The sequence below is a fragment of the Panthera tigris genome, chromosome B3 (assembly GCF_018350195.1).
Source record: "Panthera tigris isolate Pti1 chromosome B3, P.tigris_Pti1_mat1.1, whole genome shotgun sequence".
NCBI classification, from domain to species: domain Eukaryota; kingdom Metazoa; phylum Chordata; class Mammalia; order Carnivora; family Felidae; genus Panthera; species Panthera tigris.
The window spans coordinates 134,408,240-134,552,418 of record NC_056665.1 but is presented as its reverse complement, the minus strand read 5'-3'; the positions used below and the strand labels follow the sequence as shown (position 1 = coordinate 134,552,418).

Sequence of the window (144,179 nt, the reverse complement as noted above, 5' to 3'; positions counted from 1 at the left end):
GTGCTGACAGCGCAAAGCCTGTTTGGGTTTCTGTCTCCCTCTCTCTTCTCCTCCGCTCACTCTCTCTCTCTCTCTCTGTCGCTCAAAATTAATAAAAAATGTTTAAAAACTTAAAAAAATAAAACCAGTTTTTTTGAAGATACAGGAAGTTTTGCTCTAAAACGTTTCAATATTTTGAGAGGCCTTCGCATTTGCAAATCTCTATAATTCCCAGAGTGCTTTTGGGCCCAGTGGGTCACCCGGACTCCCAGTGATCAGCGGACCTACCCCAGCGGACTCCATCTTGTTCTGTGTCCTTCACCTAGACCACGCCTCCTCCCGTTGAGTAACCTCCCGCTCACCCGTTCAAACTTCCTGATCAAAACACGCCCAGCGACCTGCGTAACAGGACTCCGACCCTTCCCCAGCCAATCGGCCGAGGCCACGACCCTTCCCCAGCCAATCGGCTGAGGCCACAGCCATTACCCCACCAACTGCCCCTAGGCCCCAATAAAACCTTTGTGCTTTTGAAACTCGCTCTCTCTCCCTGGTATCTCACCGCTGCGTCGGTGCAGGTAGGGGATTGAGCTTGAGCTAGCTTGAATAAAGGCTCTTTTGCTTTTGCATTGGACTCGGCTCCCTGGCGGTCTTTGGGGATCACGAATTCTGGGCATAACAAGGACAGTATTATTTTTCCCGGGTTACAGATGAGCAGATTTTGAGTTCAAAAGAATAAACACGACAGGAAATGATTTGCCCCGCCTCCTTCCAGTCAGAAGGAACTGGGACACAGCTATACTTGTCTTTATATCTCCATGAAATGGGGCAGGGACTGCGATGTGATGTTGACACCTTCCACTGTTTGGGCTACGGCTAAAAGTTAAAAGGCAAAAGAGAGACTAAAGCTTTCACGCTTCAGTTTGCCCAAGGATCACCTGAGGAAATTGCAGGGTAAGTCTGGGCCGGATCAACGAAAATGCATGTTCAATTGCTTGAGCATCCTTGCTACTCCAAGTGTGGGCCTGAGCCCAGCAACATCAGCATCACCTGGGAGCTTGTTAGAAACGCAAATTCTCAAGTCCCTTCCCAGGTCTTCTGTATAAAAATCTGTATTTGAACAACCCCCCCACCCCGCAAGCCCTTTTTAGGCACATTAAAGTTTATTTAGCCCTGCCCTGGGTGTTTCAGATGCAGATCTTCCAGAGCTTACTTTCCTGAATATACTGGGGGGGGGAATGATCTAATCATTGGGTTCATTTCCTCGGTTCCATGAAAACGGTAAGTCGAGCAAGTGAAATAGCCGACCCATTGACTGAAAATGTTTTAACTGGTGTGACCGCAGCAAGCAGGCTCTCGATGGCAGAAGGGAAGTCTTTCTTTAGGACAAACATGTGTGAAGGTACTTGCAAACATTCTCTTTCACCTGCTCGGCGACGCTGCACAGTGAGATGCATTGTCGCCGTTTTGTGGATGGGAAACCTGGATTTCAGGGAATAGGAGTGACTTGACTACCATTACACTGCAGGGGGCAGAATCAGATTGAAACCCAAGGCCGGCTGACGCACTGTGGTAGGGCCCTTCTGGTATCCCGGGCTCAGTTACTCTGCAGCCGTGGGTTCAAAGTCTGCTCCCCAGACCTGCAGCATCCGCATCACCCGGAAACTTATTAGAAGTGCAAATTCTCGGGCCCCACCCCAGACCTAGTGAATCAGAAAGTCTGAGAACGGAGCCCAGCTGGCAGTGTTTCAAGCTTTCCGGGTGATTCTAATGCGTGCGCAAGCTTGGGAACCTCTGTGCTACAGATCGAAAGCTGATGAGGAGCAGGGGAGGAGGGGGTGGTGGCCACCAGCTATGACTAGAAGCCCATGACACTCAAAAATATTCCAGCCTTCCTTCCATGGGACCTGAAACTCCAGCACAGGTGTCCCTCCCTTAACATGATGCTCTAGGACCTTGATTCTCAAAGGGCAGGAACTAAGAACAGCATCCACATCACCTGGGAGCTCGTTAGAAATACAGAATTCAAGGCCACACATCAGAGTCTACTAAAGACCTCCTACATCAGCATCTGCACGTTGAGAAGATTGAGATGTATGTTAGAGCCTGAGAAGGACTATCGTATAGTGAGGGCTAGGTGGAGAATTCCTGAGTATACATTCCCACCTCACCACTTTCTTAGGCCTCCCAGCCCGTGTCGTGAGTTCCCAACTCAACAGCTAAAACCTTCGGAGCCTCTGGGCTATGTGCCAGAGTTCCCAACGGGAAGCTGATATAGGTGTCTCAGCCAGCCTCTAACTCATGTTGGGATCCTGTCCTTCACCTTGAGAGACATTCTTGGACTGTGACATTACTCTGAGAGTGTTCTATGAGCAGACAAAGCCAAGAGCAACGAAAGATTATGTAGCATGAAACAGAGAGACTGGATGGGGTGGGCGGGGGCTAGGTGAGGACAGGAAGAGGGGGCTGGAATCTGAGAAAACAGAACAAAGGGTGAGGGGCAGAAAGGAGGATGTCAGTGACTCAGAAGCTTAAGTCTGCACACACCTTCTACGTTGGGCATATTGGGCAAATTCTACGGTGTCCAGCCCGTTCCTACCATTTGATCGGGGTTCTGCCTCAGCTTCCCATTTGGCCTTCCAGCCCCCGGCCCAAAGCCCGTCCTTAAGCCTGACGACTAGCCTGCGCCCCACCCCACCAATGGCCATCCACAACTGCTTTTAGCTTCCTCCTCTTCCCATTGGCCCTTGTTCACTAGATCCTGTTTGCCTTACAGCCAAGACCGTCTGAAGTATGACTAGATCTCACAGAAATAAGAGGCCTGGAGAGGGGTCTAGCAGTTAATCTGGTGGACAGGGAGGGAAAGGTTGACAAGGATATCAGAAGTAGCTGAGAAAAACCTTCCAAACCAGGGATCACAGACAAGAAAATGGAAGACGAGAAGTTTAACACTGGGGGTAAAGCCATATGTGCCTTGAGGAAAGTCTAATATGTACATGTCTGGGACTTTGAAATCATCACACTTTTTGGTGACAGCCAATGGATATCCAGGAAGCCTTTGATTATATTTTAGTAGGCTTCGGTAAGCCTTCTATTTTCAACATCAGGAAATTGTGTTCTTCCGGGAAGAGATTACTTAGACATCATGTTGAAGCCTAGAAGAGTCCAGAAAAATTTTAGCGTGACCCAAGCTATCGTGGGACCCACCTGTACCCACCCTGGCTCTTCTCTCTGGGTTCTTCTCCATCTGCTTACTTTCTGAATCCAAGTGGATTAGTCAGATCAGGCTGCCATAATGCCAGGATACCACAGACTGGGTGGCTTAAATAGCAGAAATTTGTTAAGTCACAGTCCTAGAGGCTGAAAGTCCAAGATCAAGGTACTGGCGGGGTTGGTTTCTGGTGAGTTCTTGCTTCCTGGCAGCCACCTTCTTGCTGTGTCTTTATGTAGCCTTTCCTCTGTGTGTGCACCGAGAGAAAAACAGAGCTCTGGTGTTTCTTCCTATTATTGAGGACATCAGTCCTACTGAATTAGGGCCCACCCATATCACCTTCCTTTACCTTGATTACCTCCATAAATGCCCTGTCTCCAAACACAGTCACACTGGAAGTTAGGGCCTCATCCTATGGAGCTGGGGAAGGGAGACACAATTCAGTCCATACACTAGGGTTAAGAAGCTAGGCTCCGATCACTCCATAAGATGCAGCGAATAAGGCACGGCTATTATTGGGGGGTTGGCCCCTTAAGGCTACAGCCCCAAATAGCAAAAAATGAGTGTCCTCGCCTCTGGACCTCAGTAAGAAAGGAAGTGAGACAAAGCCCTGTTGTAATAGTAGGACCCTAAATACTGATTCTGACTCTGTGACCCATTTTTTCCATATATAAGAGGTATCAACTCAGAAACAGAAGCCAAAGCTTATTTTTGTTAATTTTTTTTTAATGTTTATTTTTGAGGGAGACAGAGCATGAGCGGGGGGCGGGGCAGAGAGAGAGGGAGACACAGGATCTGAAGCAGGCTCCAGCCTCCGGGCTGTCAGCACAGAGCCCAATGCGGGGCTTGAACTCACGAACGGGTGAGATCATGACCTGAGCCAAAGTCAGACGCTCAACTGACTACCACTCAGGCGCCCCCCAAAACAACCCAATTTTAAAAAGGGCAAAGGACTTAAACAGATCTTTCTCCAAAGAAGGCATACAGGTGGCCAATAAATACCTGAAAAGATGCTCAATATCATTAATCATTAGGAAAATGCAAATCAAAACCACAATGAGATACCACATCACGCCCATTAGGGGGGCTATTATCAAAAAACAGAAGGTGCACCTGGGTGGCTCAGTCGGTTAAGCGGCCAACTTCGGCTCAGGTCACGATCTCACGGTTTGTGAGTCTGAGCCGAGTTCGAGCCCCGCACTGGGTTCTCTGCTGTCAGCACAGAGCCCGCTTTGGATCCTCTGTCCCCTTCTCTCACTGCCCCTCTCCCACTTGTGCCCTTATGCTCTCTCTCTCTCTCTCTCTCTCAAAGATTAAAATAAACCTTTAAAAAAGATAAAATACTTTTTTAAAAAATCCGGGTTCTGGGGTGCCTGGGCGGTTCAGTCGGTTAAACGTCCAACTTCGGCTCAGGTCACGATCTCACAGTTCATGGGTTTGAGCCCTGATTCAGTCTCTGTGCTGACAGCTCGGAGCCTGGAGCCTGCTTCAGACTCTGTGTCTCCCTCTCTCTGCCCCTCCTCTGCTCATGGTCTGTCTGTCTGTCTCTCTCTCAAAAACAAATAAACATTAAAAATAAATACAAAAAAATAAATAAATAATCAGGGTTCTTCCATTTTTGGATGAGCCCTGCTGATTGCATTTCTGAGCTGGGCAAGGCCATTGATGCATAGATTCAGGAAAACCCAACTTGGAACCCATCTGGTCAGTATATGAAGCAAAATCACGGGAAGTACTCAGGCTGAAAATTGGTTTGGGTTTTTTGTGCTTGTCTAAAAAAAAAAAAAAAAAAAAAAAAAAAATCCTTCAGCCACCATGCAGATGAGTGTAGTATCTTAAAACACTCTGCCCTGTGAAAACACACCAAATATCATCTTTTGCTTTCCTGATCTTTGGGCATTCTAATTTCAGATGTCTGCCCTTCAAATGTGATGAGTGGCTATCAGTTTAAATATCAGACTCTTGATTCAGGATATCCTTAAAGGACCGGAGGGCTCTATAGGAATTCAAAAAAGAATGGTTTCAAACCTGGGTGCCCACCTCTGCTGGTGGTAATTTCATGGAAATCCCTCCCAGAATGCATCTGAGGCGGGTTGGGTGTGATGTCTGCGGGTTTCGGGCCCCCCGTGCACCCCACACACACACACACACAACCTGCCGTTTCCTTCAAAGCCCAGGGCAAAGGCTGGGGCTGATCTCCAAAAGCCTATGTGCCGCCCAAGGGTGAGGATACCTGTCTTGTTTGTTCACAGTATTCCCAGCTTGGGAGCAAAACAGAAGCTCAGTAAATATCTACTGAGTTGAATTGAATGTCATCGTGGGTGGTAGAGAATAGAGCATAGAGATCAAAATGTTAATTCCAAATAAGCCAATGTAAACACAAATCTTTGTCTTCCCAGCTAAGTAAACAAAGAAGAAACACTCAGAGTTTGTTCCTTGCGCTAATTAATACCCAAATTTTAAACTCTAAAATCAACGTATTATTTTTATGACCTAGGATCTATTAATCCTGAAAAACAAAGGAAGTTATAATGAGTTGGTGATTCATTTTTCTCATTTGGGCTTACGCCTTTCAGCCAGTTTCCTCTTTCTAATAAATGACAAATTCGGAACAGGGGATCTCTGCGCAGTCCAAACAGACCTGCCAACCCCGCGTGAGACAGTAAAACCTGGCTGCGGGTTTGCCCACTGGCCCACCTCATCCCTAAATATGGAAAGCCCTAGGTCTCACGCTAGGTGTATCTCTGAGCAAGCTCCTTTGTCAATCAACGCGGGTAAAATCCTTGCATTTTGTATCACATCTTGTACTTTTCAAAGCATTTTGATATGAATCCGTAACATTTTATTCTCACAACCACCTAGTGAAATCAAAAGGATCCTCATATGACAAAGAAGACAGAGGCTTGGAAAGGTCATGTGATCTGCTCACTTGAATTAAGAGCATGGTTTGGATTCTCATTCCTTCCCTACTTCTCTGAATTAATCATTTCTTATTTTAATGCACATTTATAAGCTTAAAACTTAGCAGCACCCTGCCAGGTTTTTCAATAATTTGCCCACCGTGCCCTGGGCACACAACAGCCAGTGCAGATGTCCCGGATGCCTGCCAGCTGCGATTACTTTTCCTCTGGGGTCAGAGCCTTTTTCTTTTCTTTTCTGTTTTTAGTGTTTATTTATTTTTGAGAGACACAGAGCGTGAGCAGGAGGGGCAGACAGAGAGGGAGACACAGAATCCGAGGCAGGCTCCAGGCTCTGAGCTGTCAGCACAGAACTCGATGCGGGGCTCGAACTCACGAGCCGTGAGATCATGACCCGAGCCGAAGCCAGCCGCTTAACCAACTGAGCCACCCGGGAGCCCCCGAACCTTTTTCTGAGCGAGCAAGCTTCAGAGACTCTATGTTGTCCACCTTTTTGGTTGTGAAGTGCAGAATCCATTTCGGGAACTGGGAGACTTATGTCAGAATTCACAGAAAGGGGAACTCAGAACACGACAACGAGCTGGACCTCAAGAACACCAGGAATTGATGGGTGCTACTGGGTCCAAAGTGGCCCGGGGTCTGCAGCAGCAGAAGGCTGTAGACCTTCGACCCGGTCTAGAACTTTCCTACTAAGGAGACTCAGCCAGGGAGACATCTCGGGTGTTGCTTCCTGTCTTGCCCTCACCTGTCTAATGCTTCAGTGCCGCTCAGAGTGTGGAGCTAATGAAGTCAACACATTAAGTGAAATTCCAAGAGCGTCAAAACGTGCTCCTGAAAATTCTTGAAACCTCCCAGAGAGTATGGTTTATGTGTGATGCACAAAGCCCCATTTAGTAATATGTGTTATATGCAGAATGTATGGGGTAAGCCTTGAAATTTTATTTTTCTCTGGCATTGTCCTTTAAGCCTTCCCAGTAGAGGGCATCCTTTTCCTGTCCCTTGATGGACACTTGATTTTTTTTTTCATTAAGGTAAAATTCACATTACCTAAAATTACTCAATAACCATTTAAAATGTACAATTCATCACTTCTTGGTCTTTTGGCTAAGATCAAGTGTAGTATCTGTTCTTATAAATTAACACCTCAGGCAACAACAGATGTTGGCGAGGATGCGGAGAAAGAGGAACCCTTTCGTGCCGCTCGTAGGAATGCAAGCTGGTGCAGCCACTCTGGAAACCAGGATGGAGGTTCCTCAAAAAACTAAAAATAGAACTACCCTACGACCCAGCAATTGCACTACTAGGCATTTATCCATGGGTTACAGGTGTGCTGTTTCGAAGGGACACATGCACCCCCATGTTTATAGCAGCACTATCGACAATAGCCGAAGTGTGGAAAGAGCCCAAATGTCCATCAACTGAAGAATGGATAAAGAAGATGTGATATATATATACAACGGAGTATTACTCAGCAATCAAAAAGAATGAAATATGCCCCATCGCAACAACGTGGATGGAACTAGAGGGTATTATGCTAAGTGAGATAAGTCAGAGAAAGACAAATATACAACTTCACTCATATGTGGAATTTAAGATACAAAACATAAAGGAAGGGAAGCAAAATCATATAAAAACAGGGAGGGAGACAAACCACAAAAGACTCTTAAATACAGAGAAGAAACTGAGGGTTGCTGGAGGGGTTTTGGTTGGGGGGGATGGGCTAAACGGGCAAGGAGCATTACGGAAGACACTTGGTGGGATGAGTGCTGGGTGTTATACCTAGGGGATGAGTCACTGGAATCTACTCCTGAAATCATTATTGCACAACATGCTAACAAACTTGGATGTAAATTAAAAAATAATAAAGCATCTGGAATAATGTCAAGAGTATAGGAGATAGTCAGATAAATAAGTAAATAAATAATAAAGTGTACAATTCAGTGTCATTCAGTACTTTCACACTGTTGTGCCACCAACCCTTCTTATCTAGTCCTAAGGCATTTTCACGCTCCCCCAAAAGGAAACCCCATACCCATCAGCAGTCACTCCCCATTCTGCCCCCCTCATCCCAGTCCCTGGCAACCACTTTATGTCCCTGTAGGTTTCCCTATTCGGAGTGTTTCATTTAAATGGAATCCTGCAAGGGGACCCTGGGTGGCTCAGTCAGTCAGTTAAGCGTCCGACTCTTGATTTCGGCTCGGGTCACGATTCCAGGGTTGTGGGATCGAGCCCCGCGTCAGGCTCTGCACTGGCATCGTGGTGCCTTCTTGGGATTCTCTCTCACTCCCTCTGTGCCCCTCTGCTTGCTTGCTTTCTCTCTCAAAATGTTTAAGTGCAAAATGTGATCTTTGGTCTGGCTTCTTTCGCTTAGGATAATATTTTCAAGGTTCATCAGCCCCTCAAGTTTTGCTTATTCTTTGGTATCAAAAAGTCCTACAGTGATATTCTTTGCAAACATGGTCTCAATTCAGAAATTCAACTCTCCCAATCAACACTTAAGTCTTCTTAAGGTAAGACTTCTGTGCCACCTCCTGCCACTGTCCCTCCTGCTCCAGGGCCACCACCTCTCTAGGGGAAGCAGGCTGTGGTGCGCCTGCTCTCCCTCCCTCCTCCTGCCCAGTTCGCTAACTCCAGCTCCTGGTGTCTGGACTCTGTGGGTTGGAGAACGTGGAGGGAGAGCAGGGACAGGGCTACTTGATGGGCACTGTACCCAACCAGCCTTGAGCGCTCTGAGTCTGACTCGCCTTTCGTAAATGGCATTCCTCTGGGTCCTTCAGACACCGTCCCCGTGGTGTCCCTGGCCTTTTCAAATAGTCCTCTGAGCAGGACTGAAAACTCTCAGACTGGTCTCTCGCCCATGAGGTTAGGAGATAATAAAAATAATTGAAATTACATAGAAATATTTAGATATTGATCTACAAATTGGTTTGATTACATTCATGGGCCTATAAAACTATAGAACTATAAACCAGTTCTATTCAAAAGCATATTTAAAAATAAAATTCTCAAGATAAAAATAATAGATCTGCAATTGCATATGTCTGAGCAAAATTTTATTCAGTTTTTTCAAGTTTATTTATTTGGGGCACCTGGGTGGCCCAGTCACTTAAGCGGCCGACTTCGGCTCAGGTCACGATCTCATGGTTCATGGGCTCGAGCCCCACGTCGGGTTCTGTGCTGACAGCTCGGAGCCTGGAGCCTGCTTCCGATTCTGGGTCTCCCTGTCTCTCTCCCCCTGCCCCGCTTGTGCTCTGTCTCTCTTAAAAATAAACATTGAAAAAAATAAAAATAATAAAAATAAATTTATGTATTTGGAGAGAAAGAGACAGAGAGAGAGAGCAGAAGTGGAGGAGGGGCAGAGAAAGAGGGAGAGAGAGAGAGAATCCCAACCAGGCCCTGCACTGTCAGTGTGGAGCCCAGTGTGGGGTTCAAACTCACAAACTGTGAGATCATGACCTGAGCTGAAACCAAGAGTCAGATGCTTAACTGACTGAGCCACCTGAGTGGGGCACCTGAATAAAATTTTCAAAGTACTTATACTAATTATGTGAGCATTTAAAAACCATTAGAAAAATAGTTATTTTGGGTACACAATCAAGTACTTGAATCCATTTTGTAGCTATATCTAATAGCGTATCACAAATATTCTTCTAAAGAATATATTTTATTTTTTCAATTTGGGCTCATTTTCATAACATAGCCTGAAATTGTCTCCAAAGTTGCATTTGCTTGTTAATAAATTTGAAATTTCTGATACTTCAAAAGACTCCTCTATAGACCATGATATTTTTAATTGAGAATATATTCTTTGCAGGTGCTGAGTTGCCTGGTGAGCCCAAAAGAAATTATGCTAGATGAAGATAGCCTCATTTCTAACGTATTTCATATCAAATATATAATATTTCAGCCCAAATATTTTCACAGGCACTGTCTTTTTGCCACCTTTCAGATTACTTTGGTGAGTACTCAGACAAGATTTAAAAAGGCAGGAAATAAGAGATCTCTGTTTATGACTCTTTTGAATGTTTCGCCAAGCTTAGATTGTAGGGCCTTCCTTATTCCATTGTGGTACGGAATATATATTTATACAATTAAAAAGAGAAGCTAGGGGCACCTGGGGGCTCAGTCGGTTGAGCATCCAGCTCTTGATTTCAGCTCAGGTCATGATCTCCCGGTTCTGTTTATGATCTCACGGTTGGTGGGATCGAGCCCCGCATTGGGCTCTGCGCTGACAGCGTGGAGCTTGCTTGGGATTCTCTCTGCCTGTCTCTCTGCCCCTCCCCACCCCCAAAATAAATAAACTTTACAACAAATAAAAATTAAAAGAGAAGCTCCATCCAAAGGATTGGGCCTCAAGCTGAGCTTCCCCCAGCCCCAGGTGGAGGTTATGCGATGGGTGCTCCCATCCTTGAGTTTTTCTGGCTCCTTCCTTCCTTTCTCAGGGCTAAGTTTCTACGCCTTCCCATCTGCAAGCTTGGTTTTCAATCACCGCAGTTTTCTAGAAAATTTTAAAAGCTGTAGTTAATTGTAGTGTCTCATGCCTTGAGTATTTTGGTTAATATTTCCAACTTGTTGAATCTACTCCTGAAATCATTGTTGTACTATCTGCTAACTAATTTGGGTGTAAATTTTTTTTTAAATTAAAAGAAAAGAAGAAACATCCCAAACTAGCACATAGAAGAGGTGAGCGAGGAAGAGAAAGTTGCCTGTAATACAACAGACCTTATAAATAATAGGTGAAAAGCTAATGTATTCAAGTATATAGTTCACTAAAATCTTAAGTAAAAATTAAAAAATATATATCTCCAACTCATTTTTGGCAAAAATATAGAGGACTCCCTCAAAAAAAGGAAGAAAAAAACCCAACTTGGTGCCATCATATGACTCAGGCTGATGTACACAGTAGTTCTGCAAAAGTCCAAGCATTTTCACATCTGATAATTCACCACAATGAAAGCATGAACTATTATGCCAAAGTGTTTTTCCTTCCTTCCTTCCTTCCTTCCTTCCTTCCTTCCTTCCTTTTCCTTCCTTCCTTCCTTCCTCCCTCTCTTTCTTTCTTTCTTTCTTTCTTTCTTTCTTTCTTTCTTTCTTTCCTGTTTTTTGTTTGCTTGTTTTCTTAGAGAGAGAGTGTGTGAGCAGGAGAGAGAGAGGGAGAATCTTAAGCAGGGTCCACACTCATCACGTAGCCTGACACGGAGCTCGATCCCATAACCCTGGGATCATGACCTAAGCCAAAACCCAGGGACAGACACTCAACCAACTGAGTCACCCAGGTGTCCCTGTGCCAAGCTATTTTTTAATACTACATGAGCTTTATACAGTTACTCTGAGTTTGCATGCAAATATTTACAATTTTTAACAGCCGCAGTTTCTATTTCAGCTGGTAGAATATCACAGCTGGTCTAAATGAATTGGGAAGTACATGTGCATAACAAGCAATTCTCAGGTCACTGCTATTTGAAAGTTTAGTAAAAACATCATTTTGATCATGAAGCTGTGTTTCACCAAAATATATTTGTATTGAGACCACAAAAATAATTTCATCCTCAATGCCAGATATTTTAACGAAATTTCCAGTAGTGTTTACACTCATTTTGGATGTTTTACCTTTGGCAGGATTCTGTGAGTTGGTTGAAAGAAATCAAATCTCCATCGGATCCACTTAAAACATTGGATGACACTGATACCAAGTTGGCATCATATAACTGTTTGCAAAGTCATTCTTCTGCCAGTGGAGCCCACACATTAACAGTTATCACTTCTCTTTGTACATGTACAAGAAAATGTGGCATCCAAAGTGAACAAAATTAATTGTTTATTGCGGTAAAATATACATAACATAAAAATTACCATTTTGACCACTTTTAAGGGTATAGTTCAGTACATTCACATTGTTTGCAGCTCTCCAGAACTTTTTCATCATCCCAGACTGACTCCCATCTCTCTCCCTCCAGCCTCTGGTAATGCCCAGTCTACTTTCCTTCTCTATGAATTCAACTATTCTAGGCACTGCGTACAAATAGAACCAGGCAATAGTTGTCTTTCTATGTCTGGTTAATTTCACTCAGCATGATGTCCACAAGGTTCATCCGTGTGGTAGCATTTTATTAGAATTTCACTCTTCTTTAAGCTGAATAATTCTATTGTATGTATAGATCCCATTTTGCTTATCCAGTCATCCATTGATGGACATTGGGTTGTTGCAACCTTTGGGTATTGTGAATAACATGACCATGACTGTGAATGTCCAAATATCTGTTCAAGACCCTGATTTCTACTCTTTTGGGTTGATACCTAGAAGTGCAATTGCCGGATCATATGGTAATTCTATGTTTAACTTTCTTGAGGAATCGCCATAATGTTTTGCAGAGAGGCTGTATGACTTTATATTCCCATCAACAATCCACAAGGGCTCCAATTTCTCCAAACCCAATTTCAAATATTTTCTGTTTTGATAATAGCCATTCTAGTGGGTATAAACTGATAACTCACTGTGATTTTGATTTGCATTTCCCTAATGATCAGTGCCATTACATATCTTTCATGTCCCTTTTGGCCATTTGTAGATCTTCTTTGAAGAAACGTCTGTTCAAGGACTTTACTCAAAAAATGAGCAAGATTAATTTTTTTTTTTTTAATTTTTTTATTTTTGGGACAGAGAGAGACAGAGCATGAACGGGGGAGGGGCAGAGAGAGAGGGAAACACAGAATCGGAAACAGGCTCCAGGCTCCGAGCCATCAGCCCAGAGCCTGACGCGGGGCTCGAACTCACGGACCGCGAGATCGTGACCTGGCTGAAGTCGGACGCTTAACCGACTGCGCCACCCAGGCGCCCCAGAGCAAGATTAATTTTAAAGGACAATCATTTAATATGAACAAGAAGCCGTGGTTCACAGAGCGGTGTGTAAACGTACTTTTCTGTAGCTGCTCATGTAAATCACCTTCTTTGGGCATCATCTCCTAAAAGTCATAATCACTACCTTTTGCAGTGGACGTTGTTGCTTCTTCGGCAGATTTGTGCCTTCTGGTCTTCATGTGGGCGATCACTGCAGCCCGTGGTGTTCTTGGTAAACAACAGTTTGTGCTAGGTATATGTTCATCATCATCTGTCTTGAGAAACATAAATGTGCTGCTTCAGTTTCCATGAAATACGCACACAGATTTTGGAGCTCATTACGGCTGGACGGGTTTATTGAAAAACATTCAAAAAGATCACCAAACAATACGGTGAATAAGTAGTTACACTATGTGGTAACAGCCACAGCTACTGTGGCAGGAGACTCTGACTTTTCTCAATATGCTCCAGGGTAGGGCTGCTCAGCTTCTATTTCCCACACCTATTTTCCTCTACTTCATACACCTGACCTGCAACTTCCCATATTTCCAGTCGATACCATCAACTGGCAGCCTGATGGCTCCGGGCATATGGCGGGGCGCAGCAGACACCATGGGCACAGGCCATTGGCACACCTGGCCGGCACGCCAAACGGCCACATCAAATCCCTTCTCCTAGCCCCAGACTAGACTGGCAGTGGTTAGCTTTCCCCCAGTCACTTTATGTTGTCATTTTTCACTTTATTTCTCTCCAGGGCCCTGCATACTGTCCTTGAAAGAAAGGTATGAGTTATGTGGTGCAAGAGGAAAAGGGGGATGTCGCCAGGAAACTTCTGGACCAAAGCACATGTGTCACATGCTACCAGATGGGGCCGTGGTGGAAGCTGAAAGTGCCAGGTGGAGGTCCACCGAACCCGCGGTCTGTTTGAGTGGAACTATCAATAGAATATACTGTGTTTACAAATGACATGCCCAACAGGACGAGACCCCTGATCTAAACTGACAACACGTCTAAAGACAACAGATCAAAATTGGAACTGTCCCCAGCAAACGAGGGCCGCTGATCGTTCATCAGTGGCCCACGAGGGGTCCGTGGGAAAAGCCACACACCCCTGCTCAGACAAGCTGGGTTCCCCGTGCAGCAGCCACCCGCCTGTGCTCCTCCACCAAGGGAGCTCCCAAGTCTATTGCCTTAAAGATGGGGCAGGCAGGAATAAAATGCCAATCCACGCGCTCCCCAGCCACTTGGCCACAGAAAATAAACGAGAGGGAACTCGCTCTTTTGAGATACACTGCACTTCACTGTCGGGCGATACGAGACCAGTCCAGGCTCTACTAAGAGGGCAAGCTGGGCAAGAGTTCAACTCCCTGGGTCACAGCCCACCCCACCCCCCCTACTTAGCAGCTGTGAGACCCTCGCTAAGTCACTTAACTGCTCTGGTTCCTCGCCTAAAAAGGATGATAAGAATACTTGCCTTCTAGTATCCAGGGTTGCCAAAACAAATTTTTAGTTACAGTGTGCCCCAAATTTAACCAGACATCCTGGATTTTACTGCTCAATCTGGCAACTCTATTGGTGTTACAGTTAGCACAGTGCCTGGCATATCGTAGGTTATGTAAAGTTAGCTTTGTTGTTGGTGCTCCTGGGCTTTGGCTATGAGGAACAGGAACCTCACCGCACAGGCAAAGGGGACTGTGGTGGTGGGACAGAGCTGTTCCCTCTCTTTTACAGGTGCCTTGTGAGTCCTACTCCCTGTCTCTCGGCAGCCACATGGACCCTCACAGTAAGACTCTCTCGGACCCATCTTTCCGTTGGATTGGCTTCATGCCAATGTCTGACCTGATACATCCTCCAGCCTCAAACCTACATGACCTAGTAGATCCAATTCTGTCTTTATTTGGGTTGTCGCGGGAGCAGACCCTGACAAAAGGATTCCAGGAAAGTAGCTTATTCAGGGGGTGTCCCACAAACGCAGGCAGCAGGTGGGGGGAGGTAGTGAGACAGAGAAGAAAGAAGTCAATAAAGAAAGAAGTCACGGGGTGCCTGGGTGGCTCAGTTGGTTAAGCACCTGACTCTTGGTTTCCACTCAGGTCATGATCTCATGAGCCCCACGTCAGGCTGTGTGCTGACAGTGCAGAGTCTGCTTGGAATTCTCTCTGTCTTAAAATAAGTAAGTAAGCTTGAAACAAAGAAAGAAAGAAATCACTATGGAGCAAGTTACCACCATGGGTAACTGAACCTCAACCTTTCTGGGAAAACCTAGAAAACAGACTTATCCCAACTGAGGGCCGGGCAAGCCTAGCATTTATCCCCTGACTCCATTCATCACGTTCAGGGCTGCTTCCGGGGGCATTAACTCTCTGGCATTTCGGGCTTGCCTTGTGCACAGGCTGAGCATGCTCCCACTGCCAGACAAAAGTTGTCAGATGCAGAGCAGAGGCGTGCACAAGAAGCCACCTTGGGCGTGTGGAGATGGGGATGGAGGGGCTATGTGAGGGACACGGGCAGCATCTCCTGCAAGCACCCACCCCAGCTGAGGAATCTGTGTCCCTCAGTTCAGATTCTCAAGGGAGAGTGCCTGACTGGTTGCTATCCAGCCAATGGGCTGGTTGGTGTGGGTCAGGTGACGACCCTGACCCGGTCATCCAGCGCCCGGTGGTCAGAGCCCCGGAAAGCATCATGACCTGCTTGGTCAGCAGAGGCATGGGCTGGGTAGCTATTCCAGAAATGGGCCGGGGGTGATGAAAGCTCTCCATGCACAGCCCCCTCGCTCTGATAGTCATGTCTGTGTTTATGAATAAAGGTAAACCTGTCTCTTGAACCTGCTCCCTCTGGGTCAGGAGCCTCTCGGGCCAGGCCCAGTCCATCTACAAAGCTCCTTCCCCACCTCTGGGTTGCACTCAGCAGCTTCCTGTCTTCTCCTTTCTAGGCTAAATCAACATCCTCACTTTCTTTCTTTCTTTTTTTTTTTTAATGTTTATTTATTTTTGAGAGAGAGAGAGAGTACAAGTAGGGGGAGGAGGAGAGAGAGGAAGACACAGAATCCAAAGCAGCTCCAGGCTCCAAGATGTCAGCACAGCTGACACAGGGCTTGAACCCATGAGCTGTGAGACCATGACCCACGCTGAAGGTCACCCAACTGACTGAGCCACCCAGGCGCCCCAGCATCCTCACTTTCTTCAGCTCTTCTTTGTAGCATGCTCGGGTCAGAAGAACCATCAGTCCAGAAAAGCAGATGTGGGTGAGGAAGGCAGAGGAGGGAAGCTCGCCCCTCATGTTCTGACTTGGGCTGTGAGTGTGCAGGATGGCTGGGCAAGGCCAGCTGGAAGGGAGCCATGGGGCAGAAGGCCTGGCCTTGGTCTGAGCCATCTGGTTCCAAACGTCTCAGCAGCCAGATGGTGTTTCACTCTGCTGTCTCCAGGAGGAGTTGCTCGGCAGAGCAGTGGGGAACCTGCTCTCGGCCACCCACGCCAAGCCAGATGTCCAGGAAAATGAAGTAAACCATCCTCCTGGTGGCTGGGCGGGCTGTGCCATTGCCAACAGGAAGCCAGGAGGGCAAAGGAACTGTCTTTGTGAAGAGAACGTCCCCCCGAGATAGGCCCATAACTAGGCCATTCCTCTCAACAGGGACCTCTTCATCAGAGAGAGAAAGTCTTCCTGAAGGACACTAACTAGTATTGGGCAAATAACCAGATAGGAAAAACAAATGAGAACCAGGCCAAAAGGAACACACACACCCAGCCTTGGCTAGTGAACTTGCTCTGACATGAGTTCTGTCTCTGGGTTCAGTAGATCCAATCCGCCCCGGCCCTTCTTAGAACTGAGTCCCGCCAACGACTCAATGCCACTCAGAGGCTTTCTTTGGTCATTACTGGCTTCCGTCATCAACGGAGTTGGCTTTTCCTTTGGTTAAGGTTACCAGTTCTATTCATTTCCTGGGACTGCTGAAACAAAGGACCAGAAGCTGAGTGGCCTAGAGCAGTGGGAATTTATTCCCTCCTAGGTCTGGAGTCCGGAAATCCAAAATCAAGATGTCGGCAAGGTCGCGCTCCCTCCAACAGCTCTAAAGAAGCATGGCTCTTTCCTCTTCCAGCTTCAGGGGGATATTGGCCTTCCCTGGCCTCACTGGCCATGGCCATGCCCCTCTGATCTCTGCCTCCATTGTCACATGGTCTTCTCTCATCTCTTCTGAGGACACTTGCCATCAGATTTAGAGCTCGACTTCTTAGTGCAGGATAATGTCATCTCAGGACCCTTAACTAAATCTATAAAGGCGTTTTCCCCAAGTAATGTCACGTTCACAGGCTCCCAGGATTTGTATAAACACATGTCTTTTTGAAGGCCAACATTCAGCCCACCACACCACCTAATTTAAAAGTCCCGGAAATCGGGGTGCCTGGATGGCTCAGTCGGTTAAGCACTCAACTGCAGCTGAGGTCATGATCTCAGTGTTCATGGGTTCAAGTCCTGCATCAGGCTCAGTGCTGACAGCTCAGAGCCTGGAACCTGCTTCAGATTCCATGTCTCCCTCTTTCTCTACCCCTCCTTCACTCACACTGTCTCTCTTTCTCTCAAAAACAAATAAACATGAAAAAATAAAATACAAAATAAAATAAAAGTCCCAGAAATCTTGTTTGTGAAGTATGTATTGAATGCCAACCCTACGCCAGGCTCGTGAGGGCTGGGTCTGCTTCGCAACAACCCCCACCTGAGGCCTAGTGGAGGTTCAGGAAAGTACTCCAGTACAACACCCCGCCAATCTGCAGTTCTTGTCCCCAGCAAGCCAGGGAGGGCCAGGGCTTGCCAGGAAAAGACCCCCAATCAGAAAGCCAGTGCAATTCAGCCTGCCCAGCAGAGTAGGCCAGAAACACCCACTCAGGAATCTGAACTGAGAGGGTGAGGGCATTCGTTTGCTGGGGCTGCCATAACAACCACAGATGGATGACTTCAAACAAGGAAGGTGCACTCTCTCACAGTTCTGGGGAGCTAGAGTCTGAAATCAGGGGGTCTGTAGGCCACGTTCTCTCTGAGGCTCTGGGTAGACTCCTTCCCGCCTCTTCCCGGTCTCTGGTGGTGGCCCTCCTTCCTTCCTTTCCTCCTTCCTTTTTTCCTTTCCTCCATCCTACCCTCCTTCCTTCCTTTCTTCCCTCCTTCCCTTCTTCCTTCCTTCCTTTCCTCTTTCCCTTCTTCCTTCCTTCCTTCCCTCCTCCTTCCTTCCTTCCCTCCTTCCTTTCCTTCCTTCCTTCCTACATCAAATACCTACCACGTGTATACAGTGGGTCAGGCACTGCCTAGACCTGCAGCACAGTCTGTCCTCAGTCCCTGCCTTTATTTTCTCTCCTTACCTGCCCCTGCTGCCCAAACCCTCTGGCCTCCCTTCACCCTGTGCTGCCATCCCAGAGTGCCAGCCTTCCAGACCCCAGCAGGAGCTCTACCTGTAATGTGCTGCTTTCCAGGGCTGGACTGACAGAGAAAGCGAGCGAACCCCTTCTGTGGGGCATGATCACAGGCGAGCCTCTCCTGACTGCTTCCCGCTGCTGTTTGAGGCTGAGCTGTTGGAAGCCAAAGTTTCTGGGTTGGCTCATTTTTAAACAATGATACGGTTTACACATTCAGCACTTCTGCACAGAGCCCTTGGCAACCGCTCAGGCTGGCTTCCTTCCAGCTCTCTGATAAATCAGCTTCTGAGTCAACCTCTTTCACTTCAGGATGAGCTTAGCAGAATCTCACCTTCAAAACTCGCTTAATCAGAATGTGACAAGACCATGTCTGCGGAGGTGCAAGGGAGTTTCTCTGCATTTATCTCTCAGGCATCATGTGTATGGAGTTGACCAGAGATTCTCTTGCAACTTTTTTTGGGGTTCTGGAAATGTAGCTAAACACATGCCAAAAAAAAAAAAAAAATCTATGCCTGCAAAATAAACTTGTCTTAGCAGACGTGTCGTTTCTGCCATTTTGTAAACATCAGAGGGTTGTCGATGGAGATCAGGGTCTGTATTTGCTGAAGCCCTGAAGGCAGCAAATGTTCCCAAAGGGGGTTGAAGTGATGGGTTCAGGGACTTACCTGAAACTTCACTGAAGTGAGTTGGAAATTTGGTGGGTCAGTACAGCTCAGGTGTCAAATATGGCCGGTAGTGGGTATTTTTGGTGCCTTCCGCAGGTGGGATAGAGCACCCAAATTATGACTTCCTCACTCTTCCACGGTTCCAAGAAACAGAGGGAAGAAGGATAACAGCGTATTCCGAGGGGTTCCATTGGGTCTACTGCCAAAAGACATTGCTTCAGTTGGCACGTGGAGATTTTGTGTTCTCTTTGGTTGAGGTAAGAAGACAAGAGGAAAGGAGTGACCGGAAGGAACTGAAAGAAGGAAAACATGAGGGCCCCCAGGGTAGAAGTGGAGAGCCCTCACCCGCCCTGTCCCTAAAACCCAGGGGGTATGGTGCGCTGCTCACTGTCCTCATGGTACAGAGAGCATGAGACACCCCAGTGCTGCTGATGTACCCCATAGGACCTTGGAGAGCACAAAAGAGAGCCCAGGGGCACTTCTGGAACACAGCCCCCAATGTTGGATGCAAGGCAACTATTTTGATCTTTTAGATAGAATTCTCCCCCAATGCCTCCCCAACTCTAAAGACCACAGCAACTTTGCAGAAGGACCCTTGACCGACTGAGGTTGGCCTCGTAGGGGTGCTCATTTCCTTAGGAAAGATGCAGACTCCAGGTTTGACATCATCCACGCCGGAGATTTCCTCAGCCAATCAGCACCATGTGAGGCTCCCAGCCACCACCTTATACCATCCCCCGGCATGACCCCCACAGCAGCTCGGGGAGCCCCAGAGGTGGCTCCTGCACACTCAGGAGTGGTCCCTTTGGGGCCTCCTGCCTGCGAAGCCATTCATGCCCACACACTCAGAGAGGGTAAGGATGGGCCTGCCAGGCATGAGGCCCCACAGTGCCCCCTGGCTGTGAGTCACAGGAAGTGCGGTGTGCTGCCCCCTGGGACATCTTCACTGAGCAAAGTCCCCCTGAGATCCGCCAGCAGGGGGCTGCGTGCTGCCCCTCACCCTGCCTCACACTGGCATCCAAGTAGGGTGGCCTATTCCCTTCTGCTCTGCCGGTTCCTCCAACAGTTCTCAGCTGTGCGGGGCCAGGCCGAGAGGCAGCCAAGAGAGACTCCAACCCTGTATCCTTATCCCCCTCAGGGGCCCGTGCAGAACTCCTCCAGCCCCAAAGCCTCCCATTAGTCACACTGGGTCCTGCCCATTGGTTCATCACACTTGCTAGGGGTAGCTAAATCGCAGCCCCAGGCACAGATTTTCAGCTTCTGTTTGTCTCTTGGTTTCTTAAGCTGATGTTTTGACACTGGATTAGAAGTGCCTGCAAGGTGTGGGGAGCAGGGAGGCAAGCAAGGTGGCCCCAAGCTCTCGGGCTGTTTATTGCCTTGGCCTTGGCCCTGTCCACCCACCCTGGAACCCCCCTGTGTCCTACTCTTGACCTTCCTGGCTAAGGCCCTGTGGTTTGGGCCCTGGGTTCCTATCCTCTCTGCCTCTTGTACTTGGCACTGTCTTCTGGCCTTGACCTTGGCTTCCACTCAACAATTTTCTGGCTTACACCCCGCACCCCCTGGATATGCTGTCTTTAGCAGATGCTCCTCCAAGCTCAACATGGTCCTGACAGCCTCTTATTCCAGAAATGTCCCTCATCTCCGCCCTACGCCCTGCTATGGATGATGCTCAGGCTGGGGACTGCAAGTAGGAACAGAAAGTGGTCTTAAGCTTAGCAACTTGGGCTCTAACAGAAGGGGAAACTGAGGCAGGTGTTATCTAAATCTTAGCCATACCTCCTGGGGTTGAAGAGTATGGGGGGAATATGAATGGATGTGTGGTGTCTCTGGATGTCATTTTAATGTGATCTAAAATGCCAACATTTCAAGAGAGATGTTCGTGGCTCAGTTTAATTGGATGAATGGACGAAGGAGGGGGTGGGGCTGATTCTAGACCTGCCTACGGTGGTTAGGTCAGGGGAAGGAATCAATAGTGGGGTACCGGAAAAAAGCCCTCTGAGACTCAGCAAAACCCACGGCACCTGAAGGGTACAGGTGCAACCAATAGTCCAGGCTAAGAAAGGGCATAGGGATCATTGTGGTAGTAGTAAAGAATCCAGGTCGTGGGGCGCCTGGATGGCTCAGTCGGTTGAGCGTCCGACTTCGGCTCAGGTCATGATCTCACGGTTTGTGAGTTTGAGCCCCACATCGGGCTCTGTGCTGATGGCTCAGAGCCTGGAGCCTGCTTCAGATTCTATGTCTCCCTCTCTCTCTGCTCCTCTGCCGCTCACACTCTCTCTCTCTCAAAAATAAATAAACATTAAAAAGAAAAAAAAAGAATCCAGGTCACATCACAAGGAACAAAAGTCTAGAGATTATACCTAAGGATTGAGATTGAGTCTTTAAATGGTGAGTTTCATAGAGTTGGGACAGAATGCTTCAAGTTCTCCTGCTCAATGGTCAGCCCACGTCAATGTTTTTGGAACAGGCTGCTGACAGAAATGTAATAGGGAGAGGTGTGACCCATGCCAGCTGCAGAGGGCATATCTGTGGTTGCCACTTGTGCTATTCCCCATCAGTGCTGATCCCGCTTTCCAGACACTTGGTAGGCTCTCCCATCCCTACCTCCTCTGAAATTAGGAAAGTTAAAGGAGTTGCTCTGGCCAGTGAAACCCAAAAGGGCATGTGTCCTTCTGGGAGGAAGCTTTAAGAACCAGTGAGCTGTTCACCTTCTTCACTCCTACAGGGGTCTTGTAAGCACCTGTCAAGATGGTGCCTCCACCTGCCTGAGCCCCTGGGTGGACCCACAAGCCGAACCCTCTGCTGACGCATCCTTGGGCATGTAGCATGGACAACAAATAAAGTCTACTTGTGGTAAGCCACTAAGTCTGGGGGGGTTGTTACTACCGCAGCTTAGCCATTGGACCCTCACTCTGTGCATGAGTCTCTGTGACCATAATCAAAGAGTTTTCCCTCATCAAGAACTCAGAGTTTCTGAGTCCTTTGTCAGCATTATGGGGTTCAAAGAAAACCACCAGGGGGACTTGGGTGATTCAGTCGGCTAGAGTGGCTGACTCTCGATTTCAGCTCAGGTCATGATCTCACGGCTCGTGAGTTTGAGTCCTTCGTTGGTTAGCGATGTGACCACAGAGCCCACCTTGGATCCTCTGTCTGTCTCACTGTGCCCCTCCCCCCACCTCTCAAAGATAGATAAATGTTAAAAAAAATTTTACAAAGAAAAGAAAAGAAAACCACCAAAAGGCAACACCCCCTGCTTGAGTTTTCTCATTTTGTTGAGAAATCATACAATCATCACCAACCTCATCAAGAGGGCAGTCAGCGGTGGCCACCTCATTACTCATGGCCCCAGAAGCAGAAATCAGCCTGGTCCAGGCAGAAGCAGGGGTGATAAAGAGCACTGGCTGTGTGACTGCTCCACAGGGATAAACATAGCCCAGTACACAAGCCCTTAAAGGGGAAAATGACACTGGGCTTGATTCTAACTGGTGTCATCCTCCCAGGAGACAGCTCATCCCAATGGATCTGTCAGGCTAGGAGGGAGCACTGAGGTTTACAGGGATCGAGCAGCAGACTGAGAGGCCACGTCCTAGTGACTCTGTTTCCTCATCTGTAAAATGGCACAATCCTGATCCACCAAGTGCCCCTCTGCACTAGACACTATGCCAGGCCCTGGGGATACAGAGATGAACATGTCCCAGGGTCTGTCCTCAAGGATCGCACGGTCCAGCACAGGGCTACTCAACGCCCTGGGCTGTAAATTGTTTGTTACTGGTCTGAGGAAAACAAGAAGCTTGCACCAGAATGAAAACCAATTCCCATCACTAGGGACACCATCGAGATCAACTGACTTGTCGTATAGCAAGACTTTCTCAATGAAGAAAGTGACGAGTTGATTTACAAATTCTTTGTTGTGAATCGCAAGTTTGGGCCACATATCTATTGACCACGGGTGTGGCATTGATTTAATGAATATCGTCAAAGAGTATTGTCTGGTATTTTTGAGACTTACTCTAAAGGGCTTAGAAGAAGTGAAATATTTTGGTGGCAGAGCAATGGCAGAAGCCGTGGGTGCCCCTTCTCTGCGTCCCGTTAGCACTCACCAGTCCGGGGCACACGGACAGTTTCCTCCAGCCAGCACCTGCGATGTTGCACCCGAGGGCTGCCTTTGAGCACCAGCGTGAGCGCAAAGCAGAAGTGTGGAGAGCAGATGGCCCTGGGAGCTCCCCCTCAGTCCATGAGAAGGATGTGGAGGATAAATCGCCCAACTTTTGTGCCTCGGGTGGGACAATTCTGAATGTATGTTCTCTGCTCTCTCTCAGAGGTCCCTGGCAAAACTACACCCCCCCCCCCCCCACCGTGACCCACAGTGGTGACCTGCTCTCTAGGAAACCCTATCTTGGCCCCTTCCCCTCCTTCCTCTGCTTTCTGAGATCACCTCCCAATAAAACCATGTGGACTCACATTCTTGTCTCCGGACCTGCTTCTGGGAGGCCCTATCTAAGACACTGCTATCTAATAGTGGAACTCGTGCTGGATAAGCACTTTGGGGGTGATCATAAAATGCCTGCTTAGAGCTGTGGCTACATTCGGGAATCTTTTCGTGCTTCGGGTTACCACCTTGCTGCTCAGATTGGCCCACGGGGCGGTAATGACTCCCAGTGTAAGGTTTTGTATTATATTCACTTGAGGGAAGCAAGGCAGTAGGATGGAAAGAGAACTCTGACCCCGGACTCCAGAACAGAACTCTTGATGTTTGCCCCAAACCTCTTTATCTCACGAGGCATCCCTGTCCGCCCAGCTGCCCAAGCCCTAACCCTGAGTCAACTCTGAATCTTCCTTTCTCTGTACCCTGCACATACAATCCATGGGTAAGTCCTACCGCGTATGCCTTGGCAACCTGGTCATTCGACCCTCTCCAGGCCACCCCTTCATTCCAAGCCACCATTACCTCTCTCTAGGGCCACACCAACAGCTTCCCTACCGGCCCTTCTCCCTCCATCCTACTCCTTATGATCTGATTTCCACAAAACATCCAGAGAGACCTGAGAACGCTGTAAACCAGATCATGCCATCCCTTGCTTAAAACCTTTCAGTGACTCATCATCTCAATTGGAAAAATACCCAGACCCACTTAGCATGGCCTGCAAGGCCCTACGGGAGGCAGCTCCTGCCTTCCTCCAACCTGGCTTCCTCCCTTCCTCACTGAGCTCCAACCAACGGCCTCAGATCAGCTCCTCCGGTTTCCCCAGCTCTTTGCTGCCCCAGGGACTGTGCACTTTTTGCTCTGTCTGCCTGGAAGCCCCTTCCTTGGTCTGTCCTTTGCGTCTGTCAGGCTCAGTTCAAATGTCACTCAACAAGGCCTTCCCCAGTCACTCTAACTAAAATGTTCCCTCCCCCCCACATGCACCAGAAACCCAATTGCTCACCACCACATCACCCTCTTTATTACCTTTTTAGCAATTACTACTAATCTAAACTCACCTTGCTTGCTTGTTCGTTTTGTTCCTGCCGGCCTCCTCTCCTGGAATGGAACCTCCGTGAAACCCCCAATTTCTGTCTCCTTTGCACCACATCCCCAGCCCTTGGAGAGTGCCTAACATATAGGTCGTGCTCAGTACATTTTTTTAAGTCACAATGGCTTAGAGTCCTGCCTCTGGCACTTAATAGGTGACCCTGTGTGCATAAGCCTCAGCTTCCTCAAATGTAAAATGGGGGTGATGTAGTAATTACCTTATAAAACTCCTAACACGGTCTCACACACAGGGGAAATCTGGCAAATGCTGGTTTATTTCCATGCCCATCATAATACTTTCAGCTGTATGGAGAAACACACCTGACTTCAACAAGAGGTTGAAACAACAACGGCCTAGGGGCACCTGGGTGGCCCAGTCGGTCGAGCGTCCGACTTCGGCTCAGGTCATGATCTCACGGTTCGTGGGTTCGAGCCCCGCGTCGGGCTCTGTGCTGACGGCTCAGAGCCTGGAGCCTGCTTCCCATTCTGTGTCTCCCTCTCTCTCTGCCCCTCCCCCCTCATGCTCTGTGTCTCAAAAATAAATAAAGGTTAAAAAAATAAAACAACAACAACAACCATAAGGGCCTCATTATCTCACATAATTAGAACACCTGCATGAGGGATGGCCTCAGTGGTGCCATCAGGGACCCAGACTCTTCATCTTTCTGTGCAGCCTTCCTTGGCATAATAGCTTGGTCCCAGGCTAGACCATCCTGTGGTCACAAGACGGCCGCCACAGTCCCCACATCACATGTGACAACCCATGAAAACATCAGGCCGGAGAAGAAGAACATTTCCACCCAAGTGTCTCCTTTTACTGGGGAGGAAGAGGTTTCCCAGAAGACACCAGCAAACTCCTCTTCTCTTCGGTCCCATTGGCCAGGATTGGAACAAAGGAGGATGGGAGTCTCCTGTCTGGCCATCCCAGCCTCTTTGTGGCAGGACGGGAGGCAGAGATGGAGAACAGCTGTGGGGGGGGGGGGGTGCATCCAGAAGGTTCCCTGAATCTTTCTTCCCTTTCCTCCCTGGTTTCTTGCGTTTCCTTTTCCCGATGTGCCCTCTCAGGCTTGGCTGGTTTTGAATTAGCGAGTCCACACAGCTCTCAGCTGTGTGGTTCCCTGTTTGAAAAGAAAGGCCTGCAGGTGTTGTTTGGTGGGTGCGTGGGTGTCTCGAGGCTGAGACCGAGGATGTGCTGAGGGTCAGTAAGAAGTGGGTAGAAAGAGATCCAGATATCGCCGCCGGGGGAAGAAGACAGGGCTGAGCAGCCTGGAGGAGTCAACAGAGGCTGAGCCCAGAGGCAGGGGAGAGCCCGGGAGGCCGTCAGCAAAACCTTTTCCGGGAACAGGGTAAGTGGAACAGAGGGAAAGAGAGGGCTTTTGTTTCCAAACCTCAAACCGACCTCTGCTTTCCTTCCTCAAGCCGCCCTGACTCTGCTCTCCTCTGTCCTGTTTCTTCAGGACACCGATGCCTCTCAAAGGTCCAGGCTCCTGGCGCTCCAGCCTCAGGGGCCCAGGGAGGGGCCGCCCCTCCTGCTCCTCCTCCTCTGGGACCCTGTCTGCTCCCAAGCCCGGAAAAGACATTCCTGACTACAGACACACACACGGTGCCAAAGGGCTCAGACAGGATCTCAGGGCGGGCCGGGCTGAGAGGAACAGCTGAGCTGCGGGGAAGCCCAGAGGTCTCCACCCTCGTGAAGGGAGAAGGTGTGTGCACAGCACGTGGCTGTGGGTCACCATTCGAACCCATTCCACACTGAGTGGTTCTGGATTCTGGGAGCAGCGTTTAGGCACCACCTCAAGACCTGCCGTGAAATTATTAAGAGACGGGCCCTGGTTAGTGAGGGTTGGAAACCCCACTTTCATATTTACTAGCTCAAGTGGACATTTGTCGTTCCTTATGGCCTTGAGAATCCAAATCCCTTTATTTTATGGTGAATCCTCCACCTGGAAGTGAGGAACCTGCCTCCCACGGTAGAAGCGGAAAATGCCAGATGCTCCCATTCCCTAAAAGCCTTGCTGCTAAGGCACGGGACCCCACGTATTCCATCAATTCAGTCCACAGATTAAGTCCCTCTTAGAAAATGGAAACCTGGGTGCTTTCTGTTTTCCTGACTGGACACTCAGCGGACACTGGCTAAGTCCGGTGTCCGGTACGACTCTGAACACTTTTAACGGCCACCTCGTTTCAAAAACCAGGTTCTCTGGTCCTCCCGGTGACATTTTTCCCCTCTAGATTTATTGAGCTATTTCCTTTTCAGCTTTATTGAGATCATGGACGTAGAACATTACGTAAAGTTAAGGTGTACAATGCGATGACCTGAAACTTGCCTAATTGTGAAATGTTTACCACAGTGAGGCCAGTTAACCACCATTCTCTGTTTCTGCGAGTTGGATGTTTTTAGATTCCACATATACATGAGGCCATACGATATTTGTCTTTTTCTGACTTATTTCACTTAGTGTGATGCTTTGAAGCTCTACCCACGTTGTCACAAATGGCAGGACTTTCTTCTTTCTATGTGTGTGTAATATGCCATCGTGTGTATGTGTGTGATATATACGTCACGTCTTCTTTATCCATTCATCTGTGAATGGGCACTTGGATTGTTTCCATGTCTTGGCTATTGTGAATAATGCCGCAGCGAACCCGGGAGTGCAGACATCCCTTTGAGATAATGTCGTCTTCTTCAGATATATATCTAGAAGTGAAATTGCTGGAGCGTATGGTAGTTTTATTTTTTAATTTATTTATTTTGAGAGAGTGCAAGCGGGGGAGGGGCAGAGAGAGAGAGAGGGAGACGGAATCCAAAGCAGGCTCCACGCTGCCCGCACAGAGCCCAATGAGGGGCTTGAACTCGTGAAACTGAGAGATCATGACCTGAGCCAAAATCAAGAGTCAGATGCTGACCTGACTGAGCCACCCAGGTGTCCCTATTTTTAAATTTTTAAGGAAACTCCGTCGTTTTTGTTGTGGCCCCACCAATTTACATTCCCACCAACTAACTGCACACAAGTGTTCCCTTTCCTCCACACCTTGGCCAGCACTTTTTGTCTTTTTGATGCTAACCATCCTGACACGTGTGAAGTGATATCTTCACAGATCGTGGCTTTGATCTGCATTTCCCCGCCGATGAAGAGTGATGTGGAAGACATATTCATGTACCCCTTGGCCATTTGTATCAGGGTATATATTACATGCAGTGATACTTGCCCTTTTTAAGAGTACGGTTCTGTAAATTTTGGCAAAATTATACAGTTGAATAACCATTCCTACAATCAAGATATGGAACATTTCCTTCACACCCAAAAGTTCCCCTGTGCCCCTTTGTGATCAGTTAATTTCCTCCTCCTACCTCCACACCCTGGCAAGAATTTCCTTCTCTTTGGCCTTTTCTAGAATGCCATATAAATGGAATCATGCAGTGTGCTGCCTTCTTTCTTAAGTTTATTTATTTATTTTGGGAGCGTGCATGCATGAGCAAGGAAGGGGCAGAGTGAAAGGGGGACAGAGAATCCCAAGCAGGCTCCACACTCAGCATGGAGACTGAACGGGGCTGAATCCCATGAGGTCACAACCTGAGCTGATATCAAGAGTTGGCCGCTTAACCCATAAGCCACCCAGGCACCCCAAAGCAGTATGCTGGCTTCTTTTACTCAACATAATGCTTTTGAGAGGCATCCACACTGCTGCATGTATAAAGGGTTTGTTCCTTATTACTGTGGAGTCGTATTCTACCTTTTGAATGCATCAGAATTTAACTCACCAGTTGATGGACATGTGGGTGGTTTTCTCTTTGAGATGATTATGAATGAAGCTCCTATAAACACTAACATTTGGGTTTTGGTGTGGACATATGTCTTCATTTGTTATGGATAAATACCAAGGAGTTGAATCACTGAGTCATATGGTAAATATATGTATCCATTTATCAGAGATCATCAAACCATTTTCCAAAGCAGCTGTACCAGTTGGCTTTTCCACCAACAACATATGAGAGTTCCAGTTGCTCCGTATCTTCATCAGCATTTGATATTGTCAGGTTTTTAAAACAGAAGCCATTTTTATACGTGTATGGTAGTATCTCATCATGGTTTTAATTTCCATCTGCCTAATTATAAGTGCTTTTGAGCATCTTTTTTGTGTGATTCTTGACCATTCATACACCTTGTTCAGTGAAGTGTCTCCTCAAATATTTTGCTAATTTTTTATTGGGTTATTATTGAGCTTTGAGAATATGTTATGGCTACCAGTCCTTTATCAGGCTTCTGTTTTGCCAATATTTCTCCCAGTCTGTTGCTTACCTTTTTATTTTCCTAAGTGTCTTTCAAAGAGCAGAAGTTTTTAATTTTGATGAAGTTCATTTTATAGTTTTGGTTTTTTATGATTCATGTTTTTTATGGCCAAACCCAAAGAATCAAAGTTTCTCCTGTTTTCTTCTAGAAGTATTATAATTTTAGCTTTGCCATTTAGGCCTAGACCCATTTCAAATTAATTTTTGTATATAGTGTGATTGAGAGGTTTGAGGTTTGGGTGTGTTTTTGCTTTTTTTTTTTTTTTTTTTTTTTTTGGTTCTTTGTTTTTTGCATGTAGATATCTAATAGCACCATCGTTGGAAAGACTATCCTTTCTCCATTGGATTGCTGTGACACCCATGTGAAAAATCAGTTTCTGTATAGGTCTAGATCTGGGTTCTGGTTTCTGTTCTATTGATCTATGTGCTCATTCTTTCACCAATACCACACTGTATTTGATTGCTCTAGCTACAAAGTAAATCTTGAAAACCAATAGTATGAATCCTACAATATTGTTCTTCTTTATCAAAATTATTTTGGCTAATTGAGGTCCTTTGCTTTTCTATATAAATATATTTTTTTGTTTTTTTAATATTTATTTTTGAGAAAGAGGGAGGGAGGGGCAGACAGAGAAGGAGACACAGAATCTGAAGCAGACTCCAGGCTCTGAGCTGTCAGCACAGAGCCCAACGTGGGCGGGGTTCAAACTCATGAACTGTGAGATTATGACCTGAGCCAAAGTTGCATTCTCAACTGACTGAGCCACCCAGGTGACACCCCCCCTTTTTTTTATATTTAAAAAAAATTTTTTAAGTGTATTTATTTTTGAGGGGGGGCTCCTATGTAAATATTAAAACCAGCTTTTAAAAGAAGCCTACTGGGATTTTGATTAGGATTATGTTGAATCTGGGGATCAATTAAGGGAGAATTGGCATCATGACAATATTGAGTGTTTTGTTTTGTGAACCCAGTATGCCATTTCTTTAACTCTTCTTCGATTTCTCTCAAAAATATTTTTGTAGTTTTTAGCTTACACATCTTGCATGTTAATCATCCCAAAGAACTTCATGATTGTGGTGCTTCTGTGATTAGTACCTTTTTAAAAGTTTCCATTTCCATTTGTATATAGCCAGCATATAAAGACACCATTAAATGAACGAACGGACTTTATTTAGTTCATTGACCCCGTAACCTCCATTTCTGCTAACGTCACTTGCTAGATAATGGCATCTTTGTAAATTCTTTGAACTTTTCTCTGTAGACAAGCATGTTGTCTACAATTTTATTTCTTCCTTATCATTATGACTCTTAATGCTTTTTCTGGCTTTATTGCACTGACTAGAACATTGAGTAGGAGTGGTGAGAGCAGACATCCCTGCCTTTCTCCCAGTCTTTGGGGAAAGGTGTGGAGTGTGTCACCATTAAATATGATGGTAGCTATAAGCTTTTGTGGCTGCTTTTTTGTTTTGGTGAGGAAGTTCCCATTTATCTCTAGTTCACAGAGTGGTGTTTTGTTTTTTTTCGAATCATGAATAGATGCTCAATGACTTTTTATTTTTTTTTATTTTTATTTTTTGGTTTTCTGGTTGTTTATTTATTTTTGGGAGAGAGAGAGAGAAAGAGAGAGAGCACACAAGCAGGGGAGGGGCAGAGAGAGAGAGGGACAAAAGATCTGAAGCAGGCTCTGTGCTAACAGCAGAGAGCCCAAAATGGGGCTCGCACTCACAAACCACGAGATCATGACCCAAGCTGAAGTTGGACACTTAACTGACTGAGCCACCCAGGCATCCCGATGTCCAATGACCTTTTAATAAATTTATTTTCTGTTTAAGTCACCTAGAGTTGGTTTCTGTTGCAAATAGGAGCCCTGACTGATATGCTAGCCTTGCAACGTTAAGCAAGTTCCTTAACGTCACCTGAGCCAGGATCTAAATAGTAGCCTGGTGATGAAAAATTTTTTTTAATTGTGTCAAAATAGGAATTTATTAAAAATGTTCTGTGTTGTACAGGTAGAGTTACATAACAAAATATATCTCATTTGACCAAAGCTCCCTTGCCTCTTTTTTTTTATTGTTTTATTTTTTATTTTTTTAAATTTACATCCAAATTAGTTAGCATATAGTGCAACAATGATTTCAGGAGTAGATTCCTTAGTGCCCCTTCCCCATTTAGCTCATCCCCCCTCCCACAACCCCTCCAGTAACCCTCAATTTGTTTTCCATATTTATGAGTCTCTTCTGTTTTGTCCCCCTCCCTGTTTTTATATTATTTTTGTTTCCCTTACCTTATATTCATCTGTTTTGTCTCTTAAAGTCCTCATATGAGTGAAGTCATATGATATTTGTCTTTCCCTGACTAATTTCACTCAGCATAATACCCTCCAGTTCCATCCATGTAGATGCAAATGGCAAGACTTCATTCTTTTTGATTGCCGAGTAATACTCCATTGTATATATACCACATTTTCTTTATCCATTCATCCATCGATGGACATTTGGGCTCTTTCCATACTTTGGCTATTGTTGATAGTGCTGCTATAAACATGGGGGTGCATGTGTCCCTTCGAAACAGCATACCGGTATCCCTAGGGTAAATACCTCATAGTGCAATTGCTGGGTCATAGGGTAGTTCTATTTTTCATTTTGTGAGGAACCTCCATACTGTTTTCCAGAGTGGCTGCACCAGCTTGCATTCCCACCAACGATGCAAAAGAGATTGTCTTTCTCCACATCCTTGCCAACATCTGTTGTTGCCTGAGTTGTTAATGTTAGCCATTCTGACAGGGGTGAGGTGGTATCTCATTATGGTTTTGATTTGTATTTCCCTGAGGATAAGTGATTTTTAGCCTTTTTTTCATGTGTCAGTTGGCCATCTGGATGTCATCTTTGGAGAAGTGTCTATTCATGTCCTTTGCCCATTTCTTCACTGGATTATTTGTTTTTTGGGTGTTGAATTTGATAAGTTCTTTATAGATGTTGGATACTAACCCTTTATCTGATATGTCATTTGCAGATATCTTCTCCCATTCTGTCGGTTGCCTTTTAGTTTTGCTGATTGTTTCCTTCGCTGGGCAGAAGCTTTTTATTTTGATGAGGTCCCAGTAGTTCATTTTTGCTTTTGTTTCCCTTGCCTCCGGAGACGTGTTGAGTAAGAAGTTGCTGAGGCCAAGGTCAAAGAGGTTTTTGCCTGCCTTCTCCTCAAGGATTTTGATGGCTTCCTGTCTTACAGTTAGGTTTTTCATCCATTTTGAGTTTATTTTTGTGTCTGGGGTAAGAAAGTGGTCCAGGTTCATTCTTCTGCATGTCGCTGTCCAGTATTCCAGCACCACTTGCTGAAGAGACTGCCTTTTTCCATTGGATATTCCTTCCTGCTTTGTCAAAGATTAGTTGGCCATACGTTTGTGGGTCCATTTCTGGGTTCTCTATTCTGTTCCATTGATCTGAGTGTCTGTTCTTGTGCCATGGTGATGAAAATTTTTAAGCCCTTTTAATCCCCCCACCTTAAGAGAATTGCCACAATAGCCTTCAAAGCCACCCACTGTGTTGTAGATGAACCTTGAGTTTATTATTTTTCTCCCATCCCACCCTCAATACCTTGTTTATTATATGTAATTATATAAATAATAGATATTAATTGTACAGAATTGGAACAATTCATTAAAATGTAAACAGAGTAAAGGTCGCCCAGATGTCACTGTCCTGAGACAACTGCCGTTAACAATTCCCCTCCCACGTCACATCAGAACCACCTCCCACATTCTCCTGGTTCACAGGATTGACTGGGCTCAGCTGGGTGGTTCTCACATGGGGTCTCTCCTGCATCTGCAACCATATATTGCCTGGATCTGTGGTCATCAGAATGCTCATCTGGGCCGGAAGTCCGAATTGGCTCTCTGTCCTGGCTAGAGGTTGCTTAGCTGGGGGTGTTGGTTGGAACACCTTGGGCTCCTCCAAGCAAGAAACCGAGGTTCTGAGAAGGAGCCAGCTAGGAGTAGGAGCTCCGAATGACTGAGCTTCAGACGTCTCAGGAGCCACCCTGCCACATTCTGTTGGTGGGTCCAGCAAGTCCATAAGGCAAACCTGGATTTGGAGTGTGGGCCGTTACACTCCCCTTTCAGTGGGATAATTAGCAAAGGATTCGCGGCCATCTTTAACTCCCCACAATCATTATACGATAAATACGTGTTGAGCACCTGTTACATTCTAGGTGCTATTGTAAATGCCGGGGACACAGGGGCACCTGGGGGCTCAGTCGGTTAAGCTTCTGACTCTTGATTGCAGCTCAGGTCATGATCCCAGGGTCATGAGATCAAGCCTGCTGTCGGGCTCCAGGCTGACAGTGAAGAGCCTGCTTGGGATTCATTCATTCTCCCATTCTCTCTCTCTCTCTCTCTCTCTCTCTCTCTCTCTCTCTCTCTCTCTCTCTCCCCCCCCCCCCCGTCTCCCCCTCCCTCACACTCTCTAAATAAATAAACTTAAAAAAATTTAAATAGGTGCTGGGGATACAGTGGTGACAAAACAAAGTTCCTGCTCATATGGAAATTATTTTTTTAAGTTTATTTGTTTTATTTTGAGAGAGAACACATGAGCAGGGGAGGGGGAGTGTTGTGCTGACAGCACAGAGCCTGGAGCCTGCTTTGGATTCTGTGTCTCTCTCTCTCTCTCTCTCTCTCTCTCTCTCTCTCTGTCCTTCCCCCATTCGTGCTCTGTCTCTCTCTGTCTCTCAAAAATAACATGAAAAAAAAGAACATGAGGGTGTTGAAGACGTCATATGGGTTCAAGTCCCTGCCCTGCCAACCCTCTCCCTGTGTGACCTTGGCCAGTAACTTCATTTCTCTGTGCCTCAGTTTTCCCATCTGTAAACTGAGGAACTGAGGCCAATAATAGAACCTACTTCTTAGTGCCGTGAGAACTAGCCCTCGTGAGCCTCTTGCTACAGTGCCCGGCACACAGTAGGTGCTTTATCCGTGTTTGTTGAACGAATGGACGTCTCCTCGAGCCCCTGCCGCAAGGAGTCGGCTCTTCTGCTGCCGGCGGTCCAGCCACCAGGTGCAGCCCTGGGGCACCCCCACTGCCCCAGGCTGGCCTGAACCAGTTTGCGCGAGAGCCAAGCTGAAGCGGTTCCACGGGCTGGATCGCAAGCCAGGCTTCGTGGTGGTGAAAAGCAGGCCCGTGCCGCCTGTCTTCTGGGGAAAACTAAACGGACCTTCCCCTCGGGGGCTCCTGCTCGTTCAGGAGCTCGGCCCCAGGAAGGCAGGCTCAGAAATAACGTCTCACAGCCTGGGACTGAGCTTCCCACAGTCAGAGTTTCATGGTGACGTGTCAGCACCCACCCCCCAGGGCCGCGCAGCCTGGGCCTTGCTGGCCCGTGAAACAGGACCACCAGCCCCCACCCTTCCAGGCGGTTTGTGCTGGTGACAGCCCCTGGCCACTGTGCTGTTAAGCCAAGTGGCTTCCCTCCTGTGCCGTCCAGCCCCGGGGAAGTAGGCCAAGGCCGGCCTGGGAAGATTATTTGCAGGGAATTAGAGCAGGAGGGAGCAGGCTTCCGGCAGCCTTCCAACCGGTGGCTCATCTGTAATGGCCATCTGCAAAGCACGGGGGCCACCTTTAGCTGAGAGCGAGCACTGACTGTGGGAAGAGGCTGTGAGGGCAGCCACCGTCACAGCCTCCCCCTGTGCCTCCCCCAGGACGGCTGACCAGTTCTGGGAGTGAGGAGATCTGAGTACTCCTGTCATCGCTCCCCGTGTGGCCTGGGGGAGCCACCTCCCCTTTCTGGGCCTCCTTTCCCTCACCCGTGAGAAGAGTGTGCTGGACCCGCCTACCTCTCCTCCTTGGGACGCCACCGTTCAAATGGCAGGGGATGGGTGTGGGAGCAAAGACCCGTCTGGGATTCCTGCCGGGTTGGAAGGCAACAGCACGGAAAGAGACCAAACTGTCACCGGTGGGGTGACAGGATTCAATGTGGAAGGAAGGCACGAACGAAACGTAGACGTAGATGACCTACGTGACTGTTACAGGACAATAGTTTCCTCCCAGAGACGCGGAACGGGTGTAAATAAACTGACTTCTAAGCGTAAATCATATAATCCCATAAAACAGATAAAATCAGAATTAATTAGATGCTTTGAATAATACGTATAGCTAGCATTTACTGAACACTTATTCACCAGACATTGTTCTTTGTGTTTTACGATTATAAATTCACTGAATGCTCACAATGATACAAAGGCGGTAATGTCATAAGCCCCAATTTACAGATGGAGAAACCGAGGGGCGGAAAAGGTCCCAGGCTGACCGCGTAGTGGGGCTTCGGGGCCCACGGGCTAATATGCCCCACTAACGCCTCGGAGTAGCCAGAGTGGCTCTCAGGCCAGAGCAAGCCTTGGCCACGGCGTCGCTGAGGCTGGAACGGCTGAGCTGGCGCCCGCCTCTGTCACCCCTTCAGGGGGAAGAGTCGTCCACACCGAGGAGGGCAGGAAGGCCGAGCTTCGGACTGCCTAGCCTGTCTAGTTAGAAACGAGGGTTCTCCGGTGTCCCGTGCCAGCCCTGCCTGACCGACAACTCCGCTGTTGGCTGCTGGAGCCTGGAACCCAGGCCACAGCGCTTCCTCCCCGGTACCCGTGGGGTCGGGCTGTGGGGGCTCCCCCAAGCCCTCTGTCCCCGTGTCACACGCAGACCTGGTCCGACTCCAGGATCCTCACCCCACCTCCAACAGCACGTTTCCTCAAGACCCAGTAACCAGGGGCCGGTACCGGGCCGGCCGCGGGATGATCCCATTGGCGAGACGTCAACTCCTGCACGATGCAGGGGCCTCGAGGTTTGGGGGAGAGACTGTGGTGGGCGCAGGTACTTAGGTTGGTTCCACGACTCAAAACTGACTTCAGGGGTGCCCGGGTGGCTCGGTGGGCTGGGCGTCCAACTCTCGATCTCGGTTCAGGTCACGATCTCGCAGTTCGAGGGATCGAGCCCCGCATCGGGCTCTGCACTGACAGTGCTTGGGATTCTCTCTCGCTCCCTCTCTCTCTCTGCCCCTCCCCTGCTTGCACACCCTCTCTGTCAAAATAAATACATAAGAAACTTTTAAAAAACTGACTTCAAGGAGGTCATGGCCTTTACCTGATTACCAAGACAGAGAGGACTGAACGACAGATGAATCGGTTCTCTGCCTCACACATGTGATTGCCAGTCCACACAGTAGGCTAGAACCTAAACACACTACCATTTGCATCAACTCTAAGGCTCTCTATTCTGCTAAGAAAGTGGCAGGGGGAGGGGCGGGGAATAGTACCCGTGGAACTTTGACATGCGAACCGTTTTAAGACTCATCCTGATTTAGGCACGTGTATCCCAATGTTTATAGCAGCGCTTTTGACAACAGCCAAATTATGGAAAGAGCCTAAATGCCCATCAACTGGTGAACGGATGAAGAAGATGTGATTTATATATAGAATGGAATACTACTTGGCAACGAGAAAGAATGAGATCATGCCATTTGCAACAATGTGGATGGAACTGGAAGGTATTATGTGAGTGAAATAAGCCAGTCAGAGAAAGACAGATACCATATGTGTTCACTCTTACGTGGATCCTGAGAAACTTAACAGAAGACCATGGGGGAGAGAAAGGGGGAAAAAATAGTTACAAGCAGAGAGGGAGGGAGGCAAACCGTAAGAGACTCTTAAATATAGAGAACAAATTGAGGGTAGATGCGGGGGTCGGGGAGAGGGGAAAATGGGTGATGGTCATCACGGAAGGCACTTGTTGGGATGAGCCCTGGGTGTTGTATGGAAGCCAATTAGACAATAAATTATATTAATAAAAAAGACTCATCCTGATTTGCATGTGGGCTTCTTGGAATGGATGAAACATATAACCCCATTTTACAGATTAGGAAATCATGACCTTGTTGTAGGTTATGCACTCAAGGTCACATGGAAAATGAGGACAAGGGATTTCAGACACCTGTCCTGACAGCAAACCCTGCGTGTCTTCTACTCTGTGCCCCGCCTCCCTGGAGGGGTGTAAGGAGAGGAAGTGGAAGGGCCAGCCTTGCAGACAGAGCTGCACAGAGATCAAGACCAGTGGCAGTTAACGGTGCAGCAGACATTTGCTGGCACCCCTTAGGAACCTCCCACCACAGTGACCTCAGATGGCCGACAGGAGGGGTGGTCACTGTGCGGCAGGCATGGTAAGGAAGGAATGCTCGAAAGGCAGGGCTGGAGGGCAGGAAGAGGAGGGTGGACAACCCCCTCATCTTAACCTTCGTACTTACCGGCTGAGCGGTCCCTGCCCTGAGCCCCATTAATGACTGAGGAAGCCACCTCTGGGGCAGATCGTCAAGGAGATGCTGAAAAACAACGCACCTGAAATATCGTGAGGCACTCTACGAATTCAGGCTTCTTAATATTACAGGTACAAACACACAAACCCGGGCTTCTGTGTAGGGGCCATCTAGGCACGCAATCACGTTCAAAAGAAACCCCAGAACCAACTGGAGAGCTGTTTAAATCTTTATTCTCTTGAAAAATCCCAAAAAGATTCCCTGTCTCCCTTACTCGTCCTGAATGATGCAAGTTGTATCTATCACTCTTTTCCTTTTGTTTCCATGAATTCCCAAAACTTGAAAGAAAGGAAAGGGTGGGGCGCATGGATGGCTCAGTCGGTTGAGCGTCCGACTTCAGCTTCAGTCATGATCTCCCGTTCCTGGGTTTGAGCCCCGGGTCGGGCTCTGTGCTGACAGCTCAGAGCCTGGAGCCTGCTTTGGATTCAATATCTCCCTCTCGCTCTGTCTCTCAAATGAATGAATGAATGAATGAATGAATGAATGAAAAAGAAGAAGAAAGGGAAAGAAAACCTACCCAGCCCAATGGCTTTTCTCCTTTGTCTCAATTCCTCCCATTTCAGGATCCTTTTTTTCTTGCATGCAGAATGCATGCATTCTCTGCCCTTGCAAATAACTGAGTCTTTGTTTTCTTTACCCTTGAAAAGTATGCAGTTCTATGGGGCTCCTGGGTGGCTCAGTCAGTTGAGCATCCAACTTCTGCTCAGGTCATGATCTTGCAGCTGTGTCCATGGGTTTGAACCCCATGTCAGGCTCTGTGCTGACCGCTCAGAGCCTGGAGCCTGCTTCAGTTTCTGTGTCTCCCCCTCTCTCTGCCCCTCCCCTGCTCTCTCTCTCTCTCTCTCTCTCTCAAAAATAAACAGTAAAAAAATCTGCAGTTCTATCCCCATCAAAATTGGCACACAACTCCTAGGCCTGGAAGTCAAAGGATCCTTTCTTGTGGGGGAGTGGGGAGCATGTTAATACTTTTCGTTGTGGACATACAAATCATCATCCATGATCTCTTGACCTATCACATAATAACTGTGGGACTCGTGTTTGTAGAGTAAATATGATGGAAAGTATAAGTTCCTCTGGTGACTGAGGTATATTATATACATACAATCATATATGACGGGATTCCCTCCAAACTCTCCCTCACTAAAAAAAGTTGCCTTGTAACCAGGCCTTTACAAAACGTAGCGTGTTATAGGAAAATCTATTCTAGCTGTCGTTACTCCGAATGCTAAAATACCGTTTTGAGAAGATACATCAGCCTGAAAAAATAATCAGTTGATGCTAATTTGGGATGCTTATAAAGATCACCTGACAGAAACAAAAGAGGAGTGAAAGAGATTTAAATTTTTTTAATGTTTATTTTTGAGAGAAAGAGACACAGCGTGCGCAGGGGACGGACAGAGAGAAGGAGACACGGCATCGGACGCAGGCTCTAGGCTCTGAGCAGTCAGCACAGAGCCCGAGGTGGGCTCGAACCCACGAACCGTGAGATCGTGACCTGAGCCAAAATCAGACGCTTAACCGACTGAGCCACCCAGGTGCCCTGGAGCCAAAGACATTTAGCACAGATTTAACAGCCTTTAAGGGGAAGGGTCTTACAATTGTGCGAGATGTTGCTTAAAAAGAAAACAAAACACACAACTTTTTAAAGGCCACTAAGAAGTAACGCATGTCACTTAACAGGGCTGGGCACCTGCCCAGTCTCCACGAAGCTGTGGCAATCGGAACACTTGTCTCCACCCACCTTGGGCCTTCACCAACTCAACATCACGCTGGGGAATGAGCTCAACCAGAGAGCCTCTGCTGAGGTACCGCAGCCCCTACACTCCGTCTCCGTCATGAGAACAACGGTCCCCCAAGATGTCCCTGTCCTGGTCCCCGGAGCCGGTGAACATAGGACCTTATGTGGCAAAAGGGATGTCACAGGGGTGATGGAGGATTCCGAGTAGGGGAGATGATCCTTGATCGTCCAGGTGGACCCAGGTCATCACAAGGGTCCTCGTAAGAGGGAGGTCGGAGGTCAGGGGAGAGGTGACAACAGAAGCAGAGACTGCAGTGATGCAGCGTAGCCGGGGACCACGGGCCCGGGAAGGCAGCAGCCTCTGGAAGGAAAGCAGACTTGCCAACACTTGGATTTTAAGCCAGTGACAGCTTGTGGAGCCTCTGACCTCCAGAACTCTAACAAGCGTGTGTTATTTTAAGCCCCAAAAGAGCAATGCAGCCAGTACTTACCATGTGGACGTCATGAATATGTATCCACAAGAGGAATTGCTCCCCGAGTCTCCAATGACCGTGTCATGCACGGTCTCAAAAGAGCCTGTGTCTCTTACCGGTGCCGGCAGAGGCAGTGAGCTGCCAGAAGATTCAGAGGAAAGAGAACAGAGACACCGATGTCAAGGGACTCCCAGCAGAACCTGAATAAAATGGCTCCATGAAACCTGAGTGGAAAAAGAGCAAATTTCTAAATCAGTATCACCTTTTTCATAATATGCTACTTTAGATACAGGTATGAACATTTAAAAAATATTACAAACTGGGTTCCTGGGTGGCTCAGTCGGTTAAGCATCCGACTTCAGCTCAGATCATGATCTCACAGTTCGTGAGTTCGAGCCTCATGTCGGGCTCTGTGTTGACAGCTCAGAGCCTGGAGCCTGCTTCAGATTCTGTGACTCCCTCTCTCTCTGCCCTTCCCCAGGTTGCGCTCTCTCTCTCTCTCACTCAAAAACAAATAAACATTAAAAAAATAAAAAATACTACAAACCTTTGACTATTTCTCTACAAATTTATATATTCAATTTGGCCAAAAACATTGGCTTTTGGCTGGTTAGTTGCTTGGTTTTGTTTGAGGGAGTATTTTCACTCCTTTCACTGGAAAAATGGGAAATTGCTTTCCATGTAGAGTTGCATATACGAACTGGGGCACCTACGGGCATAGCAGGAGCAAATTGAAAGCCTAGAGTTTATGTGTTAGTGTGAAGGGAACTCAAACCTGTACCATTTCAGGTCTGCCATTTCAGGACGATGAACCCATCAGGCTTCTAGTGTTAGAGGCCTTCCCCATACCCAGGCCAGCCTCTCTGCATGTTTGTTCTTTTCGTGACTTGGAAGGCAGTAGTTGGAACATTCGAGATGGACCAGGGTGAGGTAAGCCCCTTAACAGTGTCATGAGAAGCATGAGGTTGTAAATTCCTTCTCTAGATCTTTAGAAGATTGTGTTGATTTTAAGAGGTGGGAGGGGTGAGAGGGGCCAGTTCAACTACTAGCATTGTCCTTTTCCTTCGGAGATTGAACCTAAAGAGAAAATGTCCTAGCTTGACATAAAAGCCCAGCTTCCCCCAATGTCCTTCAGAGACGAAACCAGAAGAGCAGGGTGGGGCAGGGGGACCAGGGAAGACAGGCCCAACCCAGCTCCCCATGTCCTGCATGGCCCCTGCCTTCACGGGAGTAACCAATGACGTTCTCTTGGGATTCAGCGTCCGAAGAATTTTCCAGATCAAGCATCAGCAAATCCTAATCTAACTTAAAGCCTACCTCCATCCCATGACTCATTTTCTCTAACAGTCGGAAACCTTTAGGAACCCAAACTCCATTTGCTCTGCTCCCCATGGGGCCAGCTTAGTGTTTCTCTTATAGGAAAAGAAAAAAATTTTAAAGGAATTTCGTGTTGTATTCTGAAAAACTAAAAAAGCAAAAAGGAAAACCTCTGATTTGGCAACATTTCTGGCAACAATTCCCCAGAGAGGGGCCCCTGGGTAGCTCAGTCAGTTGTGACCAACTTTGGTTCAGGTCATGAACTCACTGTTGGTGACTTTGAGCCCCATATCGGGCTCTCGGCTGTCAGCATGGAGCCTGCTTCGGATCCTCTGTCTCCCTCTCTCTCTCCCTGCCCTCCCCCCACTGTGTTCTCTCGCGCGCTCGCGCGCTCTCTCTCTCTCTCTCTCTCTCTCTCTCTCTCTCTGTTTCTCTCAAAAATAAATAAGCATTTAAAAAAAAGTCTTTAAAGAATTCCCCAGACAGTCTAGATTTGCCAGCACAGTTGACTAAGAATCATTTGGTTAAAAAAAAAAAAAAAATCCTTTGGTTGGTACAGGTGCGTGGCCTTTTGATTTTCAAGGGGCTTGTCCGTCTGTCCTATTTGATCCCACCCAACAGCACGGCCAGGTAGGCCTGTGGAGCCATTGGCAGGCCTTCGAGTGGTGGCACTGATCCCAGTCCACCTCCCGTTTGGCTCTAAATCATGCTGTCTGTCGCGAATGCCAGCTTGTCCTCACCTCACTGTGCCTTACACCGCTAGCTCCTCTCCCTCCCTCCCTGCAAAGCAGCACCTTTCATTTAGAAGAATGTTCTTGGGGACACCGTCAGTCAACGGTTGGCCTCCTCGTGTCTTTCCTTCAGATCTCCTGGGGGGGGCGAAGGAAAGCCGTCTGGGCCCCAGGCTCCATTTCTCCTTCCCCAGGGTTGGCCCTGCCCTGGTCACCTGGCCGGTAGGAGGTGCTCAGTGGTGCTCCCTCATGTCCCTCTTTCCATCCACCCCCCCTGCTCCTGGGCATCTGTCTAATCAATGCTGTTCTGATCTATTTAAGAGACTGCCGTGTCTATGTTCTTAAACATATATGATGTTCTTTGTATGTTTATTTTTGAGAGAGAGAGTGCAGGTAGGGGAGGGGCACAGAGAGGAGACAGAGAATCTGAAGCTGGGGGGCTCGAAATCACTAACCGTGAGATCATGACCTGAGCCAAAGTCGGAGGCTCAACCGACTGAGCCACCCAGCTGCCCCAGACGCATATGACGTTCTTAAATGAATAACGACAGGGACTGGGCTTTCTTTCTTTTCTCCCCCAGAGTGACCAGTCCAGCCCTGCATATAGTCAGCCTTCAGTAAAAGAATGATTTGCTAGTGATTTACACTAGACCCATTTTTGGGGGGACTGGAGGGTTAATATTTAGTAGACTAAGAGAAGACACAGTGTATGTTATAGGCTTTACTCATTTGCATTTCTAAGTTTTCTGATCACAGATTATTCCAGAAGCCACAGATTGTTCCAGAGTGGATAGGAGCAATTCCATAACATTACATAAGGTATGAATTGGTCTTAGGGTTATTTTTCTTTCTTTTTTTTTTTTTAATTTTTTAATGTTTATTTATTTTTGAGAGAGAGACAGCATGACTGAGGGAGGGGCAGAGAGAGAGGGAGACCCAGAATCCGAAGCAGGCTCCAGGCTGTGAGCTGTCTGCACAGAGCCCGATGCGGGGCTCAAACTCACAAACAGGGAGATCGTGACCTGAGTCTAAGTCGGATGCTCAACCGACAGAGCCACCCAGGCACCCCATTAGGGTTATTTTTCTAATCAAAGCGTCTTTCACTTGCTTTAGAAAGTAATTTCTCCCAATGGTGTCCTTTCTTGTTCCTCACAATTAAAAAAAAAAAAAATCTGCTCTTTTACATTTCTCTTTTCATTCTTTGGGACACTCACTTTTCTATAGATAGTTATAGATGAATTAATATATTTCATTTCCCTCAAATTTTAATGTGTCTTCTTTAGATTCTATCCCCTACTTGAGGCTGAGAATAGGGAGTTAGATTACTCAGAGCATTAAAGATTTATCACCTCCATCACTCTTTATAGGACTTTTCTTATTTCTAAGGAATAACTCATTTGCTTAGGTTATTTTGCAGAAGAAAAGGGAATTATGGTTTTCTGAAGCCCTGCATGAATTTTCAAAACTCTGTAGGATGGTGAGTTTTTAATAACTCCAACTAATTACCCATTTAAAGATTAGAGGTTAGGTTGAAGCCTTAGAGCTTACCACCATTGAAAATGACTAATAAAACCAACTTATTATGAACAAAATGTGGTTTCAATACGAAGTGGGGGGGGGGGGGACAGCCATTTGTACAAGCAAGATTTTCCCCAGTTCAGGTTTGAGATCTATAGTAAATCCACCTAACTAAGGGATGTTGGTTGCAAATGCTAAAATTACGTGAGTTTTCCCCTTTGCTGAGAGCAGTGAGCTGAATTGATGTAATATTTGTTTTCTACCCACTGGGTTCTAATGGTAATGAGGAAGGGGAGGGCCGTGTGGAGGACGAGAGCTATAGGGACCCAGAAAGGCATTCATTTGCCAGGTCTTGCTTTTATTACCTATCCCCCACAGTGTTTTGGATCTAAAAAAAATGGAATGTCATACCCTAAGTGCCACAAAATATTTGGCATGGATGATAGAATCATAATGTAGAACAGGGTCTCATAACCCCACCCCAGGACCATTTTACAGATAAATGAGGATCAGGGAGGACTAGAGACTTGGCCAAGGTCCCATAGAAAGTGGCAGTTTCAAGCCTTCCAAATCTCCAGTGTTCCTTCTACACTGAGACACTCCTCTGTTCTCACGCATACCTGTCATTCGTCTTGGGGCAGCCAAAGGGGGGATAAGACCCAAATGGTTGTGCTGAACCAGGTGTACATGTTCTTAAACATCTCAGTCAACGCCATATTTAACATCAGAACTTGTCCAGACTTTATTATTTTTTTTAATGTTTATTTATTTTTGAGAGAGTGCGAGCAAGGGAGAATCGGGCGGGGGGGGGGAGGGGGTGGAAACAGAGGATCTGAAGCCAGCTCTGCGGTGACAGCTGAGAACCATGATCGTGACCTGAGCCGAAGTCGGATGCTCAACAGACTGAGCCAACCAGGCGCCACCAGACTTTATAGTTTTTTAAAGGGTGATGGATCCTATGTCGGAAATGAGATGGACAGTGACTACACTGTGAAGCCTTCAAAGACAGGGGTCCAGTTGTGGCGAGGGTAGGCAGTGGGGGAGCAATGAAAGCCAAGGGCGCTGATGCTCTGGAGGTGGATGCTCTGCGGTGGATGCTTCCACGCAGCTTTCTCTGCCTCCCTGCTCCTTCTCCCTCCTGCCACAACCTGTCTCGCCCCTCTGAAGCTCTGTTGCACACTGCACCAAGGGTTGCTGAGAAAAGAGGAGGTGAGACTTTACAGGTAACATCCATCACGGTTTCCCACCTAATTTTCTTTTATTAAAGATTTTATTTTTAGTTAATCTCGACACCCAAAGTGGGGCTCGAATTTATAACCCCGAGATGGAGAGTCATGCACTCCACTGACAGAGCCAGCCAGGTGCCCCCCCCCCCATTCAGAATAATTACTCGTTGAGGCAGAAATAAAAGCCTTAGTAAAATTCATTAACTGAACACTGGGAAAATTTTCATCTTTAATGCAAACCAGAGTTAGAATCTTCCTTTAGCCATTTGCATATACAGCTTCACCAAAATGGCACCATACCTTCTATATTACGCTAAAATTTATTTTTTGTCATTTTAGTATAACACAAACATCTTTCCAGGTCAGTATGTATCAACCTATCAATCAAAAAAAAATTTTTTTTAACAGGTGTTTAACTAGGGGTGCCTGGGTGGCTCCATCGGCTAAGCGTCCGACTTCAGCTCGGGTCATGATCTCACAGTTTGTGGGTTCTAGCCCCACATTGAGCTCTCTGCTGGCAGCTCGGAGCCTGGAGCCTGCTTTGGATTCTGTATCTCCCTCTCTCTCTGCCCCTCCCCTGCTCACGCTCTCTCTCTCAAAAATAATCAAACATTAAAAAGAAAATAGGTGTTACCTATTCTAGTGTGTCTACACTGTGATCAGCTACTACTCCCTACCCACGAATGTTCAATGTCAACCAGGTTTACAATGCAAAAAATGTCCTAATAAAGTGCCTAGCCCAGTGCCTGTGGTACAGTGAGTCCGTGTGTCGGGGTCCCTATCTTCCTTTGCTATTGGTGCTTTCACAGTCAGAAAGAGAGTTAGAATGGAAGTTAGGGTTAGCAATTCCAAAGACCTGTTTATCATTTTGTGCATCTCAGCTTACTGAGGTTGTAGGTTTTCCTTAGTTTCTGAATTTGCATTTGACACTAGTCCTTTCCCTACTTTATCTCAAAGGTGGAGATCTCAAAATGTCGAATCTGTCTGGAGAGGCTCTATCAACAGCAGAAACGTGCTCCCGAAGCGGGACAGGTGAAGCAGCACGTTGCTGTGAAAGCATTTACAACAGGGAAAACATCATGTGAATCCCGATTATGCACTGAGATGACCACTGTTTCTATTTTGAAGTGGTGGGGAGGAGGGCAAGTTGAAGCCCTGGGAATATACAGATCCTGGAGTTTCAACAACAGACAGAGAAGCATGGAGATTTCCTTCTCTGAAAGATAGGAAATAACACTTGTTTCATGAACATCTTGACATCCGTGAATGTTCTCTATTCAATCCACGCAGCTGGTTCCTTCCTCTTTCCCGAACACCTATTTGTGGCTGCCTCAGGATAGGTCTACGATGGTAGTCACTCTTGCTGAAGTCTCAAATCTGTCCAAGAGGGAATACTTTGGATACTCCAATCTGGATGCATATCCTGGATACGGTTCTTATTTACTAGCAATTGACACCCGGAGAGACTTAGGGGAGGCTTCACTTTCTCACCTACAGAGCGGGGATGACTTACTTGTGAGGTCGGCATAGTCGGCTGTGAGGATTCAATACAAGTAACTCAAGGCACGTAAGTGTGTGAGACACGGGAAGTGTTCGCTAGGAATCCTCTTTAGTCTGGGTCAGCAACTAAACAGAAACACAGGTCCTCTCTCCCTAGTGTGCTAAGCAATGCGTAGCATACTCTTATCACTACAGTTTGTTTCTGTTGCCCTTCATCAACTTCCATAGGATTGCCAATAGAAATTAATCCTTTCGGAGCACATGAGGGCTAAATATGCTGGTATTGGTCTCACTTTTTAGGAAGCTGAGGTCATGGAATGAAGAACTCACCTTGGGATGGCTGCTGGAGGATGATGTCCGTGGGTGAGTTCTGTACAGTTGCCACAATGGTTGTTTTTACCCACTGTGAAATGTATTTTAATAATTACTAGTAATGAGGTCATGAGGAGAATGATGGCTCTAACGAACCTTTTTTAAAAATTTGTTCTGGCTCCCTTGGGTTGGTCAGGGTCAAATGTGATGTTGCAAGATTGGAGAGAGAAAATTTAAAAAGAAAAAAAGTATTGTGCTAAGCGACATAAGTCAGAGAAAGACAAATACTATATGATTTCACTCATATGTGGAATTTAAGAAACAAAACAGATGAACGTGGGGTGGGGGGAGGGAAGAGAGGCAAACCAGAAAACAGACTCTTAACTGTAGAGAACACACTAAGGGTTGATGGAGGGCAGGTGGGCAGAGAGGTGGGCTAAGCGGGTGATGGGCGTTAAGGAGGGCTCTTGTGATGAGCACTGGGTATTTTATGTAAGTAGTGAATCACTAAATTCTACTCCTGAAACCAATATTGCACTGTATGTTAAAAAAAAAAAAAAACAAAAAAACCCAAAAAAAACAGCAAGACAAAAATATACATGCAATTCATCCAAAATTCTCATATAAGATGTGAGCACTGGAAACAACTTGGATCCGTTCTGTTTAGGGGTTGGTAGTGGGTACTGACGCTCTCATTTAGTGGTTGAATGTTGAAGACTTAACTCCTCTTTTCCAAAGAGGCTTTACTGCATGTCGAGTACATAAAGCTGGGTCACTTTTGGGAACCTGAAGAGTGGCATCTTACCTGACGGTCAGCCTCTTGGATGCTTGTTGCTTTGTATTTTCCCAGTAATAAAGCGCTATTGCAGGTTCCAACCTATACCCTTAGTTCCTATTTGCTATGGTTCCCAGGCTATTCAACAAGCTGATTACTCTACTAGGGTCCTAACTCAAGAGATTACTGTCCTTAAAAAGTCGTATTTTGTAATCGTAGCTCTTTGCCACTATATGCTAGTGTTAATATCACCATGATGCACGGCTTTATGAATTAATCTGTCTGCACTCCAGATTACAGAGAAAAATTGGAAACCATCCAACAGTTGGGAAGAGCTAAACAAATAATGATACAGCCATATGACGGACTATCTATAGCCATTAAAAAGATATTTATAAAAGGGGAAGTTTTCTCTAAAGGCACAGTGAAAACTTGTATACATATCAATTACATAAACATTTCATCTTTAAAAAGATGGAAAGAGGCCAAAATAATAAAAGTACTATATTTTGTAAAAGATTTTTTTCCCTCTGTGCTTTTCTATACCCTCTAAGCTTTCTATAATATGCATTTATTCCTTATTACGGAAGAGAGTTAAAAGTGTAGTGGGGGGTGCTGAATGAAGGCCTCTAAGCAAGCTCTTACAGTAGAATGTAACAGGACATCACCATCTTTATTTTGAACAGTCTATTAGCAATTGGAGAGTCCATTAGTCTATTAGTAATATGGCCCTAAGCCATTACCCTTTTTGGCAGCCATCTTTATACTCAATTTAGACTCTAATAAAATGCCTTTTATTTTTTTAACCTAGATTCTAGGCTTTTTCTCTCCCTTATATATTTATGCAACTGGTTTACAAACACAGATGAAAGTCCATTTTGTTAGGTTTTGCCCATGGTCCAAATTGTCAAGATCCCCGCTGGTACCTATTCTCTGTTTTCTCATACAAGAGCTAGTACTTCAGGCAGCAGGTCATTTGCAAAGTTTCTTAACCTGCTGCCAATATCCTCAACCAGAAAATTTACAAAACGTCAAGGTAAGGTGAGGACAGAGTCTGCTAATTCGGACTAGTACATATCCATCAATGACCCTTTGCAAATAGCTTTGGAAGGGTTAGAAACCCACTTGACGAAATCCCAACCCAACCCACATATCTCCCCCTTATAAGTATTAGGTGACTTTTCGGAATCAATAGAAGCATTCCTGGATAAATATGTTCCAAGATTCTCATGCTCATTTTTGACCAAGGGATGCCTCTTTTCTGTAATTCCATGGGGAATAGCATAAAGTTGGCAATAAAGACAAGAAAAGATTCAGTATCTCTAGATTAATGCATTATCACTTTGACCAAACCAGAAAGGTTGCCGTATTTAAATTAACCTTAGTAAATGTCTAAAAATGTCTTAGCTCTACATTAGGTCCTATGGTATAAACCACACTGTTGTTTACAGGAAACTGTAAAACATCAGAAGTTATTTTTGTTGCTGTTGATTTATTGAGAGAGAGAGAAAGAGAATCCCAAACAGGCTTCACACTGTGAGGGCAGAGCCCAATGTGGGGCTCAGTCTCACAAACCGTGAGATCATGACCTGAGCCGGAATTAAGAGTTGGAAGGTTACCTGAGCCACCCAGGCACCCCAACATTAGAAGTTACTTTAAAGGATTCTCATCTAGAAGCCGAAAGGATAAATATTAGAGAACCTTTTTGTAGTTCAAGTGACATGGTAAAAGAACCCAATTCACTAGTGATCAGGTAGGTGGCTTTGAATAAGCCATTTAGGAACCCCTCCCCCAGAGCCGGTTTCTGTATTTGTAAAAACAGAGGTGATGCGAACATTTAGGGTTGTAATAAAAGAGTAAACAAGGCAATATATGTGAAAGCGACATTAAAAATTGTTAAAACATATTAAGGTGCTTACTATGTGCCAGGCACTCTGAGTGCTTTGCCTGGTTCATATCACTTAATCCTCCTACAACCCTTAGAAACAGATCATTCCCATTTGGGCTCAGAGATACTGTTTGCATGTAGACAACTACAATAAAGCGAATACTGCAACAGAGCAAGTCAGATGAATATTTTGGTTTCCCAGTGCACATAAAAGTTACGTTTACACCATACTGTAGTCTATTAAGTGTGCAAGAGCATTATGTCTAAAAAAACAACGTACATACCTTAATTAAAAAGCACGTTATTGCTGAAAAAAAATACTAACCATCACCTGAGCTTTCAGCAAGCTGTCATCTTTTTGCTGGTGCAAGGTCTTGCCTCAGTGTTGCTGGCTGCTGACTGATCGGGGTTGGGGGATGCTAAAGGTGGCTGTGGCAATTTCTTACAAAAAGACAACAATGAAGTTTGGCACATCAATGGACTCTTCCTTTCCCTGGAACACTTAGAGGCCACTGTAGGGTTATTAACTGGCCTAATTTCAAAATTGTTGTCTCTCAGAGAATAAGGAAGCCCAAGCACACAGAAAGAGATGGGGGAATGGCCAACTGGTGAGGCGTGTCCACTCCTATATGGATGCCATTCATGGTGCCCCAAAAGAATCACAATGGTAACATCCAAGATCACTGATCACAGATGACCATAACAAACTGAACAGAAAAGTGAGAAATCTTGCTAGGATTACTGACATGTGATACAGACACAAAGTGAGCAGATTCTATTGGGAAAATGGCCCCGAGAGACTAGCTTGATGTAGGGTTGCCACAAACCTTTAATTTGTAAAAACACAGTTAACGGCAAAGTGCAATTAAGTGAAGCACGATAAAACGGGGTATGCCTGTATAGTTTGTTACAATATAAACTGGCTCAATCCACACAGGAAGTTGTGCCATAGGCATTTGAAGCCCTTGACTTTGGAGCCTGTGTGCTTAACTACCCCTTCCACAGGGCGGGGATTTGTTGTGTTTTGCCTACCACTATCCATTCTTCTACCTTGTGGTTAACAGCCCTTAGACTCTTGCGGAGAAGTCTCCCCCTGTGTCTCACTTGGTTAAGACTGACAACCAGGGTGCCCCTGTCTAGCCATAGAGTCTGAATGTAACCAAAGCCAGGCCAACGATGGATTTCCCTCATGACTTTGTGTGGTGAGGGGCCCAAATTGTAGCTGACTCATTCCCTCAGTGGTGCCTTGAAAGACTGTTGGGTCTGTTGCCTGGACCCTAGAGCTATCTCGGATTTTTGTCCCAACAAACTGTTTTCCTAAGGTAGCCAGAGATTTTCTTTTGCTCAGAACCAAGAACTCTGATAATAGATCAAAACCAGCACATACTATAATGCCTGTTATGTGTGAGACTGGAGGACTAAGGCTTCAGTTTCCTTATCTGTAAAATGGGGTCGTAACAGGGCCACAGCACCCGTAATCATCATGATTAAATGGGACAATGCATGTAAGGTACTCACTCGGCAAGGTATCTGGTACATAGAAAATAGTGTCAGCTAGCTACTATTGCTTGTTTTTTTTGTAAAACAAAAGCAAAACAAAAAAACCTCTTGAGCAATTATTCCCATTAGGGGAACTAGATCTCTAAAATGGAAATAATTATGGCCATAGACTCCATCTTCCCACAGGTAGGAATAAGTTCTAATAATTATTATACAGGCTCCCACGTTTGTTACATAACTGGACTCCATCCTGAGCTTACTAAGGAATCATTTGTCCAGGGGCACGATATTATTCCTCCTACTACGGATTGTGAAGATTGAAAAATAACTGACTTTAATAAAAGAACACCTCAGCACTCAGTATAGTGAACTTGGTCCTGACACTCCTAAAGCTTAAGAGTTAAGGGGGTGGATGATCCAAATGATGAACTGACAGGCAGGGTTTTTTTGCAAGGACAGGTATAAATATGAACACAGAAATGAAGATCTTTAACTGCTAACGTGTTTTAGCTCTGAGGGCATTTGGATTCGCTACCGTGTGGTACCCTCCCCGCCACATCCATTGTCCCCCTCAAGACTGCGGCCCGACTTTCTTCTTCCTCACTCTCCTCCACTGACCCCACGCCACAGCAGTCATCACTCTGACTTAACCAGCGTAGAAAGTAATGCGGAAAATATTGTAGCAGAACAACAAAGACAAAACAGCCAAACAGTGCTATTCAAAGTAGAAAACTTTATCTGTGTTTCTTTCCCTGTCACTAGACCACCGTGGGAACTGGAGGGCAAGATCTGCAGTGGCAGTGCCATCTGGGCCAAAGGTGCCTTCTTTAAAATCCCTACTATGGGGTTCAATCAGCAGGAGCCACCACAGACTTGGAAGGGAGGAAACTCAAGGCGCAGCAGCCCTGTGCACGGGAGTAGGGGGTGGGGTGGCTCGGAGGAAGGCAGCCAGCCCTGTGGTCAGGAGATTGGCTAATCCCAGGGGGCAGTGAATCTAGTGAGGATTACGGGATCCCCATTTTTCACTACAGGGTAAAGGAGGTATAAATATGGAAAGGGGGAAACTAGAACAGATCTTGTGGAAGAGTAGAATACATACAGACGGGCGGATGGGGAACAAACATAGATGTATATTTTCCCTACTCTCTGCTCAGGGGACCTAGTAGCAATGACGGCCCAGTGAGTGGCAATGAGCACAAGTTAGCACCCAGCCTTGTTCCTAAATACGGTTCTCCACTAAACTAAAACAGGACTCTGGAGAAACAGCCGATCACAGGATGGGGTAGGAATAATACAAGATAGGAAGTACTTCAAAGAACCACAGGGCAAACAATTATGGAGCCATTATGGAAAACAATTGGAAGTTCCTCAAAAACTTAAAAATAGAATCACCATATGGCCCAGCAATCCCACTGGACATGTTATCAGAAAGAACTGAAAGCAGGATCTCGAAGCGGTATTTGCACGCCCATGCTCATCACAGCCATGAGTCACAGCAGCCAAGTGGCAGGAGCAACCCAAATGTCGGCTGACGGATGAGGGGATGGAGAAAATGTGGTATATCCATACAATGAAGTGTGCAGCCTTGAAAAGGAAAAGGGAGGGAGGGAGGGAGGGAATCCTGTCACATGCTATAGCATGGATGAACCCTGATGACACTATGTTCACGATGCTAAGTGAAATTAGCTAGTACCAAAAAAGACAAATATTTTATGATTCCACTCACACTCTAAAGCAGTCAAAATCACAAAAACAAAGTAGAAAGGTGGTTATCAAGGGCTGGGGGAGGGGTGGAGTTAGTGCTTAGTGGGAACGGAGATTCAGTGCTGCAAGATGAAAAAGTTCTAGAGATCTGTTGCACAACAATGTGAATATACTCAACACTACTGAACGGTACACTGAAAAGTGGTTACGATGGCAAATTTAATGTTTTCTCTCTCTCTCACACACACACACACACACACACACACACACACAAAACCTGAGACTGTGTCAAAGAACACAAGAGCCAGCTTGAAAGTGCTCCCACCAGCCAAATCTAGGGCAACTAGAGGATCAGAATAAATCAAGATAGTTTGTAAATTACAAAACAGAATCCACGTTCCATACTAATATAATAAAGAGACGAATGAATGGATGCTAAGTAAATACATAAACAGGGGAGAAGATCAGGTGCTTATACCAGAATGCCAATTTCATGAAGATGCAGGAGTCTGATTAGAAAGCCGCCATTTGGCAAGGCCTGATTCAGCCAAGAGGCATCAATGGATGCTAAAACCAGAGGACAAAAATTTATACAAAACAGGTATTGATATAGTCTCAAAGTGTCTCCCCACAAGACACTAATTCCTCATTAACTAATTAAGTACAAATACTTATTAACTTCACAGTGAAAAAACCTTGCACACACAACCAACTATTAAAAACTAACATCCCATGGCACAAAAACAGACACAGAGACCAATGGAATAGAATAGAAACCCCAGAACTAGACCCACAAACGTATGGCCGACTAATCTTTGACAAAGCAGGAAAGCACATCCAATGGAAAAAAGACAGTCTCTTTAACAAATGGTGCTGGGAGAACTGGACAGCAACATGCAGAAGGTTGAAACTAGACCACTTTCTCACACCATTCACAAAAATAAACTCAAAATGGATAAGGGACCTGAATGTGTGACAGGAAACCATCAAAACCCTAGAGGAGAAAGCAGGAAAAGACCTCTCTGACCTCAGCCGTAGCAATCTCTTACTCGACACATCCCCAAAGGCAAGAAATTAAAAGCAAAAATGAATTACTGGGACCTTAGGAAGATAAAAAGCTTCTGCACAGCAAAGGAAACAACCAACAAAACTAAAAGGCAACCAACGGAATGGGAAAAGATATTCACAAATGACATATCGGACAAGGGCTAGTATCCAAAATCTATAAAGAGCTCACCAAACTCCACACCCAAAAAACAACCCAGTGAAGAAATGGGCAGAAAACATGAATAGACACTTCTCTAAAGAAGACATCCGGATGGCCAACAGGCACATGAAAAGATGCTCAACGTCGCTCCTTATCAGGGAAATACAAATCAAAACCACACTCAGATATCACCTCACACCAGTCAGAGTGGCCAAAATGAACAAATCAGGAGACTATAGATGCTGGAGAGGATGTGGAGAAACGGGAACCCTCTTGCACTGTTGGTGGGAATGCAAATTGGTGCAGCCACTCTGGAAAACAGTGTGGAGGTTCCTCAGAAAATTAAAAATAGACCTACCCTATGACCCAGCAATAGCACTGCTAGGAATTTACCCAAGGGATACAGGAGTACTGATGCATAGGGGCACTTGTACCCCAATGTTTATAGCAGCACTCTCAACAATAGCCAAATTATGGAAAGAGCCTAAATGTCCATCGACTGATGAATGGATAAAGAAATTGTGGTTTATATACACAATGGAGTACTACGTGGCAATGAGAAAGAACGAAATATGGCCCTTTGTAGCAATGTGGATGGAACTGGAGAGTGTGATGCTAAGTGAAACAAGCCATACAGAGAAAGACAGATACCATATGGTTTCACTCTTATGTGGATCCTGAGAAACTTAACAGAAACCCATGGAGGAGGGGAAGGAACAAAAAAAAAAAAAAAAGAAAGAGGTTAGAGTGGGAGAGAGCCAAAGCATAAGAGACTCTTAAAAACAGAACAAACTGAGGGTTGATGGGGGGTGGGAGGGAGGGGAGGGTGGGTGATGGGTATTGAGGAGGGCACCTTTTGGGATGAGCACTGGGTGTTGTATGGAAACCAATCTGACAATAAATTTCATATATTAAAAAAAAAAATGAATGGGGTTTGTGGATTAAATGGTAGAACTTTATCAATATTGCTGTCCTGGTGCTGACAGAAGTACTGTAGTTACGGCTAATGAGACATCGTAACTGCAACTTAGTATAATAACAAAAAATTAATATGTATATATAAATAGAATAAGGTAAATACGGCAAAATGTTAACGGGAGAATCTAGAAGAGGGATATGTGGGATCTTTTAAATCATTCTTGTAACTTTCCCATCAGTTTAAAATTATTCCAAAATAAGTGAAATAAAATATATACAAGTGATCCTTCAGCTATTAGATGTATTAGATGTATTCCACTGGTTTTTATACTACTAGAGATATCTCTGTTTAATGCTTTCATTATCTCAGGTAAAAACTACTTTAAAAAAATGGCTGAAATAAATGTGAAAGAAGCTTTTTTTAATGGGCAATAATGTAGAAATGAAATTCTACTCGATAGTTAAAAACTCAGAATACTCTGAATCCCCTTTCCTCATTAAACATGCTTCTTTCTTCCTGTAATAGTTTATCTCCTTGAAAAAAAATCACATATATGAGATACTGAAAAACCTTGAGAATTTGAATCCTGTACATTTAGGATAAGTAATTTTTTCTCATAACTGATAAAGGATTTACACAGTCTCATTAAAGACTTATGTCCTTTGATATTTAAATATGAAATTTAACCTGAACCATGACTTACGTTGGAAATTAGAGTATCTTTATGATTTCTGATATATTCTACTAGTTTTAATTAGAGTTTGGGGTTAAATGACTGTTTAATATAAAAAAAATCTCCTATGGTAGCAAATGTCTGTCTATACAAGGCATTTTTTTAATCTTTTTTTTTTTTTTTCCATCATTTAGAGTCAAGTGGTAATGTCATTTGGGCCAAGACTGCAAGTTGTTTCTAAAATAATTTACATTTCTCATAAGCTTGGTAAATGAATCCAAAGAGAAATGAGAGCTCCCAAAATATTAAACATAAGACCAGCAGCAGCACCCTTGGAATACGAACAGCTTCCCATGGAGATCTGTTCAAAGGGCTTCACTAGTGGCGAACGCACAATTTAGCAGTGCCTTAAAAAAAATTGTTAGAGGGAGAAAAGGAAATATGATGGATTGGATATTGGACATTACCATCAACAAAACCTCAGAAAATGATGTAGTTAGGTCTGTATGAATCCTTCATATATTCTCCACTGGAGATTATCAGGCAGAATCAAAAATTTGAGCAGGACCCATGGAATCCATGAACAATTTCACGAAAAAAGCATATATACTTTTGGTTCTATTCAACTACAATGAAGAGAAAGTTAAAACCCTCCAAACTTCTATTTTGCCCCTTGACATCATATTTTGACTTCAAGAATTAAAATGAAATAGTCTTGAGCAATAAACGAAAAGCACCAAGAAAGAGAGAGGTTGGGGAGGGGGGAGGAGGAGGAAAAGGACAAAAGCAAAGCTACCCTCGCTTCCAGCAAAGTCCTAGGTTTATTTATTTTGGTCATTTTGGTATTTTCTCATAGGCACAACTGAGGTGGTCAAAAGTGAGAGACAATCAAAAGAAGAAGAAACACACCCTCTTCCATCCATGCTCAGGGAGGCAGATCTGAACGTTCCTTCTCGCTCCCACCCCATCTGCACTTACACATTCATTCTGTAGTTCCCTAATGGGTAAAAGAGGGGGCTTGGGGGTGGCCAGGAACAACCACCACCAAGACAATTAACCTCTCAATCACTGGATTGCTAGCCATAAGTGGTCATCGGTTCATCAATATTTGAAGGACGATAACCCTGAGATAAACCACCAGAAACTTACAACCAAAGAAGAGTATAGAAGGTAACACCCCCCTCCCCTTTACTGGCCATCATATAGAATGAAAATGAACCTCTCCCTCAGCATGCTATTGTCCTAAGTTAACAGGTGCTGGGCGCTGTTCTTAGAGCAGATCAGCTGAACATATTAACCCAAAGCAAAGTGAACGTACACAAAGAAACTGAAACACAGCAATGCAGAAGAAAAAAAGTAGTTGAAATTTACAGCTTGACATCTCAAAGTGTTATGGTTGGGACTGTGGAATTCGTCTAGTTCAACACACTTATTTTAGTGTTGAATGGGTTCTAGATCCATTCATTTAGTACTGAATGAATAGACTCTGTAAGGCTGGGTCCCACTCCCTCTCTGGCCTGCTCTGAGGCTCTCAAGCAAATCCCTTCCCTTCCCGAGGCCCATTCATTCAATACTAAAATAAGTGAATTGAACTAGATGAATTCCACAGTCTCTCTCAGCCATAACAGTTAAGATTTTAAGTTATAAATTTCAACTACTTTTTCTTTCCCTATGGCTTTTCTGCAGACATTGATGAGCTGATTCTAAATTCACACTGACACGCAAGAGCACCAAAAAAGCCAAAACAATCTTGAAAGAGAACGAAGTTGGAGGACTCACACCTGCCAATCTCAAAACTTAATACAAAGCTATAGAAATTCAGACAATGTGGTACCAGTATAAGGCTATATACAGATCAGTGAGATAGAATTCAGGGTCCCAGAACAAACTCATACATTTACGAGCAACTGATTTTCAACAATGGTGATAACTTGATGAGGAATTGGTCTTTTCAACAACTGATGCTGGGACAACTGGATAGCCATGTGCAAAAGAATGAAATTGAACCCCTACCTCACACAACATATAAAAATTAGCTGAAAATGAATCAAAGATGTCAATTTAAGAGTTTAAACTATGAAATGCTTAGGAAAATAATAAGTATCAATCTTTGTGACCTTGGATGAAACGACAGTTTCTAAGATATGACACCAACAGTACATGGAACCAAAAGGAAAAAAAACAAAAACAAAAACATAAATCACAATTCATCAAAATTAAATAAGAAATTTTGTGCTTCAAAAGGACACAATCAAGAAAGTGAAAAAGAGAATAGGAGCAAATGTTTGCAAATCACAAATCCGATAAGGATTTCGTATCCAAACTATATTTAAAAACTTATAACTCGACAATAAAAAATAACTAAAAACTAGACAAAGAATCTGAACAGACCTTTCTCTAGAGAAGACATACAAGTGGCCAATAAGTACAGAAAAGATAGTCAACATCATTAGTCATTAAAGAAATGCAAATCGAAACCACAATGAGATACCTCTTCACACACCCTAGAATCATTAAAACAAAAAATAAGGTGAGTAAGAAGTGTTGCTGAGGATGTAGAATTGGAATCCTCACACCCTGCTGGTAGGAATGTTAAATAGTACAGGCACTTTGGAAAATCGTTTGGAAATACAGTTTGGAAAACTGACAGTTTCTCAAAAGAGTTACCTATCATTTACCTAGCAATTCTACTTTTAGGTATCTACCCCCCAAAACTGAAAACACATCTCCACACAAAAAACTTGTATAGGAATGCTTAGAGCAGCATTATTTATAATAGCCAAAAAGTAGAAACCACCCAAATGTCCACCAATTCATGAATGGATCAACAAAATGTGGTGTACCCACACAATGGAATATTATTCAACCATATAAAAAATGCTGATACATGCTACAGTATCAATGAATCTTGAAAATACACTAAGTGAAAGAAGTCAGACACAAAAGGCCACATTTTGTAAGATACCATTTTTATGAAATATTCAGAATAGGCAAACCATAGAGGCAGGAAAGAGATTGATGGTTGCCTAGGACTAGGGCGAAGGAAAAAATGGGAAGTGACTGCTAAGGAATGGGTATAGAGTTTCTTTTGAGGGAGAGGAGAATGTTCTGGAATGAGCCAGTGGTAATGGTTGTACAACACTAAATATACTAAATGCCAATGAATTATATACTTTAAAAGAGTATATTTTATGGTACGTGAATTAGATTTCAATTTTTTTTTAAAGGCCCTCGTTAGAAAATTGACCTCTGCACTTCTGTTTCAGAACACCTTCTGGTTCATGAAAACAAAACAAAAAAAAACTGTAATGAAACTTGACATTTATAATCTCATTGTAACAAATGCTACAATAAAATTTCTTTTAACCAAATTATCTATACATATAAGCTGATGGTCCACTTGTATTTATTTTGCCTTTAAACAAAGATCTGAAAAAGTTCTCTGCGTTCATGATTTATCTATAGTCCTTTTTAAAATTTATACTTTTCTTAAGTAACCAAGGCTGAACAAATGTCTTCATTTTAGAAAGTTTAGTAATACTGTCATCTAGAAACAGGTCAAAGTCTTGCTCTTGCAATGACATTAGTTAGCACAGCCATCTTCAAGCAGTACTTTAAAATTTAATTCCTTTTCAAAGGACAATAAAAAGGCTAAAGCAAGAAACAATTTTTCAATATCAGGAATGCAATGTAATATGTATAACCAGATGCTTCAAGCCATGTAACGAATGCAGACTTTTTTTCCCCCGGAATATAACTAGGATTCTAGGCTTACTCTCTTCAGTAACAAGAACTTAAGTGAAAATTTTTCAAAGCTCTACAAAGAAAACATACTCTTCACCATCATCTTCTGTAATGTTGTTCCGCATATCTGGTTTTCAGGATCAGAAAACTATAACTTTGCGTTAGCACTATAATCCACAGTAAATTCTTTGTAAACTTTGAATGAAATTTTAATTCTAGTCTGATATCACTGGGTGGTACTATACATAGATCCATATAAGTTAAACAAGAATGATCCTTCTAAAAACGCTAAGTATGAAGAGGAGGGCTTAAATACTTAGGAAGTAAAGATCAAGGACTGCCATGATCAAGTTATGCACTGAAAAAGCATCAACACATTACAATCGGGCAACACGATTTTCATTTTTAAGTTCAATGAGAATTGCATATATTCAGCTTTTACTCTTAAACACAAGTGGTTTATACTACGTGAGGGCTGCTAGCCCGAAGAAAGACAGGAACACAAGAAAGGATGACCTTATCCAACTTCAGTATTATTTTTGTAGCAAGGTTATAAAATCCAGCCACTGCTTCAGCAACCCTAGGAAGGAGCAAGCCTAAGAGATGAAAACATTTACACCTTTTGATTAAATTATACTATTACCTTATAAAAATAGGTGGTTCAGCATTTGTTTCCTTAAAAACAGAGCACGCAACAGTTTCCGATAAAGTAACCTAGCTGAGAGCTAAGATGTATCTAAGTGCATACATCAAGGATTTCTTTTGCATTATATATATTCAAATGATGCTGTTATAATTCATACCGAACAACAAAATCTTGATAAAACAGGAAATGGGAGAAATAAAAATTGATTCCTGACCCAAATGTGTACCAGCTCAGACTAGAGTGAATACCCAGAACTATAGGCAGGGATAAGGAGATATGCCCCAACTGCATATCAGAATTCCAAAGAAAAGTCTGAGCGTACACTCTTTGTTTTTTGTTTTTTAAACACATAGGCCTCAAAAAACCGTTTCATCAGTTTTTTTATATAGCACACATCTTTTCTAAATAATTCTCACTTTTCATTCCAGAAAACGTAAGAAACTGTTTGCAAGAGCTCATGCAAACATGTTTCTCTAAGGCCATGAGCTGGTTTGCTAAGTTGCATTGTTTTATTCAAGTAAAAAGCCCTTCTAGAATAAGGGGTCTATAGAGGAAACCAATCATCTTCAACTCTCCGGCCTGCACACTTGTTAGAATCTCTATCATTCTGAAAGTCAAAAGGTAGAATGCTCATTTGACCATTAGCAAAACGAACTCTATTTACATTTTTAAAAAATCTAATGCATGTTAAATTTTTCTGGCATTTCTTTTTTGTATGTTACAAAACAAAAAAGCAAAAGCTTAGAATAAGAACCCTTTTCTCTTAGAAAGGTCAAACAGACACTTCTTGACATCACGTTCTTTACACAATGGCATACTGTTCATATAAAAGGTCTCTTATCCTATAAAAATCTTGACAAAGGCAGCCTTCTAATCCAATGCGGCCAGTTTCCGTCTAGAAAGTTAAAAAAAAAAAAAAAAAAAAACCTTTAGTACATTTCCTATTCATTAATATGCAGATATAATAACCAAAATATATTAATTAGATTATTTGATGATTGGTCTGCAAATGGGTTGCTCTGATTCACAGAATATGGATCTAACATTCAAGTCATGAATTTTACATAGACATGTAAATGTCAGAGGATTCAAATAAAAATTTACAATGAAACTATATATTATTTCTTTGAGAGCCACTTTTATAAGCCTTCAAGGTCATCATTCATAATGAATATAAATTATGGATCTCCAGTTTGTGAAATTACCAATCAAGAATTACAGAATTCAAAAGGGCAACACATCAGAAGGCAGCATTTCTTCAATTCATCCCTTATTAAAAACACACTTACCCTGCGGACTGCTACTTGATTGTTGCAAACAAGTACGCCCCCTACAAATTCAGCTTGAATCCCCTCCCGTAAAAGAACTTGTTTGAAGTCTGACAGTCTTGGTTCGTTCATAAAAACTGACTGGTGTCCAGGAACCTTAGATAAGGTTAAAGGGGAAAGAATAACCTCAAATAAAACACCACAGTGTTACCACCACAGTGGTACCGAATAAAGTGAGATTTAACACATGATCTCTAAGATATTTTCTATTTTTCCCTGAAGACCTTTGACAGATCGTATCAAGGCTGTAAGTCCCATTCCAAGTTGTTATTCTGAATTTTCCCTCATTATTTTACTTAACATCACAAAGCCCTTCACATTTTCTGAATGTTTCCCAATCGATTTTATTAGTCATGCCTCACAGTAACAGAGAGACATCTGGTAAAGTTATGTTCCTCACTCACCCACTTGCCTGAGGGGGTCAAGGAGAGTGCCAGGAGGCAGAACTGAACCAAAAAATTCATTTGCCAGATCCTCCTCCTTCATTTAGTGCAGAGGAGAGTTCTCCCCTGACCCCAGTCTCACCTTCCCTTCTCCCTTGAGGCGAATGCAGTGTATGCCAGGGGCTTTGGACTCAGAAAAACAAGCGGTTCAACCTAACACTGCTACTTGGAAATTGCCTTGATGAGCACTAGTGTTAGCACAGTAAAAAGATTCGAGTTCTTGCCCCAATCTCAAGAGCATTACTAGAAGGGAGTCCAACAACAGAGGCTATGTTCTATTCTTTATTGCACAGAAAGGCTAAAGAGGCCTCTGCAGGAACACAGGCCTCTTACTACACAGTTTTCACACCGCTGTAAGTTAATTACCTGAGATCTCTGCTAACTGGATTATCTCTTGAGAACACGTAAACACTAGATTAAAATTATAGCCATACTTAATAAAAGATTTCTAACTACATCGAACCCAAAAGAGATTTCAGCGGAATTGACAGCACACGAAAATAGGAGTACAGGAGTTCCACCGTCTTAGAAAACTATAGCTCTCCTGACCGGAAGCAGGTATGTGACGTAATCCTCACAACCAAAATTTAAATACTGAGGGGCGCCTGTGTGGCCCAGCTGGTGAAGTGTCAGGTTCAGGTTGAGGTCTCACGGTCATGGGATCGAGCCCCATGTCTGGCTCTGCACTGAGCGTAGAGCCTGCTTGGGATTCTCTCTCTCCCTCTCTCTCAAAATAAAAAATAAACGTTTAAAAAAAAAACAAAACAAAATTTAAATACTGAAAAAAATCAGTCACGAAGCGATCATGGATCTTACAGTATTTGTTAAACATTTCCTTTAAATTGTTATCAAGCCCTTGCTGTCTAGGACACACACACACACACACACACACACACACACACACACACACACACACGCTCAGGCGTGCAAACACATAACCATATCTTGAGTCATCTTAATTTTAAAATTCCAAAATCAGCCTACATTGGACACATATCGTAAAGAGTTAAAAACATAAAAGCGCAATCCAAAGGGAGACAAATCAAGGAAGAGGCCGAAGCAGGACGTGCTTGTTACCTCATGGGGGGGTAAGGGCTCCAAAGTCGGAATGATCTCACTTTCTTCACCCGTTTCTTTTTCATCATCCCCAAACAGGCTCTTCATGGCCTTCTGTTGTGCCAGAACGCTGGAGTCCGAAGGAGCGTCCACCTGCATTTCTGAGTCTTCTCCATCATCCTTCAGTTCTCCTTCTTCTAAGATAACTCCTGTGTCCACTTTGGAAACTCTCATGTCTAAGACTCCATCTATCCAAGCTAATTCAGCATCTTTTGCCTTACAAAACTGAAGGGAGCTGACAAGTGAGTCTTTCAATCTCACCTACACATCATGCAAAGGGGAGGGAGACACATAAAATCCTCAGAGTATAAATTAACAACAAAATATAACCTGTTATAATTATTTCCTGACTCTGGTAATGTGTGTTAAGATTCAAAAATCTTTCACCCACCTGATCTTCACCGTGACTGGTAAGGACCTAGTGACCCATGAGATCATTAAGACCCCTGTCCACTTTCCAAAGTAGACACACTAGGCCCTTGACTGCACACTAGGACCACATGACAATTTCTTAAAATACGTGTTAATGCCAGGGTCCCACCTCCAGTGATTCTAACATAACTGATGAGACTAAAACCAGAGCACTGAGTCCCCCTAACACCCCCAAAGCTCCCTAGATGGTTCTCATGTGTGGCCAAGGTTGAGAACCACTGACAAGTCTCACCCATCAGCCCTTGCTGCTGCTTCAAGAACACTGAATTACTTCTGTTTCCTCCATTACCATGAACCTCACACATCCATATTCTTGGACTGCTGCTTCCTCTTGTTTTGTCCAGAGTAACTTTTCTGCCTGGTGAATTCCAATCCATTTTTTCCAACTAAATCTAGACATCATCCCTGCTTTAACTGACACCAACTCGTGCTACCAGAAAAAAGCTAATCTCTCCTCTGTGCTATTCTCGTTTGTTTTTTGTATCTGCTTCCATTTTTTTCAAGTACGAATAGAACCTTGACATCAGTGAATTTTTATAAAACTTTCGAATTCTTGAATACTCCCCATTCCCGTCACCTCTATACTTTTGCAAATGTTCCCTCTGCCTGGAATACCCTTTCTCTCTCTTTCCCTTCTCTATATTACCCTGACAACCCATCAAAACATGTTAGGATTCAGCTTAGTTATCACTTCCTTCTGGAAAATCTTTTCTAAACCTCCAAATCTGGGGCAGTGTCTCCCTCTTTATTCACAACATCCTGTACTTTCTCTATCAGAGGCATAACAATGTGATAAATGCCCTTCCCTTGTTATAAGCCCCTAACACCTTAAAGACTAGAAGACCTCCTAAAACAGGGGACCACGTCTATCTCACTCACCCCTGTACTCCTAATGTACCTGTCCTAATCTGCAACAATAATGTATTTATTTCACATGGCTCGGGTGCCAGCACACTTACCTGGTAGATGTGAGTTTCACTAGTGGCATCAACTGTTTCGTGTAGCTTTGGCATGTACACCTTAATATCTTTCCCACCAAATGCACGGCAGCACTCGGCAAGATCTTGACTGGCCTCTGGTGGTCCGTGGACAATGATCAACTGTCGTGGTTTCATCTGATTAATGATCTTTTTAATGGAATCTCCATCAGAGCGTCCTTCATAGTCTATGTAAGTAACCCTAGCTCTGTAATTAGACAGAATTATCCAAGCTTGTTTTTCTGATAATTTTAAAACCAAGTTATTAATGGCTTTTATAATCAGGAAAGAAATGTATACAATACATAAAATGAGGATTTGAGGAATACACATGTTACAGTGTTAATATGTATGTGAGGGGGAAGGGTTATGGATTTTTCAGTAGGTATTATTAGAAAAAGTGGCTCACTATATAAAGAAAAATAAAACCGATTGCTGACCTAATGCCACAAACAACAGCAGATGAGTTGAAGCCATAAAAGAAAAATGTGAAGATTTGAATTCAATAGAATAAAATGTAAGAATTATGTTTATGACCAGGGACAGGGAGGGACTTCATCATATACAATTCCGAACACCATAATGAAAATATTTTATTTTATTATTTCATTACATCAAATTTAAAGATTTTTTTTTTTTAAACAAGGTAGACCCTGGACCACTCATATAAACAGATAACAGAATGGGAGAGGCTATCTGCATTGTCCGAAACCAAGCAGGGGTAACATCCAAGATGTACAACGAACCCCTGCACATCAGTAACATAAGGGCAACAACCCCTAGAGAAAAAGACATGAGGGCCATAAACATGGGACTTCATAGACAAGAAAACAAAAAAGGTCCCAAGCATTTGAAGAAGATAATCAAACTAATAATCACCGTAAGACAAACTTAAACAGTAGTGATACGTTATTACTCTATACCTATTGGGCTGGAAAATGTTAAAGAGTTCAATAATGCCCAATGTTGGTAAGGAAACAGGGTTGAAAGAAGCCTTCTGCTCTGCTAGTGAAAGTATAAACTGATATACAGCCATTCTGCAGAGAATTTTGTGACACTGTTAATATGCATTATGTAGATAACAATCATAGCCCATAATATATGCTAAATATCACTGGACAGATAAACTGCTTTGCTATCTAAAGACTTAAAGAAAAATCCAAAATGATGAATTACTGGTGTTACTAACTGTACCAAATAGAAAAGGAAAAAGGTATATTAACCACTTCAGATTATAATAACATTTTTCAGACATTATGGCACTAGAAATGTTTAAGTCAAGGAGTATATTTTACGAAACAAACACTTAGAAAAATTAAACATGTGCTACTAGACTTACTAAAAAGTCCAGAATGTTTCTTCATATAAATGTACAGTTTAATGTTAAACCCCTACCTCAATACCAATTCAATTGCATTGGCTTTCAAATACCGTTAATGAAAACAAAATGCCACCATGCTTCACAGACCTTTGCAGGGAAAAAAAAAATTAAATTTTAAAAGCGACAACTTACTAGAGGATATTCAGAAATTTCACATTTGAAACAATGTACATTATATAATTCAAGTTCTTGAAATTTTATCTTGTAACCTAGTTTCAAAACGCGACAAAAAGCACTTACTTTATTTCAATAGACTCTGTTGTAGAAATACACTTAGTGGGAACATCAGATAGATCCTGATCCATGGGTTCATCTCCATTTGTCAAGCCAGATTCCAATTTGCTTTTCTCTTCTTCAGTTGCTTGAAGTTCTGGCACTAAGAAATCCTCTGGTCTAAATTATATAAGTCTCTAATTAGAGCACTAACAAGCAAGCTAATATTAGATAATATATGTACTTAGTAAATGGCATTGAGTTTTAGGCTCCTCACATATCTCAAGATTTCAACACACAATTGATCCAAAGCTAATGCAACTTTGTAGTATCGATTACCAAATGACTGCATCTATTGTGTTTTTCCTGACCACTGAGGAATGATCGTCAGAGCGTGCTGTTGGGCTAGTAAAGAGTCCTAGATAGACCATTAGGAGAGCTTCATGGTTATCAAAAGTACTATTACAACCTGGCCTTGCATTTATTTCGATCATCCTTTTTCTGTGTCTGTGGTTTCTCTTCCCAAGTCCCACTTCTTATAAATCTCAGGCCTCTTTTGATTTCCTTTAGAGCCCCAGTTATTCTATCCCTGCCCAAAGATGACTCCCCACTGGCACATTACCAAGAAGACTGAGATACAAAATCATGAGCTCCCCCAAAAGCCTTTGCCTTTATTTCAACAAAGCACGAACGCATCTAGCTTCCCATGTTTACTTCCCGTATCAGAGAGAGTTGTATGTTCAAATTTAAAAACAAACTTAAAAATGTTCTCTCTAACCCCCTGGAATTGTCTACGCCCCACCCCCCAAATCTGCTCCCTCTCCTGAGAATCCAGGCCTCTGTTGCCTAACACCTAGACTGCTATAGGAGCTTCTCAGACCCTGGAGTCCAACTTCTCCACCTATAATCCACATAATAACAATAGCAGCAGCAACCACTTAGAGCACGCTCACTAGGAGTCATGAGTCACAAGTCAGATTCTATGCTAGCTGCCTTAAAAACACAATCTCCTATCATTCTTATCCCCACTTTTCAGATAAGGAAATTGAAAACTGAATATTGGACACTAATTAAGCAGAATAAGTAGAATGGTAAACAAACTCACCAATGTTATTTAGATTGTTATTTTTCCTCTCCACTATTTTAGAGGACCAAGTAGACAGGGGGATTTTCCTAAGTAAGTCCAAGAATGACCTAGAATCCACTATATGCTTAAGAGAGCATTACGGGAAGTACAAAGAAGGCACCAGGGAGGGACCTAGACTGTACTGGGGTGGCAAGGAAGAAACAGGAAAGGCTTCCAGAAATTTGTAAGGCCAGATTCAACCGCCTGGAGACCTGGGACGGGAAGACGGAACAAAGCTGAGGGAGGAGCATGTGCAAGAGCACGACGTGGAGAAGCCGAGCAGAAGGAAACGGAGAAGGCTGGTACCACGACAGCAGAGAATGCTCAACGGCATGACAGAAATATACAGAAACATAACAGAAAAGTCGGGAGAAACCAGATTATGAAAGACACCATGCGTCATGCTAAGGCATTTGACATTTGCCTGCAGAGCAATGGGAACCATGAGGGACCTTTACACAGGATAGCAGTGTTTTCAAACCTGGATTTGAACACGTAATCTCAGTTGTCTTCCAGTAGTGGCTGTAAATTTGGTAGACTTCCCATGATTCCACCCATGCTATCTCACATCCCTCTTGGAACTAAAATGTGTACAACACTGCTTGAGATGTAACCCATTTCCCAAACTTCACACATCACAATCTATCAAAAATTCTCCCTATCCTATGTCTTTCTCCAATGCATGTCCCTTACCCTTTCTTTTTAAGGGGCGGGGGAGGGATTTTGGTCACCTTTTTGAACCTTTCACATACCTAAGTAATAAACCTGACGGTTTGCCTTTAATATTAATTCTCTAGGGGCAACTGGGTAGCTCAGTTGGTTAAGCACCTGACTCTTGATTTCGGCTCAGGTCATGATCTCACAGTTCATGAGTTCAAGCCCCCTGTCGGGCTCTGTGCTGAGATCCCTCGGGATTCTCTCTCTCTCTGTCCCTCCCCCACTTGCATGCACTCTCATGCTCACGTGTGCATGCTCTCTTTCACTCTCTCAAACTTTAAAATACACATATATTTATTCTCTAGATGTTCCTCATCCTTTCTATTTTTATGTTTCAAACTATACAAATCCTCTGTGGAGTACTGAGAAACTATCAAAGCACATGATATGACCAGAAAGGCCAAATTTATCGAGTTCTAATGATACAGAGAGTTATACACCAAACAGTCTAATCTAGAAGAAAAAAAAAACTTATTCACGTACTTGATAATTTCTCCATATTCATCCCATTTAATTCTTTCTTCTGGGGCAGGAAACATAGGATAAGACTTTTTAGCCTGTTTGAAGAAACTTCCTTTACGACTACCTTCACCTTTCATCATCAGGTCATGCTTGGTTTTATGAGCTGAGGGCTGGTCAATATCTTCCTCAACGTCACTCTCATCACTAGAATCGATGTCTGCCCTAAGAGGATTGTGGAACAGAGAAAGGTCATAAAGTCCCCAAAAGATTTTGAATTAATGTTTAGAAAATTATTATTTAATTAATTCAATGATAATATTATTGGATTGATAGTTTGTAAAACATTAACTGCCAGTTAATAAATACTCATTAATACTAGCACTGAAAGCATCAACTACATGCAATTAAAAAAATTTTTTTAAATAACATAGTCACACTAAGGTAGAAAGATCATAATCAACGGAGAAAAACACACATACACAATACAGAGGAACAAAGGGAACAATGACAGCATTGTCTGAAACTGCCTGCCAGAAACAATGGAATGAAGTCTGTAAATTGCTAATTCACATTCCCAGTAAAAGTATCATTCAAATATAAATATAAAAAAAAAAAAAAAAAAAAAAAACCAACCCAGAAAAATCTGATGGAACTTATTGCCTGCAGATATGCAGCAGTCCATGAAACAAAAATCAGGGAGAAGGAAAGATGTACAATGGGGTAATATGTCTATACAAGGGAGGAACAAGAAATTAGAAATATGTGAACAATATGGGGCGCCTGCGTGGCTCAGTCGGTTGAGCATCTGACTTCAGCTCAGATGATGATCTCATGGTTCATGAGTTCGGGCCCTGCGTCGGGCTCTGTGCTGACGGCTCGGAGCCTGGAGCCTGCTTCTGATTCTGTGTCTCCCTCTCTCTCTGTCCCTCTCCCCTTCACACTCTCTTTCTCTCGAAAATAAAAGAAACATTAAAAAAAATTTTTTTAAAAAGAGAAATATGTGAGCAATATAAGTCATTTAAAAAATCTGTTTAGGGGCACCTGGGTAGCTCAGCTGGTTGAGTATCCGACTCTTGAGTTTGGCGCAGGTCATGATCCCAGGGTCATGAGACTGAGCCTTGAATTGGGCTCCAGGCTGAGTGTGGAGCACTGCCTAAGATTCTCTCTCTTCCTCTGCCCCTCCCCTGCTCATGCTTGCTCTCTTTCTCAAATTTAAAAAAAAAAAAAAAAAAAAAAAAAAAAAGCTCTTTAAAAACTAAAACTGATTTTTTCTTTTTTAACTGTGTTTTTTTGAGAGAGCGGGTGCAAGCATGGGGGGGGGGGGGTGGTGGTGAGGGAGGGAAAGAGAGAGAATCCCAAGCAGGCTTGGCGGGGTCAGCGTGGAGCCTGACACGGGGCTCCAACTCACAACCATGAGATCATGACCTGAGGTGAAATCAAGAGCCACCCTGGTGCCTCGATTTTTTTAAAAACAAAACAAAAAATTAGCACTGAAAGCATCTGGCATTCTAGCACCATTTAAAGATGTAACAAAAGTAACAAAGTCGACATAAAATTTAAATATTTTCAATTAAAATTTATCTTAGAAATAAGTTCTTAAGTTATATACAATTAACCATAAGCTTTTAATCTGTTTGAAAACAACTCACTCTTTTGACTGCTCAAGTTTTTTCGCAGCTTCTTTCTTTAGTTTCTCTTTTTCCAAGTATTCTTCAAGTTCTTTCCCTTCAAGCTTCACACGCTTCCTTAACTGAAGAAAAATAGCAAACAAAAGGAAATACCGTTACAAGGGGGTTCAGGCAGTGGGGTGTGAGACACAGTATATCTGTAAATTTATCATCTTGCATTTGAAACCATTCAAGTTTCCATTACATGCGATGACAGATCCTATTCAGATTAGTACCAAAATTGAGCTGTTACATTTCTAGGATGGGTTTAATTTAAACTAGTTAAAAATCACCAATCGGGGGGACGCCTGGGTGGCTCAGTCGGTTGAGTGCCTGACTTCAGCTCAGGTCATGATCTCACGGTTTGTGGGTTCAAGCCCCGCGTCGGGCTCTGTGCTGACAGCTCAGAGCCTGGAGCCTGCTTTGGATTCTGTGTCTCCTTCTCTCTCTGCCCCCCCTCACTTGTGCTCTGTCTATCTCTGTCTCTCAAAAATAAATGTAAAAAAAAAAAATTTTTTTTTAAATCACCAATCAGAAAAAAATATAGATAATATTTTTATAATTTTGATATAGGCCTACACAAGACATAAAACCCAATAGCCATAAAGGAAAAAATAAATACAGCAACATGAAAAAAAAAACCTCACTGACATTTAAAATCTCATAAAATTATAAGGAACTGAGAAAATTATTTGCAGCACTACATGACTATCAGAAGTTCTTTTTCCTAACAGCTCTTCCAAATCAGTTAAGATGATCAACATGTCAAAAAAAGGACAAATCCATATACAAGCCATTGACAAAATAAGAAAAATAGCTATGAAAAGATGTCTAATTTCACTAATGATTTCTGAAAAATGCAAAATTTTAAGAAATGTACACTACCATTTTTAAACCTATTAGACCTTAAATCTATTAGTGCTAATTACTATGTGGGAAAAGGGCACCTTCACCCACTATTACAGGAAAAGTTAGATAAACTATGTTAGAAGGCAATCTGCCAATGTCTAAACATAAAAATGTGTTTGTCATTTGACATAACACTTCTAGGAATTTATCTTACTGAAACAATCACAAGCGTGAGAAAAAAAGCACATTGCAGCAATGTTTGGAATGGTAAAAAACCAGACTCAACTTTAAAATCCATCAGCATAGGATGATTACATACGTAGGTCTCTCAAACTTTTTGATCTCAGGATTTGCCTCAGACTCTTAAAAATTACTGAAAACCCCAAAGACATTTTGCTGTTGTTTTTTGGTTTTTGGTAGATTACACTTATTAATGTCTACCAAATCAGAAATTAAAAGTGAGAAAATTTTAAAATATTCATCTTTTCACTAAAAAGTAATAAAATCATTACACATTAACAGCATATTTTTACAAGAGATAATTACACTTTCCAAAGACCCCCACCCACCCCCGGCCGCACAAAAAAATTAGTAAAAAGTATGGCATTATTTTACATTTTTACAAGTCTCTTTATTTTGTAGCCCAATATAAGACAGCTGGATGCTCACATCTGCTGAATTCATTCTCTTGCAATATGTTGTTTTGGTTAAAGCATATGAAGAAAATGCAGCCTCACACAGATGTATAGTTGGAAAAGGGAAATATATTTAAATAGTGTTTCCATGAATATTCTTTGATGTTACGTTAAAATTCTAACACTGCATCTGGGTGGCTCAGTCGGTTAGCATCCGCCTCTTGATTTCGGCTCAGGTCACAATCTCCTGGTTCATGGGATCAAACCCCATGTTGGGCTCTGCACGGACAGCATGGAGCCTGCCTGGGATTCTCTCTCTCCCTCTCTCTCTCTGTCCCTCCTCAACTCGTGCATGCACCCTCTCTCTCTCTCTCAAAAATAAACATTTTTTTTAAAAAAAAAGGTTTTCAAAAAAATTTTTTTAATGTTTATTTTTGAGAGAAAAAGACACAGCACGAATGGGGGAGGGGCAGAGACAGAGGGAGACACAGAATCCGAAGCAGGCTCCAGGCTCTGAGCTGTCAGCACAAAGCCCAAATCGGGGCTGGAACTCACAAACCACGAGATCATGACCTGAGCTGAAGTAAGATGCTTAACCAACTGAGCCACCCAGGAACCTCAAAACGCTGGTTGTTTTCTTAAAAATTAGGCGTAATGTGGAATCTGAAAGATACCAATAACTTTTTATAGTGTTACATATTAAAAATGATTGATTTATCTTGCACTTTGAATGGATCTTTTATTTGTGTGCTATTTTGTACCTACAAGCTTTAGTTATTTGCAAAATACAGTTCACCAAGTTACAGGAATCTTATAAACCTTGACAATATTTTAAACCTCACGTTTGCAAATATCACTACCAACCCCATCAGAAAAGCCTTCTAAGTTTACGTTGTCCATCTCCTGGTGATGAGCACAGCTTTCCAAAATTCTAATTTTCACTTGAAAGTTTGAATTTTATTGGATTTAGGCAACAAACGCTGTCAATTATTTTCCTCAGAGTGACAAGCTCACCTCGCTCATCTCTGCCAGGATACCCAAGTCTGAAGAGCTGTGTCATTATTTCGAGGAAAAAATGGCGTTCCAAGAAGAAAGCAGCCAGTGTAACTCACAACTCAGTTCCCCAACTGGCTTTCTTCGAGACAAACATCACGTATCAGCGTGCGGCATACCTGCTTTAGGCACACTTCCCAGCCTGCCACCCAGAGCTTTAAAAAACCTTTTACTGAAAGGATTTAATACAATTCATGACTTTTACTGCTTCATCGAGGCCATTCTTAAGTGAAACGGACTCTTCTTTGGAACTTCGGGCGTGTGGCAACGTGAAATGCGGTGACTGCTGTCGTCTGGCGCCACTGCCTGAGTTTATGCTACGGCACCAGCACCTTTCCCGCCACCGTTTTCACTCGGCAACATTAAATGTAGGCACAGTGAAAAGGCAAATAGCATCTTACCATTACTATGAGAAGTGGCTTTGACCCTGGGGACTCCCTGAAAGGATCTCAGGCCCCCCTCCCAGGAGTCCTCACACCATACTTTTGAGAACCGCCGGATTCAACAATCACAGTACATATATACGCCTGCGTTATTGTGGAGTTATTAAAATGAATTAAATTATTCAAAAACATCTGAATGTTTATAATATACTCATCTATGCATCAGAAGTCAAGATAGTGGTTGCTTGGGGCGCCTGGGTGGCTCAGTCGGTTAAGCGTCCGACTTCAGCTCAGGTCACGATCTCACACTCCGTGAGTTAGAGCCCTGCATCGGGCTCTGGGCCAATGGCTCAGAGCCCGGAGCCTGCTTCCGATTCTATGTCTCCCTCTCTCTGCCCCTTCCCCGTTCATGCTCTGTCTCTCTCTGTCTCAAAAATAAATAAACGTTAAAAAAAAAAAAAAATTAAAAAAAAAAAAAAAAAAAAAAGATAGTGGTTGCCCTGGGGAGGGGACAGGAAGGATCGGGAAGGGAACGTCTGGGTACTGGTGATATGTTTCTTGGTCTGGGTACAGGCGAGAGAACACGCACACCCTTAACATTATGTTGTACACCAATGGACATTTAAAAAATCTGTACTTTTCTGGCAAGAGTCAATATGTGGAAAGTGCTGCTATTATGCTGAGATGGGAAAGACTCAGAAAAGAGTAAGTGTGGGACTGGGGGCAGGAAGAACAGTAAGTGTTTCGGATATGCCCAAGTAGAGGGGAAAACTAACAGGAAACAGAGAGAGAAGAAACAGTCCTACAAGGGGAGAAAGGAAAGAAGCCTGAGCATTAGTACCACTTACTAAAAAGTCAAAAACCTAACATTTCACGTTACAGCTCCAAATGTCCCCTTCTACGTTTTCCAAACTCAAACCGCTTTTAATATTTTTATTAACTCCTCAAATGGCATATCCGCCTTAATTGAATTTCTAGTAATTATTATTTTCAGATTCAGTGTTTCTTATCTGAAGAAACTATTTCAAGTATTTCTGAGCCCTTTTAAACTTTTTTTTAAAAACCTTTGTGTTTCTAAGCTATTCAATAACCCAAAGGACAGTGTGTACTTTGATTTGCTTGTTCTGACTCCTTCCTCACCGATTCCATATTGATAGTGAATGTATTTGAGATTTTCGTTACTATTTTCGTACTTTCTTAAGTAGAGTTAAAGACTAAGGTACCCTTATCACTCAGCTTTTATCAAACTAAACATTCCTTAAAATCGTTCCTAGGAAGGAAAAATAAAGTGTCATCTAAAACACTGCACAGCTTTGGCAGTTATCAACCCATTCAGTATCAACTGCTATAAACTTTATAGCTAATGATACTAGTTTTGGAAAACTGATAGATTTGATGAGTTGGTTATGAAGCAAAATAGCCTTTGGTCATTCGGCCAATTGTCTTGCTCCCATAACAGGAGATAAAGCAGCAAGTGCAGATACAGAAACAAGTTAGGCTATTTAGTGGGGAGAAGATAAGGGACTCTTGTCTGCTTCTACTTCTTAGCTAAGTTTGAAACAAGTTCCTGTGCTATGAGTGAGGGCTGAGAGGGGCTGTGGGATATTTGGGGAGAAAGAAGGCGCGAAGCTATCTTACTGGAGTAGGACAAGGAATATCCTACAACATGCTGGGCTGGTGGTTAAGTGTCGGTCTGAAATGTGAGGTCATGAATGTGAAGGGAAACCTATCCACCCAGTGGTGCATTAACACTAGTAACAAACATAAGGTTGCCTGGGTAGAGGCATGGCCAAGCAAAGGGTTTAACCAGAGCCACAGCTTTGCCAGGTGGTTACAATAAACAGGAGGCTAACAGAGTTAAAGGTGTTTCTAAAGTAACAATGGAGCATTAACTAGAAGCTGGAGCAATGGATAGTCAAAGTGGCAAAAGGTTCACAAACTGAAAGTCCCAGTGGGATCACAAAATTGCTGGCATGGAGTATTAGAGCAAGTCAGCTGTAAGATCAGAGTGGGATGCTTGAGGTAGAGATCTTTAAAGATAACCCATAACAAGGTAAAGGGTATGACCACAAGAGTAGACAGCATGGTTGTGGGAAGGGATGGCTAAGGTGGATTGGAGGAAAAGATCATTAAGAAACAAGGTGTCAAGGAACTGAGAGGGCCAAGGACTTGGACAGATCACACATACGGAAGCTAGAGTCATCAAGAAGGCAGTCCTGAGTGAGTGGATAGGAAGACTGTGGCCTAGGTTAAAGCCACCAATGAGTAACAGAGAATGACCAAGAGATCAGGAAATGTCAGAAGGGGTCAGTATACTGTCAAGTCTGATGGCATAACCCAGAGGGAAGACAAATGGCTTGAAAGCTGCCATACAGAAAAAGGACACCTACCCCACCCAAAGTGCATAAGGCATGAAAGAGAAACAAAGAGCACCTACTTGGGAGGCCCACAGGCAAAGGAGCATGTTAGGAAACAGCCAGATTTCAATTTCAATTAGGGAAAGGATGCAGACGGAACTTTTTTCACAGAGGGATTAAAAACACAGCGTATGTGCTACCTTCTGGGCACGGTTCCAGAGGATACCACGGAAGGGTTAAAGAATGACAATTTCCAATTAAGGAGCTCTGAAATTTGTGCTGGGAAAGGCTCTCAACTCATAAAAATCTGGAAACAACTTCAAGCTTAATTTCTGGTCACTGATTTTTATAAGCATCGTGCATAACGTGTCCCCCAAACGGTTTTACGACAAAAGTTCACATACAAGCGCTTACCTCTATTTCTGTAATTTTTTCGGAAGGATTATCAATTAGGAAACGTGCTAAAGTCCCAGGAGTAGTTCTGTAGGTTAGAATGATTGAGTTTTTAGGGTCCTGACACCACTGAATAAAGAGATCCCTTGAAAATCCACATTCCAGGTCGGGCTGGCTGGCAAGCACCACTTTAGGGCTCGGTACCCGGGCCAGGTCAGAAAGACCGTGGCACAGAGAGAGGTGGCGGAACTGAAATGGATTATTTCTTTTGTCTTCAAAACATCTCATCAATTTGTCACTCATCCATTCTACCTGGTATGGGGGGAAAGGATGACAAGAAGTAGAGAATACTAGACTGTAACTTCAGTGTCTTCTACAAAGCCGAAGAGTTCACGTAATGCCTTTTTTTAAGTCTTTCCCACCAGTGGTTGCTTAAACTTGAACCGTTTTGATGAGCAGCTTATTTTCTGCTCTGTCCCCAACGACGACATCCTCCCACCCCACAGTTCATCCCTAAAAATCCAATTCTGCATTATATCTGTTACACGTCACCTTAAATCTTACTGAGAAAGCAGAGTACAAGTTCTAAATAAATCTCTTACCCAAAATTTCTACTTCAAGGGAAAGAGTCCATTCAGAAAGGGAAAAATGGATTCTACCATTTATATCCTAGGAGGTACGTGACCCCATTTTACAGAATGTGATACCACGCATTAGAGGAAAAACAACTTACCCAATCGGTAAGATGGGGACAAAAACAGAAGCTACTTCACAGGGTACATGAGGATTACATGAAATATTCCACATGAACACACAGTACAAGTGGTTCTTTTTTAGCTTTTAGTACCATTATCACCACCATCATCATCAACCTCTTTCACAGAAAAATAAAATCCAAAGGACAACTAAAACATTGATTTCCATAAGCCCAATTTCTGTAGCAACCTTCTTTATTACGAAGGACAAGATGGAAACAAACCTGGGACTTCGAAAACTCCACCACATTGTAGCTGACATTATTCAGGAGTGCCAGTGAGTAGACACCTAGCCCTGCATCTTTAGTTCTCCAGATCTGATCAAGGAGTTGAGCAAGTTCCAAAACTCTGCCCGCGGTGTCCACTGCTATTAACACATTTCCATCACCTCGAAGCGTTTCCAGGACATTTGCTAGAAAAAGAGAATATACATTCTGTAGCAAGCATAACAATACCTTGCTACAAAACTGAAGATGACTTCATCTCCACGTTTTTAGTATAAAGACTATAAGTTATAAATGAGCACTCAGGCCAAGTGCAAAATTAAAATTCCATTCACGTTATTACAACTACTTTTTTGTACATCCTGTGACTGTATCCTCATAGGAGTGAAGGACATTGCCATTAACTCTACTTTTTTTCACTGAAAAAACTGTAAATCAGTGGTCCCCAACCCTCTCCACCGAGACTACACATGAACAATGACATTCAAGGGGTGCCTGAGTGGCTCAGTCAGTTAACAGTCAGACTTTGGGGGCACATGGGTGGCTCAGTTGGTTAAGCATCCGACTTAGGTCATGATCTCGCAGTCCGTGAGTTCGAGCCCTGCATCGGGCTCTGTGCTGACAGCTCAGAGCCTGGAACCTGTTTCAAATTCTGTGTCTCCCTCTCTCTCTGACCCTCCCCCCATTCATGCTCTGTCTCTCTCTGTCTCAAAACTAAATAAACGTTTGGGGCGCCTGGGTGGCTCAGTCGGTTGAGCGTCCGACTTCGGCTCAGGTCACGATCTCGCGGTCCGTGGGTTCGAGCCCCGCATCGGGCTCTGTGCTGACTGCTCAGAGCCTGGAGCCTGCTTCTGATTCTGTGTCTCCCTCTCTCTCTGCCCCTCCCCTGTTCATGCTGTGTCTCTCTCTGTCTCAAAAATAAACGTTAAAAAAAAAAATTTTTTTTTAAATAAATAAATAAAAATTAAAAAAAAACTAAATAAACATTTAAAAAAAAAAAAAAAAAAAAGAGTCAGACTTTGCCTCAGGTCACGATCTCACGGTTCGTGAGTTCGAGCCCCATGTCAGGCTCTGCACTGGTGGTGCAGATCCTGCTTGGGATTCTCTCTCTCTGCCTCTCCCCTGCTTGTGTGCTCTCTCTCTCTCTCTCTCTCAAAATAAATAAACTTAAAAAAAATTTTTTAAAAAGAAATAAAATGACATTCGTACACTACACCGGGGTCAATTATTTATAATTTTGTTATAAATGATTCCCAAATATATACACACACATGCACACATTTATACTTTATGTTTAGACTTTAATCTAGAGCATGGAAATCCACTTTGAAATATTTGGTAAAAACAAACTCTCGCAAAAACAAACAAAAAGATTTGTTTATTCAATTCAAAAAGAATTGAATAGGTGACTAAAACATAGGACACAGATTATGTGTTTAAGTAGGGCATGGAGCCCAACACGGGGCCTGAACTCACAACCCTGAGATCAAGATCTGAGCAGAGGCCAAGAGTCAGATGCCCAATCGACTGAGCCACCCAGGTGCCCCCACAAGTTACGCTTTTTAAATAGAGAGATGAAAGCAGTGGTTTCAAACGTGTAAAAGCAGAATCCATTTTTCTTGTTGAAATCTCATGCAGCTTATAAAAAAAGAATAAAAGGTAAAGCAGCTAGAGCCAAATCAGAAGCAACCAGGGATGGTCCGGAGGCTCCTCTTTAGAACCAAGACTACTAGAATGTAAGACACCCAACACCAAAATCAGTGGACTATTTCCACCCTCGTGTATCTCCTGGGTTCATTTTTTTAGAGTGTAAATGTTTTTCTAAATGATTTCTGTGAGCTCTTTATACATTCTGGCATTCCCCAGACATATACCAGTGAGTGCCAAATAGAGCTAGCTATGTGCTGAAGGGCAGGGAGAGGTCAATCTTTATAACTATCTCACAAAAGCTAAATTCAAAGGAACTAAAGCATCTTTTTGTACAAAATAATGATAACATCACATAATATTTTTTCAAAAATACTAGAGTTAACCAAGCTCATATGACAAGAAAAGTGTTAAACAAAATAGAAAAAACAGTATTTCACACTACCATGCACTTCCACAGAGGACATTAGGTAATACATACTCAGAAGTTGTTCGTCTCTCTGTTTCCTCCGAGGCTGCACATACGTAGCATTAAATGAATCTGTGATAAGCAGGGAGGGTCTGCTTAGCATTTCCAGGGAACATCCATTTAAATGGCTATAACAAAGTTGAAGAAGAGAAATATTTTATATCACCTCAAATAAACAGTAGCTGATCTCACCTAAAAAACAAGCAACTTTCTTTTATAAGATTTTCCTCTAACTATAAAAGTACACATGCTCATTGATAAGAAATCTAATATATTAAAAAAAATTTTTAAAAAAGGAAAATTAAGATCTTCCAGCATACCACCACTCAGAGAAACCGATACATTATTCTGGCATATATCCTTCTAAGCATATAAACACAGTTTTCTATGCATATACGTGTGAACGTATTTTTTAAAAGTGACATCCCATGTCTATATATTCAGTTCTATACCCTGGTTTTCTCCCATGACCTTAAAATTGGTTTCTAAATCTATTTTTCTAACAACTGTAAGAACTCCCTACTGTGTGTTTTATTTGATCACTTCCCTTTATCATTTAGGTTACTTTTCTTGTCATTATAAATAATCTCAAAGAACATTTTGGCAAAAAGTTTCAATTGCATTTCTGATGGTTTCTTTAGGACACATTCCTAGAGATGTATTTACTACAATATACAATTTTGCTAACTGGCTTGCAGAAAGATTTAACCTTTTCTAGAAAGCTCTCCCTTTTCCAGAAAAGTTCAACCAGAAAGAATGAGCAACTCACACAATATTTCTTGGAAGAATATTACCATTTAAGAGTCATTTTAATGGTATGTAATTTTAAAAAGAATTCTCATTTTAATTTTACATTATAACTTTTGTCCATTTTGTCACCGGCATCTTTTTGATTGGTTAATATCTGGTCTTCTACATATAAATGTCTTTAGCCAACTTGCTGCAAATATTTTCTCTATTTTATTGGTCTTAATTATTTCAGACATTTTGAATCTGTATATAACCAAATCTATCAAAGTTTTCTGTTGTAACCTGGTCTGGTAACTTTACACTTACAAACTCTTTTCCAAATCAGAGATTAGACTCATGAATGTTGTTTCATTTTCTATTTAATTTTAATCCATCTAAAATATATTTGATAAGCAGTAAAAAAAAAAAAAAAAAAAAGACACAAACTTTCCCCCAAAATGTCTGAATACCATTACTCAAAAATCCATTCTTTACTCATTAATCTGTGACTACAAAAGCCTAAAATTCATTACTTATATATCTCTAAATAGAAGATCCAGAAGATCTTGAGGCTTTTGTAATCTAATACAAAATAACTATAAACTTAATGTACAGAAATTACAAAAGAAGCCTCTACAAAACAATTTTATTGTAATGTTGTGAATACAAAATGAAATATTTAAACTTACAATTACTATGTTCCCTTTTAAAGGGAGTCTGACTTCAAATGTAGTTATATGATAATTACTAACTTTATTAAAAAAAAAAAAAAACCCATCCACAAAGTTCCTTTAAATAGCAGGTGAAGTAGCATATAAGATATAATTTTATGTACAAAAATTAATCTCCTTTCCAACATCTCCAGGGAGATACCTGTTTTATAGAGTGGATACTTACGTGTAAATTTGTAAAATATATTTTATCTCTTATATCAAAGTTTTCCCTTACAGTGAAAATAATTAAGTTTGAAAACGTTCACTACTTGAGGCTTTTAAATAGTTCTAGCTTTCTGGTTAAAAAAAATAATAACTTTTTAAGTTTCCCCCCAAAGAATGAAACACCACCAACTGCATCTCCGTTAGCTTTTGTCTTGATATACCTACATCTCCCTCTTGTGGTTAAAGTCAACTGCGTAGACAATTTCTTCTTCTCCATCTTTGACTATTTTCCATATTGTTCCACCTATCATATGACCAGCTGGCAGAGGTGTGATAGACAAGCCATGTCCTTTACCTGTGTCAAAAAGATAATGACAATACTCAGATTTCTTTTACAATCCTAAAGAAAGCTTATTTACTTGTAAACTATTTTTAATAGCTAATATATACAGTGATACAACATTCCAAAGTAACAAGGCATACGATGAAAATGCAAGTCTCGCTCTCCTGTCCCCCAGCTACTCTACTCCTTCACTATAGACAAACACTCTTGTCATATTGTTATGAATTCTTGCAGACCTATTGGTGCTTATAAAAAGTAGTATATAGAAATCAAGTTTAAAAGCCAATACACTATTAATTACTTAGTATGAATGAATACATTTGAATATTTTTTTTTACTTATTTATTTTGAGAGAGAGAGAGCAAGTTAAGAGTGGGGAAGAGGCAGAGGGGGTGGCGGGAGAGGGAGGGAAAAAGAGGGAGGGTGGAGAGAGAGAGACAGAGACAGACTCCCACGCAGGCTCTGCACTGTCAGTGCAGAACCCAATGAGGGGCTCGATCTCACGAACTGTGAGATCATGACCTGAGCCGAAATCAAGATTCAGACACTTAACCAAGTTAAGTCATCCAGGCACTCCAAATACATTTGAATATTTACACTGTACGCACAATCATCAAATGTTTCTCCTTCTGCTAACCTCTAAACTCACAGAGTAACCATTCAAATCTCATTATGGTAAAAAATCTATCCTACAGAAAAATTAAGCACAAGCAAAACTGTTGTGACCATTGTTATTTCTTGACTAAATCACCAGAGTCCACTGTTATGCCATTTTTTCAATTTCATTGCCAGGCTTCATATTTATGACAATCTTTAATACCTATCTCTCCACAGAGGAGAAATGTGTACTTAAGAGAGGACTTCCTGACCTAATTACATAATAAACTTCTTAATATCCGATTCTAGAATTCAGTTATCTGCTACTATGCCGCCAAGGCACTGCATCTCCTTCAAGGCCTGAACACCACCTCCAGTCACCAGAGCGGCTTTAGCCCCTCAACCCCACTGTGAAGTCCTAGGAGGAGGATGCGGCCACATCACCTTTGTGCACCATACACAGGAAACACTAAGTTTTCCCCGGCTGCATGTGAAAAGGCTTGAGCTATTAACGTTTTGTTGCTATTTAGCCTGGACTATTTTAAAATCCAAATGACTTGGGAGAAGTTCAGCGTCCATATCAGAACTAATCAGATGCTAATCTTTGCTTTTTCAGACCACAGGCCCTAGGATATTTACTACAAGTTCTCCCTGGACTTGTCAGCAGCTTAAACCCTGTTAGTCCAATTACTACTGCAGACATTCTTTTACCTTTCAAATTCACAATCTGAGAGAATTTTAACTGCTGTATTTTATCAAAGGCTGCATCCACATCGTCTAATGTAAAGAGCGTAAAGTCCTCTGTGTTGTGTCGAGACTAAAAGAAAAACACAAATAAAAGGTTAAAAATGATCACTGCAGGAGTATAAAAAGCTTTTTTGGACCGCTTCACTTACCTGGTAAAGATCATACATGAACATCTGTCCCATTTTATAAACAGGAATGGTCGCATAGATCGCACAATTCAGCCCCAGCTTCCCGACAGCAGACGGGAGGGCACCAAGATGAAGAGGATCAGGATGGGACAACAGCACTGCATCAATCTGGTGAACATGCCTACAAGAACAGGATCAAAACGCTCTCTCCGTTTCTCCAGACTTGTTTTGAAGAGTAAAGACTATGCTGGGGTCAAAGAGGAAAACTAAGAGCTAAAGTTACAACACCAATCAATTTCAGTTATTACTACCCCCATGTTGCATAGATATCACAAGTATGGAATATGTTGCACAGAACCAGGTGATGTCTATACACATCTTTTTCAAAAAAAGGAAAAAGAGGGGCGCCTGGGTGGCTCAGTCAGTTAAGTGTCCGACTTCAGCTCAGGTCATGATCTCACGGTTCCTGAGTTCGAGCCCCGCGTTGGGCTCTGTGCTGACAGCTCGGAGCCTGGAGCCTGCTGGGGATTCTGTGTCTCCCTCTTTCCCTCTCCCCCTCCCCCGTTCACACTCTGTTTCTCTGTCTCTCAAAAAATAATAAATAAACATTAAAAAAAATTAAAAAAGGAAAAAGAGAACCAGTAGACACACCACACAGAAGCTGATTTTGATTGGTTATCTTATATGCCATTAATTTAGGTTGAAGAACTCAACTTGAAATTTCAGAAATTGTTCATTCAGAAATGGCCACACGTTTATTATGGATTTTTGCCTCCGCTTTTTAGCATGGTGCCTGATAGCACATTCTCTACAGTGAAACTTCAATCAATCAATAAAGCACACACTCTCAGTGACAGAGAAAATTAGGAAAAAAAATGTTTTGCTACAAGTTCTAGTTTCCAAATATTTCAGTCCCCTTTCCTTCCATAATTAATATAACTGAAAACATAAGTGAATTTTTCTTTGATGGATCAGTATTGTTTTATATCACATGGTCAGTATTCTGGGCACCAATTCTCAGTGTAGAGCCTCAACACACATAGAAAGTAAGCAAATGTGATCTGACGGCAGACCTTCCACAGGGAAGGTTTTTTCCTCTTCAAATTCTTCTAAACCTAATCTTCTCTAAAATTAGGGTGCAAAGATCTCTACTGGGACCCATTAGCCAAGTAACAATTAACATTTTACTGAATCTCAATAAACATAGCTCATAATACAATCAAAACTTTAAAAATGAAAACAGTCGCTTTTTGGCTCTTTGGCATGCAAAATCAGGTCTTTTACTATAAATCAGAGCAAAGAGAACATACACTGGGTCACATCAAAATGGTATCATGGTGTAGAAAAGAGAAGTTGATTTAACTGAAGTCTAAAAATAGGAGAAGTAACTTACTTCCTCAGGGAGTCTATAATATCCATAGAAAAGTGCTCATCCCAGCCACAGTCCAGGAGAAACCTAAACTCGTCAACTTGCAGAAGATAGCAAAGAGCAGACTCTTCCTGAACCCCCGAGAGGGTAGTTAATTTGATAATAGATGTCATTTTTGGTCCAAAAACAACAATCCAAAAAGTTCTTTTAAAAGAAATAAAAATATAATTAAACACACATCATAGTCTAACACACGTAATAGACAAATTAACATTGTATCAAGTTTCTAAGTGATTAAAAATTCCATAAAGAGAGAAAGCAAACACATTAAAGACCTACTCCCATCACTGCTAAATTTGAAAACACAAACATGACGTTACACACTCTTGTTGACAACGAGTCCTTCAGCGGCTCCTCAGTGTGGCTTAATGAAAAGCCGTGAACTTTAGAACCAGTTTCAGATCTGAAGCTACTACTATGTGGGTCTAAGCAATTAATTAACCTCTCCTCACTTATGTATGCCAGTCTATAAACATGAGTATTAATAATTCACATAAAAACGATGTTGAAAGATTTCAAATAATGTGTAAATTACACAGACTAGAGAACACCAAGTTCCCCGATAAATGAATGCATAATGAATTAACGAACTCATCCTCCAAGGTGACTTTGTGCTTCCTTTATTTTGCTCTGTGACGGCAATGATTTCACTGCATTACAATTAGTTTTCATGTCTTTCTCTCCTATTAGACCAGTGGTCCTTAAATAAACAGGCATGCTTGAGGATCTGATAAAAGTTTTGCACTTTCTTCTCCCCTCAGTCGTCAGGGAACAAACAAGGCACACATACTCAAAGAAATCCTTTTTAGGGAGTTTAATGTTAAGAACACTTGCACTGGAAAGTAAGCAACTACAAAAGACAGATGTAGAATCTTAAGCTTGCAATTCCTGAGAGAACCTGACACACAGTAAGTGCACAACATATATTCGATGGAATTTACGTCAAGATGCCTACCGTATGAATTTCAAGGTGTAACATGAACACATCTATTGGGATTTCAGACCTAGAACTGCGTGCTATTAAACACATGTGACAGAAACACCGATTAACAGAGTACAGCTCCACAGCAACATTTCAGACCTTAGCTCCTCACACTACATTAGTCTTCCCTGGCCAACTGTGCAAGTTAGGAGAGGTCACGCATACCTGATGGCCTCTCACCAGCTGCCCAAGGTCCTATCAACACACTAAGGTAAACTGACTGTCACCTTTCATGACAGGCTGTCAGGAGGCTAATCCCACTTCATATCATCTTTCCTCTCGTCAGTCTCAGCCAAAGATCCAAGACTCCTGGGTTATCCATGATCACTGACGTGCACATCTGCCTGTCGGATCCAATCCCCTACTTTCTATCCCTCCCGGGTCCTTCCAGTACGTTCTCTGGGACGATGCCGCTCACACTCATCTGTAACCGCACCTCTTCTCTGAAGGTCCTCTTCACCTGGTAATCTTCACAGAAACTGGTTCTCCTGCCAGAAAACCTCACACGGTTTTCTTCTTCTTCTCGCACCCCCTGTGCCTCGAAAGCAGGAAGTATGCGTTCCTTGCTCCTCGCTGCAGCTCAAACCAGGTCTCCTCCTTCCTCCTTCAAATACTCCAGTCCCACGGAGCCTCGCGCCTCCCAGCGGGCTATGAGCCTTCCCTCTCTCTTCCTCGCTGCTGACATCCGTTAACCTGACCTCATTCACGGACGGCTTTCATTCCTGACTTGGTCTTCTTAGTAACTTCACTACTGACTCTGGTGCCTGCCTTTCTCCACTCCCATAACCCTGTTTCACGTCAGCCACCCACCACTACAGGTATGCCCTAGACCTCTTCACCCGTGAGCTGCACCATTTCCAAAATCTGACCTTCCAGCATCTCACTCTCTCACTACTGCTTCGCTCACTCAGCAATCCCACTCCAGAAATCCTTCGGCCTCACCGAATCCCTCATCATCCACCAACCATGGTTTCACCCCCTCCAGTCTCCATTCACATCCTTACCATCAATCCACGACCCATCATGAGTATCTTGCAAATACCATCACGTGTCTCGTCGCTCTAGTCCTTCTCGGTACAAACGTGGCAAAACCCCAACCTCGACCGACTCCAATCATTTGCTCTGCCTATTCCAGGAACTAGATGTTGCCGGGGGGGAGGGGGGGGGAGGGGGGTCAATCCCACAACTGTGTGGCCTGCTCTTTCAATTCATGGTCAAAGGTCCCAAGGAGGCACTAAGCACTACCCACCAACCTGAGTTTTCTTCGCTGGCTGACCACCTCTGAGACTGCTGCTTGACATCGCCTCTTCTCTGCTCAAGCATCATGCACTGTCCCCTCCGCCCTACTATCAATTCATAATCCCACTTCATTCTTCAATCAGAAAATAGAAGTCATCAGACAAGAATTCCTTTTCCAATACCAAATCTATTAAAGTATCTGCACGTACACTGTTGTGTCTCCCATTACATGAACTCAATAGCCCTGCTCCCTATGAGTAGTCTGGCTGCCATTCTCGTTTACCTTCTAGAGGACCGAACTTCTTCAGCCATTCCCTCTCTTCCCCACATCAAACCATGTATCACTGATGTGCCACTCCTATTAGCACACACAGATCCTCTAGAATTTCCCGATTTAAAAGAGCCCTCTCTTAATCCTACTATCCCCGCAAGTCGTCCATCATTTCTATGTTCCCCTTTCATCGCAAAAGTTCTCAGAGGATTTGTCCACATGTGTCTCCACTTTCTTGCCTCCCATTCAGACCACCAAACCTGGCATCTTTGTCTACCAGCCCACTACTAGTGTGTTCATCAAGGTCACTGGCAAACCTCTACGCAATTTAAGCCAATGGCATTTCTCGGGCTTCCACTGACAGAAACTGTAGCAGCATTCGATAAAAGTAAGTGCTCCAGCCTCCCTGAAATGCTCTCCTCCTCCTCCCTCTGCTTCTGTGTCACCTCCATCCTGGTTTTCCTTGTATCTCACTGGCCACTCCCCAATCTCCTTTGCTATTTATTTTCTTCCACCTCAAATGTGGCAGTGTGCTTCAGCAGGACTTTTTTTTTTCCAGGTAATCTCACCAGTTCCACAGCCATAAATATCACCTGATCTCTGATGGCCTCATCCTTGAGTCCCTCCTTTACTTTGTATCCCACATCCGGTCTATCACTAAGTGCTGCATTTTTACCTCCATTCTATTTCTCAAACTTCCTTTCTGTCTCCACTGTCACTAAGACCTCTAACTAGTTTGTACGTTTTCCCAGTCTCAAATTTATTCTGAGATGGTTTTTTAACAACCCGAAAGTCCTTCCCCAACTCAGTTATACCCTGTGACATCACTCTACTTCCCTCAAAATGCTTACTGCTCTCTATGCCTGCTAGTTACTTATTTCCTTGCTTTGCCCATCCCTGTCTTTCCTCCTCATCCCCACACTAGACTATGAATTCCATGAAAAAACAGACCTGGTCAGTTCTGGTCACAGTTACCCTCCAATGTGTCCACAGTGCCTAACACATGGGGGGGGGGGGGTTCAACAAAAGCTTAAATGAATGAAGTATGGCTAGTGTTAAATGAGCTTAGTGAACTGGCTACACCATCAACAGTTACCTATTCTTATGCATTTCCCCTTGCTTGGGAGAGCTCTTTGAGGCTCGATCCTTTTTTGTGTCCTTACTATATATTATTAGCACACGTCTTAAACACATAGTGGTTGTTCCATAAAGAACTGATGAAACAAATAAGTTAGAATTAAAAATATGTGGACTTAGCATATTCCTATTTGTAAGGCATGAGAAGTACAAAGACATTTATTCTCCATTTGATGAAAAACATTTATAAATACAATTTGGGGAAGGAAATAAAAAAGTTCTCCCTGCCAAAATCTTCCTGTACCACAAGTATATTAGTGGCCTAAGAGAAACTCTTTTTCTACTCAAATCCACCTTCACTTCCACTTTATTTAGATTACAAAGTGGAAATAAAGTAGCTTGCAGACAGAAGTGAATGAGTTCATGTGAAAGCTTTTTGCAGATAGACCCAGGTTTCAACAGGTGAAAAGGTATTTTTAATTCAATTGCTTATAATGTGGCTATATCTTTACTAGAGACATTCATCACTTACTGATATCTCAGTCGTATATAGGATGAAACACCATGAATTCACGGGAAGATTTCTTCATAAATCTAAAAAATAAAGAGAGTCTGCTAAATGTGGTATAACAGATTTACTTCTGTTTTTAATTATGGTGTTTACCTTCTATGTCATGCCCTAAGGTGAACACATGAGCAGCAGCAAGTAGCATAAGAAATGATCCTGTTTTTAAAAAGAAAACCTGTCCTAATTTTTGGAAGCTGAAGCTTACATAAAACAAACAGAGATAATAACAGTCAAAAATATTGTACCAAATCGGTCACAATCAGGGGCTAAATATGCAGTTTAGGAAATAAGATTTTAAAAACTGACATTAGCTTATGTTAATGAGAATCATAAAAGAGGTGAGATCTTAAATTACTCGTTAAGGATGGGCAGGACCCGAGAGACAAAAAGAAAAGGTATTTCAAACAGGGGAATAACATGACCAAAGGCACAAAAAATGTATAGAGTGTTAGTGGAAAAAGCAGCTGGGCACACTTTCATATAAGCAAAAAAATGAAAGAAAAATTCTAATGAACAGAAAAGGGCCAGATAAAGGCCTTGGACTCTGGATCTAGTTCTTCAGGCAACAGAGAAACATTTTAAGATCCATTATCAAATAAGATGACATAATACAGGAAATTCTGTATTTTAGGAAAATCAGCTGGTATGGATGATTGATTAGGTAAGATACAGAGAGCAAGGAGATGAAAAGGAAGAGTATTTAGCAAACTACTTCCTCCTTTAGACTTTGCTGGTTCTATTTTGAGACTAAATGCCTTTGGTCTCAAATGTACTTTGTAACTATATGACATGAATTCATTAGTTCTTATCTAAGTAACCAAGGCTTGAAATTCTACATGTTTGATTCCTTCCTTTACTTTTTTTGAACAGTCTGTTACCAACTCCTGATTATTTTTCTTAGCCTCAAAATGCTTTCAAATGTATTATTCCCTTTCCATTCCTACCACCAGTACCTTAAAGCAGGACCTCATTACCTTACATTTGGGTTTCTCTGTTTCTCTGCCTCCAGCCTTTCCTCCCTTTCATCTCAACCTAAACATTACTGCCAGGCTAATGATCCTTTGCTCAGAAATCTTGGAAGGCTTCTTACTGCTTGAAAAAACAAAAACCTGAATGCTTTAACCGGCAGTGGAGGGCGCCAGCTCACCACTGTGTCAAGACCCAGTTCAAATCCCACCTCCTTACAAATTCCTCTATCATTAGTCTAGACTGCATCGGCTCTGCCCAACAAAAATATAATGCAAGCCATAAATGTAATTAAAAATTTTATTCACAGCCACGTTGAAAAGTTTTGGGTGAAATTACTTTTAATGTATTTTATTTAACCCAATATATTCAAAATATTATCATTTCAGCAGGTAATCATTATTAATAAATTGAGATATTCTACATCGTTTTTCTTACCAAGTCTTTGAAATTCAGTATGTATTTTATATTTACAGCATATTTCAAATCAATCTAACCACAATTTCAAGTGCTCAACAGCCACATGTAGCTCACGGCTGCAGTAACAGCACTAGGTCTAGACTCTAAAACCCATGCTTTCGTCTGTAGAGCACTGTGCTCTGCCACTCCTTAAGGTGCAGGCTGGCACCATTCTATTCTGATGTACATGTCTTAGGCTTGTTTTTTTTTTTTTTTTTAATGTTTATTTATTTTTGAGAGAGAGACAGAAAGCACACAAGCAGGGGAGGGGCAGAAAGAGGGAGACAGAGAATCTGAAGCAGACTCCAGGCTCTGAGCCGTCGGCACAGAGCCTGATGCAGGACTCAAACTCACCAACTGCGAGATCATGACCTAAGCTGAAGTTGGAGGCTTAACCGACCTAGCCACCCAGGCGCCCCATCTTAGGCTTGACTTTAATGGTATCACCAACCATTTAGTCCCTTGGCCCAAAACCTCTGGAGTCACCCTCCCTCCACCAACTTGCTGCCACCAGTTGAATCCTATTCAGAAAGGTCTCTCCAGGCACCTAGGTGGCTCAGTCGGTGAAGCGTCCAACTCTTGATTTCGGGTCAGGTCACCATCTCACAATTAGTGAGATCAAGCCCCATATTGGGCTCTGAGTAAATAGCATGGAGCCTACTTGGGATTCTATCTCCCTCTGCCCCCGCCCCCCACGAGCTCTCTCCCTCTCTCAAAATAAATAAACTTTTAAAAAAATTGTTTCTTTCACACCCATTACTATCCTACTTCAATTGAGGCACACATTACCTTACCTGAATGACTGCAATTTCCTCTTATCTAGTTTTCCTATTCCAAATTGATTCTCTGTACAGCTGTCAGAGACCACCCTGTGTGTGTGTGTATACACACACACACACACACACACACTCACGCCCTTTCCTTGTGCAAAGTATGTGCACTGGCTCCCCTCTAACTACAGGATAAAGCCTGAACTCCTTAGCTGGAAATCAAGGTCCTTCACAAGTGGCTCTCAATCTCGCTCTTCCTTCGCCAACCACCCTTGCACTGCATGTTCCGGCACATTTATCTTCCCACTCTCCCTCAGCGCGCCAAACTTCTCAAATCTCTGCAGCCAGGAATGATCTCCTCCCCAGCCTAGTAAATTCCTTGTGACCCTTCATGACCCAGCTCAAATAGTTATTCCTTTGTGAAGCCTTTTTGGTGGCCTCGGGCGGTTTATTTTCATTTAGCACAAACAGCACTAAGAATGTTTGTTGAATGGACGTTGAATGTATAGGCGAAGAGCAAAACTGATCATCTTTGTATCGCCAGCATCAAGCACAGCACTCAAATCCTAACCTAACCACAGTACCCTAACCAGGTCATAAATTGCTTCCTTGAGTCTGACGGACTCATTCATCCCAATTACCAATTACAGTTCCTTGCTCTCTCAATAACGACCTTGCATGTTGATGACAACCAAAAGGAACTACACAAAATCCAAGGGAAAACGAAGGAATCTGGGTTGGCCTTTGAACTCACGTGGTACAAAAAAGCCTCTTCCTGGTTAGTTCAGAAAGAGAAGCGGCTTCTTAAAAAAAAAAAAAAAAAAATCACAAGGGTTGCAAAATAAAAAAACTGGGGATGGGTAATTGATAACTCAGGTTCGGCAGGTGGCAGGAGGCCACACTTGCCAGTGTTAAGGCTGGTGTGACCTCCAGTTTACTTAAGAGCTAGTAAAACAGTGACGGTGGAAGCGCTCGAGGGCAAAGCGAGGGCTGGGGGGCGCGAGGCGCGGAAGGCCAAGACAATTTTAATAAAGCGTGGTTAACATCTTAAAAGGTCCCCGGAGTCGATTAACTAAAAAGGACGCCTACTTCGTGCCCAGTGCTTAGCAGTCTCGTGGCCTTTGAACCCGAGGCCACGGGAAGACCCCCAGCGAGGAGTCCAAGAACACGGTAACCACGAGGCCAAAGCTGGCGTCAGATTAACTCCTCCAACGCCGAGAAACAGGGCAGAGGAAAACAGCAAAAAAAAAAAAAAAGGGGGGGGGGAGCACATAGGAGTGAACCGTACGGACTGCCACAAAGACCGGGAGCTCTAGACCCCCGGAGAAATCACTTCTCTTTCCCTCGCTGAGCACTTCTGCCAGGTCCGGCCAGGACAGTCGCAACCGAAACCCCAGGAGCACGTCCCCAGCAGAGACCCGGCCCGAGTTGGAGCCAGGGTCTCCCCTGAGGGCCGAGGGCGCCCCCTCCCCCACCAAAGGGCTCACTCCTTTCCTCCGCCCTCACTTGCCTCGTCAGTCCTCCCCCAACGCCGTCCACTGCCCTTCCCAACCCCTAGTCGAATCCAGGTTCAAGAGCGAGAAAAGCTGATGCTCGCTCAGCAGCACCCGTGACGATCAGCCAGCAGAAGGCCCCCCGATGGCGGCCGCCATTTTGAAACTGGAGGCGAGCCGCTGAGGCGGGGAAGGCCCAGGGCGATACCATCTTCGAGGGGTAGAGACGAAGCTGTGGGAAGGAGATGGCGCTTTACCCCAACAAGTCCCGTCATCTTGCACCGAAGGTGTAGTTTTAGAAAATTTATAATGTGTGAAAAGCTAAAATAAATACGAGAAGAGTCAAACATGAAAAGGAAGAAGGGGTTTGGTTTCCCACCGCCACCCCTCTCTTCGAGCGGGCGTGGCGAATGGCAGGTCCCAAGGCCGCAGCTTCCGCCGGCGCCGGTGGCTGGGCTCGCCTTTGCCCTGGGTCGTGGGGTCCTTTTTGGCACCAAGGCCGCAGGTGGGTCCCGGATCCAGGAGCGCCGAGGCTCACCGTTGTGTAGGCAGGGAGGGTCCACCTCTAGGAAAGCCCTCGGCGGCGGTACGTGTAGGCGGGGGGGGGGGGGGGGGGGGGTGGCCCGGGGCTTGCGAGCGGTGGAGACGGGGAAGGGAAATGGGGGTTTCTTCCCGGGGACGGCTGGGCTCCCGTTTTGCGCCTGGCGGCTTTTGGAAAGGGTGGTGGGAGGCTGTCATTATTGGAAAACGTCTTTAAGGGATAACCCGGTGACCGCCCTTGGCCGGGCCGCAGAGGTTACAGGCCGGGGTCGCACTCCAGGCTCAAGGAGGGAAGCCGCTGCTTCTCTGCCAGCATCACATATTCGTCCAGGTTTCAGCGTTCTGTCTCCTCGTTGCTCTAGATTGGAAACCTCGTTCTCTTCCAAATCGCAAACCTTCTTGAGCCGGCCATTGCGCGCGCGTACACACACACACACACACACACACACACATCACATCACTTAAAAAATGTAATACTGCATTTGTGCTTGGTTTCCAGGGTGGATATGTCATTAAGACGTTTCCAGATCTCAAGCAGTTCAGTTTCTCCACGCATCCCGCACTGCTTTTCATCGATCATATATATGGTTCAAAAAAATGTCGATCTAAAGTGCTGTGGGGACCTATTAGAGATTAGGATTTAATTTTTGAAATATCTATTCATTTATGTTTTTACAACGTAAATTGGCTTACAAAAATGCATACCAGATTCAGTTTTCTTTTTAGAAGTTACGCGAGAAAAATTGGGTTGAAGGAAAAGTAATGTTAAGAAAAATAAGATAATCCTGAGTGAGGTCGGTCTAAATGTTTACCTCTAGAGTTACCTTAACGGACAATAAAGCACAAGTAGCTTGAACCAAGGAGCCACCCTGCCTGAGTATTAATCCCAGCTCTACCACTTAACTGCATTTGTCACATTATGCAAGTTGATTGTCCCTGGATTTCCTCATGAAAAAAATGTGCCTCCTACGTCGGGGACATTAGTGCAGACACGCATAGTGTTGTGAAGATTACATGAGGTTAGTGATGGTGAAAAGCAGTAAGAACCGTACCTGACAGTGCTATATGAGTCTGCTCTTTCTAGAGGTAGGGCAAAAAATTTGGAACATTGGTAACAGAGGACAGGTGATAAGTTAATGATTCCTTGAGTCTGTAAGAGAAAAAACAATTCGTTTTTCTTAGGAATACCATAGCAAGTCCCAGTTCTAAAGTAAAAGCAGAATTTTTCATGAGTCTTCCGTGGAAAGAAGACAGTACTAAGTGCAGTCTTCTCTTGGTCACCCATGTGGATGTCACTCTTCATCCAAACCTAGGCTTGTTTCATTGGAGTCTGTCCCAGGACCTCACTGCTGTTTGTCCATCACTGAAAGCCCTCTGTGGTCTTAGGCCCATGACCAGAGCCTGTCTATACTCCACCTTCTAGCCATTCTTCCGGGAATCATTCTAGCTCACTCTTAGGTCCATAAATCTTTGTCCTCCCTGGTCATCCACTCACAGTGAAATACAGGGGACAAATTATGTTCAGTGCCACTGCTCCCAAAGTCCATTAGATAGATGATACAAGTGTAATACGAAATGCTTGTGGGACTAAGATTTGTCATTTACCTCCTAGCAATAGAATCATGGTGGCTGGACCCAGTTCTGTATTTTGAACATACAGAATCCTTCCATCGACCAGTCTTCACCTGTGGAATATATGTGAGAGCCTATATGGAGCCAGGGCCTCAGAGGCTTGTCTCAGAATCTTCTCAGAATCTCAGAGTAGAGCCAGACAAAATACCTACTTGCCCTGTTGGAAGAATGCCAACAATAATGGCTTATAGCCCACGGGTGGCCATGGGCTTATTTAAAACAGTCTCGGACTGAGTCACCAGGCATTTTTTAAAATGCAAACACTATCTCGGGGTGCCTGGGTGGCTCAGTGGGTTGAGTGTCTGACTTCAACGCAGGTCATGATCTCGCGGTTGACGAGTTCGAGCCCCACGTTGGGCTCTGTGCTGACAGCTCAGAGCCTGGAGCCTGCTTCAGATGCTGTGTCTCCCTCTGTATTCCCCCCCACACACACTCATGCTCTGTCTCTCTCTGTCTCAAAAATAAAATAAACATTAAAAAAAAATTAAATGCAAACACTATCTGACTCTGCTGTGCTGTTAGGCTTGACCCCTATTAAGAAATTTGAGGAATCTGTAGCAACAGGTGACAATACATGAGAGCTTGATTTCTACAGAGGCCTATCTTGTCTAGTATTCTGCATTTTCCTGCTTTCAAAGTTACATTGTTTGATTAAGGCATGTATTATTCCCATATTTGACTGGCTCAAGTTTATAAAACAAGGGGCTATAATTTGGTGGGCACTTGGTCAGATTCACAAAAAGTGCTTTGTATCTAAATGCAAATAATGTTACTTAAGGCACAATGCTAAGAGAGCCACCATCTTCTAGAAAAGATGAGGTTACCCAAGAACTATTTGCATCAAATTAGCTAACTAAATCAATTCTTTGAGTTACAGGTTTTTCCAACCCCACCCAGAAGGAGGACCAAGGAGTCTCTATTTTTGATAAAGACTGCCAGGTGCTTTTTAATTTTTTTTTTTAATATTTGTTTATTTTTGAGAGAGCACGAGCTGGGGAGAGGCAGAGAGAGAGAGAGGGAGACACAGAATCCGAAGCAGGCTCCAGGCTCCAGGCTCCGAACTGTCAGCACAGACCCCGACGCAGGGCTCGAACCCAAAAACCATGAGATCATGGTTGGAACCAAAGTCGGACACTTAACCGACTGAACCACCCAGGAGCCCCAGGGCTCCCCAGGTGCTTTTGATGTGCAGGCAAGTTTGAGAATAACAGCTGTAGACAATAGACTAAAACTTTAATGCCGGAACTATAAGTTATATATTTTAAATACCTCATTTACTTTTCATAATTTTCCAGATTGGTGATATTCAGACTGGAACCTGCTATATGTAATATTACACCTTGTTAAATAGAGTATATAGTAATTGTGCAGCTTTTCACTTCATGGCCATTTTCTAGCCCAGTGCCTTTAGATAGTGATTAAGTTTGAGAAATATAGTAATAGAATGTGTAAGTATGAGAAATGGTATCGTAGGAGAGGCAGGATCCAGTCTACCTAATCCTAGCAGTTTCGTGCTAAGCACTTTTGTTGGCAGTAACGTGTTCTCTTACTAGGGTATTGTCCTGTGCCTTCTCAGCCATTGTATATTATTTATTCATTTTAGATTCATATATAGGCAGATGTATTTTGAGTTCATCTTTAGGTACACATTTTTACAGAAAACTGACAATGCAACTATGTTTTTATGGAATTAATGCAAATTTATTTTCCATTTGGTAGCTTCTAGTTCTATTCTTCCTCTTCTACCTTTTAGGAACTCTTAGAACTTAAAATCCCTTAAGTCCCATGAATTCAGGAAGAGATCAGGAATATCAATTCAGGAAGAGAGGCATTGTGATCTAATAGAATACAGAGCTTTGGAGCAAACCTGAGTTTGAATTCCAGCTCTGTACTCAATTTTAGGTTAAGGTGTTTTCTAATCTGTAAAATTAGGATAATAATAGTTATTTCATGTTACATATAAGACTATATGATGGCTCCGGTACCTAGTAGTCGTTCTCTGAAAGTAAATTCCCTCCTGCCCATATCTTTTATAAAATCACTGATTGATATTGAGATCTACCATGACATTTTTTTAATGTTTATTCATTTTAGAGAGAGTGGGGGAGCGGCAGAGACAGAGGGAGACAGAATCCAAAGCAGGCTCCAGGCTCTGAGCTGTCAGCATAGAGCCCGATGCAGGGCTCGAATTTAGGAACGGCAAGATCATGATCCAAGCCGCAGTTGGACACACAGCCAGCTGAGCCACCCAGGCGCCCCTAGCATGACATTGTTGAATGTGGTTATTTTTTTTAATTTCTCTCATATCTTCATTTACTTTCAAAAATTAGTTTCAGCTTTATGCTGTAGCGGTATCATAGCTAATGGGGTTTATCCGAGTCACAATTACTGCTAAGTCAAAAATTAGTCTTCAATATTTATAGCTTTATCTAAAGAATTTGGGTTTTGGCATAATAGTATAATTGTATTTTAGTATTGTAAGAGGTCCTAAAAGATTTTTTTTTGGTCTTAAAAAGATTTTACACATGTGTAAAAGTTTTAAGTTAACAGTAGGAGGATGCAAATACTCAGCTTTTGCAGGTGGAATTTTTTATACTCCATTTCTCTGCACTGTACCATATCAGATCACTAGTGGAACTAGAAAAAAAAGTTAATAAGTTGATTTTAGTGCAATGCAATTTTTAAACTTTTTTTTTTTGTTTATTTATTTTTGAGAGAGAGAGACAGAGTGTGAGCGGGCAAGGGGTAGAGAGAGAGAGGGAGACAGAGAATCCGAAGCAGGTTCCAGGCTCTGAGCTGTCCCCACAGACCCCAACTCAGGACTTGAATTCATGAACTGTGAGATTATGACCTGAGCCGAAGTCGGACGTTTAACCGACTGAGCCACCCAGGCACCGCATAGTGCAATGCAATTTTTCTATTAACCATTGTCACCTATATAATCGTCGAGTAGATTTTAAGTTGTATACTGCATTCTGATGCTGAGCAAATTTGAAGAGGCTTATTATGCTTTTAACATTTACTAAATTCGGGATTAGCTCTCTGTTTCAGATGTAATTAAAAAATTTTTTTTAATGTATTTATTTTGGGAGAGAGACAGAGGGTGTGTGCACGAGTGGGAGAGGGGCAGAGAGAGAGGATGCAAGCAGGCCCTGAGCTGTCCGCACAGAGCCCAAAGTGGGGCTCAACCACACCAACAGTGAGATCATGACCTGAGCTGAAATGGAGTCAGAAGCTTAACCGGCTGAGCCACCCATGTGCCCCAAAATGCAATTTTTCAAGATATTTCAAAGGCAGTTATATTTCTGCTCATTCTTCTTTTTTGTTGTTGTTTTTGTGGGTTTTTTTTTTTTTTAGCATTCATGATGAACGTAATTCAGATTGTTCGTGACCACTGGGTACATATACTTGTGCCTGTGGGATTTGTCCTTGGATGTTATCTAGACAAAAAGAGCGATGAAAAGCTAACTGCCTTCCGGAACAAGAGTTTGTTGTTTAAAAGGTTAGTTTGTACGTTTGTTTTAAACCAACAATTGGCCAGCTTTTGGTAATACTCTTTAATACCATGTGTGCCAAAAATAAGCAGAAAGGGTAATTTTTCCCCCAAGAACTTATATTCAAGTGCTATCATTTTGTAGTATTATTTGTTGTTTAATCTTTGGATAAAACTGAGTGGTTACCTTTCGAATAACAGGTCTTCAGTTTATGAACAGGGTATTTCCGATGTTTGAATTTTTTTTTTTTTTTTTTTTGGCATTCAGGGTACATTTGTAATATAGAAACGAAGTTTTAAACTAGCTCACCAAAGCCTACTTTAATGTGGCTTTCACACACATTATCAGACAGCATTTTACATAAACCAGAATGTAGCTGAAATATGTGATACCAATAGTGGCTCGGTGCTATGTTTGCAGCCACACTGCTGGAGAGCTCTAGACACGGTGGCCAAGTGATCAGAAGGCAGCTGATCGCTGCCTGGTCCCGTTGTGTCTGGAGATGGCTTTTTTGGCAGCAGAGAGGTAGTTAGCAAGGCAGGGTGCCTGCCACTGGGTGTCACCTAGGTGGGAAGAAGCTCCGGGGACCAGAAGCTTGAGCAGCATTCACAGTCCCTATGTAGAGGAGGTCTATGGTTAGGGATTTCAAGAACGATCACACACATGAATTAGAAAGGGTTTAGAAAACCTCAAGTGAACAGAGGGTAAAAGCTTTCATACAGACTAAGAAATTACGGTTCCTAAATCTAGAAAAATGAAATTGAAGGGCTGGTAAAAATTTAAAATCATGAGAGAACAGAATGGCTCTGTTGAGTCTATATAAAAACTTTAATGGGTCCATTTAATAGAATATAAAATATTGAACTCATGCTCTTCTTTTTCTCCCCCATGAAAGTTTAATTTATACCTTTTCCTTTCCTTCCTTTCTAATTTCCACACAGGGAATTGAGACCCAATGAAGAAGTCACCTGGAAGTAAAGGCTGTGACTGAAATACAGAATGTTCACATTTTAAAAATTGGGAGAGAAATAAAAACACATTCATTATTTCATTTAAAGTGTGAGTCTTTTTATGTTGGAGTAGTCTTCCACATTTCAAGTGATAGGCACCCATAGCTTAAAAATAATTATTGAGCACTTGATTATGCACATTGATGTTAAATTTACAATCAGCATTTCGTTTTCTTTTCCCCATTTTAGACCATAGCACTATTAAATCATATAGCAATTTTTTCCTCAGGTAGTTTTCAGAAAAGTGTTTTCAAATTATGTGCTTTAGAAGGATGACACTAGCTGAAAATTTTGGTGACCTTGAGTTTGGCAAAGACTTCTTAAATACAACACCTAAAGCATGAACTAGTTTTAAAAACTTTTGCTCTTCAAAAAATACTGTTCCAAAAATGAAAATGCAGCCATAAATTGGGAGAAACGTAATGTACAACAACTTATTATCTAGAATATGTAAAGAACCCTTCTACCTTAATAATAAGACAACCCAGTTTTTTAAAACAATTCACTTATTTTTTTTTTAATTTTTTTTTTTAACGTTTTTTATTTATTTTTGAGACAGGGAGAGACAGAGCATGAACAGGGGAGGGTCAGAGAGAGGGAGACACAGAATCTGAAACAGGCTCCAGGCTCGGAGCTGTCAGCACAGAGCCCGACGCGGGGCTCGAACTCACGGACCGCGAGATCATGACCTGAGCTGAAGTCGGCTGCTTAACCGACTGAGCCACCCAGGCGCCCCTCACTTATTTTTTTAAGTAATCTCTACACCCAGTGTGAAGCTCAAACTCAACGACCCCCAGATCAAGAGTTGCACGCCCCACTAACTGAGCCAGCCAGACACTCCCAGCCCAATTTTTTTAAATGAGCAAAAGATTTTAACAGACACTTTACCAAAAAAGATAAGAAGATGGCAAATAAAGTACATGAAAAGACTCCCAACGTCAGCAGTCATTAGGGAAATGCAAGTTTAAGCCACAATGGTACCGCGACGCACCTATTCGAATGGTTCAAGTTAAAAGATTGATGTATTTACCAGTGTTGGCGAGGAACTGGACCTCACACACTGCTGGCAGGAGCGTAACCTGGAGTTGGCAGTTGTAGCACTTTGGAAATCCAGTTTAGTGGTTTCAAATGGGAATAACACCTACCATATGCCCCAGCCATTCCGCTCTGAGATACTCCTCCATAAAGGAGAGCCTCCTTTCACACAAAGACTTCCATGAATATGCATAGTCCAATATTAAAGATAACCCAAATGTCAATCAAGTCAATACACTGTGTTAAACCCATACAATGGAATACTACTTGGCATTAAAGGAATGATCTAGAGTGCCCGGGTGGCTTAAGTTGGTTGGGCCACTGACTTCGGCTCAGTTCCTGAACTCACGGCTCATGAGTTCAAGCCCCATGTTGGGCTCTGTGCTGACAGCTCAGACCCTGGAGCCTGCTTCGGATTCTGTGTCTCCCTCTCTGCCTCTGCCCCACTCCCTCCTCCACTCATGCTCTAAGGTAAATAAACATTAATAAATAAATAATTTTTAAAAAGGAATGATCTAATGCTTCAACATTAATGAATTTCAAATTAATTATCCAGGATGAAAGAAGCCAGACAAAAAGCATACGCTTTACGGTTCCACTTATATGAAATGTTAGAAACTGTAAACTGTAGTAACAAAGCAGATCACTGGTTGCCTGGAGGCGCAAAGTCCAGAAAAGGGTTAGAGGTAAGAATGACCAGGGAGGGGCAGCACCTGAGTGGCTCGGTCCATTGAGTGTCTGACTCGGTTTTGGCTCAGGTCATGATCTCACAATTCGTGAGTTCAAGCCCTGTGTGTCGGGCTCTGTGCTGATGATATGAAGCCTGCTTGGGATTCTCTGTCTCCTCTCTCTCTGCCCTTGCCCTGCTCTCTCCATCTCTCTCAAAAAATAAATAAACATTAAAAAAAATAATAATATGAATTACAAGGGGGCACAAGGAAACTTTGAGGAAACTTTGCTTCGGATGGTTCCATGGATGTATACATGTCATCTGTTGTATTCAACTACCTCTTCTCAGAAAACATTTTGTTTTAGATAATACTGGATTTAGGAGAAGTAATATTACAATGAAATGATACTCCCTAATTATCAATGATTCTTGTCAGGACTCTGGACACTGAATCTGACACACCTTCCATTTTAAAATGTGAAATGGTTAAAATTCCGTTAAGCTATTTGGTCTTCAGTAACAACAAAATGAACACCAGATTAAACTTAGAATATACGGTGTTCAAGAAGATAGAAATATCTGTGCAATCTCACTTGTTGACATAAAACTCCAATGAAGTAGATTAGAGAAAATCTGAGTGGCCCGAGGTGGCATAAGAAGTCTACTAGTAGTGGGTCTGTTTGGTCTGCTGTCTCACCAGCAACTCTCCTGATTAGCTCAGTAACTTCTCTCTCCCACTGAATTATCGTAATACTTTCCTGTGCCAATCAGTCAAAAAGAATTCATGCATTTATTCACTGCTCTGTACCAACCCTTCATACAAAGACTAAGACTCCTCTGCCCCTCAAAAGCTAATAGTTCAGTAGCATATAAAGTAATAGGTCCAGTATGGTGTAATGAGTGCATTCCTATAGGCACGTGCAAGGTATAGTGGCACAAAGGACTTCGTTAGAAGACTCTGGAAATCAAGGGAAGCAGCTAGTGTGATGAGCAGGGGGAATTCTGGGAGATAGAGCTGGACAGGTAGTTGGTCCAGGTCACTAAGTGCTTTTTAAGCCAGCAGTGGGAAGCCACTGAAGGATTTTAGAGTAAGATTTGTGTAATTAGTATTTAAAGATCCCTCCCAATATAAGCTCCATGAAGATGGGACTGTTTGTTTCATGGTTATGGTCCCAGTGCCTGACACATAGTAGTATTCCATTTGTTAAAAGGAAGAAAAACTGATGAGATTTGCATGTTTGAGAGATCATTGACAGTACTATGAATCTTACATATTGAGACTGGAATTAGAAGACCAATTCAGAAATCCTCAAACCAGGCTGGCTACACAACAGACCAAGAGGGCTTGAACTACCAGCAGCAATGAAGAAAGAGGGGAGACAGTGAATACACAACATTTGAGGACTGACCAATGCAAGGAGTGAGGGGGAAGAGTTAGGGAATCACGAATCATTCCCAGACACTTGGCTTCATTAATTCATTTGAAAGACATCAACTACCAAATGGTCATAAGACATGGGCCCTGCCATCATGACATTTATAGGATGTTGGGGAAGATGTATGGTTAAACCAACTATTATGATACTGTGTAAAAGTGACTATGTATGATAGAGGCACATACAGGAGCTCAGAAGGGGGAGAGGGACTTCTAAATTCAGTGGAAAGCAGGGAACATTTTCTATAGGGTATAGTCATTGAGTTTTGAAGGATGATATGAGTTATCTTACAAAGTTAAAAGTTTAGGATGTGCTGAATAACAAGTGGAATTATAAGAATAGGAAATGCAACACATTTAATATGCAGATCATACACTGTTTCAATGGCAAAGCCAAAACCAGAACTTTCATTCTCACTCCCAGGCATCAGTCTTTTCACTTTACAATGTTCCCTATTAATCACATGCTCAACAGGTGGGGAAGCCCTAATGAAATGATTAGTATTAATTCAACATCACTGAATATTGCCGGGAGGATTTAAGAGGGAACGAAACAATGAGTCCTTCAGCATATTGTTCATCCTAGTAAGCAGTTACTCACTAGAGAGAGTTAAAGCATGTCCTTCCAAAACTCAAGTCCACCCAGAACCAAAGACATTGTTTGGAAGTAGGTTCTTTGCCAATGAAATTCGTTAAAGATCGCAGCGTGAATTAAGGTAAGACCTAAATCCAATCATTGGTATCTTATGAGAGGACAGAGACACACAGAAGGAAGATAGCCATGTAAAGACCAAAGCCAAGGTTGGAATTCTGCAACCGCAAGCCAACTAATTAATAATGCTAGGAGCCTTTAGAAGCTGGAAGAAGGAAGGATTTCTCCCTGTGGCTTTGGAGCATGGGCCTGCTGACACCTTTGTTTCAGACATCTGGCCTCAAGAACAACGAGAGAATACATTTCTGTTTTTAGCCACCAAGTTTGTGATGATTTGCTGCGGTAGCCATATAAAATGAATATAATCACATTTTTTTTCTGAATAAGTAATACAATATAGTTCAAAAATCAAGAATAAAATTGTATACTGTGAAAAGTCTCCCTCCCACCCCTGCCTGTTTGCCTAGTTCCCTTCCCATCTCAAACATGTAGGTAACCTCTGGGTCTCCTATATAGTCTTCCAGAGATTTGTAATGTATATAAGCAAAAAAGTAAACACATGTTTCTGTACATAGACACAAACTTTCTTTTAAAAAAATCAGGAAAAAAAGTGGTTTGCATATTTTTTCACTTCGTGAGATCATGATTTGTTTCCCAGTCAGTCCACAGTTCCTTAAGAACATGCATGGACTGTTTCCCCAATATGGGATTGTGGACTGTGCACACAGCATCATCTGATAAATGGTAACTAAATCCTATCCCAGAGCACCCGGTCCTCACTGGACTCTCCATTTCCTTACCTCCTGCTGCCCCTTGTGTTCCTCTGAACCTGCACTCACCAAAGTCAACAATAGTCTCCATAGCAACACAATTTAGTGGAATCTTGCTAAGTCCTGATGTTGCTGGACCTCTTGGCAGCAACTGATACCGACTGCTCCTTGAAACGTTCCCTTCTCAGGGCTTTGATAACTTTACACTCCCCTGCTTTTTCCTCCCTTCTCTTCCACTACCCCTTCTCTACCCTCAAGATTCTGCTTTAGATCCTCTTCTCAAGCTCTTCCTTTTCTTCTAGATGATTTTATTCACTCCTGTGAATAACTCCCTGCTCTATAGCAAAACCAAACCCCTGAACTCCAGACTATGTATCTTTTAAAAAATATTTATTTATTGGAAGAGTGCAAGCGGGGGAGGAGCAGAGAGAGGGGACAGGGGATCCAAAGCAGGTTCTGCACTTACAGGCTGACATCAGCAAGCCCAAAGTGGGGCTCCAACAAGATCATGACCTGAGCTCAACCAACGGAGCCACCCAGGTGCCTCTATCTATCTATCTATCCATCATCTATCTATGTGCCCACCCATTACTTTTCTCATGGATCATAGGTTTGTCAAATTCAACATCTCTAAGAGGTAACCTCTATCTTCTCTTTCCCAAACCTTGCCCTTCCTCCTGCTCCTGCCACAGTGGCTGCCTAGGGCAGAAACCCAGACATCATACCTAATGTTTCTATGTCCCTCACTTCCCACGGTCACCAAGTTCTGTTGAGTCTCCACGATTCCTCATTATCTCTCAAAACGGTCTCCTCTCGACTGCAGGTCAATACTCTAGTCCAAACACCACCAGCTCTCCTAAGACTCCCTCGACAGCGTCAGCTCTTTTCTGTAGCTAGTGATCTTTATAAAATGCAAATCTGAGCATGTCTCTTCTCCTTTAAAAACTGTATATAACTCCCTAACTGCCTTTAAAAGGCATACCTTCCTGGGAGCACCTGGGTGGCCCACATTGGGTTCTCTGTTGTCAGTACGGAGTCGGCTTCAGATCCTCTGTCCCCCTCTCTCTGCCCCTCGCCCACTCTCTCTCTCTCAAAAATAAATAAACATTAAAAAAAATTTTTTTAAAGCATACCTTTCTTAATTTCAAGGTGCAAAATCTGCTTCTTCCCTACTCCTTCAGTTTCCTCAAATACCTTCCCCCCATTTTACTGGATTTTTCAGTTCCTCCAACTCATGCTTCCTCTTCAGGGCCAGAACACAGACACTAATAACAAGGTGTATGGATTTGGACCCCAGCGCAGCAACTTACCAGTTGACTTTGTTCACCCTTCTTTTCTTAATCTCCCTGTGCATCAGTGTCCTCATAGGTAAAATAGGGATCATAACAACACCTACATCAAAGGTTGCATTAAATTCGTTAATATATGCAAAGTAGTTTAAGAAGAATAATGCCTACCTTACAGTAAGCTCTGTATAAGTATTAACTACATTTTTACACAAGTGCTAGGTGTTGGGGGATGCAATGATGTCTTTTTCTTAATCCGGCTTTCAGTGGGGGAGGAGGAGAAAGATATTAAATAATTAAATGCAAATATGATAAGCATAAAATACAAAGTGGAAAACATAAAAGAACATAGAACCCAGGTGTTCCTTGTCCAGACCCCTAATAGCCTAAAAATCCATAGCAATGGGTGGGAAGCGGAGATCCTCCAGACCCTAGGTGGCGCTGCAACACCCCCACCCGCCCCAAGCTGGCCAGATAAAGGGAGATCGCAGGACGCGCTACACAGGTCACGTGCCCTCGCATTTACCGCCCCGGCGTTCACTAGCTCTTCGCTCCACGTGACTCACTTCCTTGGAGATGATTGGTCTGTGCGAGGCACGTGGGCAGGGGCGGCTCGAGGCGGGGCGGGGCAGGGTGGGCGGAGGGGTGGGGCCGAGGGGCGGGGCTGGAGGGGGGTGGTTCGGCGCGGGGGCCGTTGGCTCCAGACAAATAAACATGGAGTCCATCTTCCACGAGAAAGTGAGTGTCCGCGTTCGGTGGGGAGCTGTCTGTTGTGCCGTGGCTGCGGTAGGGCGCGGTACAGCCTCCTCCCGCAGAGCTGGCGGGGGCCCGATCGCCCCCATCCCAGCCTCGCCGGGCGGGGGAACTTCGTAGGGAGGGCAGCTTCACCGACGCCCCCACCGCACCCTCTGCCAAAGAGGCCGGTGCCCGAGGTGTCCGGGGCTCGGGACGCCCGGGCAGCTGGGAGGGAGTGAGGGCAGGGCCGGGGACACCACGGGGGCACGGGAGTGCGGTGGCACCGAATGGGTTAGCTTCCGCGCTTCCCTTCCACTTTCCGTGGTCTTCACTCTCCATTCCCTTCTCCCCCAGTCTCTCTAGGTTCTAGTTAGTCACCTCTTGGACCCTTCCCTCGACCCTCCCCAACTCCACCCCACTCCCTCAGTCCCACTTCTGGCAGAATTAACTTTTCCTCCTCTGGGCTCCTCTGTTCTATATTGGAACCTCCCATACACTTAGATCTCTCCGGGGTTGTGTTCTTGTCCTCCTGCACCGGGTCCCTGAGCCTCCCTAGGGCGGGGACCTTGGCTCGTCCCACGTAGGGCCTGACACTTGGGGAAGTGAGGTAGGAAATCCTGAGCGCCCCTGAACAGGGAAGTCGTCACAGGAGTTTTTGTTACGGGATGTGTAGGTTTCGTTTCTTTTGGTAGTTGCATCTTTCCGGATCAGGAGGCCAGCTTCCTTATTAGTTATCAGGACTAGACTGGAATAATTTTGTTGTCGTTCACCTAGCCTGTTTTGCTTTTATTCTTTAACGACCACGCACTTGAAGATACGATTGGTGGCATGTGGAGAAACAAGCTATTTGGGTGTGAGTGAAACCTTGCTCAGGACAACTTTGGCACATGATAGATACATTGTTTCATAATAGTTTCGTGTTTGGAAAGGATTGTCGGGGAGGCTTTTGTTTAGTAGGAGCAGCAGGGTTTGGTTTTGTTAAATACTTGTAAACGATCATTTATCCATTCACACAAAGCCATCAAAGACAAAAGAGACAGGATGGATCTAAACAAGTTGTTCAATGGAATGCTTTTCTTTATAGAAAACATTTTAGAACGTTTTGGCACTGGAGTAGACCAGTTTTTATGTTGGGGGGGGGAGGAAGGACTCCTATAGTTACCACTAATCTTTTGACTTGATTGATGTGATTGATGAATCTTGGACAAGAGAAATTTAGTTGCCTGGCTAAGGAGATTGAATGAAGAGAACCCTCCATATACATATTTTTATTCCTAATTTTCAAAAGCTTTGGTATAGGACCAGATGTTTCAAATGGAAGACTTTAAACTTTTTCCACACCACCTCTTGAGAGTTACGTATTTTTACAGATATTGATTGACAGCCATTGGCACTGTTGGGATAGATTTCAGTGAAGGTAACTACTAAACCTGGGTGGTTTAGTAGCTGGGTGCTAGCCTCATAAAAGTCTGCTTTTCCTGAAAGAAGTCACTCTCGATTATCAACATCTGTGTAGGCTTAAAGGTACTTACGGAATACATTTATCCTTATCAACTTATATGTACTTAACAGATGAGGGCTTTTGAAGTTTTTTAGGCATATTTCAAGAGTATGGAAAATACCTATAACCACAGGGCCCGTCGTGGATCTCATACACAGTCCATTCTGGGAATGTTTGAGCTTAATATGCCGTTTTTCAGCACCCTCCTTTCCCCGTCTGCTGCATACATATGACCTTTGTCAGAGCACCAGCGTTGGCTGTAAGGAAGCTGTGTATATAGAGATGCCTGCCTTGCAACTACTTCCTCTGGGAATGTTGGTTTCCCCATTTTCACAGTGGCGCCACCTTGAGTGCTCTTTGTTAAGTTAGGATGTAAACTTAACAGTTGTTCTGTGGTATATCCCCAGTGCCTAAGATGGTGCCTAGCACATAGTTGCTCAATAAATATTTAAGTGAATTAAGAGAGTTTCTTGATCTAAGATGTGTATGGTGGTAGTTATCTAAAAGAAACCATTTTTCTGTAAATATTTTAGGCTTTGCAGGTCACATACTGCCTCTCACATGTTCTTGTTTGTGTGTGGGTGTGTTACCCAACCATCTCAAGTCATAAAAACCACTCTTAGCCACCGGAGCAGGTTGTATTTGGCCTATTGGCTAGAGTTTGCCAAGCCCTAACAAACCCTTGTACTAAATGGCCACTAACTGCCCGGTGTTTTGGTGTTTGTTTTAGTTCTGATGTCTGCTTTCTGTCATTTCTGTTACCATTTCTATTGCTAACTGCTCTTGGCGTGGGCACAGTGCCATCCAAATTGGTACTTTTAATGTAAATTGAGAGTGTAGCCACACTTGTTGGGATTGTGTTTAAAATTAATGAAAACGCCAGAAGATGCTGAGCTTTGACTTGATGCTATTTCATTTGGCCTTTTTGTGATTGTTGGTTTCTAGCTGTCTTTAGGATAGTGGAGGTCTAGGGACAACCCAATTCCAAATGAGTGGCTCGAGGAAGTAATAATAGCACAGACTTCACTTCTGCCTGAGTTTGAATCCCGGCTCTGCTATTTACAATCCATACGATCCTGAGCAAGTTACTCATTATCTCTCTGTGCTCCAGTTTCCTCCTCTGTGGTGTGAGGATAATGAAGTGTCTACCTCAGTTATAAACACTCGGAATGCTTCCTGGCACATGTACTATGGAAGTGCCGGCCATTGTTGTTACTCAGATACTTGTGTTTGCTGGACCTCGCCGTAGGGGGTGAGAGCTTAGCGTCACTGACATGAGATGAAGAAGTACTCATAGGTTGATTGTGTGGCACTTTAGGCCGATCCTGAGTGCACCTGAAGGTTTATGCCTGGTTTCCGTTGTAATCAGGAGTGTCTGTGGGAATTTGAACTCGTTGCAGGTTGGTCCCGAAGACTTTAAGGACGGTGAGAGAATGATTTGGTTACACTTACCCTCTGTGTAAGTGTATTTTATAAAACCCTCTGTGGTTTTGTAAAATACCTCGGTAAAGCTGAACATACAGATTGTTCATCCTCTGATCCCAATACAAGAAGTCTGGGCCTAAAATCATGGCATTTCAATGCTACTGAACTTTGACCATAGCACATATAAACTTCTATCCAACTTTGGTTAAAGCTCCATGAGGAAGAGGTGGGTGGGGATAAATTGGTGGGCTGGGAATGCATAATATTAGGTGGGGCCCTTGTACAATTTTTTTTTTTTTTTTTTTTTTTGGTTCATGTAGAATTTGATTCACCTTGTTTAAAAAGTGATTTTAAATTTGGACTGAACAATTTGTTCTTTTCTTCTATTAAATCATATTAGAAGTACAGAACTTGCTATTTCCTGTGACAGTACAGTTTTACTTAGACAAAGTTTGATATCAAGTGCTTATTTTTTTGTACTTCAAAGCTAGGTTTTTAAATTATTTTACAGAGATCGAGCAGAGAATCGAGGCAGAGGGAGAGAGAGTTTTCCAAGCGTGGGACTCAATCCCACAACCCAAGCCAAAACCAAGAGTCAGCTGCCCAATTGACTGAGCTACCCAGTCACCCCAAAGCGAGTTTTTTAGAGAGAGAATTTTTTATTAAATAGTTGGCTTCACTATTTCAATATATGTATTAAATGTGACGACCACAGTTTGAGAGCACCAAACTGAGGCATGTAACCTGACAGCCAGACAGAAAATTTGCATTAGGACTGTTCCCAGAAAATCCGGTGTCTGGTGACCATAGTAGGAAGTTCTTGGAGCTCCTGGGTGGCTCAGTCGGTTAAGCGTCTGACTTCAGCTCAGGTCATGATCTGACGGTTGGTAAGTTCTAGCCCCACATCAGACTTTCTCTGTGCTGGTAGCATGGAGCCCCCTTTGGAACCTCTGTCTCCTCTCTGCCCCTCTCCTGCTTGCATGAGCTCTCTCTCTCTCTCTCTCTCTCTCAAAAATAAATAAACATGGGGTGCTCGGGTGGCTCAGTCATTTAAGGGACCAACTCTTAGTTTCAGCTCAGGTCATGATCTCACAGTTCATGAGTTTGAGCCCCACATCAGGCTCTGTACTGACAGTGCAGAGCCTACTTGGGATTCATTCTCTCTCTCTCTCTCTCTCTCTCTCTCTCTCTCTCTCTCTCTCTGCTCCTCCCCAACTCATGCGTGTGTGGCCTTTCTCTCTCTCTCTCTCAAAATAAATAAACTTTTAAAAAGTTAAGTACATAAATAAACGCAAAAAAAGGAAGCTCTCGATATGTGAAATACCTGTATCTTAGCAGAGTTGTTGTGGTTGTTATTTGAACTTTTTTAACTGTAACAAACACACGTTAAGGGTACACACACCCTAAGAGTACAGCTCAGTGAGGTCTCACAAAGTGAACACATGTGTAAATAATTCTTAGATCAGGTAACAGAATATTTATTTGCTCCGCTTAGGCCTTCCTCCAGATACTGTCCCTCCACCCCACCTTCACCCTTGTGAGGGTGATCACTGTCCTGAATTCTAATGTCATAGATGAGTTTGGCCTGGTTTTGAGCTTTTATAAATGGCATCATCCAGCGGCTGCTCTTTGAATCTGTCTTCTTTAACGCTGATTGGTCTGTGTTGTTGCAGGTCGTTGTAGTGGATTCATTCTCATCGTCATATAGTTTTCCCTTGTGAAAAGAGCACAGTTTACCCATTCTGTGATGGGCATCTGGATGGTTCAGGGTGGGGCATTACCAGTAGTAGTGTTAGGAACATTTTTATATGTGTTTGGATGAATGTACGTTTACATTTCTGTTGTTGGCATTATGTACCTAAGAGTGGAATTGCTAGACCACAGGGTTCGTATATGTTAAGCTTTAGTAGATACTCCAAATAGTTTTCCAGAGTGGTTGTGCTAACTTACATGTCCACAAGTGGTATTTTGACGTCTCTAATCTCCAACATTTTAGCCATTTTGGAGAGCGTATAGTAGTAACATACTGCAGTTTTAATATATCATTCCCTGATGGTTGATGACGTTGAGCATCTTTTTGTCTGTTTGTGAATACTTGTTTGTCTTGCCCGTTTCTCAGTAGAATATAAGTAGGATGGCTGTGTATTCCTTCAGTTCACGTTGTATTGTTCAGAGGAAGTTTCTTTCTAGAGGTGGGAATACAGTAGAAGGAAAAAGAGGTGGAGACACTTTCTCTTGCACTATGTGGCTGTGACTTCAGGGATACTGTCTTCAGCTTCAAGATACTTCTATACCAAAATATGAAGATAAGCTTATCTTGGCCCCCTCCCTATCTTGCGCTCAGACTCTCTCAATGCTGCCTTCCTATTCCATTGCATACATATACCCTGTATCATTTTCTGAAGCTGAATTTTGTTCCTAGAACCAGGAGAAATATGTGTCTCACCAGGTGTTGCTCTTTGGAGTCACCAAAGAGTTCTGTGTCACTCTTGAGTGACAGAGCAAATCGTACAAGGTAAGACAGGCTGGGTTAAGGCATAGACTTTAGTGGAGGAAAGGAGAACTTAGAGGGTCAGGGTTAGTGGGAGAAGAAAGTATTCTCATCTTCTGCCATCATTCCACAGAGGGGTCTGTGTTCACAGGAAGGGATCTCCTTCACCAGTGAGTTTCCCTTCTTCCAGGGCAAGCATGGGAAAGTGACATTGTTGTGGGGAGCAGGGTGATAAGCAGACTGCTCAGGGCCAGGCAGCCGGGATTTATTTATTTTTTTAATTTTTTTTTAATGTTTATTTATTATTGAGAGACAGAGAGACAGAGCATGAGCAGAGAGGGGCAGAGACAGAGGGAGACACAGAATCCAAAGCAGGCTCCAGGTGCTGAGCTGTCCGCACAGAGCCCGACACGGGGCTCGAACTCACAAACTGTGAGATCATGACCTGAGCCAAAGTCGGACGCTTAACCGACTGAGCCGCCCAGGCGCCCGAGGCAGCTCGGATTTACATTTGGGGTGCCAACTGTGTGAGGGCCAGCTGCCCAGCAGCTGAAGACCCTGGGGCCCAGGGGAAGTTGTACTCCCTCCACCCCCCCCAACGATGCGAAGCCAGTGATGCCTCCTTGGATGCAGCCCTCCTTGCTGGCTTGTTCAGAAACGAGCTCCAGGTGTGGTTTGGGGAAGTTTTGCTTGTTGTACATACTGCGTAGACATTTTGTGCAGAGCTCCCCGAAGAGAACCTTGGTTCGGTTGGCTACAGGTCTTCATTAACGTCGAGCAGGATCTTTCCTACCTGTATCAATTCTTGAGATACTTTTGTTCATTGATTTGAAACTCCTTGAATAAGCATTTAGATCGATAGATTATCTTCAAAAAAAATTTTTTTTAATGGTTATTTATTTTTGAAGGAGAGAGAGACAGAGTGTGAGCGGGGCACTGGCAGAGAAAGGGGGAGACACAGAGTCCGAAGCAGGCTCCAGGCCCTGAGCTGTCAGCGCAGAGCCTGACATGGGGCTCCGACTCAAGCTGTGAGATCATGACCTGAGCTGAAGTCAGAGGCTTAATCGACTGAGCCACTCAGGCCTCTTGATCGAGTAGATTATCTTGTTAAAAGAACACACATGTTCTAGGGATTAAAATTTCGCTTTCAGTGTTAGTAATTTTCCATGGAACCTCCAAAGAGATATATTTTAGGTACTGAAAATGAGAGGTGCTAATGTTTTTATAGAGTAGTTTCTAGTGAAATGTGAAATTTGGCATATTTGTAGAGAATGCTGTTTGTTTATATAAGTCATTCTCAAGTTTTTGATGATAGAGCTAAATAATGGTAGTTTCCTTAATGGTAAAATTATAAAACGAGTGTTACATGAAAATTCAGGTACTTCCGTAAATCATTGCTGTTGAAAGCCAAAAAGGCTCGGTTTGGCTGCGTTAGTGATTAAATTCCGCTTGAGAGGAAGATACCGTACAAATCTGTTCAGCAAATCACATTTGAATTTTTTCTTTTGAAAATATTAGCAAGAAGGCTCACTTTGTGCTCAACATTGCTTGAATAACCTATTGCAAGGAGAATATTTTAGCCCTGTGGAGCTGTCTTCCATTGCCCATCAGCTGGACGAAGAGGAGAGAATGAGAATGGCAGAAGGAGGAGTCACCAGTGAGGACTATCGCACTTTTTTACAGGTACTGACTTTCAACTCACCGAATCAGGTTCTGAAAAAATGTGGGTACCCTTTAGAAAAGGATGAAGCATTCTTCCTATGGGGATCTGACTTGTCGATTATAACTATGCTCTTGACTTCGTAAACGGGACCGCGCAAGATGTTATTTTAAATATGCACACCAATGACGGTTTCTATCCTTCTCTCCCCACCCTCCACCCCCGCCTCAACGACCCATCCGAAATAAACAGCAGCCCTCGGGAAATATGGACGACAGTGGTTTTTTCTCTATTCAAGTAAGTGGTTAGAAGCATGTACTAAGGGCTGTTGATGTCCGGGCACTGATCGCGCTGAGGATGTGGTCGATACGCATCTCTTCTCACAGCCTTTCACGGTCACTGTAATGATGTGACCTTCAGCGGTCCTTCTAGTAGATTGTGTCTAAGAGTGTAAGGTTATTAAAAAATAAAAATAAAGCCATAGAACACAAGGAAAAAACTGGGGGAAAAAAGTGTAAGATCATACTCTAGAGCACTAGATTTTTATAGAGATAAACATGAAAATTAAGATTGTAGAACCTTCATTTTAGAGTAGGGCGTTTTGAAAGAAGACTATGTAATTTACATTTGGATGCTGTTAACCGTAGTTCCGATAAGAGTATTTCAGACTTGCTACATCTTGGATAAATTTGAGAAAATGCAGCACCTCACTACCTTCCATTTAAATCCGCGTACCAGGACTGGATTCCTTTATTATGGTCTGTGGCTTTTGCTTTCTTTCTTTTTTTAAACTTTCGGCTCCCCTTGAATTCTGTGGGTGAATGTGTATGTACTTGATAGATTCTTTTGCCTTATCCATGGATCTTTCATTCTAACAGCCGGGAGGTATATCCAGAGTTCTTCCAGAAGCTCTCTCGAGGAGCCTGTTCCGTTCCCCTGTATTGTCCTCCTGGACCCCTCATTCAGTAGCCTCTCCGTCCAGCACTGCTCCACATGGGCGGTACCTGGTGAGAGCTGCCGCAGCGCTAGAGGAGGCTCGAGCGGGCCCTGCGCTTGCTGTTGCCTGTTTGTGCGACACTGGGACACTGGTCTTGGTGCCTATTCACGTCTGCCCCCTGCGTTGTGTTCACTGTTTATCTGTGCTAGCTGGCACCTGGTTCACTTGCTGCTCTGTTGGCTGCCTCGGAGGGCGGAGAGTGAATTTTCAGAAATGTCCTTTTTTTTCCCCCAGACAGTTGGAAGTAATCAGGCTTATTTATTTATTTTTTCCTACGAATTACAAACCCATGATGGTAGTTCAAAGTCTGAAAGCTTCACTTTAAATTCCCAGGAAGAATCCATTTTTAATAGACAAAATTTTTTATCACTACTGACATACCAGGTAGTGAGTTGAATATAACTTTTCTAAAGCAGGACCCGGAGCAGCCAGATTACTGTGTGTATATAGTGGACTACTTTTAAGAATAATACTTAGGGGCGCCTGGGTGGCTCAGTCACTTAGGCGTCCGACTTCGGCTCAGGTCATGATCTCACGGCTCGTGGGTTCGAGCCCCACGTCGGGCTCTGTGCTGACAGCTCAGAGCCTGGAGCCTGCTTCCGATTCTGTGTCTCCCTCTCTCTCTCTCTCTCTGCTCCTCCCCCGCTCATGCTTTGTCTCTCTCTCTCTGTCAAAAATAAATAAACATTGAAAAAAAAAAGAATACTGAGTAGAATATACATCTGGATTTTTGAGACAGTTTTATCTCGGAATTATGTGGTTCTCTGGAATGTTCCAGAAACCTAGTGTAAAAAGGACTCTTTCATAGGTACTTTTTTCTTTTATGGATTCAGTGATGTATTTATACACATACTTTTTAAAAAGCATAGCCTTCTAGGGAAAATTATGAAGTACAGTTGTTTATGCAACTAACACGGCTGCGCTACTTAATTTGGAATTGAATGGTTTAGCTCATGAAAAGTTGCTTTTTTTTTTTTTTTTTTTTAAACAGGTTATAAGCAATGCCTTGAAGGTTTGGGGTTTAGAACTAATTCTCTTCAACAGTCCAGAGTATCAGAGGCTCAGGATCGATCCCATGTAAGATTTTATTTTGCTCTTCCACATTGCTTTTTCTAAACTTGATTTTTAAAGTTATAATTTCTTAAAGAAGCAAAGCGTATTTTGAATGCTTTTGTCTTGCTTGATGTTCCCTGTTTCATTCCCTCAGAGTTCGCTGTGACACCTTTTGGGGATGTCCGTGAACATCTGCCCATTAACTCCCCTCCTCCCTTCGGTGTCTGACAGCACAGAACTGATCCTTAAAGGGTGTGTGGTGCCATCATTCTTGCATGTGGCATCACTAACCTGCAGAGAGATTTCTACTGTTTGGGTTTTGGTTTTGGTTTTGTTTTTCATGCTATTTTGTAATTTCTCAAAATCTGTGATGCTTCACTGTAAGCACAATCCTAAACTATCATGTTTTATATAATACTTGCTAGTAGATAAACTAAATGAATGTGAACTCTGTTATTTCAACTTAATATTGTGTATGCATTTTTTTCTTTTTCTAGAAATGAAAGATCATTCATATGCAATTACAAAGAACACTGGTTTACAGTTCGAAAATTAGGAAAACAGGTAATGTTTCCCCTTTTGTCTTTTTTCTCATTTTGCCCTCCATTTGCAACTAAAATGTAAAGGATCGATACCTCACGGATGAAGAAATTTACCAGTAACGTGTGTGTATGGTACGGTTTTAATCTTAATGGAAATTTTCTATTTTCAAAGACAGTATCAGTTTCCCTTATAGGTTTATTTGTAACAACCATGCACAGTTGATGCTTGAACGACATGGGTTTGAACTACATGGGTCCACTTACACGTGGATTGTTTTTTACAGTACAGTACTATAAATATATTTTCCTTCTGATCTTCCTTTTGTTTTTATGGTTTTCTTAGTAACATTTTCTTTCCTCTAGCTTTATTGTGAAAGTAAGTATATCATAGGTGCCTGATTGGTCGATAGAACATGCAACTCTTAATTTCAGGGTTGTGAGTTCAAGCCCCACTTTGGGCATGGAGCCTACTTAAAAAAAAGTATACAGTACATATGCGAAATGTGTGTTAACTGTTTTACATTAGCAGTAAAGCTTCCAGTCAACGGTAGGCTATTAGTACTGAGTTTTTTGAAGAGTCAAGCTATACGTGGATTTTCAGCTGTGCCAGGGGTCAGCACCCTTAACCCCCCACGTTGTTCAAGGGTCAACTGTACAATTTAACTACATAAGAAAAGCTTTCTATTTAATACAGTACAGAAGGGGTCACTTTTAGTGAGTTTTTATGGGATAAAAATGTTCTTCCAGTTAACTATGACTTTATAGATTTGTTCTCGGCATACAGTAGTGTCATGAAGCCTGAAATAGCATCCAGCATGAATAAAAAGTTTTCAGTCATGTTTGCTTTAGCATATCAAGATTATCCATATTCCAAAATGTCATGTAATACATAAGGCTTCATAAAATCTATGCGGATGTAATATGTACGTCTACATAAAACTCTATTTTTTTAAAAGAACACAGAATGTGTCTTGAACAAGCCTTTCTTAAGATCAAGAAACGTACCTAAGGTGTTATTTTTTAAGATAATTACCAAAGATCTTTGGATACATGACACTATTTTGAAACAATTATGTAAAGTCCTTTTTAGGGGCGGCTGGGTGGCTCAGTTGGTTAAACATCTGACTCTCTATTTTGGCTCAGGTCATGGTCTCGCTTGTGTGGGTCTGAACCCCACATCGGGCTCTCCACTGATAGTGTGGAATCTGTTTGGGATTCTCTCTCTCTGCGCCTCCCCCCCCATACACTCTTTCTGTCTCTCAAAAATAAATAAACTTAAGAAAAAAGCCCTTTTTATTAGAATTTTGAATCTTGGGGCACCTGGGAGGCTCAGTTGGTTAAAGGGCCTACTCTTGGTTTCAGCTCAGGTCATGATCTCTCGGTTTCGTGAGTTGGAGCCCCTCGTCAGGCTCTGTACTGACAGTGCGGAGCCTGCTTGGGATTCTCGCTCTCTCCCTCTCCCTCTCTCTCTGCCCCTCCCCCATTCACACCGTCTGTGTCTCTCTCAAAATAAATAAACTTAAAAAAAAAATGTTTTGAATCTTGGAAAGAGGAATATTAGAAATGGTCCAATATAAAAAGAAACGAACTTATTGATACGTTCAGCAACGTGGGTGAACCTAAAAATAATTATGCTGAGTGAAAGAAGCCAGATACAAAATACTATGTACTGTAAGTTTCCATTTGTATACAAGTCTAGAAATTGCATACTAATCTGTAATGACAGCAGATTAACCAGCTGTTGCCTGGGGATGAGGAAGGTGAGGAGCAGTGAGAGAGGAGGATCACAAGGGCCCTGGAAACTCTCGGTGGTGGTGATGGTTTCTTGGGTGTACACATATGTTAAAGCTTCAAATTGAACATTTTTAAATATGTGCAGTTTCTCGCATGTCAGTTATAGCTCCACGAAACTTTTGGAAATAAAATAATACGAAGCAAAAAGGAAAATGAAATCAAGAATGAGTGCACTGATTAAATCAATAAAAGATAATTCAAACATAGAAACCCTGCTATTATGTTTTAAGTCCTTTTAAGTCCTGTGACCCGATTATTTCTAAAGGTCCCTCCTGAGTTGTACAAAGAGCAAGTAAGGAGGTGCGTTGCAGTAGAGGCTGACCTGAGTTGGGGTCAGCTCCAAGGAGAAAGCAGAGAGGACACTGCCGAGATTATTTAACCTTCGGCTTTTATTTATATCTTTAAAAAATTATGATCAAGTATTCTTTACCTTTCCTGTATAATCATTGGATTTTTTTTTTTAAGATCTGAAGACTTAGGTTCCAGAAGTTCCTTTGGTGATTTGCATGTAAACTTGCATCGTTATTCTGAGAGATTTTACAAATTTTAGTTTGAAATTGAATTTTCACATTTTAAATTACTTAATCTTTTATAAATACAAGAAATGTCCAATTTTAACTTATTATATTTGGCTCTAATTTATATTTTTGTTTACAGTTATGTTTTTCACTGTACACCGTTTTGTTAGAGGTCCTTGTATTATGAAAAAGATGCCTGGAGACGTTTTTTTTTCCTATATATATTTTTTAAAATTCCAGTATAGTTAACATACAATGCTATATTAGTTTCAGATGTACATGTAAGTGATTCAGCAGCTCTGTACATGACTCAGTGCTCATTACAGTGAGTGCACTCTTGGTCCCCTTCGCCTATATAACCTGTCCTCTACCCACCTTCCTCTGATAACCACCGGTTTGTCTTCCGTCGTTAAGAGTCTGTTTTTTGGGGCGCCTGGGTGGCTCAGTCGGTTAAGCATCCAACTTCGGCTCAGGTCCTGAGCTCACAGTTCGTGAGTTCGAGCTCCGTGTCAGGCTCTACGCTGACAGCTCAGAGCCTGGTGCCTGCTCTGGATTCTGTGTCTGTCTCTCTCTCTATCCCTTGCCTGCTCACACTCTGTCTCTCTCTCCCTCAAAAATAAATAAACATTAAAAAAAAATTTTTTTTAAAAAGAGTCTGTTTTTTGGTTTGTCTCTTTTCCCTTTGTTCCTTAAATTCCACATATGAGTGAAATCCTATGGTATCTGTCTTTCTCTGAGTTACTTCACTTAGCCTTATACTCTCTAGATCCATCCGTGTTGTTGCAAATGGCAAAATTTTAATTCTTTTTTATGGTTGAATAATACTCCGTTGAGAAAGAGAGAGAGAGTGAGAGCGTGTGTGTGTATCTCCTATCTTCTTTATCCGTTCATCTATTGGTGGACGCTTGGGCTGCTTCCATAATTTGGCTGTTGTAAATAATGCTGCAGTAAACATAGAGGTGCATATGTCTTTTCGAATTAGTACTTTTATTCTTTGGGAAAATACCCAAGTAGTGGAGTTACTGGATCGAAATGTAGTTTTATTTTTAATTTTTTTGAGGAAACCCCATACTGTTTCCATACTCCATACTGTTTGCATTCCCACCCACGGTGCAGGAAGGTTTCTCTTTCTCCACATCCTTGTCAACACCTGAGTCTTGTGTTTTTGATGTCAGCCATTCTGACAGGTGCGAGGTGATACCTCATGGTGGTTTTGATTTGCATTTCCCTGATGGTGAGTGATGGTGAGCATCTTTTCATGTGTCTATTGGCCATCTGGGATGTCTTCTTTGGAGAAATGGGTGACTGGAAAAGTATTATAATCTCTGTCAAAATCCAGGAAAAGTAGTTGGTCACGACGCTGACAGTAACTTTGGAAACTTTTGTATCTTGTGGGTTACATTAGGAATCCTATAAGATAGTGACTAAGTGATTTTAATTAACATGTGACAGTGGCTCAGTGATCCTTGTAAAATCATTTGGCGGTTTTGAATTCCCTTCCTGGAATGTCTACTTTTCTCACAGTTGGAATCTTTTGGCCAAAATTACCAGCAGTGGGAAGACTTTGTGTTGGTTTCATTTTTCTTCAGTATAATGTGATTAGGGTTTTGTTGGGCTGCTACTTTGAAAAAAGATTTGATTATACCTATCAATAAAGATACTTTAAAGTAGTATCAATTTCTGTACTCTTTTTTGGGGTGGGAGATACAAAGTTTATGACTTAAAGCAAAATTTTATTTTATTTTATTTTGTTTTTTTAATTTTTTAATGTTTTATTTATTTTTGAGACAGAGAAACAGAGCATGAGCAGGGGAGGGGCAGAGGGAGAGGGAGACACAGAATCTGAAGCAGGCTCTAGGCTCTGAGCTATCAACACAGAGCCCGACGCGGGACTCGAACTCACAAACCGTGAGATCAGGACCTGAGCCGAAGTCAGCCACCCAACCAACTGAGCCACTCAGGCACCCCAAGCAAAATTTTATTTTTAATTAAAAAAAAATTTTTTTTTTAATGTTTATTTATTTTTTGAGAGAGAGACACACAGTATCCGAAGCAGGCTCCAGGCTCTAAGCTGTCAGCGCAGAGCCCAACGCAGGGCTCAAACCCACGAACCATGAGATCAGGACCTGAGCCGAAGTCGGATGCTTAACTGACTGAGCCACCCAGGCACCCTGCAAAATTTTATTTTTAAAACATTTAATACTGGTAAATCTGCAACATTTATTTCAGTTTTTAAAAATCATATTATTAAATTACTTTTTAAAAATCTTGGTTTGACATGTTTTCAGTGTTTAGATAGCCTTAGTAAGTTTAGATGGGTTGTATTTATTCTTAACATATGGAACTTCCCTATTACTTATAATGTACATTAACTTAAATACTTAAAATTTTTTTCCAGTGGTTCAACTTGAATTCTCTCTTGACGGGTCCAGAATTGATATCAGACACATACCTTGCACTTTTCTTGGCTCAATTACAACAGGAAGGTAAATAAAGACTGAAATTTTTATAATATTGTCTTTCAAAGTAGCTTAATAAAACCAGCTCTATTAGATGTAAGTATAACAATACTGTTTTCATGGCAGGGGCAGTGCAATCATCTTTATGTTTTTGTTGGTGAACTTTAATCTGTGATTTGGATGATACTATCCATCCAGTTAGAGTTTTCACGGACACTTGGCCCTCCCCTGAGGTTGCTCCTGCCTTAGCAACCCCACGAAGTAATGGCTCTTGTTCCTTCCAGACCCCACGGACTCCATGGCCAGGCGTGGTGGGTGGGGGTATTCTTCTTGCTTCTTGCTCCTTCAGGCCACTGTTCTTACCTGAAGACTCCAGCTTCTCTAAAACACCTGGCACGAGAGTAAACCCTACCTCCTGCTCTTTTCCATTCACCTGTGATCCTCTTTTTCCATGGAATATTTTAGGGTCTGATTCACTGTTTTCTCTCAACTTGAACTCTTCATCATTGTTAGTGATTTCTACATCAGAAATCCATCCGGTTCCATACCGTTTTATTTTCAAAGACCAGTTTTTTCGTCTTGCCTTTGCCATTACCAACAACGGTATCACCTTCAAATCCCAATTACAAGCATTTTAGTCTTTGACAATTGCCTATCTTTATACCATATTTTCTCTGTTTTCTGCATCCAACAAGTCTTTAAACCCTACCCAAACATTCCCCTCATATCCTTACTTCCTGTCTGACCCTGCTTATTTCTGTAACCCATCATTATAATCAATCTGATGCGTTTCTCCACTCCTCTTTCCTTCGCTCTATTATACTTTCATGACGAAATGCCAGCCCTGGTTAAAACTAGATCTTGGGCTTGTCCATTCCTGCATCAGAGCAGCTGAACATAGCTACATAAAATGGGGTGACTGATTTTGCTTTAAATTTATGATGACAAATTTCAAATGATCCTTTAGGGCTACTTGACCTTGCTACTGTGTTTTCATAGTAAGGTCACTTGCCACTCTCCAAGATGGTTATTTTCCAGTTCCTCTCTTCAAATCTCTAACCACTCACCTCTTCCTGACCCCTAGCTATGACCTTCCTTTGTATTCTGACAAAACAGAAACAATGAAAAGAGGGGCACCTGTGTGGCTCAGTTGGTTGAGCATCCGACTTCAGCTCAGGTCATGATCTCAAGGTCTGTGAGTTCAAGCCCCGCGTCGGGCTCTGTGCTGACAGCTCGGAGCCTGGAGCCTGCTTCGGATTCTGTGCCTTCCCCTCTCTCTGCCCCAACCCACTCACATTCTGTCTCTGTCTCTCTCAAAAATAAATAAACATTAAAAAAAATTTTTTTTAAATAAGCAACAAAAAGAGAACTCCATCTTTATGCCAGTCTATCAACGTGCCTGTATCCCAGCCTGTGCATTGAGCCTATTAAAATAGGTGAATTGTCCCCTGCTCCTGACCAAGACCAGCCTGTCCACTTTGGGGCTATATCCCAGTTCCTCTCACCTATTCAGGATCTTTGCTCTTGCTTTTGTCTTTTCTACTTGCCTGCATGGTCACTGTCCCCCTCTTTCTGTATTACTCCTATCAGCAGAGAAATAAGAAAAAGCTTCTCTTTACTCCAGGAAAGGCCAGCTGCCTCCCATTTTTATTTTCTCCTTAGAGTCCCCTCTAGTGTGTTGTCTCCTGTTCTTGAACTCATTCCAGTTACATTGTCATAGCCAACATTTCACCAAAAAGTTGCCTTCTCAATTCATCAGTGACCTCCACATTTGTATTCGGTTCTCAGTCTTCTTTTTATTTGACCTCATCTTGAGGGTGGAGTGGAGTATACCCTCATGTAGAATAGAACAAAACTTTTTCATTGAAAATTTCAAACAAATAAAAAGTAGAGAAAATAACGTGATGAATTCTCATGTCCCCTTTACCCAGCTTGAACGGTTATCTCATGGTCAATCTTATTATACACATTTCCTTCCCCTGCTAATTTTGAGCATCTTATTTTCTCTGCAAATTTTTAAAATTAAAATTTTTAAAAGCAAACACTCTTAAATATATATGTGTGTGTGTATATATATGTGTGTGTGTGTGTGTGTGTGTATGTATATAAATATATGTATATCCACAGTACTGTAAGCACGCAAAAAAATTGAGCCACAGTGCTTTAATAACATCAAATATCCAGTCTGTTCCAAATCTCCAGTCTCCTTGGTTGTGTCGTAGGATTTTTACAGTTTAACTAGGTTGAAATGAGTTTCACTAATTGCATTCATTGATTGATGTTTTCCAAGTCTAACTGTAGGTTTCCTTACATCTTTTTCCCCCTTGATTTTATTTATTTATTTATTTATTTATTTATTTATTTATTTAGAAGAAAATGGGTTGGGGTGCCTGAGTGGCTTGGTCAGTTGAGCATCCAACCCTTGATTTTGGCTCAGGTCATGATATCATGGTTAGTGGGTTCGAGCCCTGCGTTGGGCTCTGCACTGATGGTATGAAGCCTATCTGGGATCTTCTCTCTCCCTCTCTCTCTCTCTCTCTCTCTCTCAAAATAAATAAACTTATAAAAGAAAAAAAAAAAAGAAACTGGGTCATTTGTTCTTCCCCACACTCTGAATTTTGCTGATTACATCTTTATTTTGCTCTGAGCCCTGAATACCCAACAATCTGGTCTTTAGAACTGAGGCTTAATCAGATTCAGGTTGATTTGGGGGCAGGGTGGGGAGACCGTGGAAAACTTCACAGATGGGGTGACACTTGACATCTGGTTGGCTCTCTTTTTGTGTTTTGAGCAACCACTGATGATCGGTGCCTGGATCGATGATTTCATTCAGGGTTGCAAAATGGTGGTGTTAGATTCCCAGGATGTCTTCACATATTCGCTGCATACTTTTATACAAATAAACTTTCATTAGTTATTTGGTTCTCCTGAAGTATAGTTCATATAGGAAAAGCAGAATAAATATTCTTCCGTTTTATAGGTTTTTAAGATGAGTTGGTTTCATAGTGCGCTTCCTCCAAAGATAACCAGTTAGCAAAATAAAAAAGGGGGAGGCGCGTGCGTGGCCCAGTCAGTTGAGTGTCCGACTTCCGTTCAGGTCATGGTCTCGCAGTTGGTGGGTTGCAGTCAGTGGGTCCGAGCCCCACATCAGGCTCACTGCTGTCTGCACGGAGCCCACTTTGGATCCTCTGTCCCCATCTCTTTACCCCTCGCCCATGCACGTGCGCTCGCGCTCTCTCAAAAAAAAGTTAAAAACATTCAGAGATAACCTGTTAGTTTGGAGGTTTTGATTTGTGATGGTAAACTAATCCATCAAAACGTAGTTCGTGTGTTTCAGTCCATTGTGATTATTCATATCAATACTCAAATTGTGCCACTTGCATGAGGGGGTATCTTTTGAAATTGACTCCTCAGTTTCTGAAATGACCACTGTAGCTTTTTGAAGGCTTTTTTTCTCATAAGACAAGATGTTTCAGGCTTACCTTGTATGTTGCTTGCCTTAACTTTTAATAATGATGTGTAAAGCTCAGTCTGGGTACTAGCGTGCTTATTGCTGCTGGGTTGGTTGTCTGTCAGTTGTTCTTTCCAATTCACATTCAGGGTTATAGTAGTTTTACTTCTTTGATATCATATTCTAGTATGTTTTTTCTTTCATGCCTAAACTTCTGTTCCTAAGTATATCCTTCCTTTTCGAAACACTATCCACACTTGGCTTCCAGACCACTATGCTCTGGTTTTCCTCCTATCTCATTGGCTTCTTCTTTCAGATTTCCTTTTGTGGATCTTACTCTTGCCAATTTCTTATGGTTGGAAGTGACCTAGAGACAATCCTTGGACAATTTCTTGATTGTGGGCTGTCCTATTATTATTTTTATTTTGCTATCCTGTTATTTTAAATATCATCTCTAGGGGCGCCTGGGTGGCTCAGTCGGTTAAGCGTCCAACTTCGGCTCAGGTCATGATCTCACGGTCCGTGGGTTTGAGCCCCGTGTCAGGCTCTATGCTGACAGCTCGGAGCCCGGAGCCTGCTTCAGATTCTGTGTCTCCCTCTCTCTCTGATCCTCCCCCGTTCATGCTCTGTCTCTCTCTGTCTCAAAAATAAATAAACATTAAAAAAAAATTTAAATATCATCTCTAAATAAAATCTATATGCCCATAATTCCTAAACTTTTATCCTCTGCCTACGCATCTACCCTGAACAGCCAGACTCCTAGCTTTGATGTCTCCACTTGGGAAGCATTTCAAACTGAACATGTCTGGAAAAAATTTATATCTCTTTTCCCTATATATGTTGTCCCTCAGGTTTTCTGTTTTGGTAAGGTTCTGTCTTCTTGCACTCTGGTTCCTATACGTTATATTGATAAAGCAGCCCAGAGTGCTTTTTAAAAAGTGTAACGCATATTACAGCACACCCTCTTACCACCCTTTGGTGTCTTCACTGGCATATGTCTTAAATAAAACCAGAGGTATTTACTGTGCCACCTAACCAAGGCTGAGTGTCTGTTCTTCATGATGCTCCTCACGGACTGCCATGGTGCTGACACATTTACTTTAGGGTCTAGAAACAATTTTACTGGCGTACAACGTTCTAGACCATCTGAACTCTGAGCACATTTGTTCTTGTTTAAATAAAGTATATTAATCGTATTATGTCTTGTTGAAAAAATAAATATTAATGTGCTGTTTTGTATTTTTTCCATTAATAGTTCTTTTGTTCTTTGTTTCATTATCTTTTAATACTCACAAAAGATATCCGGTAATAAGTACCAAAGCTTAAGAAAAATTTATGGTAGAAAAGCTTAAATTGATCACAATGACTTAGGTATAGTCTACCCATGTTCATTTTTTGTGTAGAAGATTTAGCTGAGAAAACTCTGGCTTTCTAGGATGACATTTATAAAAAATTCACTGAATCAGTATAATTCTTTGAAAATATGAACCACATCATCAATACTTTGGCTAGATTTTGAGCATTGGTTTCCCAGCTCCTATATTCAGCAAGGAGGGGTGTGTGTGTGTGTGTGTGTGTGTGTGTGTGTGAGAGAGAGAGAGAGAGAGAGAGAGAAAAGAGAGAGAGAGAGAGAGAGAGAGAGAGAGAGAGAGAGAGAGAATGTGTCGGGGGGGGGGCAGCTATTTCTATAGATTGTTCGTTTTACCCGTATTTCACATTATTACACACATCTGAGTGTGTCCTCACCACAGCCCTCTGAGGAAGGTACCGTTATCATCAGTTTAATGGTTGTATACACCAAGACATAGCTGGGTAAAGTGATTTACCAGAGACCATGCTTGGTCTTGGAATTGGAAGAGCTAGGACAAAAACCCTGACAATCTGATTCCGAATTCCTTGCTCTTCCCCACTCCTTCACCCGCCTCTCCGATACCATTTAGTGAGCAGACTATGTGGTCACACACTGTTTTGGTAGGGGCCCTTTGTTTACATTATGCCATTTATTTCTCACAGTCACTCTGTGAGATGGCTGTTCCCATCTTACAGACCAAGGAAGTGGCCCAGAGGCTTTCAGTAGTTTGTCTGAGATCAGCGAGAGTCGGGATTTGAACCCAGGTCTTCCTCACTCTTGAACTTGTGTTCTTCCCACTAGACTGTGCTGCCTTTCTATCTGCTATCATTTTAAATCTATTTTTAATCTCTTACTGGCTGTTTTCATTTATTTTTGCCTTTTTTTTTTCTTTTTAGGTTATTCTATATTTGTTGTGAAGGGTGATCTGCCAGATTGTGAAGCTGACCAACTTCTACAGATGATCAGGGTCCAACAGATGCACAGACCAAAACTCATTGGAGAAGAGTTAGCACAGCTGAAAGAACAGAGGTGAGATGAACGCTGCAGTAGGAAGTATATGATAGTAATTCATATTTCATTATAAGAATTACATGTTCGTCCGTCCTTCCTTCCTTCCTTCCTTCCTTCCTTCCTTCCTTCCTTCCTTCCTTCCTTCCTTTTCTTCAAGACTTTATTTTTTTAAGCAATCTCCATACCCAGCATGGGGCTCGAACTCACAACCCCAAGATCAAGATCATGCTCTACTGACTGAGCCGGCCAAGTGCCCCAAGAATAACGTTTTCCTGCTTACACTGAATGTGTGGTCCTTTTATTGTTGGTGATTTTTTTAGACCTTTTATATTTTTAGTGAAGTCTATTGGTCCAAACTTGAATTGACTATTTGAATTACTTTATTTACTTAGATGCACAGCACAGCACAGTCATTAGGTTGTTAGATTATCTGCCAGAAAATGTGTAATTTTTGACTTCTATAAAATCTTTGGGGACCCCTTTGGCTCAGTTGGTGCAGCATGCGATTCTTGATTTTGGGGTTGTAAGTTCAAGCCCCACGTTGGATATAGAGGTTACTTAAAAATAAAATCTTTTTTAAAAAATTATTTAAGAAATGTTTTGGTTTATAAATATTTCTGTTTTATCTAAAATAGAAGACTGGTCTGCAGTTACCATCAGTGTTATTGTTCTTTAGAGTTCAGAAAACAGATCTGGAACGAGTCTTAGAAGCAAATGATGGGTCAGGCATGTTAGACGAAGATGAGGAAGATTTGCAGAGGGCTCTGGCACTGAGTCGCCAGGAAATCGACATGGAAGATGAAGAAGCAGATCTCCGCAGGGCTATTCAGCTCAGTATGCAAGGTACAGACATTCGGCCGCACCTTCATTTGTTGTTGAAGGATTGAGTCAGATCATCTTTAGTTCCCCCGGAAGTCAGTGTACTGTTGGTAGAAGTTCTTTGACAATTACTCTAGAAGCAGTGACTATGGACATACGACAATCAGCTGTTTAGTTTTCTTGTAATGTAAATACCTTTTAACAACCTAAGTTATATTAGGATTGGATATATTTTTAGTCTGGTTTTTCCGTTTGGTCAAAAAAACTGTAGTAACAGAACAATAATAACCTGAGGTTAATCTTTGTGGGCAAAAGTGGGGGGGGGGTTGGGGGGGGCTGGGGGTTTGGGGGGGGGCTCTTACCCAGACTTGCTATTTTGTAAATGTATGCTGTTGGATACAAAAGGCCTGGGCAGAAAATATTTCAAAAGTGTAACACTTAGTGGCCATGTACCTTACAGCATAAGCCCACTTCATGGACCCACCGTGATAGTGACATAAACTCACTAGCAGAGGAGAGTGAAGATGTCTCCCCTCGGGAATCCAGGCAGCGGGAGTTGTCTGGCAGGTAGCTCAAAGAGCTTACTGAAAAGTATGTGTGGTTTTTTGGCAGTTTTGTTTTCATCTAATTAATGTGGAAATTTGCCTTCTCTTTTCTTTCTTTTTTTTTTAACCTTTATTTATTTTTGAGAGAGTGAGAGAGAGACAGAGTGAGCGCAGGGGAGGAACAGAGAGAGGGAGACACAGAATCTGAAATAGGTTCTGGGCTCTGAGCTGTCAGCACAGAGCCCAGTGCGGGGCTTGAACCCACGAACTGTGAGATCATGACCTGAGCCAAAGTCAGACACTTAACCGACTGAGCCACCCAGGCGCCCCAAGCCTTCTATTTTCTTAATGAGATGATTCAATGGGATTTCTTAAATACCTGAATAAAATTGAGGTTCCATTACTGTGAAGATTATCCTTTTTATCCTGTGTGTTGTCCTGAACTTCTCACACCTCCTGGCACAGCTCGGAGTGCTTCGTCTGTGCGGTCCCATTTTTGATTAGTAGAGTCCTGCTGGATTAGCCCAGTAATGGACAGACAACAGCTCTTTATAATTTTAGATATTTTTGTGTCATTTGCTTTTCTTCCCACCTTATTTCACAATCTTGGCAGGATCTCTGGGACACACACTTGAGCTGTTACAGCATGCAAATATCGTAGGAGATCGGAATATAGAGAATGGGTTTACAGTCACCCACTTCTCGTTGTTTCTCGTTGAAAGTGCTGGGGCATTTCTAGTAAGTTAAAGAGGGCAACACAAGTGTGGTGTTGATGGCTCTCCCTAATGGGTTGGCTGTTGGACTCACATCCTTACGTCCACTATGTCCCAGATGGGTGTGGACACAGGTTATATTTGAACTGCCTTATTCAGATTTGTCCATGAGACTTTCTTCTAGTTACAACATAGCACAATATTTTTAAGAAAAAAACTTTTTTGAAAGCTTGCTCAAAAAGCATAAACATAGCATCGCTTGAATTGGTAAATAAAATGATTGCTTTTTTTGTTCTGTTTTCTTTTCAGGTAGTTCCAGAAATGTGTCCCAAGATATTCCACAGACATCAGGTACACATCTTACTTCAGAAGAGCTACGGAAGAGAAGAGAAGCCTACTTTGAAAAGTAAAGTAGTTGGTACAATATTAAAATTGCATATTTAACGTGTACTTTGTCTGTTTTGTCTGCAATCTCTACATACAGAGCTTTGGCTTAAACTATTTTACTTAAGATTCTCTCCTTTTAAAAGATTGGTTACTACCTGAACCCTGTGAACATCTGAGTTTTGTTTTGTTTTTAATTTATAGCTAATAAACTGAAATGATACGTAGTTTTAGGGAAAGTCTTTGCCTCAATACTAATTATAGGGTTTATATGAAATAGGGTGAAGGAAACCCAGTCAAATGTAAGTCATCAAACGAAAATGGAATTGGACCAAAGCAAGAACAATGCCTTTGGATGTGCTTCTTGGTGACCTGAGCAACCTTGCAAAGTTCTGCTGTCAGTTAACAGGGAAAACAGCACTGTGGTCGGGGAGCACACGCCCAGATACAGACGGTGGTTAATTGTTGTTCTTACTGCCACTTCAGGGGTTACTGCGGGCCTGTCCGCATCAGGGACATGGGGCAAACCGTAAATCCTAAAACCTAAATCTGTCAGTGCTCTCAAACCAGAAAATAAAAATTATCATCCTTTCCAGTAACTACCATTCACAACTCGTCTTCCCTTTTTCTTTTTTTAATGGGGGAAAAAAAAAGAGGTTACAAGGTAGTATTTAGAGAGACTGTGCAGATCCTCGGATCCCAGGTCAGAAACCAAAAGTCCAGCAGCTGAATCTGGCCTGTTCACTGTATTTCATCAATTCTGAGATGTATGTATTTTCACAGTTCAACATCTCTATAATCGAGAAGCGTCTCACAATCCTAATTGGCAGTATTAGTGGGAGCTGAAATAGTGGAGCATTATGATGGTGTAATGAAGATAATATTTACCTTGTTTTCTGTTTTGTTTTGTTTGTTTAAGTTACAACTCAGAAGTATATGAAGGAAAGTTCTGATCAACTGACATCCTCTTAATGTGAGATATTTCTAGTCTTTATTCAGCGATAGGTTAATGGATTTAATTATATATAAAATTTCAAAATTGTGCTTATTAGTGCTTTTCACTTCCTTTCAAATTTTAAAGTGAACTTTTAAATTCTTTGATTATGATAAACTTCAAATATCTATAAATGTAGAGAAACCAGCATAATGAACCCGTTTACCCATTGCTCGTGTTTAACAAATGCCAGCACGTGGCCAGGCTTGGTTTTCTGTGACCCCATCTCTCATGCATTCCACTCTCCCACCCCAAGCTGGGATTATTTGGTAACAGATCTAAATTATTGTATCATTTCATCCATTTTTTTTTAATATTGCCAAATGTTGTCGTCACACTGTTAATAATTATCATATGATAATTATTAATCATTCTGTCATGTCATCAAATGTCTAGTTAGTGTTAAAAAATAACTTAAGGGGTGCCTGGCTGGCTCAGTCAGTGGAGTATGCGACTCCCATGTTCAAGTCCCATGTTGGGTGTACAGATTACTTAAAAATAAAATCTTAAAAAAAAAAAAAGTGAAACTAATTAGATAAAAACTTACATTTGAGAAAATTTATTTTAAGATATATCAAAATCAAACAATCCTGACTTTTGGTGTGCCTGGGTGGCTCAGTCGGTTGAGCATCTGGCTCTTGGTTTCAGCTCAGGTCATGATCTCACAGTTTGTGGGTTCAAGCCCCTTGTTGGGCTCTGTGCTGAAACAGAAGGGAGCTTGCTTTAAATTCTCTCTCTCCTTCTCTCTCTGCCCCTCCCCCGCTTACATTCTCTTTCTCTCTCTCTCTCTTTCTCTCTTTCTTTCTCTCTCTCTTTCCTCCCCTCTCTTCTCAAAATAAATAAACTTAAAAAATCCTTTATTTTAATAACTAATGTTAGTATTTTGACACATTCTCTTCTACTCACACACACGTATATGGTGTTATTAGTTACACCCATTTCCCATAATAGTAAATAGTCTTTGTAATATACTGATTTTTGCTATTATAATTAATAGTGCAGGGGCGGCTGGGTGGCTCAGTCAGTTAAGAGCCCGACTTCGGCTCAGGTCATGATCTCACGGTTTGTGAGTTCAGGCCCCACATCGGGCTCTGTGCTGACAGCTTAGAGCCTGGAGCCTGTTTCAGCTTCTGTGTCTTCCTCTCTCTCTGCCCCTCCCTCCCCTGCTCGTGTTCTGTCTCTGTCTCTCTCTCAAAAATAAATAAATGTTAAAAAAAAATTATATAATTAATAGTGCAGTGAGCAATCCTGTACTGATGCCATGCCTCAAATTTCTCACCATTTCTTCCAGTTATTCTGAGGTTTTTGGGTTAAAGGACAGAAATATTTTTTAAGGTCTTGGTATGGATTTCTAAACTGCTTTCCAGAACGGTTCTCAAATGATACTTCTATCATGCTTATTTCACATTCTATTTTTTGCCAGAACAAATTGGTCCAGACGTACCTTATTGACAAACTGCAAGATTCACAAGTAGATCTAAGAAAAGGAAAACATCTTTAAAGTAGAAAAACAAATCCCTTCTTTACTTAAAAAATTACTTTAGGTTGGAGAAGCCTGGGTCACTCAGTCGGCTAAGCATCCAATTCTTAATTTAGGCTCAGGTCGTGATTCCAGGGTCATGGGATCGAGCCGTGCGTGTGGGGCTCTTGTGCTGAGCATGGAGCTTACTTAAGATTTTCTCTCTGTCTGCCCCTCTCCCCCATCATGTGCGCATGCTCTCTCTCTCTGTCTCAAAATTTAAAAAAAAAAAAGTTTATTTCTTTAAATGTTTGAGCATCAGTGAGGCTCCTTCCTGGTTGGAGGACAGTGGATTGGGAAGGAACATGGGCAGTGATGGTTTCCAGCCCCAGCGGCATCCTCTGAGCCTGGCCTGACCTTCGAAATATCGGTGGGAATTTGAGAACTAGAGAATATCTTATAGAGTCACAAGTTGCTGAAAAGAGTTCAGAACGAACTTCTTGGTGTTTCTGTCCACCATTGCGTAGCATCCAGAGTCTTGTTAGACTCAGTAGTAAAGGAGCTGAGGAACAGCTGTAGTTTCAAATATTAGGCCTTTCACCAGAATTCCTGATTATTAGGCCTACAGGTTCTCTCTAGCTTCTGTCCCTGGGAACTTGGCTCTAAGGTTATCGCGCTCTTCCCTCTGACCCTCTCCAAACTGACCCTGGTGCTAACTGTTATTCAAACAAATTCTGAATTCAAATTCAGGGGTTTTTTTTTATTATTCAAATAGTTTATTTTGTTACACATTCTAATAGTTTTTTTTTCTTATAGACTATTTGAAGCTTCATGCCTAATGTAGTAACCACCGTATCCATGCTTGATCAAACATAAAAATACTGTTTAAAAATCTACCTGTTACAAAGTAAGTCATAGTTTATGAATGAGTGTCAGGCAATGTTTTCACAGCCGTATTTTTTTTCCAGTAGTAATCTCTCAATCCATTTTACCTATTATAAAAGCCCAAGTGAAACTCTTACTACACCAGCAGTGTCAGTATAAAACCTACCGCATTCACAAATTGAATTAGTGCGTGTACAACTGTTGTGTAAACCGTAAAGTATTCCACAAATGTGTTAGCATCATCGTCTTCTCTAAGCGTAGCTCTGAAATGATGCAGATTCTCTCCTTCTGTTACTAAAAAAGTGTTACCCAACAAAGAGGCAGTTACTGGGCATTGTTTCCATGGTCGCGGATTGCTATGATTTTTTAATTGTCTGACACCTGAGCCACTGCTTCGGTGGCATGGCATAATGCGATTCACTTTAAGAAACAAGCTGCTAGGGGTATTTTGAGCAGAAAAGGTTTCAACACAGAGACTCAGGGCTTACGCAGTCTTAGGAAGAGCAAGCGGGCGGTGCGGGCTGTAGCCAGGCTTCCAGAATTCCACAGACCAGCCTGTTGGAAGAATGCAACCAACCGCCCCGGTTGGGAGGATGGGAAATCAGGACACGGAGTTCAAGAACACGTTGCCATAGCTCTGATCCTAGGGTCTGGAAGTTTGCCACCACGGTTGCCTAGACGTGGAAACAGGAAGTCAGCCCCCACTGCGGCTGCCGGGAAGCCGCATCCTGGGACCGGCTCCATGACTTGACTTGCCCACAGAGAACAACCAAAGCAGCAGGAAGATGGTCGTGCCTCATTTCTGCGAGCGCTCGGTTGATTACCAGCATCCTCGCTGTACAGTGACCTCCAGTGGTGTTTTTAGCTTTCTACCTTCTGATTCTGAGGGCACATTCGAAGACACAGTGGGAGTGGGTACTGATTTGCTGTTTGAACATGTTGCATCTTACTGTGTCAGCAAATATGAGAGGGGTCAGGACTGTTTCAAGGCTGGCAATTCCTTTACTTCTTACTTTTCATAAATTTAAAGTAGATGAAGACTGTCCCTCTAAAGCTGCTGTCTCACCCACCACTCTCTTGTGTTCTGACACGTTGGCTTGGCTGGAGGGGGAAAAGGGCGGGTGGAGAGATCTGATGTGCCAGGATTGATTCCTCCTGCCTTGCAGAGGTGGACCCCGTTACCTGGATGGACTGCTTTTTCGTGCACACCCTGTTGTCGGGATGGGCTGCTGGGAACCTGCCCTCTTGTGCACTGTTAGCCACGCACGCCTGAGAGTAAACTGAGGCAGACGGCAATATGCTTGGGTTTTCTTTGTTGCTCATATTTAAAACAGGAGACTGAGACTCTGGAAGACATGGTGTGCTATTCTATTTGTAGAGTTGCTGGCAAATTTAAAATTCTGGTTCCTTTAAAAATCCTTCTATGCATTTTTTGAAAGCTGTGGCTTCTCACTGCAGAGTGTCAGCTGTTATGTTTTTTTTTTTAATTTTAAACATATTATGTATGTATTATGTGAAATAATTTTGAATTTACTTAAAAGCAGAACTAGTTCCCAGAACTCCTTATACTCACCCAAATTCCCTAATTGTGGACATTTCTGAGGAATTTGAGAATAACTTGCAGACATGACTTGCCATTACATTTCAGTACTTTAGTGTATATTCTTTAAGTATTTACATCATAACCATCGTGTTTAAGTGTTTTCAAACGTGGATTTTTCTGACGTCGTTCTCCCTTCTGCAAAAAATCCAGGGAAAATTTATTTTAATATAATAGATGGTACTGCAACTTGATAACGCATCTTAAAAAGTTATTTTAACTTCTTTCCCTTTATCAAGTATTTGGTGGATGCGTACCATGTGACAGGCAGTGTTTTAGGCACTTGGGAAGTGAGATAAGGTTTGTGCTCTTGTTAGCTTGAAGAGGGAGACAAACAGAAGAGTATCAGATGGTGCTAAGGTGACGCCGAAATTGAAAGGAAGTGAGGAGATAGTGAGAATGGCTGCTGGCTGCTGTAGGTGGGCTGGTCAGCAAAGGTGTCTCTGAGGACATGCTGAAGCTCGGAGCTGGACGGCAAGAAGGCGGCAGCCGTGGGAAGGTCATGTTAACTGGCATGGTAATTTGAGATGCTTAATGTTCTCAAAGGTGCTTATTTCCAGCGACTTCCAACAATACTAAGGATCTGTAAGTCAAAACACCTACCTGCCAGCGAATGCTTTTGCTTATGTGTTATTTCGCGGTGAAAATCTTTACCTATTGATTTGATAATTCAGATTTTATATCTGGGTCTCCTAGGATCAGCACTGTGCTACTTTTAAGTAATATATATCAGAGTGATTGCTCTGGCCTTCTTTTGTGGAGGTCATGACAGTGACTCTTTTGTTTTGTGGAGCCATTTAGTTTCCATGCGCAGTTTTTCTCGTGGCATATTTATTCTTCAGGCTTGGGTTTTAACATACACTCACCTTCACGTGTTTCAGGCAGCAGCAGCAGCAGCATCCACCAGCACAGCTTTCCCACCCACGCGAGAGGCCAACCACAAGTTCAGGTGCACTGGGCAGCGATCCAGGTATGCCTCCCTGACTGTGCTGTGTTTGACACGGGCTCCATGTGGTTTTTGGCTTGACAGGCTTTTTTCTCCCCTCTTGAATTACACTGAAATTCATGTATGAATTTGGAATCTACTAAATTTCCTCAGATTAAGAAGCATTAAGAAGCAGACTTAAGATTAAGAAGCAGACTAGAGCATTCAGTGGATATGTTGCTTTAAAATTCTAAACAATACTTGTGACTTCACAGTAATTAATACACCCTCCAAAAGTTCCTCGGAGATAAAGAATATTGGTGGCGGGAAGATATGCTTTACCATCTGGAAAACTGAAAACGCCCAAGTGTAGTCTAAATAATAGGAAATCGAGAGTTAGTGATCAGGCCTTGGTTTAATAGGTCTTAAACTTTGGTCAGTTCCTGGTAGTACCAGTTGAGTGAAAAAGCAACTATGTGACAAAGGCCTTGTAAGCAGAACATGTGAAGAACTCTCAAAACTGAAATAAGAAAACTCAAGGGGCAAAGGATTTGAACAGATACTTCACCATGGTTGACAAATAAGCATGTGAAAATGCGATCAATATTAATAATCGTTAGGGAGATGCAAATTAAAAAATTTTTAATGTTTATTTACTTTTGAGAGAGGGAGCGTGAACGAGCGAGCGGCCACGAGCAGGGGAGGAGCAGAGACAGAGGGAGACACAGAATCCGAAGCAGGCTCCAGGGTCTGAGCTGTCAGCAACACAGCCCAAAGCAGGGCTTGAACTCACAAACCATGAGATCATGACCTGAGCTGAAGTCGGACACCTGACCGACTGAGCCCCCCAGGTTTCCCTAGGGAAATGCAAATTAAAGCTACACACCTCATTATAAGAATGGCTTCATAAAACCATAAAATTGACAATACCAGGTGCTGACTAGGATCAGGGTTGCCATGACACTCCTGTGCTGTTAGTAGGAATGTAAAAGTTTGAAAAATAGTTTAGTATTTTCTTATAAACTTAAATGTGCACTTAACCATGTGATTCAAAGGTCCCGCTCGACGTATGTAAGCAAAAAAAAAGTAAACTTAGGTTCACAGGAAAACTTGTACGTGAATGCTTAGAGCAGCTTCCTACTTGTCAAAAACTGGGAGCTACCCAAAAGTTGCCCTTCGGCTGGTGAATGGATGCATGTGTGTGGTACTTGGAAACCACGGACTACTATTTAACAATAAAAAGGGACGAACTGGTGCTTTTCCCGATTCCTCCTCCTATTTACAGCTAACAACCACGGACATTTATATCAAAAGAACATAAGAAAATTCTGAAAGCTAGAGAAGAGACAGACTGCTTAGGGGGCTCAGGACCAGAGGGATCACATAGTGGCACGTGGCCTGGGTGCTCTCTGCTTCACACACCCTGGATTTGGTGAAGAAGCTATGGCACAGACCCAGTAAGCCTGCTCTGTGTAGTCAAAAGGGACTGCGGAGCAAGTAGAGTCTTTTATATAATCTTTTATATAATAAATACTCTAGTCCAGCCAAAGAGGGCCATAAACTGGCCTTATCGTCACCCCACCGCATCAGCACGGGCCAGGTGGGAGCATAGACTGGCATCCCCAGCTGGCAGGCACGAGCTGAACGTCCCACTTGCCTGGCCAGGGTGGTGTGGCCAAATGAGGAACTGGGATTTTCATTTCCTCCTGGAGAGAATGAGGGGCCCTTTCCCATGGGGTCTGTGGTCACAGGGAGCCTAGACTTCCACCCAGCCATACGAGGCATCCCTCTGGTTTCCCGCAGGGTAGTTTCAGAAGAGGCCTAGTGGAGAATCCGGAGGCAGTGATTTGAGGCAGTAACGAGGCCACACCCCCAGCGTCGGTGAGAGGCAGTCCGGAGGCATTCCTACCCTTCCAGTCAGGGAGATCTTAATGGAGGACAGTGGGGAGCCAGAAGTCCCACGTGTGCACAGCAGTCACGATCGCACACACGCTCCCCCTCTCTGGCCATAGCAAGGCAGCACCCTCTCCCCCACTGGTACTGTGTCAGAAGAGGCCTGCTGGAAGAGAAGACCCAGGCTTGTAACACGCAACATGGCAGATGTCTAGGATTTGATCGGAAGTATTTATCATACCAAGAGCCAGGAAAGATTCAACTTGAGAAAAGACCATTCGTCGACACCACCACCCAGATGACACTGATGTTAGAATTCATTAATCTCACAAGAAGTTTTATTTTATTTTATTTTTTAATTTTACTTATTCTGAGAAAGGAGAGAGCATGAGCGAGAGAGGGGCAGACAGACTGGGAGGGAGAGAATCCCAAGCAGGCTATGTACTGTCAGTGCAGAGCCTGACATGGGGCTAGATCTCACAAACCAGGAGATCATGACCTGAGCTGAAACCGAGAGCTGGACACCTAACCGACTGAGCCACCCAGGCGCCCCTCACAAGGATTTTTAAAGCGGCTATCATAAAAATGTTATACTGAGCAATTGTGAACATGCTTAAAACAAATGAAAAAATAGAAAGCTTCAAGAAGGAAGATATAAAGATGAACTAAATGGAAAGTTTAGAACTGAAAAATAACAGTACCTAAAATTTAAAAATGTAATGGGTGGGGCGCCTAGGTGGCTCAGTCGGTTAAGCGTCCGACTTTGGCTCAGGTCATGATCTCGCGGCCCGTGAGTTCGAGCCCCGCATCGGGCTCTGGGCTGCTGGCTCAGAGCCTGGAGCCTGCTTCCAATTCTGTGTCTCCCTCTCTCTCTGCCCCTCCCCCGTTCATGCTCTGTCTCTCTCTGTCTCAAAAATAAATAAACGTTAAAAAAAAATTTAGGAAAAAAAAAATTAAAAAAATAAAAGGCTTTATTATAAAAAAAAAATAAATAAAAATAAAAATGTAATGGGTGAGTCCAAAGGTAAATGGAAGGACAGAGGAGAGAATCCATGAACTTGAAGACGGAACAATAGAAAGTACCCATTCTCAGCAACAGAGAATTAGACTGGACAAAACAAACAAAGCCTTGGACACCCGTGGGACCATAGTGGAAAGATCTAAGGTGTGCACCATGGGAATCTCGGGAAATAAGGAGGGTGGGCTGAAAAAGTATTTGAAGAAATGATGGCTAAAAACCCCAGCTTGGGCAAAAGATCTAAAACTCCAGATTTAACTGAGAAAACCTCTAACAGTTAAGCCCAAAGAAATTTATGCCAAGACATGATAATCTAGCTTTTGCAAACTGAAACAAAAGAAGAAAATCTTGAAACCGGCTAGAGACATCTTGCCTGCAGCAGTTTGCGTGACAGCAGATTTCTCATCTGAAATCATGGAGATCAGTAGGAAGTGGCATAACATTTTTCAAGTGCTGAAAAGACACTCTCAACCAAGAATTCCCAGTGAAAATTTCCTTCAGGAATGAAGAGAAAAATTAAGAGAATTTCTCACCAGCAGACCCACCCTAAAATAATGGCTGAAGGAAGCTTTCTAAACAGAAATGATAAGAAAATTCATCTGGGAACCTCAGAAAGGAAAAAAAGAACAGTAGGAAGAGTAAAAATATGGGTAAACAATAGATGTTCCTCTCCTTTTGAGTTTTCTAAATTATGTTTAATGATTGAAGCAAGAATTAGAACATTGATTTGGTGTTTGGTGTATATGTAGAAAATATTGGGAGAGTAAAGGATGTAAAAGGAGGTGAAGTTTCTACATTTCAACTATTACAGCCAGTCTGGAAAATAATTTGTCAATTTCTTTAAAAACTGAACAAGTACTAACCATACAGCCTGGCAGTTAGACTCCCGGGCGTTTATCCCAGAGATACGACAACTTAACCGTCCATGTAAAAACCTGTACACAAATGTTCATAGAAGCAGCTTTATTTCTTACAATCAAAAACCGGAAACAATCATACTGTGCTACAGGAAGATGAATGGTCAAACAAACAGTAGTACACCGTGGAATACCACTCAGGACTAAAAACAAACCTGCCGTTGATACATGCACCAACTTGGATGAGTCTCAAGGGCATTATGCTGAGTGCAGAAGACAATCTCAAAAGATCTCATTACAGTGTGATTCAATTTGTGTAACATTCTAAAAACGACAAATGTGTAGAGGTGGAGAACAAATTAGTTGGCTGCCTGCAGTTAGGGAAGGTCGGGGCAGAGAAGTGGAGAGCAGGAAAGAGATCTTTGTGGCACTTGAACAGTTCTCCATCCTGATAGTGGTGCTGGTGGTGACACAAAATCTTACACGTATGATGAAATAGCACGGCACGACACACAACTTTGTACCGATGGCGTATCCAAGTTTGGGTTTGAGCTGTAGTTACATAGGATTTAATTACTGAGTTTAATTGTTGAGTTAAAAATTGAGCTGAAGTGTACACGGGACCGCTCTGAACTATCTTTGCAACTTCCCGTAAATAAACAATTATTTCAAAACAAAGTTTAAGGAACAGATTACGTATATATACAACTAAGTTCAATTTTCTTTCACAGCATAATGCCTTTGTTTTGAAATATAGAATAAATGTACTTTGGGGATTGACCACACAGGGGCAGCATAAGCAAATTTTGGAGGGCAGTGGAACAGTTCTGCACCTGGGTGGTGATGGCGGTTATACAGCTTTGTGTACTTGTCAGAACTCGTAAAACAGTAAATGAATGCATGTGACTTTATGCAACTATTACAAATCAAAATAGGCAGTTGTAGTGGTCAGACCGAAATACATTTTCTAGGAGCTTACCTTTTCTTTTTTTTTTTTAACGTTTATTTATTTTTGAGACAGAGACAGAGCATGGACAGGGGAGGGTCAGAGAGAGAGGGAGACACAGAATCTGAAACAGGCTCCAGGCTCTGAGCTGTCAGCACAGAGCCTGACGCGGGGCTCGAACTCACGGGCCTCGAGATCATGACCCAAGCCGAAGTCGGACACTTAACCGACTGAGCCACCCAGGCACCCCTAGGAGCTTACCTTTTGATGACTTTGAGAATTTTCCCGAAATGTCTAAGAGATAACGCTTGTTTTCTTTCCCAGCAGGAGATGCTATGAGCGAAGAAGACATGCTTCAGGCAGCTGTGACCATGTCTTTAGAAGTTGTTAGAAATAACTTCAAAACGGAAGGGAAAAAATAATAGCTTTTACAAATCATTTAGACCTTCGTACTTTCCAGCATTATCCTGGGTGATTACAGCATAGACGGTCCATTTTAGTAATGTGTCCAAGGAACAACGTTCAACAGAGGAAATAAGGCTTTAGGCGGTTTGCAACAAAAAGATGAGCAAATGGAAAAGTGTGTCAGTTGTAGGACTAAATAACGATCCTCCAAACACTAGCCAAAGAGGCATTTAGCAATTAAAGACATTGAAAATGGTTTTCTAGAGGTTCCTTTTCTTTTTGAGTGTGCAATATCCAACATGTCTAAAGTTAGGGCGTTTTTCTTGGATCTTTTTGCAGACCAGCTAATTAGCTCTTGCCACAGAACTTTTTCCGTTCATTTTCTTTTCATCCTTTCTGGTCTGGTCGGTTGGCTCGCTTTTCATCATCTCTTAGTTGCTTTTATTTCTCATTAACCAAGTTAACCTTTTAGGACAGTCTTTTCTATGTTGATAGGAATAACGGTTCCAGAAGGATTAGCTGCTTTCCCTCCAGTCACGTGGCGTGCCCTTGGATGTTTTCTCTGATCACAGTTTCTTTGGGACGTGGTTTTCCTTACTTTTCTACAACTCTTTTGAAAGATGGTAATCTTTCTTGAGGTTTTGCTTCCTAAGCCCTCTAAGATGGGATCATTGTTTCGTGATTCTGATGCATTCCTCAACTCTGAAATCAACTCTGCACAAATATTTGAGAAGAAATGAGAATTTTTTAAATATGTGAGCACATCCTTTTCCAGATGCTTTATGAATGTCTTCTCAATTACGTCAGACCTTTACAGCTTTGCTGTAACCCTTTCTCTGGCACCTTGATATTTCCTTGTCTTCTCCAATTGAGAAAAATAGGAGAAGCACGGTATGCAAGCAAGTTTCATTCCGTGTATGATTTAACAAATAATACCCACCATGAATGTATGAGGGACAAAGTTTGGCTTTTGATTTACTTGCAGTTTCATTTTCTTCTCTCTTGTGCCTGGAGCTCTCCGTTCTGTTTACAGTGGAGTCACGGAGCGTAGATGTCTGCTTCTGATATACATCTTGTAGCAGGATAGATAGCTTGCCAGAGATGATGGTCTGGAACATGAAAATAATCTACTAACAAAAATACATTTAAATTTATACTGTGATTTGACACTTGCATCATGTTTAAGTAGCTAAAGAATTACAGAAGTCACACAGTACTTACTGGGTCTGTAAATACGAAAGTCTTTAGTTTTGATAAACATTTTGATTGGGATGCACAGAGTTTGTATCTGGGTCAATATAGTGGTATGATTTTGGTGGAAATTAATTGTCTGTCTGAAGTGGACATTTCGGATTCCGTCACTTATTCCCCATCCCTCATTCTCCATCCCCCTTTTGAAGCTCTTTTGAATGTTGAGTTGTTCATAAGCTAAAAGTTAGGAAATTTCAGCTGACGGCTTAGAAAATTAAAGTATGGTATGTTGCCATGACTAGTGTATGGCTGTACACATTTTATCAGGGAAATTTTTTTGATCTAGGATTTATGGCTGAGTTGAAAAGAGATGAGAAAATGACTTTGTATGATTATGAAGTAACTTTTTTTTTTTTTTTTTTTTTTTGGATAGAGACAGGTTTTCTTTTTAGTCATTATTTTGTGCCAAATAAAGTTTTCTGAAGTTTCCCTTGCAAAATTAGACACTTTTACTTTAAAATCTAAAGTTTTCTTTTGAGAATCGAAACGTTTTCAGAAGAGTTACAAAACTTTAGAACTGTAAGAGACATTGGAGTTTAGTACTGCTCTCTCAAGATTTACAAACCAAAATATTTTAAGAGTGAACATTTCTGCCATTATCCCCAGTATGCTTGTCCTGTTTTCCATGGATATTTGGCTTTTACGTTTTCCCATTGAAAAATTACATTCGACTTTTCATACACTTAAATGGATGAGCTACCTAATATAAAAATGAGTAAAGAAATATGCAGAAAGTTTTAACCTTAGAGTTTATAAAGTTCTTATATTACACACCTTTATTAAAGCACTTAAGGAGATATAGCATGTTGATCTTCATTTAGGGATTTTTTTTCTTTTTTTTTTTTTTTTTTTTTAAGCAGAGCTGAGCACACACTGGATACATTTGTGAATGTGTTTATTTAGTTAGTTTCTTATGAATGTTATACTCGGCAGGCAGATCCAGAATGACTAGGGAACTGCCAATTTGTTTGAATTGGCTTAAACTTAATTTAGATTCCGTTTCTTAATCGATTGGCCAGTATGAAAAAGATGCCAATGCCTGTAACTACAGTATCAGAAAACTTAGTTATACAAAAGTATAGTTCACACATCAGTAACTGCTATTTACCGGAATCATCCTGCAAGAAAGTCAGGAACAATGAAATTCACAAAAACTGTCCTGCTAAGAACTCTATATAAAGCTTTCCATTCTGTTTTGCCAACTGGGAACACCTTAATGTTTAACATTTAAACTATTGGTATCATTTTTCTAATGTATAAGTTGCATTACCAGGATAAAATACCTACAGTGGCTATGCTAGTGTTTAAAGTTCAAACAAGTTTTGGAAACACCACTTTCATATTTTGAGATGTTATGGATTTAATAAGTAGTTATTTATGTTTTTAAAATCACAGTAGTTAAAAAAATTCACAGGTTAACCTCTGATCTAAAACCATCAATAAACACTTTTACAGTAATTAACATAACAAATATTTCAATAATGTACATTGTTTGAAAAGATTTCTGCAGGTAAACTCTATTTTAACTTTTAAGATCTTGGTCAAATAATTTACAATTCACAGAATATGTAAGGAGGTGCTTTTTTTTTTTCTTTAAAACTTGGTTTTTCTTAATTAAGACTTTATTCATGCCAAAGTTAATACGGAAAAAAGCTCAAAACTGGTTGAAGATCATTATAGGTAAAACTACCAATAGTCTGTTATTTCACTTAAGTTGAATAAAGTAATTTTTATTCCTGTCAGAGCCTAAATTACATTTTTAATGTCTGCATGTTTGATACTCCTTAAATAGTATCATGCGAGTGCCAAGATTTATTAAATGTCTTAAAATTGGCCCATTGGATCCATGCAGATTCAAAAAAGATTGAGTCAGTGCATAAGCAAAGTATAGTGATAGAAATTAAAATGTCTCCAGTTGAAATAAATCTATGTTTTTAAATTCTCGAGAGGACTCAATAATCAATATTATGATGATTTCCTATTAACTTTATTTGCAACTGGGAAGCCCAGCGGCCACTACTCTAAATTGTTGTATCTGAGCCCTAACAAGAATGGAGATATTGTATATGTGATCTTAATTAAGAAAAACCAGATTGGATCAACTAACCATTTCACCAGTGTCGATCATTTTTTCATATTTTCAAAAAGAAAACTTTATTCCTGGTCTCTTCATAAACCAGTGTTTTTTGCTACAGAAAGGAACTGGCTTATATTTTAAAGTCTTACGTTAACAAAAGTATTTTGTTCATTTTGTTTTCATGAATGAAAACCTTGATATGGTTGGTTAATTCTTGAATTTTTATTTATTTATTTGTTTTGAAGAAAATCTGTGCTATTTTTGTTTCCCCCCAATGTTCTGGCATTTTAAGAATTAATGCTAGTAACATCACTTCTAAATTTACAGTTATTTGGCTCGCATGTTTAATTAATAATAGTGTATCAGTAAATATCTTAAGACCGGATTCATAGACAAGGAATGGGAAGCAATAGTGAAATATATGTGGAAATTTCTGATTCATTTAGGAAGCGCTTCACTTGTTTCTTGCATAGTTCAAAGGTGAATGTTTCCAGGAATTTTTTAAAGTTTTTTTTTTAAAAGAGAAAAACGTACATTTGAATGTGAAAAATAGAATTTCTACAACACTGGACTACTAGAAATAACTTTTTAAAAATTACTGTTGTGTATAAATTATTTGAAATTCAAGTACAAAACACACCCGAAAAAGCATTGTCTTTTGGCCGTGACACAAGTGCACTGAGGCACTGCCGTTTGCTCAGGACCCAACTGTGCGGCCCTCGGGGTGTGTTCCTCCTCCCTCTTGAGCTCTCTTGCGGTTACTAGACACACACAGGCCTTCCTCTCTGGTCCTCGGAAAAGCCGGGCTTCCAAAGCACTGTTGAACACTGACGGTTCTCTTATTAATGTGGATGTTCAATGAGTTGTATTTTAAATATCAAAGATTATTAAATAAAGATAATGTTTGCTTTTTTATTTCTGCTTCCGTTTGTGCTGATTGTTAATTCCTAGTCTCGCTATGCAAAGTGTGGCAGAGGGACCAGCAGCTTCTGTACGCCTGGGGGCTTTTCGGAAATGCAGAGCTTCAGGCCGCAGCTACTGGGTCAGAACCTGCATTTTTAACAAGATCCCCCAGGGAATTCACAGAGATTCAACTTCGAGAGGCGCTGTTTTGTGGGCTGCTTGGCACTGATACTGAGTTCCAGCTAACTGCTGCCGAAGGGCCCGTTATTACGGGATCCTCTGGTCTTTTCCAAGGGACGCTAAGAATTCCAAATGTTTACTTGAAATCTGATTTTTAAGTGGTTTCTCAATTGTTTTTTAACCTTGAGGGCCAAACAAAGCACATTAGTAACAGTTTTTAAGAGTACTGTTTTTTCTTCATTTTATCCAATTCTAGACACCAGAATCCAGCTGTAGTGATGGGAATCCACTTGGACCTATGAAGAATTCTAGAATCCTCAAATCATAATGAGGGCGGTATATCCATTTTATCCTTAATTATGGTTGGGTGCAAATGTTGAAATATAAGTTTCAAATTGATCACGTACATCTTAGCAAAACTTCATAGCTTAATGCTTAGAAGGACCATTTCATTGAATTTGGATGCCACCAAATGGCTCTGATCTCACCAACACCTACTTGTGGGCTCTAAGAAATACGTTGATTCAAAGCTAAAACTTTATATATCAGCTAAAAACTTTATCTTTTAGGGGCGCCTGGGTGGTTCAGTCAGTTAAGTAGCCGACTTTCGCTCAGGTCATGATCTCACAGCACATGGGTTCGAGCCCCGCATCAGGCTCTGTGCTTGCTGACAACTTAGAGCCTCTGCAGCCTGCTTCGGATTCTGTGTCTCCCTCTCTCTCTGCCCCTCCCCTGCTCACACTCTGTGTCTCTCTCCCCCCAAAATAAATAAACATTAAAAAAAATTTTTTTTAACTATCTTTTATAAAGGGAATGTGAGGGTTGTCTTTATCCTGAAGATTTGCATGTTTGAGGACCCTTTAACCATTTTGTATCTGTGTCACCAAATGCTCACAAGTTCATTTTTTAAGTAATTTGGGTCAGGCTGACCTCTTGACATTTCCCCTTTACACACTGTGGTTCTAGCAGGCCTCCTTATGGGTCTTCAAATAATCTGTGCTCTCCCCACCCTCCCCCGCCCCCGGGGCTCTATAACATTCTCCTTGCCCCCTTCCCTTTGCTGTTTTCATATTCCCGCCCCTGAAGTGTGTTGGCCATCCCCTGCTATGAGGACTCTTTCAACTGGGACTACCCACCTTTGCTGTGCCATGCTCTCCCCCAAGATTGTTCCAGTTCTTTCTGTGTCAGGAACCACCGCTACCCTTTGTTCCTGGCTGCTAGAGAGAAATAATTGCTGTGGCATTCATTCACTCATTCAACAAAACATTTGTGCACTTCCCATGTGCCAGGCATGGTTCTGAGTTCTGGAAACAGTCATGAATAAGACACTGTGCCCTCATGGTTCTTGCATTCTGATTGGCTGTTAGGCAGAGGAAATCTTGACCATCTCAGAGCTGTCACAACACGGGCAGGGGATCTGCGTCATTTTACATACTACTAAACAAGGTTGTTTCAGCTCTCGGCGCACACGCGGTGGGGGCTCTGGCAGCTTGAAGGCAATCCTCTCTGACAGACAGAAATGGGTGTTGGTTGTTGGGAGCAAAAGCACCCCAGGAAGAAGTATGCACAGAAGTGGTAAAGGGGTGAAAGGACCAGGAGGGGCCACCGGCATCTTCTGCGATAGCATCTATCCAGGCAAAAAGTTAGGGTCTGATAACCACGCACGAAGGGGAGAACAGACTTTGAGGAACAATTAGCAGTCACTGCCAGGTGAGGCAACAGCAAAAGCAAGATGTAGCATTTTGGGGGAAGATGGAAAGTTGATACAGGAATGAGCAGAGATAAGGAAAGGAAATAAGAAAGTTAAATACGAATTGTTAAAGAGAAGTACACCCAACAGTAAACACTAAAGAAACAACTATCTTGAAAGGTGGGGGTAGGATGTGGACTGAAATCAGGAGGATTAATTAAAGGTCTCTGAAAATAGATTCCCCAAAAAGAAGGCATTCATCAATTAAAACAAAACAAAACAAAACAAAAGACATGGCTTTTGAAAGGGTCTGCCGAATGCCCGACATAATGAACGACACTACAAACAAACTCATCAATTTCAGAGCATCAGAGGTAAAAAAACAAGGCACAGAGAATAATCAGAGAAAAATAGAGCAGGAAAACAGAGCTCTAGGTAGAGAGATTGAGTCTAAGCAAATAGAATTCTTGATGCTTTCTTGCACACAGAATTAGCATGTTTTACAATTCTCTTGATGCATTCTAGAAGGACTTGCGATTCTGTAGTGACAGAAAAATGTGCAAATTAAAAATAAGGAACCTGATGGGGAAAGGCACCTGGCTGGCTCAGTCAGAAGATTATGCAACTCTTGATCTTGGGGTCATGAGTTCCAGCCCCATGCTGAGGGTAGAGATGACTAAAATAAATAAATAAACTTTAAAAAATATAGAGGGGCACCTGGGTGGCTCGGTCAGTTGAGTGGCTGGGTCTTGATTTCGTCTCAGGTCATGATCTCAGGGTTCATGAGATGGAGCCCCA

The 144,179-nt window shown here is 42.7% G+C and overlaps 3 protein-coding genes and 1 pseudogene across 20 annotated transcripts; 3 read left to right on the top strand and 1 right to left on the bottom strand.

Moving 5' to 3' along the window:
• Nucleotides 1–7,189: 7,189 nt before the first annotated feature.
• On the top strand, nt 7,190–7,298 carry LOC122240013 (annotated as a pseudogene).
• Nucleotides 7,299–57,844: 50,546 nt separating this feature from the next.
• Nucleotides 57,845–91,975, bottom strand: CPSF2 (cleavage and polyadenylation specific factor 2). 3 transcript variants are annotated; one of them, XM_042990408.1, is made up of 16 exons: nt 91,918–91,975; nt 86,602–86,663; nt 82,465–82,644; nt 81,093–81,252; nt 80,908–81,013; nt 79,482–79,611; nt 77,662–77,777; nt 75,534–75,721; nt 74,576–74,866; nt 68,867–68,967; nt 67,239–67,439; nt 64,940–65,092; nt 63,301–63,526; nt 61,871–62,170; nt 60,312–60,446; nt 57,845–59,917 (listed from the first exon to the last, which is right to left on the bottom strand). In XM_042990408.1, exons 3-16 carry the CDS (start codon nt 82,611–82,613, stop codon nt 59,825–59,827), a joined length of 2,349 nt encoding a protein of 782 aa, XP_042846342.1. In that variant the 5' UTR covers nt 82,614–82,644; nt 86,602–86,663; nt 91,918–91,975; the 3' UTR covers nt 57,845–59,824. The 3 variants fall into 3 exon arrangements, with proteins under 3 accessions (XP_042846342.1, XP_042846343.1, XP_015398881.1); XM_042990409.1 differs by lacking the exon at nt 91,918–91,975 and adding an exon at nt 89,587–89,605; XM_015543395.2 differs by lacking the exon at nt 91,918–91,975 and adding an exon at nt 87,612–87,806.
• NDUFB1 (NADH:ubiquinone oxidoreductase subunit B1) lies at nt 90,659–97,042 on the top strand. Of its 4 annotated transcripts, none has more exons than XM_042990412.1 (4): nt 90,755–90,830; nt 93,375–93,436; nt 95,855–95,999; nt 96,933–97,042. In XM_042990412.1, exons 3-4 carry the CDS (start codon nt 95,860–95,862, stop codon nt 96,967–96,969), a joined length of 177 nt encoding a protein of 58 aa, XP_042846346.1. In that variant the 5' UTR covers nt 90,755–90,830; nt 93,375–93,436; nt 95,855–95,859; the 3' UTR covers nt 96,970–97,042. The 4 variants fall into 4 exon arrangements, with proteins under 4 accessions (XP_042846345.1, XP_042846344.1, XP_042846346.1 ...); XM_042990413.1 differs by having other exon boundaries at nt 90,825–90,911; XM_042990411.1 differs by lacking the exon at nt 93,375–93,436 and having other exon boundaries at nt 90,659–90,830.
• Nucleotides 97,043–103,506: 6,464 nt separating this feature from the next.
• ATXN3 (ataxin 3) lies at nt 103,507–137,537 on the top strand. Of its 13 annotated transcripts, none has more exons than XM_042990403.1 (12): nt 103,536–103,587; nt 108,933–109,025; nt 110,520–110,684; nt 110,914–110,958; nt 112,650–112,735; nt 113,209–113,275; nt 117,964–118,051; nt 123,723–123,855; nt 124,514–124,680; nt 126,224–126,320; nt 132,118–132,206; nt 137,200–137,537. In XM_042990403.1, the coding sequence occupies exons 3-12, from the start codon at nt 110,631–110,633 to the stop codon at nt 137,295–137,297; spliced, it is 924 nt and encodes a 307-aa protein (XP_042846337.1). In that variant the 5' UTR covers nt 103,536–103,587; nt 108,933–109,025; nt 110,520–110,630; the 3' UTR covers nt 137,298–137,537. The 13 variants fall into 13 exon arrangements, 12 of the variants coding, with proteins under 12 accessions (XP_042846332.1, XP_042846331.1, XP_042846341.1 ...); XM_042990394.1 differs by lacking the exons at nt 103,536–103,587; nt 108,933–109,025 and adding exons at nt 103,856–104,435; nt 106,486–106,510; XM_042990396.1 differs by lacking the exons at nt 103,536–103,587; nt 108,933–109,025 and adding exons at nt 103,857–104,435; nt 106,486–106,510 and having other exon boundaries at nt 137,203–137,537.
• The last annotated feature ends 6,642 nt before the right edge of the window (nt 137,538–144,179 follow it).

Bases quoted from the DNA above. Each gene is read 5' to 3' on its own strand.
- CPSF2 (XM_042990408.1), bottom strand. From the start codon at position 82,613: ATGACATCTATTATCAAATTAACTACCCTCTCGGGGGTTCAGGAAGAG. The intron at 81,014-81,092 runs GTAAGTGAAGCG...TTTTTCTTTTAG, and splicing joins TCATGTATGATCTTTACCAG to TCTCGACACAACACAGAGGA. The intron at 59,918-60,311 runs GTAAGTGTGTTT...TTAACTTTCTAG, and splicing joins ATCAAGTAGCAGTCCGCAGG to ACGGAAACTGGCCGCATTGG.
- NDUFB1 (XM_042990411.1), top strand. From the start codon at position 90,674: ATGAAAAGGAAGAAGGGGTTTGGTTTCCCACCGCCACCCCTCTCTTCG. The intron at 90,831-95,854 runs GTGGGTCCCGGA...TTTTTTTTTTAG, and splicing joins TTTTGGCACCAAGGCCGCAG to CATTCATGATGAACGTAATT. The intron at 96,000-96,932 runs GTTAGTTTGTAC...ATTTCCACACAG, and splicing joins AAGAGTTTGTTGTTTAAAAG to GGAATTGAGACCCAATGAAG.
- ATXN3 (XM_042990394.1), top strand. From the start codon at position 104,413: ATGTGGAGAAACAAGCTATTTGG. The intron at 106,511-110,519 runs GTGAGAGAATGA...TGAAAATATTAG, and splicing joins TCCCGAAGACTTTAAGGACG to CAAGAAGGCTCACTTTGTGC. The intron at 123,856-124,513 runs GTGAGATGAACG...ATTGTTCTTTAG, and splicing joins GCACAGCTGAAAGAACAGAG to AGTTCAGAAAACAGATCTGG.